Genomic DNA, 123,586 nt, shown 5'->3' with positions numbered 1-123,586 from the left:
AACAAGTGATGCTACTACACTGCTAAATGTATCATTGCAACAGGTTGAGAGAGGATTGGGATTTTTTTTTTTACACTGGCAAATAGTTACAATTCTAATATCATTTGATGTTGATTCAATTTCATCAAAAGAACGGGTGATGCCATCATTGCAAAGGTTCAAGGGCACGTCGATGGAAGACTAATGAGATTAAGATGTCATAACATCTAATTTGCTGATGGGGTTGTGACAGATGAATTGTGGATATGTTTGAATTGCTAAATTTCTACCTTTTGTGCGCGTGTGTGTTGTTGGAGAAGTCTGCTTTTACAAGATTGTTGTTCTTCGTTTCTTTTTCTCTATATCACAAATTTAATACAAACAACAAACATGGAGTCCAAATGTCATGCTCTCTCTCCCCCCCCCCCTCACTCTATCTCCCTTTCTTTCTCTCTAAATTTTTGTGAAAATGGATAAAAATCTTTAATTTGTTAGTGAGGTTAACCAAAAAATGTAATCATTAGCGTAGAGAGAAGTTAACAGTAATAGATATGGGAAAGTTGCACATAATGTATCAATTTATGAGGTATGTTGTCTGTGTGTGATTGCAAAATTCAGATTAGTGACTGAGACTATTTACATCAAAACATGGTGTCCATAGGGCATTAAATTGACATTGCATGCCAAGCAACATTAGTGTGATTTTGCTTGTACTGTGTTACAAGTATCACAGGAAAAAAAACATCCCAGCCCGCCCCTGACCATTAAACATATTATATACACTTTGGACAGGCTATCCTCGTATAGAGTGCTCGATGTCCGGATAGCAGAGCATGTAATAATGATAAGAATTGCCTGATGATCACATCGAAAGCAGTGCATGAAACTCGGAGTAGCAACAAAGCACCAATGACCCTTTAGTCATCTTCTTCTGTAAACATTATTATATATAATTTGATCTGCATATTGGCAGCAATAGTAGTAATAGTAATAGTAATAGTAATAGGAACAGTAATAATAATTGTAATAGTAATAGTGATAGTTATAACAGTAATAATAATAGTAATAGCAATAGCAATAGCAATAACAATAGCAATAACAATAACAATAACAATAACAATAGCAATTGATAGCAATAGTAATTGTAATAGTAATACTAATAGTAATAGTAATAGTGATAGTAATAGTAATAGTAATAGTAATAGTAATAGTAATAGTAATAGTAATAGTAATAGTAATAGTAATAGTAATAGTGATAGTAATAGTAATAGTAATAGTAATAGTAATAGTAATAGTAATGAAATAATAGATGAATGCATTAAAATGTCTATTGGTGTTTTTATTCAAAATCCAAATTTGGGTATGGGTGTCCATAACCATACTGTTAATATCACTGCCAAGAATTCTAATTCGATTTTTTTACTGGCTGACAACCAGCCCAAATGTAAACTATACATCACATTGTACATATCTATAAATTATGTATGTATGTATATATATATATATATATATATATATATATATATATATATATATTATACATATATATTTGTTTTTCCTTTCCTGCATCTGTGATTATTGTCAAACACACCATCATGCACATGTCTCTACGTGAGAATGCTATTTATGTACCCTCCTCCTTTTTGTGCCTAAGTTCAGTTTATTTATACAAACACTCCTCAATCTAATTATTATTATAATATTTATCAATTGCCATTATTATTTGCATAATTACCTATCTTCACATGTATATGGAAATATTTATTTGTATATGTGCATGCGGTGTATATATACATGTGTATACGCTTGTATTTGGTTATATATATATATATATATATGTATGCTTGTTTATGATTGTGTGTATGTATGTATATTATATCATGTATGATTAGGGGACATATACACTCTTGTTAATTTTGTTAATTTCTGCTATTTTTACCTCCATCATTATCATTGCTATTTTCACTATTATCTTAACATTACTTAATGATTATCATTTTTTGTATACAATATCTATATCTTGTTCTGTATCCATCATCATTATTTTGTCCGATTTCTTTGATCTTCAGTCTTGATAAAGGGCAGGGCCCGAAAGCTTAAGAATAAAAATCAAACTGTGAGGATTCAAGATATGTCTATCGTCTCATCCTTTCTCTCACCTATATATATATATATATATATATATATATATATATATATATACATACATAAACACACACATGGATATATATATATATATATATATGTATATATACATACATATATATATATATATATATATATATATATATATATATATATATATACATACATACATACATATTTATGTACATGTATCCAGAGACTAACAAGTTATGTAATAACAAATTATGCTATTTTTACCTGATAGCATGATTGTTGTAATGAGTTAAATCATAATCAAATTATTACAAGCAGTAAATCTCATATTTGACATGAATACTTATAATCAGAGAGAAAAAAAGATATATACATACACACATCATAGGCATTATCGGTTTCATATATTCACATGGTTTTAATTTTCCTCCAAAATCGTCTAAAAGAACAAGAACAGTAGATGGATTTTTACCATTGATCAACACTTTACAAGAAATTTACACTGACGACTTCTACAACATCATCTCATTAACATGGAATTTTTGTCACAGTTTGATGTACAACTTTGAACTCACTCTCTCCCCCTCTTTCTATGCCATCCTCTCACTCTTCCATTCTATCTCTCTCTTTCTTTCACACCGTTCAGTGATTCATCTTTTCCAATATGGAAGAAGTCACATTAGCTCCTGATCACTTTAATAGGAGAAGTGCCTACAGTGGAATAATATAATCAGGACAAAATAAATTTTCTCTATCAGTTAAGACTTATCTTTACTGATGCTAGTGTAATACGTTCACTCAAAAGGCATAAGGCCTGTTGCAATCTTCATCATGAAAAAACAGAAAACCAAATGCTATTAAAAAAGAAATATATAAAGATGTCAGATATCGATGTCTGCTAGTATAACAAAGTGACTCATACATAACAAATTTTAGCCACTCTTTAGTTAGGGCATTCTCATGCGAGTCTTAACCTGACAAAATTAGCCTTCTATGACATGAGCCTAATCTTCTCCATCCAGATATCAAGGTGAACAAATCAACATACATCTTATTCACTCTCTACAATTTTTCTGATACAAAATTTTCTGGACATCCAATATTCTGAGAATACAAGTGTTTTGAAAGCCATACGTTGAGTTAAATGCACCCAGTTTTGAGTGCATGCTGCTGGAATTTTCCAGTAGCATGAGGACAGTGCGTCTATCACTGAAATTTTGAGGGGCATGTATTTTCAAAGACACATCAAATTGATGTACCACCATGCATCACTCCCAATTGAAAACTATCAGAGTAGAATTCCCACAACAACTCGAGATGACATAATATACAGACAGCAAAATAAGATGCCTGACTAAACACAATAAGGGGGTAAGTCTGTGGATGGGGTGTGCATAAGAGTTTTAGGGATAAGTCAAGCTGTACTTTGAGATCTAATAGCACATTCTAACTGCTGCGAACACTTCACAGTGAAAGTATACATACTTGTGCAAACCGTTGTTTCAAACTGCTAGCTTGAGCAGAACAAAGTGGGCAATAGTCAAATAATTTTTGTCACTTGTGGTTCACTGTTTTGGTGTTCCTCTCAAGAATCGAACACAGAGATGAACTTGAGTCTTATGAAAAATAGACATTAAGTACATTATCAATGCACACACAAAGAAAGAAAAAAAAGGAAATCTAACAACAACTCTTTCTGTTGCTTAAGATAACAAACATAAATTTGTGGTAATACGTCGCAGCTCATGAAAACCGGAAGAAATTAATGATGCTCTTAATAAGTGAAGGGTATTACATTACTGTGTGCAGCAGAGACTGATCTGTCAATATAATCCATGTATGTACACACTCAACCAAGACACTGAAGCGTACTGGAATTATTGGATGAAAGAATTAGGCAGGAGAAAAGACGGGCAAATTATGTAAAGTAATGATATATCACGGACAAAGCAACCAGATGTTGGTACCAATGAAATCAAAGCTACAAAACATTTGCCTGGTGTATTTACTTTTGTACACACTTGTCATCACAGAGAACTTCAAAGGCCACCATTACATTTGAGCCAAAACATTTCTTTCTTGTCTTGAGTTGGTATGGAGATGACTGATACAGCATCAGCATCATGCGATTTATGTCCCAAGCACTGAAGTGAAATTACTTGTAACAGGTTCGCAGGATATGTTCCATGATTTCAAGATCCTGCATGTGTCCCCAAAACATTGCAACCTCACAGAAAACAAAACAATACCTTTGAATACAAATATGAACTTGATCATTACCGGCTGCTACTCTGTTGCCTATTTCACAGATACTGCAAGTAGATATGCCACAAGAGTTAACATTCAACACTGGCATCTGCATGGCTCTCAGTCCATAGGCTTACACTGAATTCACTGACTACCCTAATGCTCGGTGTTGGTCATATGTCACAGAACTCTGAAATCTGGTATGATCTTCTGAGTAAATACACTGTAAAATCATTCAATTGGTTCTGCCCTACTGCAAGTTTTCATACACAAATTCCATAATCCAAAATGTTACCCTGAAGCACTGAACTTGTATGAGTTCTTGTTTTCTCCTTCTCTCATACTGTAAAAGCGGAAATTTTTGCGGTGTTGAAATTTTCGTGCAACCAGAAACTAGTGCGAAAATAAAAGCACACAAATATTCTTGCATGCCATATGTGACCCGCTACAACAAAAGGATCCTAAAGTCGCTGACGGCTGAGCCGAGAAAATCGAGTTTGAAGTCACATCATCGAAATTCGTCAAAACAATCGGATTTCTGTTTTCGGCATAATTTGGTAATCTAATGTTTTGGCTATCATCTGCTGAAATTTCGAAGCTAAATGATCAAAGGTAAGGCAAGAAATCAGCGTTTTTCGTGGCCATGATTTTCTGACTTTCAACGTAACAGAAACGTGTCCGAAGATTTGGAGTTAGCGCCGCAGCTAGACTCCGCCCCTAACAACGAGGGAGTGATCTTATTGGCCACTGCGTGGCATCCTGATTACTGATTGGTTGTGCGTACACCGCTGGTGCTAAGCTTGAATGAACATTGCGGAGGTCGCTAGGAGCATACCTTCTATTGTCAAGCGGTGAAAACTATCTCGCCTCCCTTTGATCGTGATTGCGTCCGAAGCAAAACTTTGAAGGCGTGTTTCTCGAAACTTTGATTTCCACAACCACTTTACATGCGTTAATAAAATCATCGATATCTCCGCAACCGAGTGCTTTTATGAGTTGTGCTATATATGAAATTAAAGTAGATGAGTAAGGGAATAATATCATGCCGTTTTCAAAAAATTGTCCTCCCCGACTTGCGGATCCTTTTGTTGTAGCGGGTCACATGTTCCAGTAGTTGATGTCTTTATTCCGTGGAATTAAAAACATGTGAAACTCTTCTTACCCAGATGAACGCAAAAAATTAGTCACGCGAAAATATCCACTTCTTGTGGCAGTCAGCGCTTATAGTTTTAGTTTATGTCATCATGCATTTAGGAAAATGTTCCAAGAGAGAACAACAAACCGTGACTAAAATACATCTACCCTTGAAATCATTTTTATTTCTGTGTTCTAGCTCTTTTTCTTGAATAATGAGACCAGCAGAACTGAGACCAGCACTAACATTATCCTTGGCATCATCTACCCATTCAGTTGGTAGAGTGACAGAGACCAGTACCCACATCAGTACTGCTAGTATGGTGTTGTAACCCCTGGTGAACAGCTGATCATTGATGAGAACAGATGCAAAATGACAATAATGTGTGAAGAGCAATCTGCTCCGCACCACTGCCAGCTACAGATGACATTTTGCTCAAAGGGATTGACTTGTATGGTTTTGGTTGAAACCTAACTTAGGGTTTCTAACAGTTCTAGGTGAGATAATGAGAAACCTCTTTCGAAATATGAAAGAGCATGTAATTCAAAGAGGAATTCAACATTTATTTGATTTAAAAAATGGTTTTGATATGGCGGAGATATCCAAAACAGAGCGATCCTTCTAAAAGGTGGGACCCACCTTTTATTATGATTGTGTTGTTTTACTTTGTTTTTAGATGCCTCAGCCATTCTAAAACCAATTTTCATCAAATAAACTTTGAATTTCCCTAAGAATGGTATGCTCTGTACTATTTTGTAAGCGGTTTCTTGGTATCTCGCAAAAAGTTAAAAGCCCAATCTCATCTCCACCAATACTATACCATCCCTTTACCATCACAGAAGATGTACATAGCTTATAAGATTCCCCAAAATGCCCACTGATTGTATGACTTCATCAGCTCCTCCGCTCCCAGCCATGTCTCCCATTCTGACAGTTATATCACATACCATTTTCTGTGCAAAACACACAAGATAATTCTGATTCCTTTTGAGCTGATATGAAGCCCTCTCTGATGTTCTAGACAGATTGTGACCAATGTCATAAATGCCCTCCGCAAATAGCATGATATATCTGTGTTATTTTTTAAACAAAAAACAAACAACCAAACAAACAAACTCTGCTTAGAGGTAGAGGAAATAACATTTGAAAAACACCTGAATGTTTATGAAAAGTAACCCAATGAATGACAAGACAAAGTCTTATAGAAAACTCCTCAATTTCTACCTATTTTCAAAAAATGCCCAGAGAAATATACTCATTTTCCTAAACATTTCGGCAGCACCTGAAATGTCCCATGTGACTGACGTAGAAATTTCTCATGTGAATGTCACTACAGACTTGAACCGTGCGCTAACATTTGCTCAATCCAAAAATTAGCAGCAGATTCGTTTCTGCTGGACAATCTATTTCAACGATTTACCGATTGGAAATTCTACCTCTCTTTCAAAGAGTTAAGTGACATGTTAATGCCTTTAAAAAGCATCAATACTATCAAACTCATATTATTTAAAACTGTATGAGCAATGCAAATGGCCTGCACATTGATCACATTGTGTGGCGAAGAATGATACTCGAGAACATCTCTACATGCAAAAATGATGAAATTACTGAACTTATTGTTATAGCCAGATGTCACATCAGGCTATAAGAGGTCTGAAAACTGCTTGACCTTGAAGAAAGCCAGAATAATATATCTAGCCAAATAGTGTGAGTATACAATATACACACACTACAGATTATAATTGTTTCCTCTTTTTGTGGAAGGGATTTGCTGGAATTACAGATTGAAGTTAAATCATCTGAATGACAAAATGCCAAAAATTTCAGTTTTTCCTTTGTGTTTGTCTTGGTACAAAAGAAAAATAAACAAAAAGCATAAGAGATATGATTCAGAATCCTGCTGTGTACTTTGAACATAATCTATCTTTCTTGTAGAAATATCTGTGTATCAAAAGCTGTTGGGCAAACTGATAATTAATACAGCCACTGCCTGGCACAGGCCCTGCAACTCAAATTGAATATCAGTGATGCTAACTAATTTCTATGGAAGAAACTCACCACATAACTTTGTGATTACATAAACTAATGTGACAATGTGCTACACCATTAACCACCATGGCAGCTCTCTCCTGCAAACAGCCTTTGTACAGAATGTGATACGTCTCAAAAAACACCTTTGTACAAATCAAGCACAATCACTGATGAATGAGAGTTCAGTGACCCCATCTACAGCAACAAACCATCCTGGTATGCTACTACCCTGTCTACACAGACTGCTAAAATGTTACATCACAAAATGTACATCAAAGCTTGAAGCCTTTCCTTATCGTCTGTCCATTTGTCCTGCTAGTGACTGAATAAAAGATTCCGCCTTGATCAGAGTCACGCTGCATCACGTGCACATCTTGGTTTGCTAGACTTGTGCGTTGTAAGTCTCTGCACATCTCTTCTCAGCTGAGCAAAAGTGGAATGAGTGTAGTCTGTTCTCTCGGCTGGCTGCACAACTTCATTCCCCACCGATAGCTGAAGCCTTGAATATCGGTCTTCTCCAACCTCATGACTTTTCTCTGCTGCAAATGATAGAAGAAAGATTATGATCCAAGCGGTAATAAGACTTATGTCACAATGATCTAATGCAGGCTCTAACAGCTTTGATTGAATAGTTTGGAATAACGCTCATACGAACTCTTAACTGTCGGCTTTATCTTAAATATATATATCTTAAACGGAAATACACGAGAAAACTATTAAGAAATGCATACGAAAAGAAAATAAGATCAAATAATTTATTAACAATGTACATCCAAATCATAACTGAAAAAAAAAGATTGTTATCATATCAAAGCCATTCTGTTCTGTAAAATAACAAACTCATAATATTTGCTTTTTTGCACGAACTGTAAGGTAAAAGGAAAATACTGCATATTACAAAATAAATCAATTCATAGTAAATTACAAAATCTGATATCAAAAAAGCACAGGAAAGCGCATTTATTTCTCACATATATATCCATACATGTGCCATATGTCATCCAAGTAGCACCAACCGCTCTGAATCTCAACTAAACACTGCAGGCAACAAAATGCATCTGCCGCAAATAGAAGTACTTTGCTATGAGACACAGGTAAAGGATATTTAAAGGGGAATAAAAAAGAAAATATACATGTGGATTGTGTGAGTGCAGTAATATTGCAAGGGCACATTAGTGACGTTTGAGGGAGGTGAGACAATCCATTTGAAATTTATGAATTTTTAAAGTTTCAGTGCAGCCCTGCTGGATTAGAAGACAACTACAGTTTGTGATGTCACACATGTACAAGGATATACAGAAAATATAGGGAAAAATCCACAAAATATAATTTTTTATGAAAAGTACACATTCCCTCAACTTGTTACCGATATAAATATGTCGGGTGACGTTATTCTCCTTGCTTTCTGAATGAGGGAAGTCAAGTGCCCCAGCAATGGCCACACCAAAGTTCATGAGGTTTTAAATGAATCGTCTGATTTTCCTCACATTTGCCTGATGTGCTGTACTACTATTGTTGCATTCCCTCCATTCACATATATTTGGATTTCATTCCCCTTTAAGGAATACAGTGTCAGAAGACTGACTGGAGATGTTGGAAGTGAGGGGAAATTATTGAGCCTTACCTTCTGACAGTGTAGGGGTTAAGGGCAGCTGAGCTGGCACTGGCTGCTGCTGCAGCGGCTGCTTGCTGACTGGCGATGACTACAGGAGAGGCACAGAAAGAAAACTTTGAGTGAAAACTTCTTGCAACGCTGAAATTTGAACTCGTTACTCTTCTCATTCTAAATGGAAACTGAACTTTAAAGAAAACATTGTATTCTTGATAATATTTTGGATTTTCCCCCCTGAAATGATGATTTGTTTATTATTATCATCATACTGAAATTACTAAATAAATAATGACCCTAAAACGCAAATCATATTAATCTGACTAACAAGGTTTAAAACATGAAAGTACGGTAAACTTCAGTTCAGATCATTTGAAACTCAAGTTTCTGTAACTAAACTAAACTTATTATAGTGGTTAATTAGGCAGACCCCTCCCACATTTGACTTTTATATGCATGCAAAACTATACAAAAAGCACCTCAGGTACACTATGCAGCTACTAGTGGATATGTAAGATCAAGCATTGCAAGTGATTTTGCTTTGACACCATCACAATCATTTATTGTTTTGTCATGAAAACTAATTTTGTCACAAAATTATCTATGACAGAGAGTTTAGACAAGCAGTTCAAATTTGAGAGATTTCAATGTAAAGATGAAAATTGCACACTTTGAATGAAGTCTTTTTGAAACAATCACTATCGTCTCACCATAAGGATCATAAGTTTGCAGTACTGGATAGCCCATTCCAACATGGGTGTGTTGGTGTGTGTGCATGTGCTGGTGGACAGTGGGCCGACGCCCTTCCTCCCTGCCTGATGAAATGGTGGCTGAGGACGACGACGATGACGATGACGATGAAGATGACATTTCAGGCGTCTTTCTGGCTGCAGGTGAAGAGGAGCGGGAGCCGTGGCCTGGCGTCGTGTGCCCCTTCTCAGGAGTCCTGGGCCTTGAGGTCGACCCATGCTTCTGCTGCGGTGGTGGGGGGCTGAAATACTGGCTGGCATGGCGCTGGAGGACATCTAGAGCCCTTGGTGGGGGATCGTGGGCTTCGGGTGACTTGCCACCCTTGGAAGAAAGACTGTGGGGAGAGGAGCCCTGCTCGCGGTCCGAGTCAAATCGCCCCTTTTCACTGGGCGACTTCCACGACATGGTTGAACTCGTGGGTGGGTAGTGGAGGTCTGGATGAAGGAATGCAGGGTAGACTAAAGGTTGCAAGGTAGAATGTGAAGGCTCATAGGGGATTGACCCATATGGGTAAGGGGTCTGGAGATACGGATAGCTCTCTAGAAGCTTTCGTTGTTCAGGGGTTTTACCATCAGATTTCTGACCCTTAGGCAATGGTGATATACTGTCTCTCTTATCAGCATCTGAACTTATTCTTCCAGACTCTTTTGTAGGGGTTGCCAGTGTTCTGGACACTGGGGTAGGAGTTCTTTTTTCAACATGTTCAGATGCCTTTGACTCATTTTTTGACAAATCCCCATCTTTTTTCCGGCTCTCCTGCTCAGCATTTCTCCTGTGCTCCTCGGCGTGCCGTTGCTGCTCAAGAAGCTTCTGTTGATACAGCTGAAACTGCTTCATTTCTTCTCGCTGCCTCTCTGCCAACAACACACTGCTACTGTGCTTCTCACTTTCTTGGGTTGGGACAGCACTATGTAGGCCTCCATCCTTTTTTTGGAAGTCCAGGTGCCTGGATTTGGTAATTTGATCCTTGTCTCTGGATCTCTCCTTTCCATCTGCATGCCTGGGAATTTGAGGAGGTGTGATTGGCTCAGTTTGAAGACTGACTATAGGTCTGCGCTTCTCAGGACCCTCATTTCTACTCTCGCTGGACTTGTCCATGCCTTCTTGCTCCCTGTACTTTCCCATTCTCCTCCTTTGCTCATCCAGATGCCTTTCCTGCTGCTGCCTGTACTGTGGGTCACTGGCCATCAGGTGCATGTGGTATGCTGGATCAATGTTCACATAGCCATGGAGGTAGGGATAATGACCACCTGAGAACACATGAGGCATGGAAGAAGGTTGCGATTGGGTGGTGGATGACGGCGTCCTCTGCAAGCCGGGGTCTTTTGAACCATCACTCTTTTGTCCTTCATCTCGCTCATGGGGATTTTTTGATGAGATACCAGTGCCACCTGCATGTACCTCTGGAGTCCCTCTCCTCTCAGCACTGCTGTGGAATACTGGCATTCTTTCACTGCCAGATCCGCTCTCACCTTCTCTCCGAGCTGAATCACCCTGGGATTTTACGTGAACAGCACCGTCAAAGGAGAAAGCTTCATTTGATTTGGTCTGCTTGCCATGTTCATCGACACCATCCTCTGAGATATCAGAATATGCCGGGCTTATGTTACCTGTCCGGCCTCCATTTGGAGGAAACAAGAGTTGAGAATTCTTTGGTCCTTCCTTGTTGATTGAGGAGTGAACAGGCAAGTTCAAGGAAGCCCTTTCCTGGCCTACAGCATCAGACTTAGTAGCACTGGGTTTCATTCCTGCTGTCAGTGCCAGAGGTTGTTGCTGAGACTGTTGGAGGTGCACGGGTGGCTGTTGTAATGAATGTTGGGGGTGTTGTAGAGGCAGCACAGGTTGCTTTGGAGGTCTGCTGCTTGGTCCTGTTACACTGCTAGTGGGAATTAACTTTGGGATTTGTGGCATAGCTGCATTGCTCACAGGGGCAGTACTGGCTGGTTTGTTGGGTGAAGATAACATAGATTCTGCAACTTTTTCTGTTGGTGCATCAAGTTTATTGCTGTCCCTTTTCCAAGGCTCTGGCCCAACTGGTTTGCTCTTGTCACTGTTCTCAGGTTCAACAATACCAGAAGCTGTCAGAGCTTGCTTAAGAATGTTTGTCTCAGGCACAGCTGGAAGCAAAGGATTCTTTGGCCTCTGCTCACCAAGTTGTTCTTTACTCGACTTCGAGCTGTCAGAGGGAACACTTGGCAATCTATCCTTTTCCCGTTCCTTTTCCTTGTCACTCTTCACTTTTTTCTTTGGTTTCAACTTCTTATCTTTGTCCTTCAATGATGATGGGCTGCCACCAACATCACACACAGGAGAGCTGGTGGTGACAGGTTTAGGCTGTATAGGTTTCAAGGAAGGGTTTACAGAAGATACTTGAGGCTTTGAAGTGATGGTGTTGATACTGGGAACGGTCAATGCACAATTTCCTGGGACAGGGTTTTGAACCAAGGTGGTTGGTATGGCAACGAGTTGTGGAGGTGGAGCAGAGGATGATGGTGCAGGAGCTGGCGCAATGGGGCGTATTGTTTTCCCAGTCTTCATCAGCACCTTCTCATGCTTAGCTTTCTTATGTTTGTCCGACTTTGACCGGTCCTTATCCATCCTCTTCCCATCTGCACCAAGATCACAGCCAGCGCTACCACTGTTACTACTACTATGTTGTTTTGGTCCTTTGGCATGATCCGACACTTTGGCAAATTGTGTTGGGCTAATTGGTTCAGACTTTACATGTGTTGTTTCGGGGGTTGGTCGTATTACACTGACATTGACATGCTTTTCATTTGTAGCGCTCGAAGCAGTTTCCATTGTTCCTTGTTCATCAAGTTCACTGGTTGAGTTGAAGTCAAATATTGACATGTCCTTGTCTGAGCTGGATGACGAAGGCTTCTTCAAGGTTTTCACTGACTTATCACAACTGGCATCACCTTTTGGTGCCTTGGAGGGGCTGGCTTTACCCTCCTTAGGCTTGGGGATGCCCAGACACTTCATACCAGCTGTAAACTTGTCCACATGGGTCTTCAGAACCTTGGGGCTCTTGACCACTTCCCTCGTCTTGGGGCAATCAGCTTTCTTCTGACTTGGACTATCGGTGGCACTTTCCATACTCGTCTCTGCTCCAGCACTTGGCACAACATGGGAGGTGGTACTGTCTCCAACAGACTCAGCTGGCTTGTCAACATCCATACCCTCCTCCTCCTTTGAAGAATCCTTCTTCTCCTTGGAGTCTTTCTTTTTGTCTTTGGGCACAACCGTTGCAGAAGCACTATCATCAGATGCATTGGACTTGGTGTCATCCTCTGCCTCATCACTCCTCTCCCTCCAATTCCCGTCCTTGTCCAGGTTGTTGTGATGTGCATGCGAGAGATGGTAATGTAACCCATTTTTGTGTTTGTACTTCTTGTTACAGTTCGGCTGTGGGCATTCAATGAGTACTGGAGTGTTCCTTCCTTCGCTTGCCGATGAACTCGGCCTTGTCCCAGTTTTCTGGCGCTTGTTTGTTTGCACCATCTCCTCAACCTCGCTTTCCTTTGTCTTTCGCTTCCCAGCATTCTTACTTTCCAGCGAGCATGGGGGTGTACGTGTTCCATTTGATGCATTGCTGCCACGTCGGCCCTTTGTTGAGTTTCGCAGCTTGCTGTGAAAGGAAGATCTGGTCTCTGTGTAGTTGCTCAGGTCACTATTTGAGTTGCTGTTTCTGCCACGTTTTGGACGTCCGCCTCCCTTTCCTCTGCTCTCCATGTCACTGGTTGGAGAATCACAAAACCTGCACAGCATATAAAATATTAAAAACCACTCAATTACCAGTTCATTAATAAATCACCTCCTGCAACACATTATTGTCATTTGAGACCCCACATTACATCAGCATTTGATGCATTTGATGAAGGCACTAAAGCATGTACACCTATCCTTGAAACAGTTGAGGAACAGCATTAAAGCTATCCTTTATTTATGCTTTGTTTGAAACAGATGTGTTACTCTTGCCATATAACTTGTTCTTACAGTCAACTTTGAAGTGATGAAAGGAGATTTGTGCATCAGACCTTTCATCATCCTGCTTTCTGAATGCCATAGATTTAACACAGAAACAAGTCAATATGAATTTGGTACCTTTAAGTTGTAAAGATATGTGACCCGCTACAACAAAATGATCCTAAAGTCGGGCGAGGTCGATTATTTGAAAATTACATGATGTAATCCCCTAATCTTTCTGCTTTAAATTGATATATAACACATTTTATAAAAATAATCGGCTGCGGAGATATCGATGTTTAAAAGAGAGCATGTCGAGACGTCTGGAAAAGCACTGTTTCGAGAAAAGCGCCCTAAAAGTCTTCCTTTCGACGTAATCACGATCAAGAGACACGCAAGTCAGTCTTCACCTCTGGACAATAGAAGGTAAGCCCTAGCAACCCCCGACGAGTTCATTCAAGCACATCAGCGTCAGCGGTCTCCTCACCAACCAATCAGTGACCAGGATGTGAGAAGCGGCTGAGCATAGCGCACCCACCCCGCACGTGCACCAGTCTACTGGGCAGTGTGCGAGCTTCACGCTTCGGTTAGCAGCAAGCAGCAAACTGACCAATGAGATCACTCTGGTCGTTGGTAGGGGCGGAACCTATCTGTGGCGCTTAATCCAAATTTTCGAACCAGTTTCTGCTTCGTTGAAACGCCAAAAAACATTGCTCAGAAAAACGCTATTTTTTAATCTTTCCTTTGTTCATTTTGCTTCAAAATTTCGACAGATGATAGAAGACATGTTAGACTCCAATAATATATCAAAATAAGAAAATCGTAAGTTTTGACCAATTTTAATTCTCTGACTTCAAACTCGATTTTCATGGCTTCGACAGTGCGCGACTTTAGGACCTTTTTGTTGTAGCGGGTCACATATTATTATTTTTCTTTTCTTTTTTGTACTTGCATGTTTAAGCTACCACCATGGTTTATCGGGTAAATTCATTTCTGCATTGACTACTAAAAAAAATACAGCATTCTGACTATGGCACATCATTTATTCCTCCTTTACTTGGTAGAGGTGGGCACTTTATTTCACTTCATTTCATTTCACTCTGAGATATGTGTGATCATTACAGGGCAAAGCTGCTGGGAAACCACACAAAAACCATCATCATTTGTAAGACAGCTTTTCTCTGAAGTAAGAACATTAATAAAAAAATAGAATGAATTATTGTGACAGTAGCACTCATTTAAACCCCTCCTGAAATTGCTAACAAAGTGTAAGCTGTCAACAAAACTCTCTTCATCAGCTCTCAAATGCAGTATGTTGCCTTCATTGTGTCATTCTTTGCTAAAAAACAAACAAACACACAGAGCCTTGATCAAGACCACCTGCAATGTAACAAAGGATGTGAAATGTGCCTTTGACATCCACAAAGTACTGTGAATACTACTGTACCTTGGAGCCGCCCAGTCATGGCGTGTACAATCCATCAGTGTGCCCACATAGGTCTTGTTCCGCCAGGTCACATTTACAACAAGGACACCTGTCAAAAGCAGCGCAAAGAAATTAAAGGGAAAAAATGGATAGATTCATTAAAACATCAACCACCATTTATGGGATAATGTGATCACTCTGATCTTCCAACTGCCCCCTCCCCATCCCCCCAAACAAAAACAAAAAAATTGATTTGTGATGAAGTTCACTAAAATACTGGTGTTGCCACATTTCCTAGACTGTGAACGTGATAATAGATCACAGGTGTGGTGTAGTATTATTCCAGCTTTCAGTCCTCCAGAGGAAATTAATTACCTCCTTTCATCGTTTGCCTGAGCAACTGCTGTTTATCACTTAGCATTGGCATGGCACAAACTACCATTTGCTTATGTATATAACAAATGATATATATTTTTCTTTATGTCCACTTGGCATATGCAGCAGAGTACATCCATCCATGTATAAGGCTGCCAACTTTTGCAGACAAAATGAAGCAACAAACCAAGAACAAAAACACATTGCTGCACATGATGAAAAATGTTCCAAAGGCTAAACTGGCATTTCCAAACCATGGGAAAACAATATTCATTAAAAAAAATGAAATTTTACAAAACCATAATAAAGAAAAACAAACAAACAGAAATACACTTCAAAATTACTAATTAGCAGTTCTGCATATAAGCATCGTATTGCTCTGCATATCATATGTATAAAATATACCCTGAAATGTGACATTCACACCTAAACTCCCAAAGACTCATAAATGCCTAGATCAAATAACATATATCTATTTCCTATATGTCAAACATTTGGCATCTTATGCATTAGTAGTTTAGATTGATTTTGTGTTACAAGATCCAGCCCTTCAGTGATTTCTGTAATTATGGTTGCAGCATGTTTATTACCAAGCCATCACACATCTATACTGTAACAATTGGGCACATCGATACTCCTAATACCAGCTTCAATCTTGCCAAATATACTGACATAATGAGAATGAACAATGCACCAGACACATCAGTACACCAGGCCCTACCTTGGTCTGTTTCATGCCAAACGATGCCCTCAAGGTTGACTGACGTGCCAGGCTCACATGGTCCGATGCACTCAGGTTCCGTGGCAACCCCAATGTCCATGGTGTCCACGCCAACCGACTGACGGAGGGGCTGTTGAATGATTAGACCAAAGCAAAAGAAGAGTTTTTGTTACAACCATTACTGAACTTGCCCCATAGGAAAACAACAACAAAAACTTTCTCATGTTACAGAGGTATTTCAAAAATTGTGTCTTATTCATAAAGAGGTACTTCAAAAAATATCTCTAGTTAAAGAGTTATTTGAGCTTTAAAAAAAAAAACATTTTGGTTTCTTCTTTTATGTGGTGTAAGGAAATTGTCTCATACATGACTGCCTAGAAGGCATCATGGCTAAAAGTGATCACTTTAATATCTTTTGTCTTTTTGCTGGAAAAACCCTACATCAGTAAAAAAAAAAATTGAGTACCAATGTAGGGTCATCATTTTGTGAAGTAATCTCAACTATTCCTGCAGGATTTGAATTGCCTTAAGTTGACAGCCCTTATCTTTGCACATAAACATGACAGAAGTGATGAGGCTTGATGGCCATAATACCAAAAGCTCACAAACTTGCTCACAAATATTGGCAGTAGCGCCCTCATGTGGCAGCAAACAAGCCCAAAATACGCAGACAAAGAAATGGACCCACTGTCAAAGCCAATAGGCACAATGAATGGGAAGGGTGAGGAAAATAACAGAGTATGGTTATAGATGAAATCACACAAATCATCTGGGTATTGGTGGCATGTACCAATTGGTAATCAGAGAAAATGATCATGAAGCACTGATGAAGTGAATGACTTCATAAGATAACGGTTTTGAAAATGAAGACATGATTACATCCATATAATTATGCTCATAACCAAAATGATATAACTTCATTCTGCAGTGTGCCAAGGTTTGAAGAGTACTATGCAAAGCAGTGGAGTATTAAAGATGTGCTTAACTTAACCCGTTGAGGATGAGTCCAGCGCACATACTCGGGCAAGTGTCTACAAGAAATGTGTGTTGTAGCAAAATCGAAAATCAGCCCATCCTCAATGAGATAGAAAGGTGTTTGGGGGTAGGGGGGGAGGAGTAGAAAAACAGTCACTCACAATCAGTGTGATCTTGTGTTTTGATATCACATACAATCCCTCAAAGAAAAGAACAAAATTACTAATTTGGGCTCATCTTATTTGTATGTATTTGTAACACATTAGTAAAAAAAAATGACAAACAAAAACTCAAACATAACAATAACAACCTTATACAAAAACAGCACTGAATGTCATGCTTTGCAGAAAAAACAAACAAACAAACAAACAAACAAACAAACTTCTCTAGTCTCCGTACCTGAACATAGGCACATAATTATCATTCCACTTTCCAGGGACAATGTAACAACAAATGAGATGCATTATATAAAAACTCTTTATCTAGAACTTTTCACGTTTGAATTTGATCAACCTGTTAGCTCAGAACTGGGCAATAAAGGAAAAGAAAAAGAAAAGAGGACTGGTGATCAGATTTGTCCCCTCAATCTCCTCTCTCTCTCTCTCTCTTCCCTCTTTTACTCTCACACACACACACACACACACACACACACACATAAACACTCACATAAACAGAGTCTTTTTTTCTATCTGTATCTTTCTCCCTCTCCCCCCCCCCCCCCCCCCCCCCCCAGTGTCCCTGAGTTTCAGGCTGTTTATTTACTCAAGGGCTCCGCAAAGGTCAGGATGGAAGTCAACTCTGGAATGTCAAGCAGGGCGCTAATACATGGTTGCATCTACACGAGATGAAATGTGTGTCCCATCAACTGCTCGGCAACGTGTTTATCACAGGCAATGGGTGTGGGAAGAGGAAATGGATACAGCAGAATATATTCTGCTACAGACAAATGAATATGAAATGAGAATTTCAAGTCAGATAAGAGACGTGTTGACACACTTTCCCCAGCTGTTTGAAATCTAATGAGCTGTATAAAATGCCGATTGTACATGTCTAGGTCATTGTAAACAGGAAATAAGTGAGAAGTGTCAATAACCACAGTGAATTTGAGAAAAAAAAAATCAGTCTTTTATCTGTTAATCCAAAGAAACAGATATCTCCAGCTATTGTTTCCTCTCCTTAGAAATCTATGTTTCATAAAAGTTTAGTGTGTACAACCTCCATCCATCTCGTTGTTCCAGATAATGAAGACTGTGCTTGAACTCAGCATGCTCATCATTCTCTTTTGCAGGCTTTTATCAGTGGCATTCATGAGGCCACAAAAGTGACTATTCAGAATATGACTTTTCCCAAAAACTGGGCGTCTTTTTTTTTAATGATAATTAAAAAAGAATTTGAGCATAACACTATCTCTGAGCACAAATGAGCCTCCCTTTATACACTTGCTCTGCTGTAAATGACCATGATAGTATTAATACCATTTTAACCCTTTTACCCCGGTAACTGCCCTTCTATAACCCCCTTTAACAAGGCTTTCAGCTGCCTTTGTGTATAATTATTTGTTCCCATTTAATGCTGGATGCCCACTCAACTGACAAGAATTTTACACAGAGAATTCTGCTGGATCAAATAACACATTTTAAAATGCCAAAACAGCTCAGGGTCACAACATTCTGGGAAAAGAAAATATGTGTAATACATTAAGAGTTGTAAAATATGTATTTCAAATGCAAATTTCACACGTAAAACCTTACTGTTATTTGGTAGCCTTCCTTTGATATGATTGTGGAAAAAAAGGGGCCAGTAACATTTTCTTACTATGCATGCTTTCAGATGTGGGTTTTGAAAATGTTCACCACAGCCTTACTTGGACTTCTGAGTACAGCTTACACAGACAATATATCACAAGTATGAGTTAATCTCAAGCATTCAATATACTAATCCACACCATGTAAAATCGTATAACGCAAAACATGCCTGATTAGAAGATAAAAACATAGACTGAGAAAATTCTTCCTAGTGTGGAGTCTCCAGCGCATTTTTTTTCCCTCTCCACATAATCTCAAGGCTAGCCAATCTCCTGAAAATGGCTCTGAAGAAAATAGAAGGCCTACTGTCTTCAAACAGGAAAGGAAACATTACAGCCATGCAGCTGCAGGTTTTATTGCAGGCAGATTGTCCTTCGAATGTGTGTGTGAAATGGGTCCACTGCTGTCAGCCGACCCAGGCTTTACACACGTAATGAATGATAGATGAGTGGATAGCAAAGCGTTTTTAAGAGCAGCAAGTCACACTTTGTGTAAAATGCACCAATACACTGAGAGATGAGTCCATTTAATGGTTGTATCCTATAAATAAACAAACAATAGCAAGCAAATCAACAATTATTCCAGTCCCTAAAAAGCTGCTACAGCTTAATACCTTCACATGACCTAACAAAATTCTCCATGTCCTGCACCCTGCATATAAACCAATAATGAAGTAACATGTAGGCCTAGACATTGTAACTACTTTCTACAACAAAGTAAAAGAGAAAGAACCAACATAACTTGAACTCTTTTAACCATGCCTGAGGGATTCAGCAACAAAAATTCAACAACAGCAATTCAGACACATTTCGAGGAAAAATTTCAAAGTTGAATTTTCATAAGGGGGGGGGGGATAAATCCACTGACTGTCTGTTTGTGTGTGTATGTGTATATGCATTTGTGTGTGTGTTTCAGAGATAGGAAGAGAAAGAGAGAGACTACATTGTATGAACAACATGTGAAGAATACAGTAGGTGGGCAGGGTTTACACTTGAAATGGAGATAGCAGTTCAATGTCAAATTTTTCTCTAATGGCAGGCATCCCATCCAAAGCCGACAAGTGTTGTGGAAGGGCTTCACAAGCTCTGAAATATGTCTTTGATAATTCCCTCTCACACGCTCTCCCTCTCTCGCCCATCTCCTTCCCCAGTTCTCTCTCCTGCAGTGTACGTGTCTGTCCACCGGAATGCCTCTAACAGCTCACTCCTCGAATGGTGGTGTTGCAGTGTACGTGTCTGTCCACCGGAATGCCTCTAACAGCTCACTCCTCAATGGTGGTGTCTGTCTCCAGCAACTGCTGCTGTGTCTCCTCCTCACTCTTGGCTTGCCCCAAGAGATGAGAGATGCAGGAGCTGGCAGAGAATTCACCCAGTGAACTTCTGACACGCCAGGAATAGGTGGGGGAAAACTGGGAGTCAAATACCGAAATACCTTTTGCTCTCATTTTGCCTGGCATTATTTCCCTCTCGTGCTTGTGGTGCGATATGATTCATCATTTTGCTGTGATTTTCATGCACATATCCAGCCTGCTGTGGCCATCATTACATGTCTTTATTCTAGTCTAAAGTAGCAAAATTTCATCCTGTGATATAGAAGAGACAAAATTATAATGAATTGATGGAAAGCAACAAAAACTTTCATGTTTATACCTATGCATAAATGCTTGTTAGCAATTTTGCCCACTCTCAACAAGCTTTAATACTCTGACCCTGTCTATCTGTCCCCCCCCCTTCTACTTTTAAAGGAATAGGCCTTATTTACCATTTGCAGATAAAACAAAAACCTGTCATTAGTGTTTTCAAAATAGTCCTAAAATGTGAGTTAGGGATAGAAACAACCAATATGAAAATTTGAACCAGTATAATCGATGTTAAGTATTGTTAAATATATAAAATGTGAACAATACTGTATATGCCATATATTTTCGCTAGTCTAAATTTTCATGAATCGGGAATTCCCAACAATTTTGCGAGTGTTTAAATTCGCGATCGTGGAGTCCTGTACTGAACGGAAAAATGTGTACGTGTGTGTCACATTCATATCGGGATCAGAGTCAATATTTTCGCGTGTCTTTAATTTCGCGAATAGCACCCGGCTCGTGAAATTCGCAAAAATAAAAACCTCATGAAATATTTGGCGCATACAGTAATTATAATAAAAATGTTTCCAAACTAAACCATCTACAGTTATGGTCTAATGAGAGAAATAATGATATCTCCTTATATTTTAGGCTTTATTGCAAAAAATTCTATATGGTAGTATGTTTTGTGATACAACTGACTTGCACATATGCATTAAAAGTGATATCTTGAACACTTTTTAAATCCCTGCTCCCAAAGGTAAACAGGGCCTTTAAACTTTTCTTCAGCATCATCATCTACAGAAAAAAACACTCTATTGATGTTGGAGGGTGCCATATTGCCTGAAGCAGCTCACACTCTCTATTGGGAGAGTAAAATGAATGAGCTCAAATAGCCATTGGCCAAAATGCATAAGCAGGAGAGGAAAAAAAATCTCTGTGTACCCTCATCCCAGATTTACTGCTGTACAAGTTGCATCATGAGATAGAGAGAAAAAAAAAATCAAGATATGTGCTAGTTCGCACACATTTTGCAAGGCAAAATACTGTGAGAGCCAGCTGGTGAGGGGTTAAAAAAAGAATCAAGATTGACCAAGTCTAATGTCACTGTGTGGATTGTGAAAGTTAGTGATTTCTGTGTGTCCATACAGAGAATGAACAATTTTTTGCATGACATTGCAAAAAATTGATTTTTAAAAATCTGTAGGCCTATATTTTGGATGGTGTAAATGAGCATTTGAAACTGCCTTTTTTTTGTCCAGCTTTTTTAGGAGGCTTTGTTTTTATATAACAGAATGAATGATCACCTTTTGCTCTGTTATATTATGACATAAGCATCCAGGGCTAGTTTCAGGGAGGTTTCCTTGAGCCATTAGGGAAATATTTGTGTCTCAAACTCATCTCAAGAGGCAAGATCAGTTTGGAAAACTAGGAATGGTTTATATTTGCTCATCAGAACATAAGAAGAGATTACAGTTTTGAGGCAGCCTCTTGCAGGATCACCACGACTCGGTAGCTCTGTGAGCACCATAAAATTATCAGTAAGTTGCATCAACGCTTCATGTTTTTGATCTGTACTATTGTGTTATGGTAACAATAGAATGTTTTCAGTGAAGTCACTGGATCTTTTGGAAAAGAAATGCAATCAATCTGGGAAGGGCATCACTGTGATTCTAATAACTAGGAGAACATAACAAAATGCAAGACAAGAAAGAAGTAAGTACCTCTGCAAAATAACATGACATTATGTGCAGAGAGTCGAGTCTCGATGGCATAAGTCCAATTTACTATGACCTGGAATGTTCAATGATTTGTCTAATAGGCTTATCTATTTTTTTCAAAACACGGTGAGAAAGAGATCCACTCATGGAGAGAGAGAGAGAGGCAAATGAAACCCCTCGGGACTGTTGATTTGCTCTATGAGAGAAATCTAATGCAAAGCATGACAATCTTTGCTGCATATTACGACATAAATGCAGAGAAGTTTCTTTGCAGCTTAATCATATTTGACAGCATTCATCTTTTCATCTGATAGGAATTTAATCTGTTCCCACCTCTACTAGAGTGACTTACACTAATTTGCATGAAACAATAATAACATGAAAATACCTGATACACAATTATCATTCTCCGCATATATTGCCAACAAATAATACACATTCCCTAGAATTCATTCACTCAAACCAGCCCACAAGATTAGGGCCAAATTTCCCTGAACTTTCCAGAGAAGCTAGACGACAGGAAAGCACAGAAACAAGTTTTCAAATGCCACAAGGTTATTTAAAGCAGAGAAAATAATTAAAGACCACAGCACTGCTGCTTTGATTACATGATAAAATGCTTGCATGTATCACACATGTACACACATATACATAAATTCAAAAACACACATGAATATCCCGCAGGCTGAAGTCAAACAACAATGCAAGATCTCCTCGGATGAATTCTACAAGTTGAGAAAGCTCACAAACTGAGAGGCATACCGCCAATGATCACCGTAAGCTACACCTAAACACATTGCCCTTTCTTTCTTTTCCTTTTCAAACGCTCACTTTGCTGAGTTTGATTACACTGGGAACTGAATTGCACTGAACTCGCTTATCAACAAGCGGTTAGGCAACACAATGTGTTTCTCTTCTTCCCCCCCCCCCCCCCCCCCCGAGGCAAAGACACTCATTTCTTTCCACTCTTATTTGTGTTTCCAGACCCGACGCCTCCCCTGCTATGAATGATGTTATTCCCCATGTAAACAGCATATTTCCTCTTCTCAGTGCTGCTTGGAGTCACAAAAAGCCCTCATTTCCCTCAAATGATGACAAAGGAGCAAACTGTTTATGACAATGGCAGCAGGAGACAACAGAGAGATTGGGGATGAGAGAGATTGAGAGAAAGAGAGAGAGCGAGAGAAATATAAATACAAGGGGAGGAAAACGCAAGCTTGTCTGCCTGTGTGATTAGAGATTCTGTTTCAATTCCCACTCTCCCGTCCATCGCCTTCCCTCCTGTGAACAATGCTTCAGTAGAAGAAGACGTTTTTTCTCTTCTTTTTTTTTTTTTTTTGGGGGGGGGGAGTAGGTGGGAGTTATTAGTTGTATCATTTTTGCACAGATTGTTTGGTTGAATTGCCTTTCAGTCATGACTAGCTCCTCATTTGGGCCACTATTCATACGGGTTGATTGGTCACTGTCAATCACAACGGATGATGAAATAATCCCAAACAAACACAAAAAAATAATCAAAAAAAATCACACGATTTGTAAAAATTGAGATATTAGGAAAAGCCATTAAGGCAACACCTCCACATGTCAAATATAATCCCACATATGAATGACTCTTTCCACGAAGCACAGGATTGCAATGCAAAAAACAAATGAACAAACAAATAATTTAAAAAGAAACCCTCTGGTAAGTGCCAATAGTTTCAGGAAAGACCAAAGTGCCTTGAATAGATACAGGAGTCTGTACACACAGAAGATCTGTCACTGTACTTTTTTTTTGACTCCAGATCAATTCCTACAAAAATCATCACATGTAATACTTGAGCATTGAAGGATACATTACAAATTAACTACCTCCTTGCAGATATCATTAAAATTCAAAAGGAAAGATACACATGAATTCTTATTGCAGACAGCTCTTGATCACCCAAAGATTAACAAAGATCGAGGACACGTGATCACTTCAAGCACCAGGTGGAGTACCTCTCTGCAAAGATTAATAAATAAATCAAAAGTAACTGAGGTGCACTCACTTGGTTTGATAGGACTACAGCCATGCAGGTTCCTTCTCTTTACCATCTGCATCTTTCATTAATTCATTGAGCTATATTTACTAATGTACGTCATGAAATAGAAATGGCATAAACTCAGCTCTGAGAAAGAGCTTCCTTGTTTTAAAATAGAGTGGGGAATATAGTGGGGAATATAATGACAAATTTGTAAGAATATTCATGGAACCAGGCAAGAAAGAGGTTAACATTTCTGTCTCAGTGGAAGTCAATTATGGAAATGGGTTTTCAGCATCCTGTGGGTTTTTCAGCATTTAATGCAAGTTGAAGTTACTATCTCCTTTCCATAGCGCTCATAATATTGTTCTCTCTCTAGACATTTTGACAAAATCTCTACCAACTTTTATCAAAGATTATACTTCCCCAAGTCTTGAATAATGTGCATTTATTTGGTGTTTTTTTATATGTCTTGCACAAAATGATGCAGATGCTCCTGACTTTTGATTGCAGCTGTGAAATTTGTGCCACTTTAGTATGACGGCTCACAAAGCGTTCAGACAGAATATCTTATGCAATTTTACAGCCCTAAAGTCCCAATAGAATATCATGTTCAATTCTAACAGCAAAAATGGTATTGAAATTTGTTTAACATTGCTCACGCTATCGTCACTGACCTACTGCTCTCCTTTAAACAACTTTCAAACAATGTAATAGTAGTTGCTTTTTAGTCAGAAATGGTCCAACGAAATATATTTATATTTACCAAAAAAATGTTATTGTCACAAATGCAAACATTTGTAATAAGGCTTGATGAATAAGTACAAAAAAGCAAGAATAGGAACAGACAGATTAGATCAAAATATGAATGAGAATTGTTGATTCTGACAACAACAACAACAAAAATAGAAAGGTGAGATCTTTCTGCCATGGAACAGCTCTCCACCAAGGAACAATTGTCATTACAGCTGAACACTGATGGTGAATGCAGCTATAACTGCCATATCTGCATTATTGACATCTTCCTTGCAGACCCAAGTTTTCTTTTCTTTTTTCAACACACTACACTGTGTCTCTCCCTCACTGTATTTAAATACAAGACCAACTGAAGGCAAAAATATTGCTCTTTTATAGTCTTTGACTGGCAACGCTAGCTGCCTCTAGGGAGAACCTGTCTACATGCCAGAGATATTTGGGTCAGAGGGGCCAGTAATGGCAATTTTCTTCACTTTCACTGTCTGTGTGGACAAATTCAGGTAATGTGAAACCACGCTAACAACAGTCAAATATATTTCCTGAAAATTACTCATGATTACAAGCAATTTCAAAATGGGATTGTTGGTTTTATGGTATGCATAAATGATCAAGTGTAGTGTATGTATGCAGGCTGTATGTGTGGGTGGTGTGTAAGTACATATGTATCAATTTATCTTTCCATTTTCAAGACATATGGGCCTACAGAGTATGCATGGATATCTATACAAAATGTATGCCTACATGTGAATCACTATCCTAAACTCTTTGTTGTTGTTCTTTCATAGATCTGAATAGTATTAAAGGCAAGATGGACAATAGACAGGTTTACACGCACATCCACATCCGTGCATACATTTTCATCACAAGTGGATCCTGATATAAACACGAAGGCTTGCCTGTGTTTTGTCAACCAAAGCAACGACTCCTGCATGCAAACTAGCTTCTGGGCACTGAAATACACTGGGTATCTTTTACAGATGGATTGAGCAGCTTTCTAGGAGTTCCTCAGAGGGGGTGACCCCCATAGATTTGAATATAGTACGCAGTCAATGAGCCTACTGTTGGCAAATTCTGAAACAGCTTGAATTACAGTCCTTGACTCTCATATTTCCTCCCAATGACTTGCCCATAGATATGAATCCAATTTTTGAAAGGATAAAAATGATTAAAATGCTTCTAAGCTGTTACAGCCTAGCTTTCCGTGCATTCAGATGGAGATACAAAAAACACAAAAATTCAAAACCTGCGGCATTTTACGCACTCTGAAGACATAATTGCAGCAAAATTTGTGGTCTAGACCCCCAGCGAATTTCCTCAGGACCTTATTCCATGCACAGTATGTGAATGCACTTTCATCCCACAAAGATAAGAGACTGGAAAATGAAAAAGGAGGGGGAAATGTACTGGTTGGGTAATTGCATTCTAGCTTGAAAGCTGCATTAATCATGTCAGTATGAATTTGAATTGATGTTTGACTCCAAGTAGGGCATCAGTGGGGAGTACATATGGCTCAGTGACAAAGAAGCAAACACACATGCAGCCATCTCATCTGTGATTCAATGGAGGTTGTATCCTCAATGTACAGCTACTGGGTATTTGGAAATGAATGTGAATGAAATCACAACAACAGCTCAGAGAGAATTGAAGCAAGATGAAAGTTGGTATCGTTGCACAAATGACATTTCCCTTGATAATGACTGAAATTGTTTTTAAAAAAAAGACAGTAATTTCGCCTCTAAAATGGCTACCACGGTCTCAGAAGTGCTCTTCTGGCTCAATTATCATGCAGTGAATGTCACACACTTTGTCCATCAATTGGAATTTGGTGATTTGCTAAGTCAATGATGTTTCCCTCCCAGAGTAATGACCCTATTTCCAAGGGATACACTGCTCTGAGATGTCTTAGCAAGGAGGTACTAGGCCTAGTACCTCCTTGGTCTTAGGAAGAATGGGGAGTAATACCTTTACATCGAGGCCATTGACGCACCAAGCTGATTTTCCGAGTGGTATTAGTGCAGATGAAACATTTAAAAAAAAAAATCTTGGACCTGAATGACTCTACAGTAAAACCTGCACAGACTCTTCAGCTACTATAATCGGATTTTCTGATGATCGTAAGAGCACTAGGTCACATCACTGGTGGGGGTGGGGAGACTTATGGGCTTTAAGTGATTAATCAGGTACTTTCGAGTATGGCCAGTGGGTTCCCAGATATTCAATTACTGGGGCATCATGGTAGTGGGGTTTCATAAATGGCCAAACAGCAAACAAGTCAGCCAGATGTCCTCGTTGCCATTGGCATACTCCTGACTCTCAGCCATGAGGCAGGGTGATGTAAAACCAGGAATGTTTGTGTGCACTTAATTTTGCAAATTTTGCAAAGAACCAAGATTCGCAAAAGCAAAATGCACTCAAAAGTTCTTGTCTACACTATGTGCATTTAAATGCCAGTAAAAAGTGCAAATATTTCATGCCACCAAAAAGGCCATTTGCTCCAATTCAAAAAAATTATATGCTGCAAATATATCTTGCTTTACTGTACCTACCTGGTCCCGCTTTGGGGTGGGGTGGGGTGGGACAGGGGGACATGAAAATGCATTCATCAATCATACCAATACCCACACAGACTTTTGTTCCATGATCCATGCATGAGATCAATATTAAAAGTTCTATTCCTGATTTTAGTAACAGGAGCTAAACTTTTCAGTCAGTTAAAAATCTGGAAACACTTTGTATGCCATTACAAAATGGTCAAAGGTATCCATGAAACCCAACTTACTGCTAGCTATTATCCTTACATCTGTTCAGAAATAACATGAATAAGGAACAATTACAACAAAGCCACTGAATGTCAATCATATTTTTCTACCACAAATAGGAAGTCATCACGCCTTTGTGTCAAACTAGATTCATTTTTTTTTTTTTTACAATTTAGGAAAACAAATTCTCATACTCATCGCAAGAAAAGAGAGTGTCCAAACAGTGTGCAGGTCATTGTTTTTAACATTTCTAAAATTTATTTTTTTGCCATGTTTTGACAACAATGCTGCATCTGCAGTGTACACCACAGATGTTAAAGGAGAGAAAAAAGCACATGAAAACAGTAATTTTCACACTAAAATGAACTAAAAGACAAAAACCTGTGAAATTGCCTTCTGCTGTGTTAGTGTCACAAAAGATTGCTCCGAGTGCAGCTGCATATTTGATCAAGATTCTACGGACATTGGTAAAGTGGGGGGACAGAAACGCTGTGGAGAAGGACAATCAATAATTTCTGCCCATATTTTCATGGCCATGAAATATACATGGCACCAACTGACCGAGAAAATGAGGGAAGATGGCCGATCAAAAACAACCTGTGCTCTCATCATTTTTATCTGAGAGCTTGCTTTCTTTGACCAAGCCTTCGCAACCTCTGCCTGAGATTCCTGAGTGCTAAAAGTTGGATTTTATGGGTCAACTCTGGCCATTACCAATTTCTAGGCTAATGGACAAAACAGCTTCCCAGGGCATTATTAGCATATGAAATCAACTTCTTTTGGGCATAGCACGCTTTCTAAAATGATGGGTTGCCTGACTCTACCCTTACAAAATTCCAATAGTTGTTATAGATTCACAAGTAACACAACTGGATATCTCTGCATTTGGGGGATTTTGGAGGCTTCATGGCATTGAACTTGAAGAACGGTGCATTTTGGTAATACAAAGCTGATTTTTTCAGGATTCCAACATGGCAGCTACGGTAAAATATCAACGTGGTAAAAGTTTGGTTTATTTCAATGCTGTTGAGTATTCAACATGGAACTATTACTTTCCATCAAATAAGATGTCCTAACATCAGCCTATGTACTAATTCCCATCCCGCCACAAACACACACTCTCTCTGTATTATGCATGGACAAATGTATAGCAGAGAAGCTATATGATAATGTCTCGGCATTTAATGACAAGCACCCTGGGATAACTGAACAAATTCTGAGGGGAGACATAATTTATATGCGAGAGAGAAAAATGCCACGTGCAATCATCTCACCCTCCTCTTCTCTTCTCTTCTCTTCTCTTCACTTTCACTCTCCCTCTCTGCTCTCCATTTCACCGAAAATCTCTCCTTCGTGTGCTCTTAATGGAGAATACCAAGAACAGTTATGCAAACGTAAATGCCAAAAACGACTGAGCTGAGATGGACATCTATTTCTCCAGAACGTCAGACTTGGGGGAGCAGTAAGGAGATTGCCAAGGGTAGAGGAGGAGGGGGGGGGGGGGGGGGAGAGAGATGTGTGTTGTAGGAACAAGAACGTGAGAGAGTCAAGGGGTATATCACAGCCTCACAGTTCCCCGTCCATGATCAGAGTGTGACGCATCAATAAGGGACAATTTTTAGCGCACTGCTGCCAAGCCCCCTCCGTTCATGAATCATTAACCCCAAATCCTGATAGCATGAATTCCGCGTCTTTACTTAAAGCACTTAAAGGCCCCAACCTCCGTCTCACTGTTTCTTTCTCACTCTTTCTCTCTCTTAACCTCTCTGGGTTTTTTTCATCTTTAGCAGCCATGATGCTGCTTCCTTCAATCCCTGGCTAAAATGTCGCCTTTCCTTCTGATCAGCTTGATAGCTCATAGCAGCTGGGAAGGCTTCGACTTTGAGGTGATGGCTCAATGCAATTTGACAGGAATAAACGTACTGAACCAACAAATCTATACACCGAGACCCAAATTCCTTTATCAGCGCTCTCCTTTTAAATGTGACATGCTAATGCCCGTCAATCTTTCAGTCATTTTTTGTAACAGCATGGAAAGAGAATCTTATTCTACTTGGATTTCATTGTTATCATCAATATTGGGTAAGAGGGAGAAGATGCCCACATTCACTTCCACTTCAAACCACAATTAATGTAAAGCTTTCACTGATTCTTTGACTCTGTCCATTTTACTGCTGTCTCTTATGGGGAAAAAATCAAATCTGATGTATACAAAGCATGCTCTAACTGTTCTTTGTGAGGTTTTTTTTTTTTTTCTGAACAGCTGGGGCTGGTACTGCAGTAACAAAGGAAGCAGCACAGAAACTTTCTATTCTCCAATCTTGTCTAAATATCATATCTTAAGTATATCTAAATATCAAATGTCCTCTGTAGTTTCCTTGAGAAAATATGGACTTCGCTATGGAGCTGGAAGAATATATCTGCCTGTTATCATTCCCAGTTTCACTTTTATCAAAACTTCCCACTCACCCATATCTAGGGCACTACACTTGAGGTTTGCAAAATATACATTCTTGATATTACACAGCTGCATGCAAGTAATTTTTTATTATCTATTCCTTGTTTTACAAGAAAATCATGATGAAGTTTTTTGCCTGAATAGATTTTCTCTCTATTTTTTTGTTGTTGCAAAGCCATCACTGCAATTAGATGAGTCTCGACAAATGATAGTTGCATTATATGACACTACAACACTCGTGAGACTATCCCAGCTTTCACATATACCGAGAGTGCTTAATTTGAGACACTATTGCAACGACACATCACTAGAATCATGTTTCAAATCAAGCATTCTTGCCATGTGAATTCAAAATGGAATTGCGGAGGGTGATTTGAATCGTAATTCCAATCTTGTTTCAAATGACAGTCTAGAGGTGTTTTCCAATCACATTTCATCAGAATTATGCAGCGAAATGACCATGTAAAAGTAATTGACCTGTCTTGGGGACAGAGTTTATGATGACCTTGCAACCACTTTCGCAGAAAGACCGTGCTCCTAAAGTGCTCGCACTGCAGTCAAAACGTGCGCTACTTACAGCTCAAGAGTTTGGTGGGAACTCGCAAAAAAAACAAATCTCCCCTCCTCGCTCTGAAATAAAAAAAAATGGCAGAATCCACGAAGCCTTTCTTGGTTGTGTGAACAAACAATGATTCAAATTGTAATTGCAATCGTGTTTGTAATTCAGCATTCAAATTACGCACTCTCGGTACGTGTGAAAGCAAGGTACACGTATGACATCACCACCTCACCTAATTTGCAGTTGTGGCTTGGCTGCTTCCTTTGTTGGGCTTCGAGAAAACATGACATCCAAATATTCCACTAATTCTGCATTTTTTACAGTGATTTTGATGGAACCTTCACCATTCTGTTTGTCTATTTTTACCTTGTTACAAGCATGGTTAAGGTATTGCAAAATGGACTCTTAATTTTCCCTGAACACTTACAGTATCTCCCCTGCTTTCTTTCAAAATAAGTGAACACTAGGAGGTACTTCCCCTTTGAGTCTAAACTGATCAGTTGTCTCTGCCCCCCCCCCCCCCTTTGTTTGCAGTTGATAGCATAGGCCTGCAGTATATAACAGCAATTTCAAGAATGGGGTTAGCCTGAATTTCAATAGGCTACGACCACCACATATCACAGTGTTCTTTTAACTGCGGACTCTTGTAAAGACATTCACTGAATGCTCATGGTACTTAGGCTCCTGATCAGCCCTTCAGCCATTGTAGAATTCAATGTCCAACTGAATTCAAGATGGAAGACACACATCATCATGGATGTATAGACCTGGATTATTACTGTGTCAGCTAGTGAGTACATCGTGTGATGTATCAGGCGAGATCGATGGAATGCATCATCAGTCAAACTCATTTTGATGAAGGCAAAACTGACAGGCGAATGCTACCATGTTAAAAATGACATTCACACAGCATTACATGTGGTATATAAACACAGCACACTTCCATCATGACATTGGGTCTTGAATTGCTACCTACTGTATATGAATTTTCTACACATTAACCATGGCATTCACAAAAACAGACTTTTTTTACAACTTTTAATACAAGAGATTACAAGAGATTCAGTGCTATTAATCATATAAACCAATTAGGGCCTATACACATCAACAGTGACACAAGAGCATCCAAGGTGCTGACTTCAGAAATTTGACATACTGTAAAATGAGGAATGTTTACGTGCATTTTAATTTCGCGAGAGCCAAGTTTTGTGAAATTAAAATGCACACTAAAGATCTTGTCTACACTATATGCATTGAATGGTAGAGGTAACTCGCGAAAATTTCATGCTGCCAACAGGGCCTTCAGCTCTCATTCGTGAAAATTTTATGCCGCGAAAATATCGCATTTTACAGTAGCCATAATACCACTTTTCATTGCAGACTTGCAACAAAAACATTTATTATTCTCTAAATAACTTTCAAATAATCCACTACTGTGTTCTGCACAGGAAAGTGTTTTTCTGCATGCATTTCAGTGTTATTGGCTGGCTTCCCTGGACTGTATAACTAAGAAGGTACATCATGTAATCATTAATTTCTTAGTTTGCTCAGCTGGCCTAATTAATATGTCAGTATACCTAGTTTCTTTCAATGAAAGCACAATTCAAGAGACAAATTCTGCAGATACACAGCGATAACATAGGCCTACGTGTTTATGTGCATTTAAATTTCGAGAATTTAGCAAGAGTCAACATTCACAAAATTTAAATGCACACAGAAGATCTTGTCTACATTATATGCATTGAATGCCAGTGACAATTTGCGAAAATTTCATGTTGCGAAAAAGGCCATCGGCTCCAATATGTAAAAATTTCATGCTGCGAAAAAATTGTGCTTTATAGTATTGTTGACTACAACCTTTCACTACCGAAATAAAATCAAGGCAAGGCTTTTCTATTTCTTACCTCTTCTCTGTCTGCCATCTCCCCCAGTAAGATTCTATTAGCTTTCTAATATTTTGACCCATCTAACGTCATAAAGGCATATTTCCTGAAAAACAGATCCAAAAATAGGGAGGAAAGTATAGCAGAAACGACCCGAACCGGTTCAGCACTTTTTCAAGTATCCAACAGTCATGCAGGGGATAAAGCAAACTGTGTAGTCAAGCTGAATGACGTGAAGTTAAAGTGACGAGTGTGTAGCTTGAGTACAAAGCTCGGGTTCACTAGCAAATTTACAGGACTTCCTCGAAACATTTGCCAAACAAAGGACACGGAGGAAGGCGATGAAATCAGTCGAGTCAGTGTCAAATGTTCATCCCCCGATTTTTCAATTTTTTTCCTTTTCTCGCAAAAACAAGCGGACAGCCAACATTTCCTTCCTCATTTTCCCAGTTTCCTTGACTCTGACTGACCTGCCACATGCTAATGCGATCTCCCACGCCACACGAGGGGGGGCTTGCAGCTAAACCATTACAAATGGAATGCGAGGAAGACGTTTCCAATCTCACAGTGATCATTCCGTCAGTAAGGACAGGGGGATTTTGAATGAGAATTCGCCCACATGAGGAGTTGTAATTGATTCCTCAAAAGCAAGGCTTATATGTCATTTCCAGAGTTACACGGTGGGGGGCCGGCACTGCGCTGAATTTGACAATTTGCCAGGAGTACTTTTCCTAAACAAAGTGTCTTATATCCTATTAATGAAATATAAGCAATGAATATCAGAACTCTTTACTTTCATATGCTGAAAATCAGGACACTCTTTAATACATCTCACAGGAGACCTTTGTTATGTTTTTAATCTGCTACTAAATATAGAAAATAGCAGCAACAGAATGGGAGATATTTCATATAAATGCATAGTTCCATGACATTTGAAGCTTAACCTCGAGGTTTCGTAACCTCGAGGTTAAGATTCGTCGTGTGGACACGCGTCATAGTTAGGGGGCAAGAGCTAAACCTCGAGGTTTCCTAACCTCGAAGTTAGGGCCTGCCGTCTGAACGTAACTTTTAATTTCTAAAGCATTAAAACCTGAAAGTTACCTTGCAGCAAGCCCCATGTGATCTAAATGATGGTTGATGACGGTACTACACCAACTATATCCCTCAACCTATATATTACCAGAAGGATTGAGGGATGGGGGTTTTGTTGGGGAGAAATGGAAGAGGTAGTGGACAGTGACAGTTTCCAATCAATTAACCCCATGGCATCCACAGGATGCAGAGGTACATAATTTGTCTGCCGCATCAGCCCCGGGGCGCGGTGGCGGGGCCTCTGAAGAGTGTATTGGATGCAGGCAGGCAGGCAGGCAGGCAGGCAGAGAGAGAGAGTTTATACACGGAGCTTGTCTCACCACGGGATAAAATGATTGGGTCATTGTATACCAAGAAGCAGCACATTTTATATGTCAGCAAGAAAGTCTGAAATGCTATGCATAGTCTCATCTTCATTAAACTGCCTAAATCTCCCTCTTTATGGTTAAATGTTTATACTTGTCTTCCTTTAATTGGAATGGGCATGGACATCTTCCATCTCTTGGCTGACATGACTGATCAAACTCTGCTCACTCTGCCAATATAAATCCTGGCTAAATCTGCCCAAAAATGTCCAGTTTATTTTTAGTGCATGCAATCCAGATCCACACCCAGAAACCTCACTCGCATCAAATTGCGGTTTGCGTCGCTGTGGGGATTTGTTGACAAGTCCATCTTGATGAACAAAGTGTATAGAAGGCGAAACCGCGATCAAAAGCACTTGGCTTTCCGACAAAGGATCAAGAAAACATGCAAGTCAACTGAACGCTGAGGTAAATATGGGATTCTTTGACTGTTGGTGAAATCACAGAACATAGAATACAGCAGGTACTGTAATTGTAAAACACAATATTTTTGCGGCGTGAAATTTTTGCAAATTGGAGCCAACGGCCTTTTTCACGGCATGAAATTTTTGCGAGTTACCTCCAACATTTAATGGGTATAGTGTAGACAAGTACTTTCACATGCATTTTAATTTCGCGAATCTTGGCTCTAGCGAAATTCGCGAAATTGAAATGCATGCGAACATCCTCGTTTTACAGTAACTTGACATGCAAAGAGAAATCATGGTCATGTGACTGCCATGTCACTAACCTGACATTCTCTTCATGTCTTCATTAAAAATAGATGATAATTACACAGTTGCCACCAGTGAGTCGTGACGACCTTGTGGTAGGAAATACAGGAGATAACATTTGCTGCAGACAAAGCAAGCATGAAAACAACAATCACCCTCCATAAATCCAGTCTGCATACACGCGGTCAAAATGCGTCATTTGAATCATGATTTGAGTGATGCATCATTAGACTCATCAATTCACATTTAATATGCACTCTTGGTACATGTACGTGTAAAAACAGCCATCACTTGGTCTAAATCTTATTTGCATACACACAGACAATGAAGGCTTTTGTAAGTTGCATAATCAAGAGAGAGCAAATATTTTTTTTTCTGGTGGGTTTAAATAATTACTTTGACCTTTTACTCCATCGGCTATGACATACTACATACCATTTTAACAGCCTCTCATTATACAAATGATGTTAGCATTTGCCAAGCAAATGCCACGGTCATGTCAGGGTCCCTTTGTCCAATTGTTGGAAACCACAACAACCGCAGCCGAAGAACACAAAACATGTTATCACTTTGATAGTAGTGTACATGTCAACCAAAGCTGTGCATACTTCATGGGTCGGCTGATGATTTTGTTGGCATTTACCACATCCTCCTTACATGTATCCCGCCCCCCCCCCCAAAAAAAAAGAAAACAAAACCAAACAAACAAACACACACACACACACACACACACACACACACACACACACAAAACAAAAACAAAAACAGAAACTAAAAACAGTATCACAACAGCTATACTGAAATATCATATTCCTCAAAGCGGTAAAATGCATGGCCTTGTCAGCAGCTTGAGCATTCAGCCGTACGTGGTGGCTGTGACTACACATCCCAGTTGATTAATCAGTCTTCGTTAAACAGCCTCCCTTCCCTCTACCACCTCCCCCCCCCCCCCTTCCAACCACGGCTGTCTTGCCAGCGCTAAACTGGGAGAGAGAGCAAGAGACCGAGAGAGGGAGAAAGAGAAAACGAGCATGATTTGGCAAGCTTGCAAACTTGCAGTCCGGGCAGACAGTACCCCGATACTGCGTGTTAGGATCACGATCCCCAAAACACGCCGCCTAATTTGATACTTCCACTTACACTCCAGCACATTCTGACGGAAGAGTCAAAGGCCATGTCCAGACTTGCACAAAATACTACACATGTTAATGGATACTACCAAACTCTCAATCAACATTCATTTTCTTGGTTTACCCTTGAAATTACGCGTAACTTTAAAGGTAAACACATCGATCTAAGGTAGATGTAGAGACTTACTCCCTTGCCATAAAGCGGTAGTTTCAGTAGGCCCTATACTTTGGACGTCCCACTATCAGAACAACATGCAAAGTACTCAGGCTTTCTTTAATAGATGGCCTACATACAAAGAAACATGATTCATGAAGTCTGCAAGATACACAAGCTGCATGGTAACCACACCTATCAATTTCATCAGCTGTAATTACCACATCATACACCTCGTTCTCACTATTTTGATCTGAAATTAGATACTTCCACAAAGCTATGGAAAGTCAACACTACCAGGAAGCAAAGTCCGCTCTTTGATAAGGCAGTCTGAACGCAGCTATGTTTGACAACGTTTGGATTATCTCTTCTCAATTATCTTGGCACACAAGCATTCCCTAAATCCTCAAGGAAGTCGCCATGGATACATCTCACATTACATATGGGGTCCTTTTAATCCCTGGCAGATTTGCTTTTTTTGTTTTTGTTTGTTTGGTGTTGTTTTTTTTAAATCAATTTCCATACATTACTCTCTCCATTGTATATCTATGTAATGCTGAATATTTGGAAGGAGGATACATGCTTTGAAACTAGGATGTAACATACAATGCATTTTTTTTTTTCAAAACGAGCAAGTTCTGCAAATGCAATACAACAAAAGAATAAACATTTGAAGTTCTTGTTCAAACAAAGCTGATTACATACTTGTCTACAAAGAAATAAATGAAGTTAGCCTAAATATATATGTTTTGTGTTTCAAACTCTTTTGCATTTCAAACTCTTTTGCATCTAAAGACATTCACACTGGCAGCTGAATTGTGACACCATACACACACACACACACACACACACACACACACACACACACACACACACACACACACACACACACACACACACAAATATCATGACATATCATATTCATTTATTAGTATTTTAAGGGCACACTTGCCACAAGTTCTTAAAGATGTGCCCCCAGCTATCTTTACGTATGTATATTAATATTCGCTGGAAATAAATGTCATTGAACTGAACTTGAGCTGCTAGGCAACTAACTAATGATTGAAAGTGAATTGCTCACGACTCTCATGGCATGATTTGTACTCCAAATTTAGAGTGGCTATGTGCAGCTGGCTGGACAGGTTATTATTTCATCAGTTGCATGCAGTGACAGGTGTCAAACCAATTATTAAATGCTCAATATATTGACAGAACTGGTTTTGGTGCATTTTTGTGTGTGTGTGCAACATCACAATCTTCAATCAATGTTGTGCCATATCCCAATTATGAATACCAGTCTTCTGTGTTCTCAACAAGTGGCTAATGATTACTATACAAAAATGGAGCAACTTTTCAAAGAGGATTTTGATTTCAAATTATGTATCACCAGATAAGAATAAAATATGAACAAAGAATGTACAAAGTCTATCAAGTCCACTCTTACACATGAATTGACAACCGCAACAACACGAGGTGCAAGTCCCTCCTGCGACATGAAATGTTCACGAATTGGAACTGACAGCCTTTCTTGGTGGCATTAAATACTCGCAACTTGTCACTGGCATTCAATGCATGTAGTGTAGACGAGAACTTTCTTGTGCATTTTAATTTTGCGAATCCTGGCTCTCTCGCGAAATTAAAATGCGTGTGAACATTTCTGGTTTTAAACTATACAAAGGTGCATTCACATTTACGGTGAAATACTGAGTCATTTCGAGCAGTCTGTAAATATGAAACCAAAATACGCCATGAAATACATTGTGAAAGACCATGTTACATGAAGTGGTAATTCAAACTTTGTGCAAATACATTTGTGAGGTATGAATGTGAATCGTGTACCAGCGATTGTGCCGCTCTGTTTCTCTCACACAAACCGACAAACTTCCTGTCTTCTCCCCATAAGAGATACGCACAAGCACAGTGCTTACCTCAAAGAGGTGTACTTTCGAGCCAGAAATACTATGCTATTTTATGAATGAGAACAGTTCCAGGTAATTTAAATTACTGAAGTATTTCACTAATGAGAAAGGTGCCAAGAAGTTACTACGGTATTCAATAACACGCGATACAAACTACCAATGCACCCATAGAAGTAAGTCAGGGTGTCAGTGCACACAATTTCCGCTAGCTTGACCCTCTAATAAACTAAAGAATATGATGTAAATGAGGAGCGCAAATATCAAACTGATGAGGAAGAAGGACCGACAAGAAGCCAGCTTCATGAAACCTTACACCAATCACTACTTATCAATTTATAGTTTACAATGCCCCATCCCATTTGCAATTTGTTAAAGGACAATTTCATTCAACAAAGGAAACATGGTTTATGTAGTGTGAACCGGGGTGAGGGCTGTTATCCAAACAATGTGCATAACGGAGCAAAAATAATTTGCTCTTTGAAAATGTCTCTGAATTGTTCGCCATGAATGGGATGGGCTTTTCACACTTGGTTGACATTCATATTGGCTAATATGACTCAGAGACTACAGAAAAATGAAAGAGAGAAAGAGAAAGATCGGAGAGAAGGGGAGGGGGAGGCGATAGGGTGTAATTTTGGCCAGTTGTCATGGGGATAGGTGCATGGCGAAAAAGTGGCTTACTACTTGCATATCAGAGCGTGAACTCCCTCTGCCTTGCCCATGTAGTAAAGGCCATTGGATATCAAGGGTTCTCATCACAGAGTAGATCGAAATTGATTCCCCAGGGGACTCCGCCATACATATCATCATGGCACCGAAATAAAGGAGGAGGGGGAAGAAAAAAAACCCAGCAGCTGAGAGAAAAAGAGGAGAATGAGGCATGATGCAGGTGACAAGCAAGCAATATAGGTCATGCAAACATCTCAAAACCATCCCTGAACATATTCCACAACAACAGGATGGTGTATTTTCACTCAGAGAAAGGTAAAGATGACTTGATACGCTCCGTGAACTTCCAGCTAGAATTGTTCATCCATAACAAACACGGCAAGTCGCATCAGTTTGATCAATTCTCCTTTCACCCAATGAAAAAAAAAAAGAGAACACCTTTATGTCATTTCAAATTAATTCTGTTAACTTTTGCATAGTCCATTGTTGGCTTCTCATGGGCAACAAACAAATTTCTATTCATATCCTAAGTCAATGGCTTGAAATTATAATATTTCCCCAGAGATAACAGCAAGTTTGAAAGGAAAGACAATGCAAAAAGATGAAATGATCATCACCTCTCATCATTTTACCATTGTAATTTTCATTTCAACTGAGTAGTAATGCATAATAAAGATACACCTATATAATATCAATTAGAAATGAAGCACAAGCAATGCATTTTATGACACCCTCAAACCTGATTAAGGTGATATGGCCTGGGAAATACAAATGATGCAGCCATACACTGGCCAAGAAGAACTTGTGAATCACTCACTCTTGATGGAGGAGGCGCATTCAACCCATCTATCACCAATCATCTCAGGTATTCAGGAGCATTCATTTAGGAGTTGTCTCCTCGGTATCTCTCGGTCCTATATGTGAAGGGCCTATGTCATTCACTATACACAAGATATGGCAACAGTAATTATCTCCTCCACTTGCCCAAGTGGGTATCAGGACAAAGGACCCACACTTCCAACAGGCAAGTGCCTACGGTAATCGTTTCACTTGCCCAACAGAGAGTTTTAGCTGCCCTGGGCAAACAGGCAAGTGAGTTTACAATTTTGTGCATGGCGCCCTCAAGCTTAAGTTATACTTAGTTTCTCTTTCATTGTTGGCATAGCCTCTTTTGATGGCCTGTAACATGCACTGTCATCAATGTATTGGAGTGCATTTCTATGCAGGAAATGTGTGGCAATGCCGGGTTAAACACACTGTATGTTTGACATTGCGGTGACTTCACCTTGAAATCTGTTGTAACTTTGTCTATTGACTGAGCTGTGTACAATGATGTTCAAATGCACTGAGTGACGAAGCACTCGAGCATACAAAAGATTCACAAAATAGGCTATGACTATCAAGATATCTTTGGTTTAAATATCCATGCTCACAGATATTTTCGAAAATGGTTCATTCTAACAGTAACACTGCTGTGGAAGGGGAAAATTAAGTATGCATCATCCTCTCACAGTTTCATTTGATTAATAAGTCATTTTCAGGTGCTATTTAAAAAAAAATAATCCACATCTTTACAAAATTTGAGTCATTAGGAGCTCATAGAACTAATGAGTTCAGATCTACTTGAAATTGTTGGAAATGTTGGTGCACAATGCCTTTAAGCCGTGTGCGTGACAATGTCTGACACTTTATAAGCGTCATCATGATATGTCAGTTGAAGACAAGAGCACAAAGCGGGTAGTGGTGGGGGGGGGGTGGGGCAGGTATAGATGATCACACCCGCCATGGTAATCTATCAGCCCTTGTAAAGAGATTGTGAGAAGGAAGAGCCGTTACTCACATTTCCTCGCCCGTACCGCCGCTGCGACTAGGGGGAAAATTGATTTCACGTTCACACAGGCAATTCATATCAGCGTACTGTAACTTCTGCATAGTGACTTGGCTGAAGGGGTTCACTATTTTAACAATCAAATTCTCTGTCTTTTAATACTTGACCCAATTCAAAGTTGTTTGTTTCACTCTATTTTTCTCAGAAAAAGAGGTATAGGGCAGGGGGAAGTACTTAAGAAATGACCAATGAATTTGTAACATACATACACTTCATGTACATGTACATAAAACATATAAAAAATTTGGCTGCATTCACTGCCTGAAACATATTTCAAGAAAATATAAAACATGTACTCTAGCAATAATTGAGACTTCATTAGCATCATTTTTTTTTTTTTTTTGCTATAGGCCTATTGTCATTGACATAGGTAGCTACGCTTTCATTAAAAAAAAATGATAGGGTTATAATGTGGATTTTGGGTCACATGCCTATCTGAAACTCTTTTATCTACAGAGATTAGAGTTGGTTTACATATCAGTCAGAAAAACAGATGTATGTTTACATGGTGAGGACAGTGCCAGATAAAGCAGCCTGCCTTTTACTAATAGCACTTGCCTGAATAAATATACATGTGAACAGCATATATGATGTATATAAAAAAAAAAACTACAAAGATTTACAAAATTTACAAATCACTTGATGACATGGAGTGCTGCAGCATCAGTATGTTCTATCATGATACAATGAATCTCTGGGTCTTTTGTGTAGGCTATTGTTGTCTCTTGCTTCATAATTTCTATTGAATTAAAGGAAAAAAAACCCTGACTTTGCATTCAAAGGCATAATTTTTTTCAACATGGAGCAAGGATGCTTAAAATACACACAGAATCTGTGACAGACATCATTGTCACATAAAAATACAAGAATCATAAGATAAATAATGAGGATTAAATCACTGATTCTGTGTGCCTCCCCCCTCCCCCCCCCCAAAAAAAAAAAATAAAGTCACGTCGAGGCAGGAAGGTGGTATTTAGCACATGTGGTTCTTTATCTGGAAAATCCCACATTAATTGCTCCGAATGCCTCCAACATCCCGCATGATGAAGTATGGGGGAACATTGATCGATCATGTTTTCTCATTTCCTCGCCAGGCATGCTATTCTCAGTTTGACACAACGGCAGAATGTCGCATATCCTACTTGCTGGATCTGTGGCTAGAGTAAAAGGAAAGCTCGCCCAGTCAAACTATTATGTGGAAAAAAATGTAACAAAACCAAATGATGTTTAAAAAAGAATCCCAAGCAACCACAAGAACATCAACCAAAAGAAGAAAAAAAAAGAAGAACCGGAAGCTTTGGGGAGTAACCAAAAGGAAATGTTTCCAAAGATGTAGGCCAGGCAGTTTCCATCTCTTAAATACAGGAAACAAAACAAAAAATACACTCATAAAAAAAACCACACACACACACACACACAGAAATACACATACATACACACAAACAGAACACAAACATACAGGAGACACATACGCACACAAGAGACAAATACACAAACAGGACACACACACACACACACACACACATATATAAACCTTGAAGAAAGCACATACACTTGCAGTCCTAAAAGGTATGTTTAAATACCATGAAACATGGCCTACAACAGACAAGGTGACTTCTCTGTCTGTGGCAAAAAAACAAAACAAAAACAAAACAAAAACAAAACAAAAATAAAATAAACTTTAGCTGTACAAAGAGTAAGGAAAGAGAGGAAGAGATAGAGAGGAAGAGATAGATAGAGAGAGACAACGAGTGAGATAGACCTCAGGTGTCTCTTAATGCTCCGGCTAACAGATAGTTTCCATGTTTGATGAGGCATGCCAGAGGACATTGAGGCGTGTCGAGTCACCTCTGCCACACTAAGTCAGGCAGTCTTTGTTTGATATCTACTTACATTGTCAATATCTGGAGCATTGTTGAGGCCCATCAATTCACGGAAGGAGACCATTTCGCCTCTGAATGGCTCCCGACCCCCCCACTGCTGAGGCGGTGTGAAATCTGTGACCATTGTGTGTAAATGTTTCTCGTCCAGGTGGGTACTCTTTAGAAATGGCTCATTTCATCAGAATCAATTGTGCATATCAAATGTATCCCAGGCAAAAACAACCCACCACCACCCCCCCCCCCCAAAAAAAAAGGAAAAAAAGATTGGCTTATAATGATCCTAGGAGAACCTGGTGCTTCCCATACAAACTCTTAAGCGTGTCAGGCTCTTGAAAAAAAAAAGGGGGTGTGGTATTGATACATAACTATTGATTCTTCTTCTTTTTTAGCTGACAGCATGGTACACTTGCTACCCATTCAGACTGCTTTCTTGAGGTTATGACTCAAGAGATAGACACTATCAGTTTCAACAGGAGGGCCATTCTCATTACAAAAATATTGTGAAATGAAAACTTGCAATATTTTACACTGTGTGTCCTCATTACTCCAAAAACTCACCAACTTAGCTTTGACAAAAAACAAAAAAATTGCAAAGAAACCCAGTGTACTAAATCAACATACACTTACAGAAAAATGGATGCAGAAGTCACGCAAGTACATCTGTGAGTCCCATTACAGAACACTTTGTGCAGTTTTGCACCAAGTTAGAAACCTCACACACTCTGACTTGCCACTTTTTGTGCAAACTTTCCAGTGGAATTTGGAAATAGCGACCAGGCAACTTTCACCCTCAATTCTCAAGTTTTTTAACTTCACTATATTCAAGCCCAATAACAATGGCCCTAGGGTGATATTCAATTCAATGACTAACATACCATATAATAAGAGAGGCACATACCACTGACCATGAACAAACTATGTGTAGGTCATTCTAACCACAGAGTGATGCTATGGATCTCCACAATCGATGATTCTCCACAATCGATGATTCTCCATGATTTTCCTGTTTCCAAGAAGGAGAGTTTGCCAAGTCATTCATTTCTTACACCCCCCCCCCCCCCAACTCATGATCACAAAATTGAACAAAATAATCCTGATTTCTGCTCATATTCTTACTGGGAAGTATTATGATGATAGGGTCCTATGACACTCCAGAAATAGCTATCAGCCTTTGCCATGTGCTATTCATGTGCCATTCATATGTGCTGCTAGCTAGGCAGTATGCAGCATGCATCTAACGACAGCTTGGATGAAACAATGATAGCCTGGGTGGCTCGCTGCACATTTTGTATGCAAACAGCTGCTGTAAGGAATCCAAACAGTGAGTGGAAGTCACATGACAAATAATTATGATTTTTCTGCAGTAAGTGTACATGTATGTGTTCTCATTGCAAAATGCCATGGCAAACTTTAAAGGTACTGTTTACCATTGGGAGCAGTGATTTTAAAAATGTTTGAGATGTCACATCTGATGGATATGTGTAGGTCAGTTGTTGCACAACACATCCTACCATATAAAAATTTCCCAGTAAAGCCTGGAATATAGCGAGATATCACAATTATTCTCAATAAACCATAACTGTAGATGGTTTAGTCCAAAAACATTTTCATCAAAACTATTGTTCACATTTTGTATATTTAACAATACTTAACATTGATTAAAATGATTCAAATTTTTACATTGGTTGTTTCTTTCCCTAACTCACATTTTGGAACTATTTTGAAGCACTAAGGCTGGGTTTTGGTTTCATCTGCAAATGGTAAATAATGCCTTTAAGCAAAGTCAGAAAAAAATCATACACCTGTCTGTGAGTTGTTGCTGTTGTTTTTTGCCATATTATCAAGTAGCTTTAGGCACAGTTGCCTAGCGATTCTCACCAAAATGTCATGATTTTTTTACTCACACAATGCACCCGTCGGCTGTGTGAATGGTCCTCCTAATAGCACACCTCTGCACCTGTCCTTGCTGCCGAGTATTTACTTTAAAGCTCTGAGCTTCTCTTAATTTACATTAGCCAGCCACCTAAATATCTATGGTCACCTAAATCCTATTTACCAAACTGCTTTTATGCCAATCATCACCTATTGATTTTGAGAGCTCTGGAGGTAAATGCAGCTCTAGCATTCTTCCCTTTGTGATTCACAATTGATAAACAGTTCTGCCCCCTGGCTTACAAACATCCCAGTTCATCCCAAACCAAAGATAATAGACAGCACTGCTATTCCCGCTACATTTACAAACAAATATCTAACATAATTCAGTGAATGAATGAATTGAATAATAGTTTCTTTTAATCTGATTTCACATACAGTGATTGTAAGAAGCACAACAACATTTGATGAAATAAGTCCATCAGCTTCTTTAGAATGTATTTTTATCATCTAGATGACAGAGTAAGACAGACAGTACTTTCTTAACATCTGTAAATGGTTGGGGACTTGCTGAGTACCATAATGTAACAGTACCACAAACATTGTATCAACCCATTGAATAACATTGAAGGTGTTTATACAAGCCTTATGAAGTCTACATTGCTAGAAGAGTTTGAGTTTGGCTCTACCCCCCCCCCCCCCCCCCCCTATGTCTGACATGTCTGAAGGAACAATTCTGGCAAAACTTGTTAAACATGGACAATCTTCAACTTTTCTCATGGATTTTTAAGAACAATTTGCTTGTTTAAATCTGTAAATACTATAAATGATGTTTTTTTTCAAGCAATTATTATTATCTATTTTTTTTCTTTGCTGAGCAGCTCAAAAACACATTTGCAGGTTCTTGAATTCATGCTGTGCAATTGTCAACCCATTCAAAATGCGAAGAGAAGATTGTGAAAATATTTTTGTGGGTTTTAGAAATTCACGCTAGTCAAAAGCAGCACAAAATATACGAAAATTAATGTACCGTGAATATTTCTGCATTTACAGTGCTCTGTTTGTCAAACTCAAATTGAAAATGCAATCAGTTCAAAAGCCAGAATTCTTCTCAATAAGCTCTCCCACAATGTCCAAGAATATGACTAGAAAATACCACTTGGTATCTCAAGAATAACATGTCAAATATAGACCAAATTACATCCTTCATTCTTTGAATTTCTGAATAAGCTTTGAGTGAATGATCGTAACTGTAGCATTCATGGATTCTGGGAAAGTTTTTAGGCTGGAGAAGGGGAAGGAAAAATCATTCCTAAACAACTCTACACTATGCTGAAACATGTGATGGGCGATCATGACATGATTATGTGCTAATAAACAACAAATATTCTAACAGGAATAAAACTTTCTGGCCACCATGTTGATGATGATGCAAAATAACCACACTTGTCCCACATAACCACAAAAGTGCTGTTTTTCTTTGTAATGAAGATTATCTGACAGTAGTTATCCATCATTTCCCCCATATCTCTAGTTCATATCATCAGGAAAGACAACAAAAATGACAAAAATTGTCAAAGGATTTTGAAGGAAATTTCAAAATGATCCAATGTTGTTCGTCATCCCCCCCCCCCTTTAAAGAAAAACAAAATCTCTCTTTTTTGCTGCTTATCTGCCGGTATCTTTAACACTCAGGCTGGGGCAGCTAGACTGAAATTGCATACATTTTGAAATTAAAGATCCTGTATTAGTGGTTAGCCGGTAAAAATGAAACTGAATCTCTACTTTCAGAAATGCAACAATGTAACTCTGTCATCTGTCTGGTTACATACCTGTACCTTATCATCTTATGGAATTCTAGCCAAAGAAAGCATAGAATATGCCGTAAAGAACATGGTATTCAACAAGATGAGTATGCAAAATAAAACCAACAACATTTTCACTTTCACTTGTAGTTTGCTCAGTACTTCAAAATAGAATCACTTTCAGGAACTGTTGAGGAGAGCTATGTCTGAATGATCGGCCCCACTTTCCCATCATGAAACATTCAGAAGTGAATGCTCAGAGACTGCAAATTCTGGCTTCCTGCAACTCCCATAGTATCTTTCCTTCCTCAGCTACAATATCTCACAATCAATCCATAATGTCAGGCAAAAACATACATATCTCTATGCATTTTCTTGAATAGTTGTCCTTGTTCGTTTTTGGTCCTGAGTTGGTGAAGCCCTTTCACCTGGGATTTAGATGGGGAAGCGCTGGAAGATCTGGCACTCAAAAAAAAAAGAAGAAGAAGAAGAAGAAGAAAAAAAGGAGCGCTGTTGCCAGAACTCATGAATTAATTTCACTCACATCTCTAACTGCGCCATAATCTCTGCCGCGCAAAGGAGCGAGCATAATTGAGGGTGTCAACGAATATTCATTTACGGGAAGTGCACATTATTAGCTTGTTCCAACTGCACCTCGCACGGATTGCAAGGGGGCTAATGAAACTCAGGGCTGTGTAAAAAAAAAGAAAAAAAGAAAGGCATCCCTGAATGAAAAAAAAAGATTATACAATGATTAATAATTTCAGCAATTACCTGCAGGGAGGGGGGAGAGAGAGAGAGAGAAAAAAAAAACACACACACATGCCAACGTAATCACTCCCTCATGCTTTTTAATGGGGGACAGTGCTATCTGGGAGATGTTGACAGAAGAAGGAATCGAGACATTCATTATCTGACGGATGCTGTGACGGTGAGTTTCAGGGGTGGAAGCGGCACAGCATGTCGCTGGAAGCTATAATATGATAATTCCTCTCAACTTCAGGAGGACTACAGAAAGGGAACGAGAGAGAAAGAGGGAAAGACGGAGTGGGAGAGAGAGGGAAGAAAAAATGCCTCATTGGAATGCATATTAGTAGTACAGTCCGTGTCTAAATACTCATACATTGAATGCCGTATTTCAAAAGCTTTTATTCATCAGTCTCTCTATCATACACACACACACACACACACACACACACACACACACACACACACACACACACACACACACACACACACAGACATACACACACTTTCTCACTTTCATGCGCACAAACAGCTTTCAACTTGGCAAATATCTTATCAGAAGCTCAGATCTTGAGACACACTTTAGGCAAAACTAATCATATGAACTTCTACACCACTCCTTCACTGGGATTGGCATTGGCATTTTAACTACATCCTTTTCCTGGCAAAGCGATATCTCGGCATACCTAAACCTGCACCATCTTTTAATAGGGAGAGGATGCATGCAGTTGTACGACTTAATGTAAAATGTTTGACGTAGTTAATGAAATATAACATACAGCTATCACATAACCTCTACATGCATTAATCATTTATGACTTCCCTTTCACTTCACTGATTGTACTGGCAGTTGATATTCAATGTAAATTACATAATTGAGTCCAGGAGGGTCTATGTCGTCATCAATCCCTTCAGGAGTTCTTGGATTTGCGATAGGATCTGCTGATCATATATTTGGCTACAGAACTAGATGCCACCCAAAAATGTTTCAACTAGGAGAGGGTAGAATTTCAGCAGCTTTTCTCTACCACTACTGCAGTTTTGGCAAGAAAAATGTCCTGGGAACAATAATAACCACCCCAAAAAACAAACAAACAAACAAACAAACAACAAAAACAAACAAAAAACAAAAAAACCAAACAAACAAACAAACAAACAAACAAAAAACAAAAAACAAACAAAAAACAACAACAACAACAACAATCAAAAGTGGTTAATAACAGCAGATATTATTTGAGTATCATGGATCACAGGGAACAGATAAAATGTCAATAAAATGCAAGCAAATCACCAAAGATGTTTCATGTGGAAAACTGCTTTCTGCTACATGGATATCAAGTCAGTATCTATCAAATTTCATTACAAAATCTTAGTTTTAAAGGTCCTATAAACATGCTCTCCTGCCATGATTTCTTTTGTGTGATTTTGCAGCATAATATTTCTTAAGACTAACTTGCCAACTGTGGACTACAACTTTGCTGCAAGCTTTTGTGCCATCTGTCTTTCTTGGTGAGTAGATTGAATAAGTGTTATGGTCACTGAAAGATTAAAGGGTGTGTACAGTTCTGGTCGAGGTGAGGATTTAGCTATCAATGTTTTGCGAGATATTCAGAAACCACTCTATGAGATGTCAAAGAGCATGCAATTCAAAGGGGCATCAAAAAGTTTATTTGATGAAAATTGGTTTTGAAATGGCTGAGATATCCAAAAACAAGGTGAAACAAAGAGATTCTAATAAAGTTGTGGCATGTCGCCTTTTATTATTATCCCTTTTTTTGATATCTCAGCCATTTGAAAACCAATTTTCATCAAATAAACATAGAATCCTTCTTAAAATTACATGCTCTTTCATATTTCATAAGAGGTTTCTCATTATCTCACTTAAGAATGTTCAAAACATGAATCCCCACCTCAACCAGTACTGTACAGTCCCTTTAATATTTGATGTGAATGGGTCCTTCTCCAACAGGAGCACCAAACTTCCATCTCTTTATACACTGCCCTAAGCTGTTTGTAAGCTGTTTTGAGGAATGAACCCATAGGTAGTTCTTCTCTCTGACACCCAAAATGGGTGAGGGTTGTCTACCCCTCTGAATAAACGAAACCAATTACCGCTAAGAGGTCACCTCTGTAATTGACCCATTACATGGATTACCAGCAGTTTTCACTCTGTAGCAGGAACTCACATTAGCTCCTTGTATCATCCCCACTGGAGCAGGGAGGAACAATGCCTAATAGCACAATACATTATCTCATCATCTACCTGAAATATGAAATGAGGCATATACTATAATGAGAGTATATTGCTGCTGGAATACACCGTGGACACATTTATGATACATCGAAGATCTCCAAGGACAGTCACTAGACTGTGGCCAGTTATGAGGGCTTGTGGTGCAGTTCTGAGCTAGTCTATACTTTCAGACACTATTTTCCCAGTTAGTCCCCCCCCCCCCCACACTGAATAACAGTAATAGCATTTAACAGCATTTATAGAAAATCCATAAATGCAAACACCACAAAACAAAAGCGAACACTACCTGCCTTTCCAAAGTTGCAGAGATATTATAATGGACATGTAAAGACACTGTACCCATTCTTAACTTTAGCTTTGCTGCTCTGGATAAAAAAAATGAAGAAGTTGGCATTGCCATCAGCTCACACTCAAGATAATAGGAGCCCAGCATAGTGCAAAAATTATCTGGCAGTGCATTACAGATTGAGAAAACAGACTATTCGTGAGAAGAACATTTTTCTCAGAAGGTTTAAATTTCAAAAGAAGCATTGCAGGACAAACAGAAAGCTATATACCACTATTTCTTTTGTCAGAAAAAAAAAGCATGACTTCAAGATGAGGCGAGTGCTTAGCTTTAAGGCATAATCAAGGAAAAATTGTGAGAAGTTGTGCCAAAAAACGATGCATATTATCACATGTCTCGAAACGTAAATACCAAACTACTCTCTCCCTCTCTGATTCAGTCACTCTCTCCCTATCTCTCTCAGTCTCTTTCGCTTCTCTTTCTTGCTCATCTACTCTGAAATGAAGCAAAATCTTAACTGGAGGTATAGCTGATGGATTGATGAACTGGATTGAGAGAGGGCTTGGAGCAGCTGGGTATCTGTATTTCCTAAATTCCCCAAATCCTTCCATTCCATTCCCCCCTTTTTTTTCTAAACCAACTGATGATGGCACTTTGCAGCACAGATGAAAGACACCAAGACATGGGAGTATGGCTGGGCAGGATACAGAGATGTGAGGGAGTATGTAGTGTCAGGCTACATGTACCAATATTTAGCGCTAGGTCTTCACAAGCCACTGGGTATTTTGGAATGAATACAGAAAGAAAGAACTAAGCTAAAAACAAAGAATCAGGCTAATAATTGCACAGTTATTACAATCTGTATTGACAAGCAATTGCTGCAGCAGTACTAGCAGATATCATATCATATCACACAGGCTAGATAGAGGCCTGTAAATTTCTCTATCATCAAAAGCCCTGCAAATCCCTAAGGCTATAGACCTATTCAAGTAAACCAAATTTCAACAATATTACCTCTTCCCCACTATTAGCCATTCTATACCAAATGTCTCTTATTGCTTCGGAGGGCATAAATTTGACGTATGTTTTTGCACGCATCATATCTTGTTGTCAAATCCTATCTCAAAATGCAGGCTGAAGTTTATTGTTGGTCCTGACAAAAAACCTGCAGCAGCTGAGAGATTTTGAGCTCTGTGAGTAAAGTCAGTAGCACAGAATCCAAAGAATATACCCCTTCGCTTCCTGCTTGCCGAGGGCAAAAGGATATCTTGCCTGTTCAAAAGAAAAAGAATGAAAAAAAAATTGACTTTTCAGCATTACAAAAAAAAGTGTCCTTGAATTACAGAAGCAAAGGGTACAACAGGATAAGAATACAAGTGCCACAAACTTTTGGAGGGAAGTTAATTTGTTACGATGTCAAAGAATTTATTAGAATTCTAAACGTTCTCTTCTGTGAAATGTTGTGTGGTATTTTGAAATTTGTTATCACAGTGCCTTGATAATTAGATCAAAATTACACATTTCTCAATGGAAGAATTTGTGTTTAAGGAAATTATAACCAAAGAAATTGAAAGTTTCTCCCTTAACTAAAAACAAAAAACTGTCAACAAGGAAAGGTTATAGAATATATAGGCCCAATAATGTAGAAGTAATGTTGTGAGAAAATCTAATTCCTTAAACATACCATAAACAAAAATATAAGCTGATTTATGTCACGCCGCAACAACATCTACATTGTATGTTGGAAGCTGTTATAATGGGAAAAATATCTATAAGTGATTATTTGAGTTTGTTTGTGAATTCATACGTGACCTATCAACACGTCTGTAGTTATGCAAAAAGAAAAAGAAAAAAAAGAGAGATAGAAAAGAAAGAACGAAAGAAAAGAGAGAGAAAGAGAGAGAGAGAAAGATCGGGTTTGTATGTTGACAAAATATTCCATGCCCGCTTGTGTTCAACAAAGCTCGTAATTTCTTCCATTCCTGCATGAAATTCCAAATTCCACAAATTTTCAATGCCATGGCCAGGTCAAATGAAAAAAAAAAGAAGGCAAAGGACGACACCCATGCTTTTGACTAACTGAATTGTTCAAGTATCTGGTTTCATTTCCCTTTGTCTATATCTGTCTCTTTTTCTCTTTCTCATTCCCTCATCTCTACCCTCCCTAACTTTTTATCTTCTCATCCAATTTTAGATCGATCATATCATCCAATTTTCTCCAAGCTGTGGAGTACAATACTGACATATTGTTGTTTTAATCTGTGAAATTTGGCACATCAGTATTATAGCATTGAACAGTTGCCAAAGAACTACCATGACGACCATGCTAAACAACTGCACTGATGTGCTAATTGTCAATCAGGAACCTGGACACGGAACACTTTCTCAACTGTTGGATTTTTCTCTATCATTTTTGTAGAGGCTGCCAATCATCAATGATAGAGCAATTTAAAGAGGTCCTAACAAAAGGCTGGACCTACATTTTATTAGGGCCACTTTGTTTTGCTCTATTTCATTTATCTCGGCTATTTCAAACCAAGTTTTTATCAAATAAACTTTTAATTCCTCTTAGAATTGTATGCTCTTTAGTATGTCATTTCAGTGGTTTCTGATTACCTCACAAAGAGTTAAAACCTGAATTCCCTTTGCAACCAAAACTATACGACCCCTTTAAGACTCCAAATGACCCCATAGGCCATAGGTCACCAATACTGAAGGGAAATGTCAGAATACATGTCTGGCAAGCATCTAGGTCACCTGCACTAGCAGTGCATCAAAGTCTTTAACATTCACAACACCTTCACTCTACAAACTGAGCATGTAATGATGTTTGTGTGTGAAAGGAAGAAAAGAGAGAGAGGGGTGAGATAGAGAAAGTTGTACAGGGAAAGAAATAAATATACTGTCCAAGTGGAAAAGCTCTCACAGTAAATTGGCCTAGCATGAGGAGGAAGAAGGAAACTGGGAATGATTCCCTTTCACCCACTTAAAGCTGAGCATTTGAGTGGGATAAGTAGCGTCTCCAGAGGACTTGGTGGCAAGCAGCGATAAGCACAGGGGGGTGCATTGATGCCTCTGTGCACAGTATCATAACCCCTGCTTCCATTTCTCCACCATTAGGCTGAAAGATGTGGGCCACGAAATGGGAATTCTCAGAACACACACACACACACAGACACACAAACACACACACAAATGCATACAGACACACAGACACTCACACTTGACGAAGAAGAGAGTAAGAACTCCATCCACAAGACAGTGGCTGACATGCGAATGGGATTTCGATACAGTTTGGAGACCATTGCATGCGGGCTTTTCAATTTACAAAATGAACAACTATGTTGTCAACTGGCCTGTTGAGCACTATTGTTTGCAAAATGTGATGCCTCAGTAAAATATGCACCAACCATACCTTTGAAATTTGTATATTCATTCAACAAATTTTCAAACATCAACAAGACAAGTGAAAGATGCTGTGAATGGAATAAGTTACAGAGAGAAGGAGTCTAGATGTGGGAAATGTGGATAATTTTAAGAACACTCAGGCATTACATAGAAAATGAATAGAAAAATAAAGGAAAATTGATGACATGAACCATGAGATACAGTAAGGTGAGATGAGAGAGACAAGATGGTTGAAACAGAGACAGGAGAATACTGTTAGAAATGAGAAATGATGAAAATGTCTTCAGACTGGGTGTGGAGCTGGTTACATGGTTGACTTACCTTATCTGTCTTGGCCTTCTTGCCACCATGCTTCCTCCCACTGACTGGAGGTTCTACATTCCTCTTCCCAACCTCTCCTTTACCGTCTCCTTTCTCCATCTTGGCCTTCTTGGCAGCCAGCTCCTCCCCCTCCGCTTCTTCCTGTCCCTTGTTGCCTGGTTTCAGCTGCTTGCCCTCCCCAGCTGGGGTAATACTAGGCTTAGGAGGGGTGCAAGTAGGAGGGGTCGTCACTGCCACTGGCGGGATGGGGCTGATGTTCTGGGGTGCTGGTATCTGCCCTGGCTTCGTTTGCAGGACACTGGGTACAATTGGTTTTATCGATATGACATTTGGAATCTTCTCCTGCTTTATGCCAGGGTTGGCATCGCGCTTGTGACTGCCGATGCTGCAGCTCCCAGTTTGGGCACCAACCGGAGCGACAATCTTCACTGGCTTCCCACTTTTCTCTTCCAGGAGTCGACCTGACCTATCCGGAGAGGAGTAGGCACTAGATGGATCCTCTGGGGTGGACGATCCCGTGCTTGCGTTCGAGTCCTTGCGCACCGTGATGGGGGACACTCCCTCACACTTGGTCGCACTGCTGCTAACTTTCCGTTTGATCTTCATCTTGCCAACCTTCATGGGGCTGGCGTCAAGGTGCGTCGCGGCGCCATCGTGATGGCCGTCTTTCTCCAGGTCGGCGTCCAGATCGATGATGAGGTTGCCCAATCCTATCTCCCACTCGTCGCTGCTGTCGTAACTGGGTGCATTGGTGGCGTCCTCCCGAGTGTGAGCACTGTCCATCTTGTGACACTCGGGGTTGCCCTTAAACTGGGGGATTAAGCCCTCACTCTGCACTCTCGCTGCCTCTCGGAGTGCGACTCAAAGACCGCACCACAAAGTCGCGCCTCCTGCAAAGCTAGATCATCTGGACCGAAGCATGAAAGCAATCATGCAGCAGCAGCAGCGGCAGCAACATTTGTTGGCACAAAACTGCTCAGATCAGGTTCCCCCGTATCATTTGCACACATCCACTGCAGTACTGACACCGCTGACTGTCAGGGGTGATCCCAGATTTAAACATCCAGAGACCCGCTGGGGAGTACCTACAAACACAGAAGTGAACAAAGAGCAAAAATACCACATTACCTATCAACAGCCTTGCACCCACCCCGGTCAAAGGGGGGTGGAAGTATTTCGATCACACACATGTACGTGCTATTAGTTGACAGGTGAAATTTCCTGTTATGTGAGCGGTCCTGTATTTGTGTTCTCACAGGTAGACACCTAGTCTGAAGTACAGACAGTTCATTTCGCACGACGTCAACCCACAGACCAGCCAGCCGTGCTGAAGCATGTCACCTTAATAAAAAGAAACGCCCTGTCACCTTCTCCGGCTGTTTGTTAGATTGATCAAGGAATGTTTGTTTACCTCCTATTATTCACATGAACACTGCAGACTAGTAACCTCACAGCACTGTTTACAGTCCTACCTAATGCTACTCAAATAGAGTCCCTTTTTTTGTAGAGAGGTCAACCAGTCTCAACAAACCACTGTCCACAGTACTGACCTACTCCTACTGCAAATGTTGGATATGTCCAACAGTTCAAAGAGCCTACCAACCCCAGCCGACAAGCAGTTCCTGTACAGGCCTATCTCCATTGCAATGATTTCAATCTATTATGCGCACGTAAAGCACAGATAAGGAAATTCTCATTCCCTCCAATCTTCCTGATTTCCTTTTTATTATTCTGTGAGTTTGTCAATATCTTTCTACCTGTTTAAATCATCAAGAATAGCCAAAGAATATCAAGAAATCCTTAAAAGTAATTAATCATTATTACCACAATACAGGAGATCAAAGAATCAAGTTGACTTTGGTAACTCAATATAAATGTAAGTACTCATTCGACATTTGTCCTTGATAGCATAGTATAATGCAAACAGACAATTGTAACAGAATACATTGTAAGTATAAAGTATGATCTATCTATACCATGCTACATAAAGGCTAATGTATGTAATATTGCTGGCAGTATGGAGGCATAATTTAGAACTTCTCAAATTTCAAACTTTCTGTTGCATACGTTGAGGTTTTAATGACAACAAAAAACCACAAGTTGTTGAATAGACATTGCTTCATCTCTGTATCGAAAGCAAGAACGTTCAAAGATGAAAAAAGGACACACACACACACAAACAAACAAACAATCTGTCGACTGGAGTATAGCACTGCACTGACTCTAGTATCCACAAGATATCTCCCAAGTTAAATGACAAAGACAATAATAACAAAGTGTGTAGGACAGGAACATGGGTCTGCAAATACAGACTAGACCAGAATGTGTGTTTGCCCGTGACTAGTACACTCACCTCCTGTGACCTTCCGAGAGCCTCACAGTCATTGTTGGGCAATCCCAACCTGATATAAATCACACCACACATATTATTTCTCAGCACCCTGCACAAGAAGACAGCCATACAGCCAGCCAGCCCCCCTGGCCTCCCCCAATGCTTACTTCCCCTCTTTCTCCCTCTGCATAGTGACAGCTCTGTTTCCTTGATGCATTTTTCTTTTTTTTTGTAAACTAAAACAGCTTTTGTGAATTTTCATAAGAATAAACTGTTATCAGGATCATAATTCAAATCACAAAGGTATTTGAGAGAATGAACCATTTCCAGGGCTTGACAATAGCAGTGGTCCGGTACCCAGGGCCAAATAAACGTTGGTTTTGTGCCACCAAATCTACCTTTTGGTGACCCGATTTGGCAAATAAGATTCAAAATGGATTGTTACATATATCGGGCCACTACATAGGCCTATTTCTTTCTTTTAGTGGCCATCAGACAAAAAAGTCAGTGTGAAGCCCTGATTTCAGAATAGGGGGGAAAAGTCATGTTTGAGAAATATGTTCTATGCTGATCAAGTAATTCTCTTTATTTTTAGTCTGCAAAGTGGACATTTATCAAATTTCTTCCAGACAGGTTTCAAATAACTTTTTGCAAATTTTTGTATCTGATGGAGGCATTTTTTTTTCCTTCTCTGATTGACTTTTTTTCAATTCTAGGTAATTGTTCACAGCCTGCATTGTGTTTGGCCTTCAACACACAATGAAGGAGGTTAAATGTAGCTATACCAATAACATCTATTCATTTCCATCATGATGCATTTATAGGTGTATGAACTCTAGCATTTACCCATATTTGATTTAAATGAGAACATCTGTCTCCAGTTTGTGTGGCATTTGACACACACTGTATGGTTGGGCAGTTTAATTGTGCAGACCTAATTACTACTGGCCACAAATCAGCTATGATGCTTACACTGCATGCATGTATAGATAGCTAGCACCCTGATGTTCTTAGCACATCAAACATGGCTGGTGTGTGATTCTCAAACAGAAACTGAGGAGCATTAGCTGATGACAAACATATGAGGTTACCAAACAACATGAATGGAGTAACGCCCTGATTGTATTTCAAACAAGTTTGTCATTGGTGGTGATAAATATGTAATGATCATGAAATTCAAAGCTTGCAAATGTCACTGCACTAGACACGCAATAAAAAGGGTATGAAAGCAGTAGATCATTCATGTTTACTAAGAAAGTGTCAAAGGTCAAACAAACTGGAGGCATTTGTCATCATTCGTTAAATCAAATATGGGTATTGTGCGTATGTGTGGGTATGTATGTGTGTGTGTGTGTGGGGGGGGGGGGGAGGATAGGGGGAGAGAAGGTGTAGTTGACTCTTTAGAGTGCTGGTACTGGTACTCAGTATCCCTAGTATGGCCTTGTTATGCACTATTGCTTGGGGTCTCAGCTCAATATGTGCATGAAATACTCCTGTGTACACCAAATATTTCGCAAAGTTTTCATTTTCGCGAATTTCGCGAGTCGGGTGCTATTCGCGAAATTAAAGACACGCAAAAAATATTGACTCTGATCCCGATGTGAATGTGACGTATGAGTGAACACTCCACGATCGCGAATTTAACCACTAGAGAAATCATCAGGAATTCCCAATTCATGAAAATTTAGACTTGCAAAATATATGGCGTAGACCTACAGTACTGTAAGTGCTTGGGCTTATGAGTGACGTGACAATGTGTAGGCACTTTCCAGTTTGATTTAGCTCACTCCATGTATCTGTAAAAGACTACTCTTCAGACACACAAACACACACAAGCACACACATACACACAAAAACACACACACATAAATATACAATTGTAAGATACCAGTCAATATATTGCACATTCAACTGATGTTTCATTTACGACTGAATTGATGACCTGCCTCTGTGTTATCTGACTGACCTTGGTGCAATCAACACACTGGAAAAAAAATTCTGCAGTAATGTGGGCAATGAAGGCAGCTGTTGAAACATTTAGCTTACCATCAGGCATTCACACTGAAATATCCATTATTTGGGGATCTCTTTTATATGAATCAGTCTAATGCTTTTAATGGGCATAATTGTATTGGCATTAGGCCAGTTTAATTTTTGCAGTTACCCTTTTGATAATGCATTAATTCAATGACTCTGAAAGGTTTTTTTTCAAGCCTTTATTTCATCATGACCAGTTAAGTTCAGATACTAATATGCTTTATTTGTACAGCCAAAGAAGGTTACTGTTACTATTACTTGTCTACTTGAAAGAAGTATTTAGGCTATAAGATAATTTTACTTTGAAAGACCTGTACTGAAATCAATCTTAAATGATGCTTCTGCATCCAAGCAAAACATAAGATGATCGTGATCACTGCAATTCTCTACATTATTTTTGGTAATTCCAGTGAGCCAATGGAGGAATCATTACTGAAATGGAAAGACAAAGACTCACAATTTTAAACTGAGCTACTCATATATTAAGTTCAACCAAGTTTACAATTATAATATTGTTCTATTAGGCAAGTCCAGAAAAAAAAAAACTTTCATGAATTTTAAGGATGTCAGGGATATATTAGATAAGGCAGAATAAAAAAGAAACATTTAAATTCACTGTTTACATACATTTTGGCTCTCTGAGAAGGGACAGGCATTCATAAAAGGCATGTGACAATGGAAAGCAACCCCTCCCCCAACATTTAAAGCTGAGTTGCAAAGGGAATTCATGCTTATGCACGAGAAGACGCAAACCTAGGTTTCAAGTTTACAAATGAACTCATCTGTAATCCTGTCTCCAAAACATGATTCTGAGCACATTTAGAGTTACAGAGATTTTAGACACTATAGGCAGCATACCTTGCAGACCACTTACTGCAAATGTCAGTCCATATCAAGGACAATTATGTTTACAAACACCATGATCTATCAACTGAAGATGCACTCAAACATATACTATGGTGAGAGTGAATATCATGGTCAAGGTCAGCTCTACAGTTTCATTTGTATTTTTAGATGTCACACTGTTCAGATTGCAAAACTGAGCAAGACTAGATCAGTAGATATGAAGTAAAAATGCCTTCAGACCACAGGTGGCCATATGCAGTAGGAGATATCTGTGTGTAAGTGTAAATTTGATTCAACACTGCATTCTGACTTAGCATAAACTGAACATGAAACATGTCTGGAAACATGTTTACAAACAAGTCCTTTGAAAATCTAAAACTGCTCTTATTCCACAGGAATAAGATCATGAGAGATTGGGGGGGGGGGGGGGGGTACATGTTACACCCCTCTACCAGTGCACCTGTTTGCATGAAAGAGGGAGAGAAGAATATGACATGAGAATCACCTGTTAGAGTTATACATTTCCGGCAGCCAGTTTATCGCAGACTTATAATTTATAACTTATATGGTATCTAAAAAGGACTTGGCATGCTGGGAAACCATACCATGTCTTTCTTTGTAACAGTCACCAGATCTTTTGGCATCTCACATGAAACCAAGTCTGTCCTTGAGGTAAGATACATTTAAACCCATCCATATACATCACAATACAAAAAAAAAAAACTTGCTCAAATTCATTTAAAATCCTGCAAACATGATATAATAAGCATTTCTACAGTGGGATCTTTTGTGACTTTTGCAGGTCTGAACACAAATCAGTTTTGGACAGTCACTTCAGCATGCTAAGCAGTCAGTGGATATGTGTTCTGTGAGTGTCAATTCAAGAAGGGGAGCTGGCGGTTGGCATGAATGTCAAATTGTATTCTGGCAGGAGTGAAAGAAGAAGTCAGATGCATGCCGGAGTTGAGCAAGAGGTGAAACTAAAAAGGCAAGAGAAGAGGGCAAAATTGTGCCTGTACAGGATAGTGAGGCTAGGGCCTGACTAATACCAGAAGTGACTAAACTGAATGGCTGCCCCAGAGCCATCGCAGGGCGTCGAACACAGTGCATGCGTAATATGCCGCTTCCTCGCAAAGCACTTATACTATCACACATTCTGCAGCCTGAGGCTGCATTTCTCTCTCCTTTCCCCCTTAATCCACGAATATTAAAAGTCTAACGTACAATATTTGTAACAACATTCTCTATTTTGATAAAGGGCTGACTTCAATTTCATCTCCTTGTCTGTATTCTACCCGTTCTATTTCTCGACTGGGGCAAATAATATTAGTCACTGGATATACTGAAACCCTGATGACCTTGCATGCAGAAAAATACATAAAACAAAACTGATACCTGGGGCAAGTATGACTATCCCAAAAATATGCTTGGGGTTAAGTTACAGACTGACAATGTGTTCTCCTTGCCTGAGAAAAACTCTTTACCACGAAAAATATATATGCCACATTATGTCTTTTGTCACATGATCAGGAAAGGTCAGCAAGGGCCTGTATGCATGCAATTTGTACCCCTTTCATTGAATGAATTATGTCGATAATATTTGCAATATTTGGTCATAGCAGGACAAGAGTAATCTCCACTCTTCTGAAGGTCTGCAATTAACCATACAATAGCATTTTCATCTCAGCTGAAAAGGAAAGGCAATGCATGAATGAAAGAGTGATAATCTTGTCTCAACTGTTTCCAGGGATCCTCCCACCTAATCCTACGACCCAGGGAATTTCGCGACGTGACAAGACGTAGTCAAGTTTCCATCCACCTGCTTCCACTTCTGTCGAGAGGAGATTTGTTTCAGATATCATCAGTAAAATCGACACAGGGCCTTGAAGGTGAAAAAGGTTGGGCAATATGAGAGAATACCGAGACAGTCATGATGGCACAACTGCCGGCTCGTCAACAGAAATGACATTCTACACCATCAACAAAAAAAGACATCCTTATCACATGATTATTCAAGTCTCATTTTTGGCATTTGTTCAAATGTATTATTATTAATTTTTCTTAAAATCATCATGTAGGAATTGATTCCCTTTTGTAAACAAGAATAAGTAGTAGGTAAAAGGATACCCTTGATGTTTCCCGAAGAGTAACAAATAAAATTTTAATGGAGAAAATGAATATGCTGCATTTTGTACATAAAAACAAAGTTCTGTATACACAAAAGGATGGTAAAGGTAGAAGGTTCAGACAACTTCTCATGAAACCAATTTATTGATTCATTTACTATCAGAAAAGTAATTAAAACTTTGACAAAAAGAAAAGTATGAAATTCCCATACAATTTTCCATGAGCTCTAATTTTGCTATCAACAATTACAACATATCAATATTGTTTTATGCGTTAATGTTCCTTTCAATGATGAATTGATAATAAGATTAACGCCAAATATATAGCTCAATTACAGTTCCAAATGCTTGTTCCTTTTCTCTCATGACAGTGCTATAGACAATGTTAGTAGTGGTTTATACCAGGCATAAAACAAATTTAGAGCCCATTCACATGACTCTCACTCTCTGTAGTCAGCCATTATTCTAGCTGAACAAAGCCTGAGCTACGAGACGCACGATGAAGTAATTCCGTCCCTGGGATCACACACATCAAGCTGAGGTCACGTGATCAGAGTGTGACTTCTGTGACTCAGAAAGAATGAAAGAAAGAGAGGGGGAAGGGAGAGCTGGAAGGAGGGGTGGGGGGGAGGGAGAGGGAGGAGGGGAGGGAGGGGTGGGGGTGGGGAGTAGATCCCTTGTCCCCTGCAGGTTCCTGAATTCTGAGCACTTCACTCTGTGTAGTGACATACCAGTCACTGCTGTGGGCATTTTACCTCAGCCAAAACCACAACCACAGGGTCTTTTTAAAGGGAAACTGTTCCCAAAGAGTACAAAACATTGAATAAATGCATAAATGTGGAGAGATGGAATCAACAAATCAGCACAAGCTTAGAGCAAATATGACAATATGGCACTCACAAGTAAAATAACACAGCTATTACAATTCCACTGTGGCTAAGTAACTGGATAAGGTAGCAACCTGGATGCCTCTGAATGTCACTGGAGTCACATAGCTGAAAGTTATATTAAGGCCTACAGATAGGACATGAAATATCAATGATATCAAGTTTTCTTCATAGAAATCATTCATTCATGACACTGTATAAAATACAGTACCTCCAGAATTGGGAAATTTTTTCCTCCGCACAAATTCCACGAACACAAAGACTATTTGGTTAGTGGACAAAAGAAACCATTCCTTCACCGTTCTGTTTGATAAAGATTAATTACACTCAACTTACAGTAAGGTCCTCACAACACTATATCTATTCCTCTGAAGAAGGAAAAAAAAAGAAGAAGAAATGACATTGCAGTCTTTTCTACATGCACAAAAAACAAAACACATTCCTTTCATATCTTTTTTTTTTCTTTTGAGGACACAACATACCATATTGCCTTGCAATAACACAGATGTCTTTTCCCTCAGAAGAATTTGATAGAAGTGGAAAGAACAAGTGTTCATGCCATAGCTGTAGGCCTACATCTCTTTGACTGAGCTGCAATATTTGATGTGGTCATGAATGCATAACAGCCTGGGAAGCAAGCCTAGGCTATGCACATCATGCTTTGGGGGAAGCTATTAGCCAAGGCAGTTGTGGGAAAGCAGGCACGTTGTCACAGCTCTCTCCAGTTCTCTTGCAAATGTATGTCATCTGATAATCAACCGAAGCTCCTTGGTATCATGGACTTGGAGATTAAAAATGAAAGTCTTTTCCTTGCTCACAAATAAATCTTTCATTCCTCATCAAGTACATTTATTTGTGTGATCATAAAAACAGATAATCTCTGAAAACATAATACTGATCTGATGATACAGTTCCAAATAAATTGAGTGTGAGTTTGTCTCTGAATTCCCACTGCATAAAACATGAAGAAATCAATACAAACACCCTAACTATGCAAGAGTCGTATTCACTGGAGTATTGACATCTAGATTTGAGGTTATCACAAAGACACACAAAATCAATCATCCTTTAGTTTCACCAGCATTTAGAATCGTGTCAGACCTTTTTGTATACATAGCCAGGATAAGAAGGACACAGCTAACACACAAAGGCACTGCAAATCACGTACAACAAACACGTCGCTGTAACCAATATCCCATTGTCTGTGCACTCAGGGTTGAAGGGTATTATTGGTCGAGAAACATTAGATTCTTGGATTGCGGAATTCGCCAAAGTATGCCAGTGCCGACAAAGGCCGTCGTACCCGACTTGACTCGAGATAGAGGGGAAAGATGTTTTTGTAGTCTGTCATGATTCATGTAAAAACAGACGTGCAACACAAAAAGGCTCACCCTACAGTTTAATACAGACTACTCTATTGTTGTTGTTTTTCTTTTCTTCTTTTTCTTGTGCCCCAAACTAGCATAGCTGTGGGCCTCCTTAATCATCGCAGTTATCCTCCCTGTAATTATCATGGCTAATGTCTCTCCATTAGACACATTTCTTACTTATCTCCAGATGTTAAGATAATCAACAGTTTCACAGGTTAGTGTGATTCAAATCATGCCTGAAGCCTTCATGTGTACATGCGGATTGAGAGACTGCAGCAATATTAACCCGTTGAGGACGAGTCCCGAGTATACTCGTGCAGGTGTCTATAGGAAATGTGTGTTGTAGCAAAATCAGTCCATCCTCAGAACACATTGGTGAAAGTTTGAGGAAAATCAGATAATTCATTCAAAAGTAATGAATTTTTAAATTTTGTGCACAGTCCTTGCTGGATGAGAAGACTACTACAGTATGATGTCACATGCGTCCTCATCCAGTGGATCCAACACCAAAACTTTAAAAATTCATAACTATTGCATTGATTGTCTGATTTTCCTAAAAATTTCACTGTTGCGTTCTACTAAGGTTGCTGCTTTCATTCAATCCACAGCTCTCTTTGGGTTTTGGTTTCCTTTAAAGGAGAATTTGCCTATGTTTCTTTGTTCATTTTCCATCTGAGAAGATGGCTGGATAGCCCATATTCAGGTCTTGTGAGTAAACTGTATGCATAAGAGGGGAAAAGCGAGAGCGGGAGACCTCCAGGAGTTGGAGCTGCATTGGACATGCATTTAGAAAACTGCCTGTTGGAGCTCTCATGTTAGCCAGCTTGGTCATTCAACTCAGATAGTAATCTCGTGGAGTACTGTATTAGCTGGCTGCCTATGCTAATGGGAATATCTTTCTTTTAATAACATTTGTAAGATGGAATTATTGACTTCCTCAGCCACATCTGAATAATAATTTGCAACATGACATCTTTGACGTATCTACAGCATCATCAAAAATGTGTGCATAGTATGTGGCTGATTTCAAATCAACACACACACACACACACACAAAGGACAGCATGATAATGACTTTCCATTGCCCATACCATTACGGCCCCTGGATGAAATAAATGGAAGAAAGCTCATTGCAGAGAAATGTGCATGGCACGGAAGAGGGCGTGATTAGGATTATAATAATAACCAGAATGTGAGCTAGTTGCCATGGCGATAATTTGCATCACTATTACTGTATAAAATCTCAGGGGCAGAGCATGAGGAGAGATGAGAAGAGAGGCTGAGGGAGAAGGAGAGAGAAATGGAGATGGAGGAAACCGATGGCCGAAGCTCGGATAGCCTCAGACTGGGTAGTCATCATAATCAAGCTCCTGTGAGATGACGCAGGTTGAACAATGGGAAATGCCCTGCATAATTGACGGTAATTTCTTCTTGCGGTCACGTTCTCACTGCTGGCGACGACCTCTTTCTCCTAGCTGCACAAGGCAATATACGGCTTCTCTCATTTTTTCACTCATCATCTACTGTAAAACGAGGAATTTTCGTGTGCATTTTAATTTCGCGAATTTCGCGAGCGCCAAGATTCGCGAAATTAAAATGCATGGGAAAGTTCTTGTCTACACTATATGCATTGAATGCCAGTGGCAGTTGCGAAAATTTCATGCCGCAAAAAAGGCCATTGGCTCCAATTCGCGAAAAATTCATGCCGCGAATGTATCATGTTTTACAGTATTCAGTAACAGATTTGACCATCTTCTTTATGTGCCTTATCCTGTCACCAGAAATACTGATAGAATGGATTTACACATAATGAAAAGAAAGACACAAGATTGAAATATCACTCTCAGTTTTGCTATGTTCACCTTCTGGTAAAGTTTGGATGCTACATCCATGAGATTTGAAAGTGGGTTCAGGATATTTCCTTAGTAGATATGTAACACTCTATAATGTCCATGACCACTAAACCCTCCATATATGATTGATAGTTGTAATAAGAATGATTAGCCACCAAGTGTTCTTAGTTTTCACCATTTTTTGCCCATGTGTTATTAAAAGCATATTCAATCCAAGAGATTTGATTTGATTTGATTTTTATTTATTTCAATACGGTAAAGGGTATCAGCTTATAGGCTACTTTTCAGCGAGGCCGTGCATAAGAATTAACAAAACTGAATAATGGATAAACAATAAAACAGGTTCAAAAATAAAAACATAACTGATTGAATACAACATAAATGACAAACAAATAAGCAAAATCAAATATTAGAACAATATAGAAGAAACTAGCCAATGGGGAAATAATAGGCCCATTCTCATAGTCATGATTATTTGCATCAAGATTTCAATGAAAACAAGATTTTTTAATTGTGGACATAATAGGCACGACTATTAATAAGATTAATGAGACTTGTGATTTGCACACCACTAAAAGTATAACATTTCGAAAATAGTCAAAACTATTTGCGATGTGAAGTGTGTATGAAGTGTGTGTGAATCTATGAATTTTACTATTCCCTGCAATATCCTGCACTGGAAATTTTCTGTCTTAGAGATGGCTTCAGACATAACAGAGCACAATATCTCTCATACTGCATCAGAAGAGATTTTTAAAGTATTCTCTGGCAGTAATCCAAGTGCAATAATGGAGCTTTAAAGCAGACAAAAAACTAATAAAACTGACACACAATTGTGCAGTACACATGCATATAAACAAATTAATGTGGCAGGTTCAGATTTGTTGAAAAAAGCATGAATCACGTCTCTCGTAAACGTCAAAGTGCCATTACATAGCACACCATGTCTAGTGTCAGGGTGAGATTCTTACTTCAGAAACCACAATACCAGAGTTTGTGTACATTTCGACCACAGAAAGGGTGAAGCATGATAACGACCCCGCGGAGCAACTGCAATCAGTTCAACTCAAAGGTGGAAGCAATGATAAAAACTGAGCAATAAAAGGAAGATGAATGAAGCTAACAGTATACATGTTTCTCCCTGAACTGGTGGAAGTGCCGACTAACGTGACACAGAATGAAAACTGGACAGAATATATCCAAGCTCATTGTACTTCATATCATCTTTTTGGAGATAGTAAAAAGGTATCAAGATGTGTCAATAATGTAAGACACGGACAGGGTGGAGCATAGAAGAAAATGATTTCCCTCCCTAAAAATTGGGTAACTTTGTCAAATTTGGTAAGAGGCAACGTGGTCATCTCTCTTTTCACTAATCAGTTAAGAGCTCTGACAATTGAATATGTCCTCATCTTTTATCAGAATGACATTACACCACTTTAAGCATATATTTGTACGTATCATCTAAAAAATATGCCATCTCTTTCAAAGTTCCATCGTCAGGAACTTCAAACAATCTTTCTAGAGGGTGAAAGGGGAACAGATATCCAAATATCACACATACTAAGACTAAACGCGGAAAATTAATATGCAAATCGCAAAGACAGTTATTACAGCATGGAAGAGTGAAGGGGGTGTAGCGAATCCTTCAAAACATGACTGACAGAAAGCTGCAAATCTATATCTTGTTCCCTCTCCCGTTATCAGACAAAATAAAGTATAAATGACTGCATCAATGACCGACCCCCATGATTAGCCCTAGTAGTCCACCACCAAAATATCACACTTCCAAAGTCCAGGCACTGTCCATGTTAGCATTGGCATCCCGCATCTGATCTGTCGAACGAGAGGCAGCGATTGTCCTAATTATCAGCCGCATCTGCCCGTCTCACCGAATTGAAACCTGGCAGATCTGAGGATGTATGATCAATTTGGTTAGAGAGGGAGAGGACGGGACATGTTTGTAGCTCTTGGTGCTCTGTCACTGTCATGCAGAGAGAGAGGGAGAGATAGTGAGAGATAGTGAGAGATAGTGAGAGATAGTGAGAGATGAAGAGAAGAGAGAGAGGGAGAGATAGTGAGAGGTGAGAGATGTAGATGGAGATAGATAGATAGATAGATGGATGGCAAAGGGAGATATGGAGGCTGGAGCAAAAATGGAAACAAAGAAGATAGGGAGTGATAGATATATAGCTTGATTAGTTAGAGATATATGGGAGATAGTGAGAGAGAGAAAGAAGGATTAAGGGGGAAAGGGAGAGATGGAGGGGGAGAGAAGAAATTGGGGGGGGAGGAAAATAGAGAGAGAGAGGGAGCGACAGAGAAGATGGGGGGGGGGGGGGAGGGAGGGGGAGACAGAGACTTCAGGAGAGTGAGAAAGAGGAAACCAAGGATTGAAGAGTGCCAGCACATTCCACACTGGCCAAGTGACTCTACTGCCAGCCGTTGCAATTGATGGCCTGCTTTCTCTCTAATGAAACAAATGCCAAGCACACAGCTCCCGACTGGCTGGAAATCCAAACCACCCCTTGGCACTAGTCTACCCATACCAGACTCTCTTCACTGCTTTCAACACACTGCAAGATTGTATACCAAGGAGCTACAACATAGCTCCATGATTATATTCTTCATTACTTTTAATTCACAGAGTTCAGACAGTCTTTGTCATAAGGACAAACTTATGTGAAATGTGAAGGGTGTCATCCATTGAACTGAGACAACTAAAAAAAAAAAGGAAGTAAATATAGACAATGTCTGAAATTTATCATCTCAGACCGCAATTTTAAAATTGCCCCACCCTATTGCACAATGTTATTCTCAAGTCTCCCTAGTCAACTTACATCAACCACCCCCACTAATCCAGACGTTGGCGATGTATTTTCTGGCCTGAAATAATAATACGGCTACATTAGGAAAAATGGTTAGGATGTCATCATAACCCCATACATGCACTTTGTACTCTTGTCTGGAGGAAATGAGAATGGGTAGGCCCTACATCATACATGACTCAGGCATCATGAGTGTATGCAACCCGAGTTCACATGTAGGCCCTACACTTGGCACTACATCTCATAATTCCAAAAAAAAAAAAAAAATCAGCTCAACAAAGTTAAATGGGCTGGTCAACAAATCCACAGGATTGAACAAAAATATTTACAACTAAGTTTACAAAAGACAAAAGTTATCAATTGTGTGCAATAAAATGTGCCTTGATAGTCGTATGCCCCTTTCCAGGTACCATATGCAAACACATCGCAATCATGAAGTTTACACTTTGTTCATAAGCTATTAGTTTAGGCTTCCAAAATAAGTCAATGAACTCCCATCAACTGTGGGGATAGCTATCATAGCAGGTGCAATAATATGATGTTGTAAATATGCATCATGCACAGTCACAGGCCAGCACAGATAAGATATCTCTCTCCTGGCATTGTCCCATCCTATATTCATCTTATCAAAATGTATTCATGCAATCCCATGATCGATACTCTTTAAACTCTGAACAGAAATACCTCCCCCCCCCCTTTTAATAAAAAACCCTTATATAATATGCCTATAGGTCTATATGCAATTACTACGATCACTATGTCTTCTTGTGTGTGTGTGTGTGTGCTGTTTTTTTTTTTTTACCTAAAGGATATTAAGAAGTGTTTATTGATTACTCTTACGACTGACATCCAGTGAACATTGTCTTCAAGCAATGTACATATTACTGTTAAGCATTTTCTAGGCAGTGGGAATGCCTCTACAAATGGACTGGTTTGTCACAGACATTCTCTTCATATCTGCTTGCTGGTGCACTAAAGATCTGAGAGACAGGTCCTTTTCAAACATCTGAAATTCAAGAACATGTCCCTACAGACTGATGCAGATCAGTGCCAGCGAACACAGGGTCTCTTGTCTTACCATTCTTTTTTTTTGGGGGGGGGGGGGGGCGGGTGTTCAGCAGTCATACCCCTTTCACGCTCGTCACATCGCCTAGGAGATTCAACGAAAGATTCAAACCTAGAATGCCTGCGAGAATCTTTTTTTTTTCATACTAGTGAATAAGCTCCTGGTTGAATAATTCTTGTTGGCTCTTCTGCAGTGCAAGTACACATTATGTTATGGCGCATGCACAAAATGGCCCACAAGACATTGTTAGAATGCGGACTTTTGCTTTTCACCCTGAAGTTTATCCATAATGCCTTTTATGCTACAGCATCACCGGGGAGTTTGCAGGGACACCCATGAGTTTACCACGCATGGTTCAAAAGGGTAAGATTTCCAAAAAGTCACCTGGCATTTTACATGTGAGTTTACCCATGATGCCTTTCATGCTACAACATCAGCCATGAGTTCCTACAAGATCTCAGGTTGAAATTTGCTAAGCATGAAAGGGGTGTCATGAAGAATACTTGGTATGCGGGAACACTCAACAAAGTGCCTTGGGGTCCACAGAGATGAGCTGTTCCCCCCCACTGGCGTAGCCAGGGGGGGGCGATGGGGGCGGTCGCCCCCCCTAAGATTTGGACCGGGGATTTGGGAGGCGGAAAAAAAAATGCGTGTATACTGTATGCATGCACATGAAGCGGGTCTCCTTTGCAACCTTTCATCAAATAAGATATTTTTTTTTTTGAATATTTCACTCAAAGTGTGCACCAGATCGTTGAATTTCAATTCAAAATATGCAAAATCTCTCGTGCTTGGGACCCCCTCCCAAACCCTCCCCCTCTGTGCCTCTTTCCCTAGCTAAGTACACTTTTTAGATTTACAAAAAATTATGAATAATTCTGAGTGCACAAGACTTATCACTTATATTCCGAAAACTCAAGGTTCCTTCATGTATAAGGGGAATTTCCCCTTTTAATCGACCCTTTCCTCCCTCAGCCCCCCCCCCCCATTTTTTTTTTTTTTTTGGGTGATTTCCCAAATGTTGATTCCATCAAATATGCGTATACGAGATATCTCAATTTCAACCTTAAAAAGGCAAAAGCTCCATCGGAAGGGAAGGGTGGAGATAACACTCGCCAACGCCTTCTCCCTGCTCGCCCCCCCCCCCCCCGCCATGCATAGAAGTAGACTGTGGCTATACCCAGATCGCTTTATTTCAATTCTAAAAACGCAAAAGCTCCGCGAGCGGGAGGGGGAATCCCCCTACCCCTAAGCTCTACCTCACTAGACTTTATACATACACACAGATGGTGCACATTCGGAATAAGAGCTAAATTCCGTGATTTTAACACTTCGATGAAAAAGTATTGCACCAAAACTTTGCACCAGATCGCTGAATTTCAGGTCTGAAAACGCAAAATCACCTTCGTGTGGCAGGGGATATGCCCCTATCTACACCCTCGTGTGCATGCTTTTTCTGCTTGATTGCTGAACAGACAGCGTTCATGATATTCAGTGTAAGAATTAATACAAGAAGACTAGTGTATTTAAATTATACTATTTTATAGGCAAATTGTTCAATAATAATCTACACTAAAATATACTGCAACCTTAAACAAGTGGGACTGTTTCAACTCGTTAAAACACGCAAAAACATGCATCAAATTGCACCATTTGCAACGTCAAAATGCAAAAAGTTCTCACCGTGGAAGAGGGGACACCCCCCTCCCACACCCTCCCCTCCCCTCTCGCTCGCTCCACTCGCTCGGGTTCAGTCGCGTTCATGATATTCAGTGAAAAGAATTAATACAAGAAGTGCATTTAGATTACACCATTTTAAAGGCAAATTGTTTCATAATAATCTACACTAAAATATACTGCTACCTTAAACCAGTGGGACTGTTTCACGTCGATAAAACGCGCAAAAACATGCATCAAATTGCACCATTTGCAACAACAAAATGCAAAAAGTTCTTACCGTGGGAGGGGGGGCATCCCCCCTCCCACACCCTCCCCTACCCCACCGCTCGCTCCGCTCGCTCGGGTTCAGTCGCGTTCATGATATTCAGTGAAAAGAATTAATACAAGAAGTGTATCTAAATTATACCATTTTATAGGCAAATTGTTCAATAATAATCTACATCAAAATAAACTGCTACCATAAACATGTGGGACTGTTTCACGTCGATAAAACGCGCAAAAACATGCATCGAATTGCACCATTTACAACATCAAAATGCAAAAAGTTCTTACCGTGGGAGGGGGGACACCCCCCTCCCACACCCTCCCCTTCCCCATCGCTCGCTCCGCTCGCCCGGGTTCAGTCGCGTTCATGATATTCAGTGAAAAGAATTAATACAAGAAGTGTGTTTAAATTACACCATCTTATAGGCAAATTGTTTCATAATAATCTACACTAAAATATACTGCTACCTTAAACCAGTGGGACTGTTTCACGTCGATAAAACGCGCAAAAACATTCATCAAATTGCACCATCGCAACATCAAAATGCAAAAAGTTCTTACCGTGGGAGGGGGGACACCCCCCTCCCACACCCTCCCCTCCCCCCTCGCTCGCTCCGCTCGCTAGGGTTCAGTCGCGTTCATGATATTCAGTGAAAAGAATTAATACAAGAAGTGTTTCTAAATTATACCATTTTATAGGCAAATTGTTCAATAATAATCTACATCAAAATAAACTGCTACCATAAACAAGTGGGACTGTTTCACGTCGATAAAACGCGCAAAAACATGCATCAAATTGCACCATTTACAACATCAAAATGCAAAAAGTTCTTACCGTGGGAGGGGGGACACCCCCCTCCCACACGCTCCCCTACCCCCTCGCTCGCTCCGCTCGCTCGGGTTCAGTCGCGTTCATGATATTCAGTGAAAAGAATTAATACAAGAAGTGTATCTAAATTATACCATTTTATAGGCAAATTGTTCAATAATAATCTACATCAAAATAAACTGCTACCATAAACAAGTGGGACTGTTTCACGTCGATAAAACGCGCAAAAACATGCATCAAATTGCACCATTTACAACATCAAAATGCAAAAAGTTCTTACCGTGGGAGGGGGGACACCCCCCTCCCACACCCTCCCCCCCTCGCTCGCTCCGCTCGCTCGGGCTCGGTCGCTTCGCTCCCTCGCAGACTAACCGCCCCCCCTAAGATGAAATCCTGGCTACGCCGTTGTTCCCCCCCCCCTCCCCCGACCCCCCACCACCATGAAAAGTTTTAATTGGCCTCATCATCTGTAACTTGCATGGAGGCTAGCACTTGAAACCTGTTCCAGCCACGACGATGAAAACAACCGCAATGCATTGCAGCTCACAGCAAGACTGCTGGCTACATCCGTAAACAGCACAATCTCCTTCCCCTCTTGAAAGTAATGCCATCCATCCACACAGAGGAAAGGGAAAACTGGTCAGATACAAAGATGGCTTTCACACTTCCAAACAAATACATCAGTAAATGTGCGGAAGAGAAACATTTCATGGTAATTTAGGGTTTCTTTGTTTGTTTTTTTCTCAGTTTGAAATTCAGACTTGAAATTATAATAATATCCCAGACACATTTCTCACATCCTATTTGGCAATGGGATCTAGAGGTGTTTTCCCATCAATACTGGGTGCAGTGTTCACAATCTGAATGGTTTTCACATAAAAAATAAGTGTATTGGTGGAGGTGTATGATCTATTTCCTTCTACCATGGTATGTAGGCCTACATACATGTATGTGCATCTTAACCCATTGAGGACGGACTGATTTTGTCACAACTCGCATTTCCCATAGATCCCTGCCCGAGTATATGTATACTCGGGACTCGTCCTTAAAGGGGATGGCTAGTAACTGATCAGTGGCAATCAGTGGGAATGCTGGAGGATGATTGTTCCAATCCTTGGGGGATTCATTTAAGAGTACACTATATATCTATTCTTGTGTGAAAATTATTTGCTTCAGAATGGTCTCATATTCAAGTAATGTGCAGTTTAATGTTTCCAGGTAAGCGTCCCTGGTCAGTGACGGGGCATTAATCTGCACATTACTTGAATATGAGACCGTTCTGAAGCAAATAATTTTCACACAACAGTAGAAATATAATGTACTCTTAAATAAATCCCACAAGGATTGGAACAATCATCCCTCAGCATTCGTACTGATTCCCACTGATCGGTTACTAGCCATCCCCTTTAAACGGGTTTTATATACTCTAGCATGTAAAGTGTTGTGTTTTAGATGCAGAGGCCGCGGACCTTTTGACACATTGGTTGTGATGAATGTTGTTTGCAATTAGCTGTCAGCACGAGACTCATTAGAGTATCTGATTACTCTTCAGACTCTAAACTGATTCAGGGACATGTTCCTGAAACGTGACTACAAACAAGTTCACTGATAGGTATGAAACCACTTCAGTCCTTTGAGAGGTCCTTCAACAGCCTGAAGAAACTCTGCATTCTGGCCACTCTGTTTATACTCCCCTTCCCCACCCCCACCACATTTCCAACCATCAGAGACACTTCTTGTCTACATATCTAGATGGTCATTTCTTGTGTAGATTTGCCTCATGGACGATCAAGTTTCTCGTAATTCTCGATTTTGCTTTCTTCTCCTCCCTGTACTCAATATAAGAATGAAATAAGAGCAACAATTAAATACTGCTACTATGCCTACCACTAAACAAAAAGTGGCCTAGAAACCTAGACTATCATTCCACAGAAGCGATTGAGGTCACTTCCACATTGCCCTGAAAATTCACATGGCAGTGGGTAGCCAACCTATGCGTGTAAACAAGAAGGGAGGGAATTTAAAGGAGGACACTCTCCCACGGAACAATTTTAATATTTTATTTTTTTTTCACAAACAAAGTGAACAACAGCAATGTGTCAGTAAAAAATCATAAACTTGCACATAATGAATTCTTTCATTTTGTTTAGTCTGTTTGATGCAGACTGAAGATTCAAGTGTAGATGGGTATAAGAGTACTTTTACATACAGGTAGCCACTTGTATTGATACTGATAGTAGGCCTAGATATAGTGAACAACTGCAATACGTCAGTGAAAATCACAACATAAACAATGCATATGAATTCTTTTATGACCATTCAATTTCAGTTAGTCGAACAACATGACATGAAATGAGCATGGTATATGCAGTACGTATATGCAAAAATATATATATATTTTGATTTTCTAATTTTCCTTTCATTAAGCATGACAATTTCAAGTTATGGTTATTCTTTTACTTTTTCAAGAAAGACCTATCTTGCTCATTCTGATTAAACTAACTCTCTTGTTGATATACATCCTCCCCTGATTATATGAACACATGCATGAAATTCATCCACCACACTGGACTAAAAAATACATGATACCAATCATTACATTCACACAATGTTAACAAAACTCATAATATATACATATTATATATATATATATATATATATATATATATAATTTTTTTTTTTTTTTTTTATATATATATATATATATATATAATTTTTTTTTTTTTTTTTTTTTTTTTGCCACCATTGGATCAAGTGAAGCTAGAGGTACTGGAAAAAAACCCTGATTTTGTCACAACCAACATGTTTGGGCAACTGAACTCTCTGGCATTTTGGAGCATATTCTAACATGCAACTTGCGACAAGAAGAAGAAAAAAAAACTCCCTCTGTTTTCATCATCATTTTCCCATACAAAATGAGAAAAAATTTATTGCGAGTGTATCTTCTGAAAGCGTACTACATCCAGACAGTGACTGGTGATTATACACTGTAAGCATTTTTTCCCCCCAAGCTTGAGTGTTTATTTCTTTCATGACAGTAGTTCAAATAAAGGATGATATTACTCAAATCCTAAAATAGACAGCTGGCATTTCTGGAGAAGATCATGAAGATAATGTTCATTCATTCTCTGGCCTCTTTCTTTGATTAAAAAAAAAAAGTCATGGCAAAGTAAAAAGGAAGTACTTATAGTAACAGCGAGCAGGTTGGCATTGCATCATCATACAGCAAGCACTACAAACATCTTCTTTTACAGTACATCTTTTTTTTTTTTTTTGTCTGTGTGTGTTTGCATGCATGTGTGTGTGTGTGTGCGGGGGGGGGGGGGTAGCTATCATGAGCTGCAATGTACTCACGCAATCATAAAAAACCACAATGAATACTTCATTCTCTTCTCAATCTTCTTTTTGTCTGCCTCAGGCCTCACTACACACTTGAAGCTGATAATCATCACGTCAGTAGTAGTTCATGTTTTCAAAATCTTTTACCTCTGCATTTTCCCCATTATACCTCTTTCTTTCTCTCTCTATCTCTCTACTATATATCTTTCTTGCTCTCTCTCTCTCTCTCTATCTATCTATCTATCTATCTATCTCTCTCTCTCTCTCTCTCTCTCTCTCTCTCTATCTATCTCTGCCTTGATCGGTTTATCTGTCTCCATTTGCACTCTCAGACAATCACCTTAAAAACTCTGCTCTACGCCCAGTAGGTATGATTAATTCATGAAGGTTACAGAGAATGAAAACATGTTGACATTTCCAGTGCTGCCGAACAGTCACTTGAGCGACTAAAACATGGCTCAGTCAGACAAAAGGCTGATTTGATAGCACATCAGGATCACCCACTCAAAGATAATGTATTCATCAATTCACAGCTTTTCATACATAAAAGTAAACACCTACGTTATGATTTACTGCAAATAGTAGGATAAAGGATAAAACCTCAAATCTGGACGGTGAGCAGGTGATAAACAGACAAGGATTGTAATTCCCAGTCACATTTACATATGATACGAATGATAATTATGATCAAATTCTTTTGTCCCCATACCAGGGATTTATATTAACTAAATGTCTGACGACCAATGACATACAAAAATCTTGTTTGACCAAGTAATTATACCTCAGGATCTCTCGGCCAAAGATCTGGTGAATTTATCTCCCACAACGATGTCCTCCATTGGCATGTAGTTGGAACATGTAGGCCTGCAATGACACAGAATGCATAGAAATGTGCATGAAGACTAGGGAAATAATTCATTCATTCATTCATTTCTTTATCGGTCGATGTCAGACATAGAAATTTGGCTTCCACTGGCATTACATTGCAACAAAATGATCATAACAATACAAACACATTTTACATCACAATTACATAATTACGTCTATGATAAGCACAATGAATACAAACAACACCAACACTAATATGACAAGTTTTATGCAATAGCCTGGACAGCAATACTGTGGAATGATTGAAAGAAAGTAATTCAATACAGAATCGTCTGTTGATCACATTATTTCAAATTCACTTGTCTTCCAGATCGTTCATTTTGATTTAACAAATTCAGAAAAATCAACAAAATAGTGCCAATGCCCATGTCTACAACAAATATAAGAACAAGAAGACTTTCTGTAAGTTTACCATGTATTTGATAAAAAGGGGTACTGTAAAAGTGGAAATGTTCACAGTGTTGAAATTTCACACATTTCGCGCAATGAGAAACTAGCACGAAAATAAAAGCATGCAAATATTTTTGCTTGCCATGTGTTTCAGTAGTTGATGTCTTGATTACGCGCAACTAAAAACACGCGAAACTCTTCTAACCAGGCCAAGCTCGAAAAACTAGTTGCATGAAAATATCCACTTTTACAGTACCATCAGTCAACAGTCATTAATTCATACAAAGCAAATTAACAAACCAAGAATTTTAGCATTGAAGGAGAAAGGGGATACCAGGGAAAGAGTTAACAGTTCTTATTTTCGATGATAAGATATTGATCATTGTAGTTTGCACCAGACATGTAAATATCCTAAACATAGGATGGGCTACATGTAAACCATACACTGCTCTGCCCATTCTATCTACATGCTTGTTACTGCAGCATGCATGGCTATTCTATAAATACCACTTGCACTGCAGCGCGTACTTCTCCTACCCCCGTAACACAATTATCGAAGGCATCACATCATTTCTCAGACAAATTTGTCCCCTATTCATTAAAACTTAAAAATTAAATTTCAGCCGGGTGCCTCTTGATTCGTGGGTGCGAGTGGCTGTATGTATGCACATCGTACCTCGTCCCTCCCAGTGGCAGCAATTTATGGCCACTAATGACACACATTGGCACATAAACAAATCATGGCACACATTAAAGAGACTATCAATGTTTGCCCGTTTCCCATCACTGACCACCAGTCAGTGTTCGCCAGTAGAGTCCCTTCTCATTATAGGCTTACTACTTCCTGATAAATTATGAAGTATTAATAATCAATGTCACTTGATAAAACGAAAACATGCGCACTCACATGTGCGCGTGCACACACACACAAAATGAGCAAAGCAGCTATGCAGCTTTATACAGCAATGTGAAGGCAATTGCTGCATACGTGCATAACACACCCCATTGCGTAAAAAAAAATATATGTATATGTGTGATTTTCAAAGGGGCATGTATGTGTGGAAAAAGCTGTCATCTGTAAACAGCCTACTTGTATATCATCATTTCTTTGGAGGCAGAGTACATGTACCCTGGGTTAACCGAAAAGGCAAGAAATCCTATGACAAAGGAGAAAAACACTCACTACATATATACTGTAAAACGAGGAATTTTCGCGAGCATTTTAATTTCGCGAATTTCGCGAGTGCCGAAATTTGCGAAATCAAAATGCATGCGAAAGTTTTTGTCTACACTACATGCATTGAACGCCAGTGGCAATTCGCGAAAATTTCATGCCACGAAAAAGGCTGTCATGCGAAAATTTCATGCCGCGAATATATCATGTTTTACAGTAACTATATTTGTTGATTTTATTACATAATTGGTTTCCATGGGAATCATATCCAAATGAACACAGAGACAAACATATTGACACCAAAATATGCCAGGTGAAAGAAGTAGGCCCTACATTGTAGCGCCCGATTGTCCTACATAATTTCATCTATGCCAGTATGGTGTTATCAAGGTTGAAATGGAAGGTACATGTAAACAGACACTGGTAAGCAATTGCATAATCAATAGTCTCAAATAACAACCTTGAGTAAAGATATTAATACCAGCCAATCAGTTTTAAAAGTATCTTTGTGAAATTGGACAAAAATAAAAATATCATTCTTAAGAAATGTCCATCTATGTGTGTTTACAAGTATTACAGAAGTACACAGAAGTCTCAATAACAAAAAAAAGTCTCAAAATATATACTTTTTATCCTGAAAATAGAATAAAAACATAAGTCTCCCCAGACTCATTGGCTACAAGCATTCATGCAACAGCATTTATAGCACTTGTGGTCTGTAGCGTGGTTGCAGGTTTAGTCTGTAATTATCAATGCACTCACATGTTCTGGACACAGCACATGCAAATATTCTTTCCCACTGACGTAAGTGAGTCATGTATCACTTTTCACTATGTCCTAAAAAAAAAAATGAACACTTTGCTAATTCTATGTATATATTCTTCCCTTGGACGTTTGGTGACAATGATACACTAGTTTATAGGTTTACTCATAATGCATCAAATCAAGGCACCGCTGCCATTGCAATGAACATTTATCCAATGGTCAGCCCCTTTGCTCTGTGAAAAAATGGGTAAGACACAGCACATAAATAATATTGTTTGTTAGTTGCTGTTTTATTGTACTTAGCATTATAAAAAGAACTCTCTTGATATCATGACAAAAGCTGTCTAGAGAGAGAAATCAAGGCAGCAGTTGAGTAAAAATGAGTAAAAATTTGTGCATGATCAGTATTACAATTTTAAGTTGAACACTATCATTACAATATGTCTGTACATCAACTAAAGTGGCTTTATGAAATGCATTACCAGATAGCCGTTTTCAGCACAATACCCTTGAAATACTCAAGCATTTTATCGCTTGCACCGACAAAAAAAATAATCGTCATGCCTTCAAATTGATCAGATCATGTTCTATTTAAGTGTATGACAATTTTGCAGTTCACTGTTTCAGAATATGGGAAATGACACATCTCTGGGAAATCTGGGGAGAAAAATGTTAAGATGAACCTGTTTTAAATTTCCTTTTCCTTCGAGTATTCTGACAATCCATACATCAAATGAATTCAATGATGATTATTACTGCATGTGATCTGTCAAAGTCACCATGAGGAAATGACTTACCATTTGAGACTTAATAACCTAATATCATGTTGGATAATTTCCATCATATAATTAGTCATAACTTCCTAAATGCTTGTCTTGCTGCACCACAATTACATCATATTTTATATCAATATTTCCTTTGTTTCACATGTATTCAGGATATATGACTTTCTCTCTTAAGTTTTTATGTGCCCAAGCACTTAGGTGTTAACTTGCCATACTTCTTCATTAGTATTCAGATACTGTATACGCTATATATTTCACCAGCCTAAATTTTCGCGAATCGGGAATTCCTGACGATTTCGCAAGTGGTTAAATTCGCGATCATGGAGTCCTGTACTAAATGGTGAAATGTACACGCATATGTCACATTCACATTGGGATCAGAGTCAGTATTTTCGTGTGTCTTTAATTTCACAAATAGCACCTGACTCACGAAATTCGTGAAAATAAAAACCATACGAAATATTCGACGTATACAGTAACTCTTCCAAACTTGACCTAAATGTAGATAGCCAGCCCACTCATATGTAACAATGCCCTTCAGACCAGTGGGAAGCCATGTGACACGACAGGAATTAAGGGGATTATAGGGAGTCTCTATTCACTGGCAATTAGTCTCCAGACTTCTCTCCCTACCTGTGAAAACACTCAGGCGGACATGCCAATTGGCAAACAAAACGCTTATAGTAAAGGTTAAAGGCACTATTTACCATTTGCAGATGAAAAAAAAATAACAACAGCTTTAGTGCTTCAAAATAGTTCTAAAATGTGAGTTAGGGATATAAACAAACAATATTAAAAATGTTAATCAGCACAATCAATGTTAAGTATTGCTAAATATACAAAATGTGAACAACAGTTTTATTAAAATCATTTCGGGGGGGGGGGGGGGGGGGGGGGGGGGGACCAAAACAAATAACGTCTTCATCATGGCTGCCCAAATATATTACTACATATCAGACAAGATAGTCCTTTTTTTCTATCAAATGCAAACTCTAATAAATCAGTTCATATTCTTTGTATATTTATAACACAGTATGTAGAACTTTCACTGATGACCCCCAAAATTAAGTTAAACAATACTGCTGATTTTTTCTTGAACCCAACATATATCTAGATTTCATATGCAAATGAAGTGATTGGTGTTTATCTCTTTGTAATAACACAATTTCTAACTAATAATCACATATCACACCTGCAATCACCAGTCATTTAGGAAAGACAGATAGAACTTAATCCCCCCCCCCAAAAAAAAACAAACTGCATAAATCCTTTTCCATCTTCCTGCCAGATACTTTCAGATTCATCGGATCCTGCCATATCTTACAGAAATTGAAGCATACACGTACATATTTTCTGCATGGATTTATCAACACTCATAGATAAGTGAATAGCCATTCAGCAGAGCCATAATCATAAATTTTAACTCGTTGCAAAATTCAACCAACCATTTTCTGGGTGACTATAAAAACACCTCTTTGATCAGCATCTTTTTTTGCTTTATTTTCTTTGTGCCTTGCTTTGTGATTCAGTAAGCCTTAATTTCCTGTGCAACTGCAGGGAAATCAGAGAATCCACATGCACGTTTTCCCAACCTACCTCGTCCGCATCATCTGAAGCAAAGATTGACTCTCCATGACGATTTGATGTATTCACATCATTAATGCCAGCCAATCATTCCTGTCTTAACAAAGCAGTGTGTTCCGGTTCACTCCACTGGAAAATCAATTTAGTGCCCGACTATTAAATTATAAATATAACTCCAGCATGAGGGGGCAACACACACACACACAAACCCACATACATCCACATCACACTAAGACGAGGCAACTTATACTGCATGCACACACACACACACACACACACACACAAACACACACTCTCTCTTTAACTCATAATGGCACTGCTCACCAACATCATGACTATGCGGGGCGCACACACACACACACACACACACACACACACACACACACTTTACACACTGCTTACTACCAGGTAATCCAAGCCTGTGTGAGCTGTCCCCCATCCAATGCACCCATGCAGGAGCACACTGCCCATCCATACACAATGCACATGAAATCCTATCCGCGCATAAAGATCTCCTAGGGAGGATGCCAGCCTACCGGTTCAAAGAGGTGCGGGCTACTGCAGGCAGGCGTGAGCGTGTGTCGCAGAGATTGAGAACAAAGAATTGATACAGACGGGCTGCTTTCGGGGTTGGCCAGCCAGCCGCGACTGCCAGTGGATCTCCCCTCGCTGATTATCGCACGCATCGTTGTGTGCACCCTGAATATCTTTTTGCACGATGGATGCGAGTCTGTAATGACTCTTCCTCGTCCGTCGGCGGTAATTAATTGTCGACAAGTCGAGCTCTCCGCAAGCTGCTCCAGATAAGCGCACATAGATGAGCTGATTTGATAAATACATTCCCAGCTGGAGATGTACCCCGAAAATATGCTAATGCGTCTAACTTCAATTTTGCTTACTGCAGACTGTAGAGAGTACTTTCCCAGAAATTCATTTCTATGTACAGGTACATTTTTGCCAACCCAGGCTTCCATGAATTCTCTGCAGTCTTTCCAAGATCCCCCAATGTGATAAGTTTCAAATGGAGACATAATTCAATTTCATGAACAAAGACATCCTTGTAAAGAAACTACAGTGTCTGACTTCTGGATACTTTGTTTATCTTTTTTTTTTTCAAAACTAAATTGTGTTGCATTTTTTTCAAATATATCCAAAGAAGGTCATGCCACTCAAAGTTGAGAAAATAATAACAATTAATAATTCATAATCACAATAATCACAAAGGCTTTCTACAGTGAATCATAACAGGAGTTACTTAATTTCATTGTGATAAAAATATAACTAACTTATTTGCCACCGTTCACATATCCTGCTGAAGACAATCTAACGCAAGAGTTTCATAGAATAGACAATCAAGCTGGAAATTAATGGTATAAAAAAGTGTAAAAATTGTTGTAGAATTTATGTTTTTGCTTGATAGTAAAGCAACAAAAATATCTCCCCCCAAAAGTCATTTTTGTATCATCACAACAACTCAACATCGATTTGCCACAAAGATGAATTCTAGCTTCTTCTCTTTTTAAATTTCATTTCAACTAAAAAAGAATATCGTGAAAATATGTGCGCAGGTGAATGGCAGACTTGTGTGGTGTTTTCTTAAAACATGAAAAACTTGAATTTCATAGTCATAGTTCGAATCCAACAAAATCCCATATCACTTCAACTTCTCCTAATCTGTTTTGCACGAGTATGCTCTACTGACTCAGGTCAACTTAGACTTGATATGCAATTTCACTCTAACTTCAAAATGTGACCCATACTTCCGCGACCACATTAGCGCTGCGGTATTGGCACAATGTGTGAGGCCGTGGAAGGAAAGTCACGTCAGCTCACGCCAAGACTACAGGATGCACCAATCTGTGACACACAACCGAGTCTGCCAGTCAAACTTGAAAGGATAGCTGCCCTGGTTCTTGTTAGTTTCAGTATCTGTGATCATAATATAGCACAACAAACATTTACGAGCCATGCTATGAACATTTTTCTGTCTTGCAAAGGTTCTCTTAGAATGAATGTTGCATCACAAATTCCTTGTTTTCGCTAAGTCATACTGTGTTTTTGTACATTATTTTCATACATATGCTATCATTGTAGTAAAAATCAGTTTTCCTGCAGATTTCAGCTTACAGCCTAAAACTTGACTTTATCATCATATCATTTTGACAATGACAAAAATATCAAGCTCTTTTCTGCAAGAAAAAAACCCCCAAAAAACATTTGGGTAACCTGCTGGTGTAGGCCACAACATGATTGTGTTTTTCATGATCGTTCACAAGCACTGTTAACTCATGTGAAGCCTACACTGGATTTCCTTATCAATATACTTGATCAATCTCTTGGATTCAGATTTGATACCACAAATACCACCTTTGTTTCATTTTTTGTGATTTGGTGAGGTACGGGTATTCATCATGAATTGGTGAGGGTGCAGGGGATGTGTTGAAGTGTCTGAAGGTATAAATGTGATGTCACAATTGTCAGTCGACTTTAAAGGTCCACGATAATGAATAAACCCCATGAATGTCAGGGGGTAGACCACCAATAAAGAGAGACCAAGAGGGAGTACATGATAAGAGAACAGAATACAACAGAAGGTGAGAGAGAAAGAGATTATGAAAGAGAGAGAGAGGGATGGGGCAAAGAAGAGGAGGAAGACTAGAGAGGAAAAATGAAGAGAAGAAGGAAGGGGAAAAGGGAGTGTGAGTGATCAGGCTGTTCACATCAGTCAGGAAATTTGCTTCCAACCCTCGATAATGAACCGCATGCTGATGATGATTCTTGAGGCATTTTCTCACTCACAACAAGAAAAAAACAACAACAAAAACAAAGTTGATGAGTAAAAAGACAGAAGCTGACTGCACATACAACATGTTGGTTTGGGTAAGGGTAGGCTATGCATACCACGTGAGAACATAGGCCTGCAGTTTGATTAAATTGATAGAGTTTTTACCGATCCTGTTGTTATGTAAAAGTCTAAAGTATTCGGCAGCTTCATTTCCATATAGACTGTTTCCTAATTAAATCCTATAAGTGACTTTTCACTACAGGTTGTCTCTTATAACCAGAAAGCCGGTCCAAGATTTGCCTGACATAGCAATATCTCACCCATCCAAACCGTATTAGAAGTAGAGAAAGCCTACTGAGTGCCCAGGTGAATAAAATAGATCATTACTAGGTCCTTGAAGGAATTAAATGTCCATAAATTTATATACCATAGTAAACTGGTAAATCAACTACCAATCATTGTACATAATAGTCAAGTCACATATCAGGATTTTTGACAAGGTATATAAAAATAATAATGCACCAATATAACTGGATAAGTGTTCATAACAAAAACACATTGTGGCTTTAAGGGTAATTTCCCTTGTTCTCATGGGACTAATCAGGAAGTCATAATTGTACTTTCGCAGCACAATGTTTGATCTTGGCACAGTTCCACAAATTGCCTTTCTGTTGTTTTGCACTTTATGCAGTAATAATTGAATTTATGTATGTGATGTTTCTCATCAATGGTCAACATCCATTTTACATCCCCAGTTTTACTCACTCACTGATTCATCTTCCTACCTGTGGTTGCAATCCAGAACTGATGTCCTGACTTTGTAAACAATCCATCAATATCATTTCCTTCAAAACAATAACTGACTTATGGTTCCTCTGTGCTGATTCATTGATTAAAAAAAAGCCCTGATGTCAAGCACCACTGCATTAAAAGGAAATGAAATTATGCACTATCCATGGCATTAGAATTTGCCCTTAAACATGAATTGATGAAACCACAACAGCAGTAGTGGCAGCAACAATAATAACCACAAGAATAACATATACAATCAGGCAGACTAGATTTTACTCACACGCTAATTCCCTTTACGTGAATCACAGTCAGAGTTCTCACACAGATCACTGTCTGCCAGTAACTATCCCACTTACTGCCACTCATTACACCAAACTGCAAAAACCTCTGGCACTGAAAATTAAAAATACAGAGCTACAGAAAAAAAAAATGGGATAGAAAATTGGCAAGCTGTATTATTTGATGCGAGGAAGAGACCATGCTAACATGCTAGGAGGTCTCTGAATTCCCAACAGACACTGTGTCAATTTTGAACCGCCTGTGAGAAAGACACAATTATGGTAGCAATTTCATAGCTCTATGCCCTGGGGTCATGATATATTCATATTGGCAAGCATCGTGGTTGAGTTGGTTGCCATTATACATGGAGAAAAGGAGAGAGACAAAGAGAAAGAAGGGCAAAGACAGAAAGGAAGAAAAAGAAGGAGAGACAGACAGACAGACAGACAGACAGACAGACAGACAGACAGAAGAGAGACGGCCAAATACAGAAAACGGAAGATAAAGAATCAGAATAAGTGATAGAGAGAATGAGAACGAAAACCAATGTTTTCATCCACTTCACACATATCCATTTGACAGTCTATTCAGTTTGACTGTTTGCCAGCTGATAATCACAAATGTTCAAGGACAATGATTTCATTGTCGAATGAAGATCACCAATGTTCAAGGAGAGCAAAAACATGAACTACTGATGAGCGCAGTATTAAACAGCAATGACATTAGCTACTGTATTCATAGTCTCTACGTACATAACTGCTAGACTGAAAAGAATTTCACGGAAATGAGCACTTCCCTGATCTTCTAATTTCTCCCTCCACACATACTGATCTCCCTACTGTTCCCTGAAATAATTTTGGATAAAAACATTGTCATAACTATCATCAAAAGAATACGAATAATGATTGAACAATCGCTTATGAAAAAACTGAAAAGATAAATAAAAACACAATGATGGCAATCTTAGGGGATCCACTCCCCACCCCCCCCCCCCAAAAAAAAGTTGTAATGCTGCTTACACTGCTCCAGATGAAGATGACATTCCATGAGGCTCGATAGGATTCCATTATGATCTCACACTGTGCGGTCATTGACTTCCCTCGAAATGGGGCGACCACCCATAACAATCACATCAATCATTTGAGAATTAAATCTACCCCAATGAAAATCAGCAAAATTCAAGCGACAGTAAAACTTGCCACGTCTGACCTTTTCCAATCACACTGCAACAAACACTTGCTTTTGTTACCACACTCAGAGAGAAACTTGGCGAGTTTATGTCACCGCAAATGCAGGCGCGATGTTATGCCAACAATGGCCTGGCTACTAGCCAGCTAGCTACAGTTTACATGATTTCATGCGCCTGCATGCACGGAGTACTAGTAATCGGAAAGAAGTTACATGACAAATTATTTCAGTGATGTTTAGGATTACTGCTCTGCATGCAGTTGCTGTTTAGCACTTTAAATCTCACAAGCATTCGTCATCTCATTTTTTTATGCTTGCACGAATGCTAGCTCATTTGCACACATTCTGTTCTCTGTGATCATTTGGCGTTTTATTTCATTATCATTATCAATTCATTAATTAGGTGATCCGAGTATCCTCTCGGATCACCTTCTGTATCTGTACTGATTCTTTGTTCTTCATCTTTTTATTCTTCTTTATTTCTGGGCAAAATTTGTGCAGCGGTTAGCTCAGAAAGTGCATTGCCTTTCAATGTCAAACTTATACCATATATGTATCATGTCCCAAAGACGACAGATCAAGTAAAATCATAGTGATCAGTCGACCATGACGTCACTATGACGTCATTATATGAAAACACATTTTCATTCATATCTCATTAATGGAATGGAATTATTCAATGAAATTTACGTCACATATATTTCAAGTTATGCACATTTTACTCATATTCTCAAAATTCATATTTTTCTTAAAAAACGTGCGCGTTGAAATATTTGTATGCTCAAATCGAGCTCAAATTTTTTTTGCACACGTTTCAGACCATTTGGAGCATTTTTTGAAAAATTGAAAAAATTGGACGGACGCGTACGCGCGCGCACATATTCGCACACACAGCTCATATGCAATAGAAATTTCCCGTTTTTTTACACTTATCGGATGCCTAAAATGTCAAGAAATATTTCTACCAAGTTTCAAGTCAATCCGACTCAATATGACGTCATACGGGCCCGTCAAAGTTGAAATTCTGCGCGCGCGTCAATGGCGATATACAGTGCAACGATGCCAAAAAAACGCCAATTTTAAATCCGATTTTACTCGTCAGGATGGACGGTAACCCCCCATTTTCTTTACATATTCTGAAAGCTGATGAGTTGGACATGTTATTTCATGGGTTGGCAATGCTGGCAAAATGATTAAAAGATATCAAATTTCTTAATAAAGTAAAAAAAGTAAATTTTCAAAATGACGTCATCAAATTTCAAGTTCACTCGAGCGTATCTCACTAATCCTTTGCCAATTTCCACCCAGATTTCAGTATGTTGTAGCTTATGAAATGATCTTTCATTAATATAATTACAACATTTTGATTGGATGACGGCATCACCTCGTAAAAATGGATTGAAAGTAATATTGTCAAATTTCACCAGTTTACGTGTTATCTCAATGGGAGAGCAGTTTTTCTGGCAGTGAAAATTGACATGACTCTCTTTTTCGAGCACTAACTCACTTATGCTTCGGTGAATTTCTCCCAGATTTTAGTATGTTGTAGCTGAGACTTTGGGCTATCGTAAGTGTGCCCTCCATTTTTTCATACGACGTCGGCATCACGTCGAAAAACTTGGTTGAAAATGGCACGAGGCTTCGATGCAGCGTCATTTTGCTTAATACACAGGGCCTATGGAGAATGAAATAGGTCATTGCGTAGCGCATCCGACTCGTAATCCTAAGGTCCCTGGTTCGAGGCTCACCCCTGCCAATATTTTTTTTAAATTTTTTTAAACACTTTTTTTCTTCTTTTTCTTTAGTTATTCTTAATCTCCCTCTCCTTACTTTATCTTTTTCTGATTTTTTTATGCTTCTCCTTCAAATTTCTATAAAATAACATAATTTTTTCTTTATTTTTCTTTCTTTCTACTACTTTCTGTGCAATAGATGAACAACAACAATGGCTATCAATCCCATATTTTGCACATGTTTAGTACATGTCACGTACATTATCTCATAAAATAACAACTACTTGATCGGACACCATCTTGGGTATGTAAATTAGGGTCAAAGGTCATAAATGTTTCATCCTGTATCTTGGTGAATACATGTCCTATCTTTCCCATATTTTGCACACGCAAAGACCATGTTACAAGAATCATTTCATAAAATAATCACTTTTTGCTTAGACGCCATCTTGGGTGTGCAAAGTGAGGTCAAAGGTCAAATATACTTCATTCTGTATTTCCGTTAGTGCATACGGAATTCGGTACCAAAGATGGCAGGTCTCACTCCCTTTTCTAAATGAGAATCCAAACATCACACGGCGAATGTCCCGTCAACACAGATGAAACCTGTATGGTCATGAATATTTCGATCAGGACTCAAATCATTGATTTTCGAAGAGATCGGATCACCTAATTTGTCAGTGTTGACAAATTCCGGTTCTAGTTTTTTTTAGTGTGTGTGTTCCTGAAAAAAAATCTTGGTATCATTTAGTGGTTTTAATACTAAAGTCTGTAATTCTAGAAATTTACACATTAAATGTCTTTTACACAGTCACTGAGATGGACATCATGTGGCTTTGCACTTGGAATGACACCCAGGAATATGCTGCAAAGAATACTGCTTGGCCTTTCTCATGTAGGGGCCTATATATAAAATTCTTGTTTCTTATAGCATAAGGAAAACCAGACAGGTCCCCCCACAAGAAATACACTTTAGGTGTGAGGGCTGAAATAAGTGAAAAAGTGTGCAACTCTTTCGGCCAGATGCTTCCATTTATATCTGGAAAACTATGATCCAGGAGTTCAGAGCCTGCTGTCAAGTGATTAACCTAATCCCTGACTTACAATCTCATTAAAAGATTAAACTTTTACATCATGTAAAGTTACACACCACCTCTGAGCATCAGAAGACCACCACTCTTTACTTGTTACAGACACTTGTTTTAACAATGTACTGTCACAGGTAAGTGCACATACACACACACACACTTACAAACAGAAGAAAGGAGGTATGCATCCCCCAGGCCTATAGGCCTAACTGAATGATTGAGGTTGGACTATTGAACCAAGGATAATGTTGCACACTTGTGTTTTATTATTTTATTCTTTCCTCCTTTGTCCTTGCAAAGGGTGGTTACATGTATTCAGACTTTTGACCCACTCCATCACACTACACGACTTCTGAACTCTCTGCGGTGTTAACATTGTAGACCTATGTGTTACATGTATAGTCAGTATTGACATATTGTCACTGGGGTGACAAGACCTTAACTGCATCTCAAAATTTGGTGAAAATTACTTTTTTGGATTAATGGTCAGATAATCAGTTAAGTGATGTCTTGTCCAAATCTTAGCTGTCTCACCCCAAAATTGAAGCCACCACAGCATGTGAAACGAAAGGCTATCCCATTCCATGCAGTACTTTCTCGCTGCCATGTTTGTTTGGTTTTTTTTGCTCTCCTGAACATTTGACCTTTTGTATCTATACCAGGTCTTGTCACTGATCATGCACAGGTGACAAGGAAAAGGAAGGGGTAGTTTAGCCTTCTTCAAGCCTTCCAAAAGATAAATGAAATTCTATCTAGTTGGATCATCATGAGCACACACAGAATTTGAATTTGAAACCACATCACCTCAGGTGCTACTGACAAGGAAGAGAATATTCCTCACATCTCTTTTCACTACAACAACACATGGAAAATAATAAACACCAATCTCTTTCATACTACAAGTAAAACAATTACATTACTTTTTTGACAGCACAATTCATTATGCTAACAATTAGGCCTACAGTATATGGTTATGTAATGGCTAAGGAGTCACTTTAACAGTCTAATCATTCAAGTCATATTTGAATGAATAGAATTGTATGATTTTTCCAATCCTGAGTAAGTCAAAGTACTCTAAAAAATTTCTTGATTTCTTTATGTCAAACTAATGAGATATTTCTATGAATAAGCAAAGAGACAATGTTGTCCTTTCTGCAATCTTTTTTGTAATCCCCATACATTGTATCTTAATGTTGTTTTCAGCATACTTACATTATTGTTATTTTGTTTGTTTGTTTGTTTTGTTATGTTTTCATATGCACTGTGGTGTTTCTATTTTTGGCTTTATCTTCAGTTTTGTTGTTTGTTTACAGATTGTTTACAGTTTTTAACCCATATGCCGAAAAACTCTAATTGACCTTTAATCCATTACATGTCCTTGCCAGGAGAGATTACGCCTTCCTGAGAGGTTTAATGAGTAACCACTGCTGTCATTAGTACTAACACACAAGTCTGGTGTGAAGCTTGCTTGTTTACTTTCTTCCCATTCATTGATAGGCACTTCACATATCTCATTGGACTCTGGATAAACAAAGAGTTCAAGATCCAACACTGACTATTTTTTAAAGGTTACTGGTAGACTGATTTGCAAGACCCCTTACAGCCATAGATGAAATATGCAGGGAAAAAAAAAACACCACCTCAATCAAAAATTTAACCAACAAAAAAACCTACCTCTATCAAAAACATAGATAATTGTCGGAACTGACATTGTAGTCGCTGTTAATTTAACACAAACCCAAAATTCCATGATTTAAAATTCATAAAACAAAAAGACTTACTAAACATTAGAAGCATTTTACACTGTATGTCTTTTTTAATCCAGTGATGACGTACAATGGAGGTGCACCAGCAAATAAAATTAGTCAAACTGCATTACTTTTGGGATAGAAAAAATATTGTTATGTATTGTGACAATGTTCAAACAGGCAGTGCATGCCTTCCACAGTATATGATACAAGCTATCTTTCATGAGCAGTGCATGTGGCTGCCAAGCAAGGCCTATATGCACTGACAGCACAATGATGCTGACACCATACGATAATTGTATTACTACTCCCTTTAACTATGATTGCAGGGGAGGGCACGTACACAATCCATCTTTTGTCGCTGCCTGCATCGGAGGCAATGAAACACCCTGTGCTTGACCTCATCATCACACGGAGTTGATCAATGGCCATCGTTCAAAGCTATTAGAGAGCCAAGAATGTGTGTGTGTGTGTGTGTGTGCGCTAGGACAAGGATAGAGAGAAGGGGAGAATGGGGAAGGAGAGAACGACAGACATGCATGACTGGAGAGATGATTTGAAAGCTAATGTCACTTAGCGAAACAAATAGTGGGGGCCCAAAGGGTCATTGCTTAACTTGTTTTGGTTGAATGAATAGCCAGGCAGACTATTTTACAAAGAATTGACTCCCAACTATTCTGCTGCTAACATGTCAAGCCTTGTTTCCCATTGTCAGCTCCTCCCCCTATCAACAGGATATTTGATCACATACTGAATCTTGAAACTCTGCAGAGTACTGTCTGAATAATGTGGTAACTGTATGAAACTTCCATGCCAATCCCGAATACTGTACTGTACAATGACTTTACTTGCACTAATGATAATGCCCTCACGGAGACAGCGTCCATAGACACACCCCCAAAACAAACAAACAAACAAACAAGAAAACAAAATTTTATTAATTAAAAAGCATTATCATGAGCAGCAGCCCCATTGAGATTTCAGTAAAACTGAAGGGATTAAGATTAATCTATGACCACATATCTGTCACAGATATCATGGTGAATTCCATGACTATTAAAAACAACCATCTTCCTTTCTGAATACTGTAAAAGTGGACATTTTTGCAGTGTGCAAATTTTCGCGCATTTTGCGTGACCAGAAATCAACACGAAAATAAAAGCACACAAATATTTTTGGTAGCTCAGATATTCCACGAATAAATGCCTTGATTATGATAAATTCAAAACTCGCAAAATTCATCTTACCCACCCAAGCATGAAAACTTGCTCGCACAAAAATAGCCGCTTTTACAGTAGTCATCTTTCATAGGAATCTTTCACAAAGCATGTACCTCTTAAAGGACAAGTTCACCTTCATAGACATGTGGGTTGAGTGAATGCAGCAATATTACATTGTAGTAGAACACATCACTGAGAGTTTGAGCAAAATCGGACAATCCGTTCAAAAGTTATGAATTTTTACAGTTTATGCTCAGTCATGGCTGGATGAAAAGACTACTATAGCTTGTGATGTCACATGAGTACAACGATATAAAGAAAGAATAAAGAAAATTCAACATATTTCCACTTTTCTCGCATAACAAAAGAACACTTGACTTCTCTCTTTCAGAAGGCAGGGGGAATAATATTACCCTTAACATACGTCAGTAGCAAGTCGAAGAAATATGCACCTTATTCAAAAAGTAAAGTTTTGTGAAATTCTCTTTTTATTTTCCTTATATAGTTGTACGCATGTGACATCATACACTGTAGTAGTCTTCTCTTCCAGCAGTGACTGCGCAGATACTTAAAATATTCGTAACTTTTGAACGGATTGTCCAATTTTCCTCAAACTTTCACCGATGTGTTCTACTAATATTGCTGCATTCTCTCAATCCTTATGTATATGAAGGTGGATTTGTCCTTTAACTTAAAGCAACAAAGATAAAAAATAGAAAGAAAGTATTTAGAAAAAAAAGAATCATTATTTTTTGGTATAATCCCAAATGTTTTCCCTACCTGTACTCCGGTGCTAGGACCTAGGCACTTAACACGGCACCATATATAGTTGTTGATGTTTTTAGTGTACTGTATGGTTACATGTACTCAGCTTTCATATAATGTGAGATATCAACTGATGGAGCAAAATCAAAGTGCGAAATGAGTGAAAAATATTTTAATTAATCCCAGACAGATAAATCTGAGAATTTTGCAGATTGGCTACTAGTCAGTACATGTACAACCAAAATAAGTATTCTATAAGGACATGAAAAGGGCTATCTTGCTTTGGTGACTTTGATGTCATTTGCATTACTTTACTTTTAACCAACTACAGAAAATAAGGAAAAACATTATTAAGATTACATAATTTGAAAGAAAAAGCAGCATAATTGTCATGGATTGTCATGTCTATGGAAATGTCCTTGGGATTCGAGAAAAGTGTTTAAACTGAAACTTTGCTAATGGGAAGAATTCCTCAACCATGAAATCACAATTCAAACAACTTGTTAACACGATGTAGTTTAACCCTAAACCATCTAATGACAATACATATTCAAAAAGAGTGAATTACGTTTACAACGTGGGCAGAATAGTATGAGTGAGACTTCATATATAGAATGCATAATGCCTTTAGTAGTTGCATTCCGCCTCCAAACTAGCTAATGTGAATAAGAGATCTCTTCCTTTTTCCAGTCTCGAGTCAGGTAATTACACCAGCCCTTAGACTCACGTTGAGCGGCTCAGACACAATGACCTACAGAGTAGGCAAGTTACAAAAAAAAGGAGGGGATGAAGAAGACACAATAGTGTCACTTTAGTTGAGCTCCTATTGATTCATCTCTTGTGACTAAATAAGAAAATAGCTGAGAGGATTTTGGAAGGGGTTGAATCCACTAGGGACAGGAAGAAAAGAGAAAACATTACAATAGGTTGTAACCGCAATAATTGAGGCAGCAAGCAACGGTAGAAAAAAAAAAGGTATACTGTAATGAGGCATGCAGGTGTTGTTGCACTGTTGTGCTACATGTTTGCTAGCGTGTATGTGTGTGTGTGTGTGCATGAGTTTGTGTGATCGTTCAGGAAGAGCAATCACGAATAACTTCCCCCAAAGTTGGATTGGTGCTGGTAAACAATGCTGATGTGTGTGGTTTTTAAAGATTGGGAGGAATTTCGGAAATGTGGTCACAAGCGTTCATTCAGAGTTCTATGTCCAAGAATTAACCTGAATGAACCTATACTGAAATCAGCTGATTCTGAAATATCTCACCATAGAATCAGGAAAGTAATCTTTCACCACTTTCATTTTTTTATAAAGAAGTATCAATCAAGATCAAAATAAAAATCAAAATGACCCTGACTTGTTCAGTCTGTTACACTATAGGGCCTATATTTCCACTGTACATTTGTAACAGCTTATGACATGAAAGGCTGTAGGTTCCTACATCAATGCCACGACATGCAAATGGTTTCAGCAGCATTTTGATTCTGCCTGATGAGAAACAGGCAAATAAACTTGGCTACTTTCCCTTCTAAAAGTGGATAGTATACACACACCACCCAAAAGGGCTTGACCTTATGACCCCAGATTCTTTACAACCAGGATGTTTGTCCACAGCCACTGGAGGTTTTGCTATTACCAATTGAAAACTCACTATCCACAATGGCTCAGTGAAACTCCTTGGTGAAACTAAAAAGCCTACCACAAATTTCTTTCATGAACCAAGCTTTGACTCCTAAATTGCAATCCTATAGCCTTTAGCACCTAACTTTCATCCAAAGTTTCATCAAAATCAGATTACAGGAAATAAAGTTGCACATGTTTTCACAAATGAGTGTTGTTGCGGTCACCATGGCATATCCTTTCTTGACATGAAATAAAACTAATGAATATCTTTACCCTCCTTATCAAATGAATATTGTGTGGTAAAATTCTAGCAGTGAAGACCTCAAGAAGGTTGTTGAGAAAACATAGGAAACTGCATGGCATATCCCATAACTTCCTTACACTATATCCACTTGAGATGAAACTTCTGTCTATCATATACTGTTTACTCTCTAATCACTACTGTCGACATGGAAACGGAGTGGGAAAAATGCACTTGGGCATCTCATTAGGAAAAGGATTTCTGTCTCCTGCACTTCACACCCAACCAAGTGACCACTTGCTTGCTTGCATCAGGGCAGTTTGATGGATCAATTAAAAGAGGAGTCATATTTCATCTTGGCAAGTTTTTAACACGATAATAGCTTGCATGGCAGCTGAAGAGAGATGATTTTTGTGCTTTGGTATAAACCACCAGGCACATTCATGTCACTGCTGATTTATTCATTTTGTTTTAATGTCTTAGCCAAAGACCCCAAACTTGGTGGATAGAATATAAAATGTATGTGAAGCATTGGGCACACTTCATGCAATCACTTATTCCCATACAAGTAAACAGCATGTGAGTTATGCTGCAAGATTAAAACATGAATCTATTCTCTATTCCATTACTAGTTCTGTTGTCTCATTCCCTGATGTGAATGTGAATGATGCTCTCTCTGCTTGGAATGAATGATCCCATTGACTGATTCTCACCTCATTAAAAAAAGAAAGAAAACCCTATCTAAGTACAGGGCTCAACAATAATTTTTTTCCCCCTGTGATGGCCCATTCGGGCCACTAAAATCATTGAATTTGAAAATAATGTTCATGGCAAGAAAAAGAAATGTAGCGGCACTAAACAAAAGGAAACAAAGCAATCTATTTTGGATCTTAGTCGCCCGATCAGGCCACTTAAAAGAAACGCTTATTGAATGTTTGGAGGCCCTGCGCCATCGCCAATGTCAAACCCTGCTATTTATACCACTGGCCCATATAAGTGTTGGGGCAAGTGCCAATTTATTTGTCTTGTCCGGCAGAGAGTTCTACTTGGTCTGGAAACTAGAATGTGGATTTGTCTTTACAGGCAGAATGAAGCGTACAAGATGTATAAACATATCATGTCTTGTTAAATCACCTGACAGCCACTCCAAACTGCTTTATTGTTTTGCCAAGTGGCCTCGTGAGAGAGGCATCTAGGACATAATAACACCACTTGAAACTGAAACTGGCACATTAGCCGAAACGGAATCTCATTAACCTCATCACAGAAACAAAACATAAACTGAAGCAAAAAGCAAAACATTTTCTTGGACGAGGAACAAATTTAAAGAGGAGGGTAAATAATTTGCGTATAGGCCTATGCTTTGGTTGGATGCAAGAGGTACTGCAAGATGTGAGCAAAGAGCACTTTCTTTTTCACACACTTCTGTGCACTCTGGTGGAATAAATTAGGATTGACATAATGATATCCAAACTTAAGTGGATACACTTGACAGAATTTGAATGCATAAGGAGTGACTCTCTACATGTATTCCTCCATAGAGAGTTGCAGACTAGATGGAGAGAATGTAAATTCCTTCCATTAAATGTCATGCTTATCTTTTGCAACCATTCCATAACCTCTCATTGATTTTCCTCTAGATTTTATTTGATGCATCCATGTGACATCTGAAGTTTAGACTCATAACTGAACAACAGGATCAGTGGAATGAAAGTTCTGCACACATCCTCTCAATATTATGGAAATGCTTCGAATATCGTCTGGTTGCCTTCAACTTTCAGCCCAAGCTTGGAGCCTCATAAAGCTTAAGGATGATTTCACACGACAAAACAATTATGAAGTTTGGTGACCTGAGACTGCTTCCACTTTTACTGGCATTTCAAGTCAGACATGATCTCATTCCTTTGGGGAGTGTCATTATGATTGGCACAATTGACTTCGATCAACCTTTGCAAAAGTGCATCATGTAGCTGTCTGTGTATGTGTGTTTCACCGAAGTGCGAATGTGTCTCCTCATTTTTAGAGACAACAACAGTGAACAGTCAATACATATCACATGAGCTCACGTTTTGTTTGGAAATCTGATATTCTCCAGCGGTTTAGTTTTGATGGAGATAAAATATCGGAATATCACACCAACTCTCAGGAAACGAGAACATATTGGTCAGATGTGATAAACACAGATTTATACTTTCAATGATATTTCCTTCTAAATTTTGGCCAGCTGTTTGCATAAAAGTATTGATTTCAAGAGAAACAAAAACAATTTTATGAATATTAATATGCCTGGGTATTGACAGATATATACAAGTGTATATAATTTGGTACTATATTATAGTACAAAATTGACAGGATGAACTAGTTCAGAAGTAATGACTTGCAAATGAGACATCAATTTCTGTGATTGCGTATATTCATGCTATACTTAGTAACACTGAAATTTATCAGAAAATGTTGGAACTGTTGGGTAAGGAGACTACTAGAGGTTATGACGTATGAGTGGTCTACAGTATAAAGAAAATTTAAAGGGAATTCAATAAGAATTAATTTTTCATGAAAATTACACATTCCATCAACTTGATATTGAAATATGTTAGAGATAGCACTTATTCCCCCTGCTTTCTGAAAGCAGTTATTAGTCAAGTGCTCTTTCATTTTGCTAGAAAAGTGAATTTTTGTGGAATTCCTTTATATTTTTCTATATTGTTGTCCACTAATACGTAATATTAAACCTCTAGTAGTCTCCTCATCCAGCGGTTCCAACACCAAAACTTTAAAAATTCATAACTTTTGCATCGATTGTCCGATTTTCCTCAAACTTTCACGGATGTGTTCTACTGATGTTAATGCTTTTACTCAATCCACATTTCTCTTTGGGTTTGTGTTTCCTTTAAAGGTTTCCTTTTCTTTCTCATCTCCCTTTATACATGTATATATAATCCTTCAATCTATTTCCCTCCTTCAGCTTTTAAGACACCTAATTCTCCCACTTTTTTTTTCTCTCTGCCTATCTTTCGTCCTCTCTGTCTTTTCTGCTCACGTATATCTCACACCCACTCCTACAAATATTTGATCTGAACTTTCCAGCAACCTCTGTGATCAGGGAAACAATATTGACTTTTCTCATTCTAGTTGACACTGCATGCTCCTTAGCTCTTTATACATAAATCACTTGCAAGTCCATGTGAGGGGTTTGTTGAGTTTTTATCACAGGGAGACAAAAAAAAAAACATGTATATGCAGACAGACAAAGAGCAAGGGAGAGAATGAAGAAGCAAAAACCAGGATAACAAGCAGTAAATACTGAGGCTGGATCAAACATTCATATCCATCCATCCACTAATGATGGTTATAGGACTTAGGAGAAGTGACCCAGTTACAACTGTTAACAAAAGTGCTGTTAAAACAGTTAAAATAGTCCTCTCATACGTGCGTAAATTAGTATTCCTCATTCATATACTCATACAGGCATTGTATTCCCACATGTGGCACTTTACATGCATTTGCATACCATTCTATCATTCACTGTCTATTTCTCTCTAAATGTTAAGCATGCCATGACTCATATTTAGAGCCTCAGTTGCTTCATAATTCCTTCAAATCATTTCCAATGAACAACTCTGAAAAACACATATAAATTCGGATATACGAGATGAATAGTCAAGGGAATCCAAACACAAAGAAAGTTGATCGCTACCCAGGCTATAGTATTACAAAATCATTCATCATCAAGTTTTATCGTCATACATACTGTACATTTAAGAGGAAACTAATTTGTTTTTATGAAGGGAAAAACTCCATTGGATGAATACAGTGTTATGCCACCAGCAAGAATGAAAAAAAAAAGAGAAAAGAAATGACACACGAATAAAGTACACTATCAACAGAGAGCCAAGTAGGTCAATCTACCATTTGCAGATGAAACAAAAACCCAGCATTAGTGCTTTAAAATAGTTCTAGAATGTGAGTTCAGGATAGAAACAACCACTGTAAAAATGTGAATCGGTAAAATCTATGTTAAGTATTGTAAAATATACAAAATGTGAGCAATAGTTACAATAAAAATGTTTCCAGACTAAACCATCTACAGTTATGGTTTATTGAGAAAAATACACATATCTCCTTATATTTTAGGCTTTATTGGGAAAATTTTATATGGTAGGATGTGTTGTGTTTCAACAGACCTACAAATATGCATTAAATGCCATATCTTGAAAAAATTTTAAATCACTGTTCCCAATGGTAAACAAGACCTTTAAAATTTGGAAGGTTGCAAGGCTGAAGGATAGAGAATTTCCATTTACATGCAGTGTACAGAGAGAACAGGAGGACAGCAGCAAGAGAAATGGAGAGGGAGGGGTAGGGAGGGGTGGGGGAGGGATGAGAGGGAGATGATGATGGCATCCATAGATCACAACCATTTTGTGTCAAAAGGGCACGACCCCGCCATCCTTGGTAAAGATGGAATGTGTCAGGAGGGCTCACGCCTCCATCCCTGGAAAGAACTAATGAGGCGAAAACCATGACACACACAAGGACTCTTCATGACTCTTGACTGATCAAATTTAATGGCCTAGAAAAAAAAAAACATATAGCTTTTTTTTTTCCATTTCAATTACAAGGAAAATATCATAAACACAAGCGTCATTCACACAGATAACAAAGAGGTGTCATAATTTGTCGACCAAAGTGCACATGCCCTATTAAAAATCAACTAAAATGGTGACCCTTGCCCTTGTGTTTGTGTGGTGCTATGATGTGTTTTTTTGAATGATGGGATAAAGAATCTTGGAATTATTTTCTCCAGCATTCACACACTTGCAGCCATGCAAATCATCATGCTATTTGTCAAATTATTGAATGATTCCAAAATAATCACAAGATTTCTTGGGATTTAGATCGCAATGTGAATTTAAGATTTGTATTCTGCTAATTCGCGTCAGTGTGAATTCCACTACAAAACCACAAGAGATGGCACATCATGTGGCCGAATGACTGAATGAAACATAGCAAAGGCATGTATGACAGTATCTCCAGAGTGGAAAGTGACACATCAAATCTGAAACTTGCCAGCATGCCACACAAAGGCACACTGTCATGTGATCAAGTGATAAGACAGAACAATACCAAGATCTCTGCTGACCCAATAATTTGCACAATTAAAGGCGGCCATACTTATTCACATTGAATTTTACATTTTTACATCTCAATAATCATAGACAGCAGACAAGTAAGATAGACAGACATTTACAAGATTGACAGATAAATTGTGACCCGCTGCAACAAAAGGATCCGAAAGTCGGGGAGGACAATTTTCTGAAAATGGCATGACATTATTCCCTTACTCTTCCACTTTAATGTCATATATAACATGACTCATAAAAGCACTCGGTTGCGGGGATATCAATGATTTTATTAGCGCATGTCGAGTGGTTTAAGAAATTGGCGTTTTGAGAAAACCGCCTTCAAAGTTTTCCTTCTGACGTTATCATGATCAAGGGGAAGCAAAACAGTTCTCACCGCTTGACAATAGACGGTACGCTCCTAGCATCCTCCGCGATGTTCATTCATGCTTAGCGCCAGCGGTCTATGCACGACCAATCAGTAACCAGGATGCCACGCACTGACCAATGAGATCTGAGTGTTATTTTCTTGCATTTCCTTTGATCATTCAGCTTCGAAATTTCGGTAGATGATAGAAGATACATTAGACTACAAAATTACCTCAAAAACAGAAATCCAAACATTTTGACAGATTTTGATGATCTGACTTCAAACTCGATTTTCATGGCTCACCCTTCAGCGACTCAAGGATCCTTTCGTAGTAGCGGGTCACAATTGATTGATAGATGGATGGAAGGTTGGGAAAGGCAGGAAATTGAAGTGGGATTCAGAGAAACGGGTTTGATAATCAACCTTGGTCACTGATGCACCATGCATGCATGGGATTAAAGAATTGACCCCCTTTTCTGGCTGGGGGGGGGGGGGGGGGGGGGTGGATGGGATAATGGATGAATGACTAAGGGGATCAACAGCAGGTGATGTAGAACAAACAACAAAGGGACTAATCCAAACCGTAACCACATAACAAAAGAGAAGCCAGAAAAGACACATTAACAGGGATCAGCTGTGATAAACTTGGTGAATTACTTTGTCGATCAGGAAGATGCGCCCATCACTATACCTACAAACACCAGCACAAGATTGGTGTAAAATGGAATGGCAAAACAGCGATGGAGAGCAAAGGAATGAGATTCAGAAAGTGCGAAAGACGGAAAGAAAGAGTTCATTCAATGAGGACATTTGGAGAAATTTATGCACTAGAAAGCAAGCACCCCTATACACACAGGCCTACATAATCCTCATGGGGGTGGGAGGAATAGGTTTCTATTCCCATTTTGCAATTACAAAAAGAGGGCAAGTATAGTCCGTCAATGGCTGCTCGTCAGACAACACCTTTGAAGAAGGAGATCATTGCAATTCAGACATGTTCTAAAAAGGGATTGGCAGTGAAACGGGATGAACTTCAAGTGGGTGGAAATATATACATTACTTGAGTGCCTACTACATAGTAATACCACTAAGCACACCTGAATTTTCTTGCAACTCATGTATATATACCAGCAGCTAAATTTATGACAGAGCAATCTATGATACAAAGCTGAGGAATATGTAGGATTACACATCTTAAAATAATGGTATACACAAGTACCACACGCGAAGGATTGAATTTCCTATGCCATATTTCTACCCATTCGGTCCAACTCGTGGGTGGATTCTTCATGCTGTCATTCATGACAGTAGCAGAGGTTTTTCAATGAATTTATATGAACGCTCTCCTTAGAATGAATAAAATACTATACAAATACATACAGCAGATCGCCAAATATGCTAATAAATTGGGACAAAGAATCAGCGAGACCTATTTTGAAAATCAGAACATTACCTAATTCAGCTGTTTTTGCAATATGTGACTACCAGTGTTTTGTCTCTTGCATATCATTGTATCTTTTTCTTCAAAATTCACCAAATACAATTGTAACTATTCTTCTAGATTTCAATAAACATTTGAACATTTCTCCATCCACATGAATGGGTTCATCATGGCTTACTAATCACGTCTTCTGCACATACATGAAATCAAACACATTTCTTGAAACAAGAATGAAACTAGCAAAATTACTGTACAAGACTGGAACGGAAAATTTAAAATACAAGTAAAGTTGTGGCAAATATATATATATATACATTTCAGCAGTATTGTTGTTATGAAATATCATTATGATTCCAATTTAAATTTCAATGTCAATTTCAAAGTGATATCCAAAATTTTTTGGTAATTCCTGCTTGTCTGATTTGGCTCAAATCTAATATGTCAGAATCAAGTCATTATTATTTCACTACTTCTACAGTACACAGAGCAATTTTAACTTGATCAGATTCTATTGATAATGTTTTCAATTCATCCACAGTATGATCACATATAGGCTGGTACGACTCAGAATGAGAGAGCGCCAGAAAAGAACATTTTCGTAGACAGAACTCTTCTTCCATTTCACTTTGCAGATAAAGCACCGATGAAGCGATGGAAATCCATGCTGCCAGGCATGACAACTGATAGATAGGCCTATACCACTGCCAGATGAACGAGCGAGTTTTCTGTCAGCCAAGGACCAGCCAATTCGGATACATGCACCAGTGAGTGCACACTTACTCAGAAGGCTTTCTCCCCCCCCCCCCTTATCCCCCACCCCGCCCCCATGGCTCCATAGAGGCCACACATGAACTGTACACACTCACACACACATACAGACACATATAACACTCATGCACAATGCACTCATGTACCCGATAACAGAGAGAAGAACAAGAAATAAGGGCAGGAGAAATGCTCATGAATGACTCACAAGACTGGAGGAGAATCAACTGGCAGGAAAACTTGAGAAAGGGAAGAAGAAGGAAAGGAGGATGAGGACGGGGAGAGATAAATTGGAATGGAGACAAAGAAAAAATGATAAAACTTGGGTGTGCAGAGAGAGCTGTATGGCTGTACAACATAAAAGGGACACTTATACAGAGTTGTCAGGTTGTGGGCCACACACAAAATCAATATGTCTGAATAAAGGGCATGATAATTGGTATTGAGCTGGTTGAACAAGTTCTTAACAGCGCTGAAATGAGTGAGGGCGAGTTTGGGGGGGGGGGCTGTTAAAGGGACTTTCTTGGGAGGAAGAGAAAGAGAAAAACAAAGCACAAACAAAAACAACTAAACATACACACGGTCTCACCTCTTCTTTTTTTTTTTCCACTCCAGCTCGGACGAGTGGACCGAGGAGGATGTTTTTCTCACAGGAAGACTGGATCACTGGAGGAACTATCCCGGATAAGAAGAAAGTTTAGTCCGATATAAAGTCAGGTACCAGCGATACCTCACACACAACAAAATAGCTCCTGGTTTATAAATCCTTTATGTAGGGCACCTTCTCATCGCACACATGGCCGATGAGAATATAGTCCAGCAAAAAAAAAATATTGTCCAAAGAGCGGCCAGCAGAACACTGCCACTGAATATGGCTAAGTATCCATAATGGAGAGAGGAGACAAAAAAATTGGTGCCACCGCCTGATGCAGCATGATGAGAAACTACTGCGAGTACGGCGAGAAAAAAGGGGGGAGAACTGAGAAGAGTGGAGCCTAGCTTTCCACCACCACACAGTGTGTCAAGAGCAAAGCCTGCTGTCTTTCTTCCACGCTATCTCTCTCCTCTCTCTAATTCTCTCTCTCTCTCTTGGTGCTTGTCTCCCCACTGCTTTCCCCCCCCCCTTCCCTACACACACACACACACACACACACACACATGCATACTTCACTACTGGAGGGAGAGCCGCTTACAATGCATGTTTGTGGGGGACATGCAATGCACATGCTCACTGAGCGATCACAGATCAAACACGCATTATTTCTTGCCCCCCAAGTTCACTCAAGCTTGCCAGCCTAGCAGGGCCTGACTGATAGTCTTGCTCTTTAGACACTTTTCTTCACTGTACAAGACGAAACAAATCTTGACTATACAGTTTCATGAAAAAAATGCACCCTTTGAATCGTCTAGTCCATGACAAATAATAAATGCAGAAGAGAACAACAGTGTTTGATATTTATGGAGTATTGTTTTAATTTTTTGAGCAGCACAGGCTCCCAAAAGATTGTGGATGACACACTAAATCTGTATAGACATCATCATGCACACACACATACCAAGGAGCTTCAAACACGTACACACAGCGCTTAGACTAGGAAGAGGTAAAAATCGAAGCCTTATGCCTTTATAGCTGGCTAAAGGCAGGCCGTATAGTAGTGAAGGGCTGAGTGCTACCCTCTTTGTGATGTGGAAGTCTGCACATGTGGAATGGTGTGGGCAGAGGTGGGGTGTGTTTGCTCACTTTGTGTGTATGCAGTGCGAGTGTGTGTGCTCACGTTAGTGTGTGTACCGAGTATAGAATTACCCTCCTTTGGAGGGGTCGCAGATTCAGACCCTGTATGGATCGAATAATGTGGACATTTGTTTAAATGGTTCCAAAATGCAACACTACCCATTAAATTTACAGCTCATTTGGCAAATTTATATGGTACAGACAAAATATCAAGTCACAAGAAAAGAGGAAGTCTCATACAGCCTACAGACTGCTTATACAGAGCTCAATGGATGGTACATGTGTCTGTATTTGTAGACTAACATCTGTCCACACTGTCCCAGAACCTATGGGGCTAGTCTGTGTATTGTGGCATAGTTGAGAAGATGTAGGTTCTTTGTGTTTCCATCGGACAATTTAAAATGCCACTTATCAAATCACATCTTGTTTGTTAAAGGGCTGCAGGGGTGGCGCGGCCAGTTTTTAGAAATGAATGCACAAGCAGTACACACATTGGCGACACCATGGTTCATACTATTGTACTGTACCATCCTCATAGGGCCTGCTGTATATCACTCTAGCATGTTAAGATTTTAATCTTAAGAAAACAAGATTTCACATTAAAATGGCAACTCCAAAGTCAATAAAGGAAATGGCAGCAGATGTCATAATTCATAATGATTGCTGAAGTTATGTCAATTTTTTTTTCTTGGTTTTGTCTAATAGAAAAACATGAAATTTACATATTTATCCTATATCCTCAAACAAAGTGGACTGGTGTCATAAAACATTTAAAACACACACACACACACACACACACACACACACACACACACACACACACAAACAAAACAAAAACAAAAAACACTTCCGCTATGGCGGCATGACAGAAATAGAAACTTCCTAGGTCATTGAAAGGTTAAATATTGCATCAGCAGCCCAAAATTATTCTGGTGTAAATATCATAGTGTAACTTAATGTGCAAATTGGCCCAGAGGATGTGATTATAGATACAATTCAATTTGGTCCGAATAAATGGAGACGGGAGAGAAAGGACGTATGTCAAGAGATTTATCAAAATTAATAAAACAGTACAGAAGAGAGTCATGTCATAAATTATGCACATAACTCAAAGGCTCCTGAAATGCTGTTTGTTAAAAGAAAATATCCATTCTGTTGTACCCACTTTTCACACTACAATCACTTTACTTTACATTTCCTTCATGTACATCAATTACCATATCTTTATTACGGCCCTTTGTTAGAAGCTGAATGCCATGATCATCAGCACTTGAGGTTATCTTTGCTAAACACTTAATAATGACAAGAACTCCCTTTATCTTGAAATTTGAACTGTGCCCCCAGCACAGAACCTGTAATGCAAACTAGATTGTATGTACACCTGTATCTTTTCTTTTCCCAATCTTACTTTGATCCTTGCAGGGACCTTATCCTTCTGGAAGAAAAAAGTGTTTCTGTGGTTATATTTTAGGATAAATTCTAGAGTGAATTCAAACACACATGCAGGCCTACACTTCTCCCATGATGCACCCAACCTGGGCCTCACTGATAGGTCACTAGATCAATGGCACATTTCAAATGCTGTTTTTTTACATACTATGCCCATTTATTGCCTACATTATCATAACACATTTACTCTGTTGATATCATTAGAAATATCTTTACAAATGTTTTCTCATGTGATATTTTTTTCTTTATCTGATAAGAAAGTCTGACTATCAGTTGTCAGACCAGGTAATAATGTTCACATAATGAGATTATGCAATCTTCAACACAAAGCATTGGCCCTACCCAAGAACACCAAGAAAAATAATACCCGGTATGCAATTTACAAAACAGATTGGATGCATCATGGGGTAACATGTACATGCACAATCTGAATCTATTTAAAACACACACACAAACACACACACACACACACACACACACACACACACACACACACACACATACTGTTTTTTCAGAAGGGAGGAAACCTTTTCCTTCTCCCCCCCCCCCTTTTTTTTTTGCACCAATTATCCTGAGGGAGTTGATTCAACGTTTTAAAATCTGCTAAGCATGGACAAACAGCACACTCAAGCTACCATTTACTGCCAGTACAATACACACAGACCTCCTGCCATAATCACACACTGTCTCTCTTTTGACCCCCTAGACCACCCCCCCCCCCCCTCTCTCTCTCTCTCTCTCTCTCTCAGAGTACTGGAAGGAAGTCAGTCTCTGCATTCAGACCCATTACAATAGTTTCTATTCAAGGCTCTGTTCACACATCTGGTATCCCCTTAAAAGGAGTGGATAGATGTAAACAGAGCCTTGAATAGAAACTATTGTAATGGGTCTGAATGCAGAGACTTACTTCCTTCATCTTAGGGGGTTTGTCTTAGACAGCATAAAACAAGATCTTTTACTTATTGTTACTGAAGCCCCACATACCTACATTACAATGACTGACAATGGATTTGCAGGTATAAAGTGTGCCAAAAAGGCTGTGAAAATTGAGATGAAGAAGAAAAAAAAGAAGTTACACACACAAAAAAGATGTTAAAGAAGAAGAAAAACAGGAAGAACACAGAGAGAAAAAAAGAGAGAAAGATGAGAAAGAGGAAAAAAGAAGAACAAAAGAAGATGACAAAAGATACAATAGGACATGAAGATCATAAAGACAAGAAAAAGAAGAAAAAGTGTGAGACAATATTGACATAGATAGTTGTACATCAGACCTACTTTTCAAAAAGCACTTAGCTACTAACAAGCAAAACTACAGTTGCCATGACAACAACTTGGCAACAACCTGTCAACTGTAAGCTCCTGGTGAGTTACTATGACAACTGCCCTTAATGTTATTGTAACATATAGGTGGAACATGTCTGCCAAAAACAGGGATCTGGTACTGTGCGCACAGGATTGTTCTCGTCTAGGGGAAACAAAACCGACAGTGATTGGACAGACTCTTAAAAAAAAAGAAAAAGAAGTGACACACTTAAAAATCAAGCTTCATACTTTGATGCGCGTCATCAGCTTTGATCCAACAAATCTCTCCGTCTATCACACTTACAATTGATAATAGTTTACTGCCTCATAAAGAAGTGGTACTAATATCCATGCTTGTCGATGATAGTTGTATTGAAACGTATTAAGCACAATGATGGGATATGAATAGCACAACAAATCCGTCCCCGTGGGAAAGAAATTCAGCATCATGATTCACCGGACATAGTGACATGACGATCAAATGTCAACGTCTGATGTCGCCGCAAAAGTGATCAGGGGGATTTTGTATTCTCTAAATATTTCCTGCGCTTTAACAATACATGCATCAGTTTTTTATTGTCAATTGTGCAATGGTATCATGCACTAGTGATTGATTAGTCTCCAAAGCCAGGCACCGTACTGATGTAAAAAAAAAAAGGAGCAGATATCTATCTATCTATCTATCTATCTATCTATCTATCTATCTATCTATCTATAAATATTATATATGTATATGGATGTAGGCCCTATGGCAAGGTGCCCTGCAGTTGCCCACAGTACCTGCACACTCTATTCAGCTAACGTTCTCCATATATTCACCTCTCTGTTATGTTGCGACGACTGACTAAACAGTTATTGTTACTCCTTACATTGTACGACAGTTCTCTTTTACCATTACGGGGCCAATAACATGTGTGTATGCACTCTGGCTTTATTGGATGGCATTTCAGTCAGACAAAGGGAGTCTATTAGCTGGAAGGTGGAGAGGGGAGAAAAACATGGAAATACTACTACTGTGTAAAGCCACAAAGAGGGAGGGCAACAAACAGATCTTGTGACAAAATTTGTGGCAAACCAATCCCCCACCACCACCACCCCAGGATGGGAGAGGGGGTTTCTTTCCTCTGCTGTAAAAGTGGAAATTTTCATGGTGTTGAAACTTTCGTGCATTTCGTGCAACCAGAAAATGGCGCGAAAATAAAAGCACGCGAATATTTTTGCTTGCCATATATTCCAGTAGTTGATGTCTTGATTCCGCGTAATTAAAAACATGCGAAGCTCATCTTGCCCGCACGAACGCGAAAAATTAGTCACACGAAAATATCCACTTTTACAGTACTTTCCAGCAGGTAATCTGCTTGACCAATGAGGGCAGAGAGTACTGTCAAAGCTGCTATTTTCATGAGGGTTTAATATTTCATGAATTTCGTGAATCACTGTTGGGTTTTGACGAAGTTGCGAATTTAACAGCACGCGATAACATTACTACTATATATGTGCTACAATATTAGTGCACTTACGATAGCCTCGGCGTCAAATTGCAAAAAACAGCATCTTGTGAAAAATATCTGTGACCTCCTCATTCACACACAAAAAAATATCTGTGTGCTATTACTACTTTTACAGTATCACATTGTCAAACGAGTCGGGTGCTATTCACAAAATCAAAAACATGCAAAAATGTTAACTCTCATCCCGACATGATTGTGACATGCACTTATACTATATTTCTCCATTCAGTTCTTTACTCCACAATCATGAATTCAATCACTCACAAAATTGTCGGGAAGTCCTGCTTTGCAAAAAAATTAGACTCGCTAAATACTGTTTAACGAGGAATGTTCACATGCATTTTAATTTCGTAAATTTTGCGAGAGCCAAGATTCGCGAAATTAGAATGCACAAGAAAACAAAAGTTCTTATCTACACTACATGCATTGAATGTTAGAGGCAACTTGTGAAAATTTCATGCCGCGAAAAAGACCGTCGGCTCCAATTCGCGAAAATGTCATGCCACGAAAATATTGTGTTTTATAGTATATGGCGCATACAGTATACCAGCATAGGCTTGTCACACTACTGTGTGACTGCAACCAATCTGGGGTAGTTTATCGACTCACTTCTGGCGCAGAATTAAGGTTTCAAAACAACTTTCAGTCAGTTTTGGGCAGTTGATAAATGCAAAGCTGTTTTGATTATGGGGTTAGAAATGCATTCCTGAAATGCCAAAAAGGTGCAATCGAACCAACATGTTTCTGTAGTTGATAAAGGCAAAGTCGATTTGAAATGCCTTTCAAGCTTGGACCTACCCGTGCCAACCACTGCTGAGTACACATCTTCACTCTTCAAGTCACACTGCGCAATGGAGTTGCACAATGACAAGGCCTCCCAACTGACTCACGACAGAGTTGATAAAGACAACAACTCGAGAAACGCAATCCGAAAAGTAATTGCAAATGCGTTTTGATAGTGGGTACTGAAACACGTTTCAAACATGGGACAGTTGATAAATGCAGCCCAGGAGAGATAGGTAGAGAGAGAGAGAGAGAGAGAGAGAGAGAGGGAGCAGAAACTTTTTCTTTCTGTATACCACTCTCAGACATGAGAGGAAGAAGGAGAAGAGAAGATGTCAGGTTTAGTGACACATAAACACCCCACAAATGATCGATTTATAAAATGGTAGCATCTTTTCCTACCACTGCAATTAGTCTACATGAAAAAGTTGATGCACAAAAGAAAAATAATTCTATGATGTTGTATTAATATGGTTTCCAGTACCATATGACATGTATTACTGTGGAGGTATCACACATGAAATTTCTCAATATTATGTGTGATAATACCTCTCATCAATCACATTTAGATAAATTTCATCTGCGAGTGCAATCCATCTTCATTTCTCAACATCACCGATTAAAAGCACACCAAATTACAATTCATACGCTCTCGAAACACAGTATTTTCACATTTACTGGCTATGGGCAATATGTGACCGTGCATCACAAAACCAACAAAAAATCACACCCCTTGATTTTACGTGGGGACTCAAAAAAAGATGAAACGGCTCAACCAAGTCAATTTTGAGTTTTTCATATTTTCTGAGAGAGCTGTCCTTGTCCTACATTATTCTTACTTTTGGGATCATAAAATAAAAGGAAAAGTGCGTTTTAGATGTTTTTCTACAACCCTTTTTGTAGAGTATGTGATCAGGCGTATCTTAGACATCCCTTTTAATTTCTTGAAAATCTTTTGCACACTCTTCACTCTCAACTCTAAAAATTGTAAAAGGATAATGCTACTGCTTTGAAAGTTGGCATTAATCATGGACAGAATGTGTTGATAGAGCATGCTCAATTTCAGCTTAATCTGATAATCCCTTCATTGTTGTTGCTTCTCTGGTTTACATCCTATTTTTTTGTGTCCCATCCATCGCACAGCTCTATTGTAGCAAAGCTTAGTGAAGATTAAAGTGCTTGAATAGACCCTGTACTTCAGACCCTCTTTTCTCAGTTCACGCTTTTCCAGAGTGTGTGCTTTCTTTTCAATATTTAGATAAGTTAAAAGACTCCATTCGAATTGAGTTATACACCATTTTAAAGCTTAGAGTCCACTATTTCAGAATCTGTCCTTAACTAAAAATCCATGTCTGGCGACTTTTAGTTGGTTTTGTGATGCAGGGTCACATACAATAGAGGAGTGGCTCTCTTGAGTGTAAAAAAACATGAAGCCTCACCAAACAGATATGATATGAATTGATGAATGGTTAAACTATAACTTTCTTTTTTTTATTTATGAGGGTATCGTCTCATCGACTCCTACCTGTATAAAACACAATCTCTCACAATTAAACCCATTAACCCATTGGAGACGAGTCCCGAGTATACTCAGGCAGGGGTCTATTACATATGGGAAATGCTTGTTGTAGCAAAATCAGTCCGTCCTCAACGGGTTAAAAGCAATGCCCTTTTGCTTTCCTCTGCATTCACAAGCTTGAACGCTGTGTTGAGAGCGAAGTTTCATATAACAACAACAAAACATTATAATTTATGAAATTATCATTTCCCTAACAAAAAAAAAATGTATATGCTGGTAATAAAATTCATAAGTGTTTCCTTGATTGGCAGCACATGTCTGCACACATGAACTTACAGTCTGTACATTACATCCCCAATGATTGTGAATGGCATAGTCAGCCGCCATGCATGACCAGTAACGTGTGACTTTCATGCATTTCAGACGAGTTGAAATGATATACCTGATGTACCTGCACAAGTGCTTTCGACTGTTTGATTGTTGATGGCAGCCCCTCCCCCCTCCCCTCAAGAAAAAAAATAATAATGTAACCAGAGAACCAAGCAAATAACTTCAAAGGTCAATCACTCTATACAGAAGATGCAGCAACACAAACAGCTTTCATTGTCCAAGCTATGTAATCATGCTCCACACTTGATTCTTCCGTACACTGCAAACACCGAGCTGGTGTTAAATTTCAGTGCTCATTTATGGTGTTAGACTAACACCTCCGGGTGTCATTTCAAAATATAAAATTGTTTTTTGAATAGTTTCTTACTTATTATACTTTTCTTCTTGTTAAACCTCCACAAGATGATCAAGACTTTCCCGATAAAGTACTTGATTTTTTTAAAAAAGGTGTGAACACATTTACACCACAGTAACACAAGTTGGTGTGGTCTCCTATTGAAGCTGGATGTGTGTTATACCATTGACATTAACACCAGCAATATCAAATCAACACCATGTGGTGTCATTATTGAATTAACACCAGTGCAGTATCAAAAATATCACCAGCTAAAGTGCCAGGTGAACACTTTTCAACACCATCACAGCATACTTTCTACACCTGTGGGTGTGGTCCTCTATTGACACTTGTTCGGTGTTAGATTTGACACCCATGGTGTTTAATAAATCTAACACCGATGTTTTTGCAGTGTACATCATTGATTTTTCACCTGATCTCTCTCCTCTTTTAAAATTGAAGACAATGAAGTTTCTTCATGGCTTAAATCATTACACATCGAAAACATTCTGTTCATTCCAACAGATGGTACGATAGCATACATGTAGGTTCACTCAAGCACACAGTTAGTTATTAATTTTTGTATCACTGTATCACATGTATCGTTTTTTGTTACTGTTATTTTGGTTTTGCATTGTCCTAATGTTACTGTGTTTTCTAGTCTTTTTGTACGAATAGTACCAGTGTGCATAGAAACACCAGTATAAAATGCCATATAAATGCAATTATTATCATCATTTCAATCAGGAGCACATTAGCGATACAGCAGCATCGAAACCTCTGTTTTGTCATTTGTCATATCATCATGTTCACACTCTTACTGATTCCTTTATACTGTTATCTCTCTCTGCTTCACCTGTTCACATATGGGTCAACTCTCTGATAGTTCTAAAATATAGGCCCTACAGTCATCAAGTAGTTTGGTCCTAGTGTCCGTTTATTTTTTCTCCTCTTTGTTTTGGGACTGTCATACCCCTTTTATACTGCACACAACTTTAGCTTGCTTTTGAAGTGAGATAACTTTAGCTTGGGCTTTTTAAATGTTATTTCATGCTGCCATTCTTGACGTTAGTTTGGGCCTGAAGCAGACCTGATCTATCTCCTGAGAGCAGGCTAAATTTAGCTTGGGCTAAATATTTTTTGACCTTTTATACTGGGAGTTACCTCTCTTCAGTTCTGGACCTGGAGCGAGTGATAACTTCGAGTGTAAAAGGGGTATAAAGGTGTATTACATGCTAATATGAAACCTGAAGTACTACTTTGTGCTGGAGACCTTCTACTCATAAAACAAGTAACTGCTAAGATGTAGAGGTGCAAAGTGATCAATACCTGTTCACTGATGGACTTGGTGCAGGGGGGTTTCAGACTATAAGAAATGGTATTGTTTGTAGTCATGTTAATGGAACACATTTCTAATGCTGTTTTACAGTACTATAGCTGTTCAGACACTGGAAATGAATCTCCCTGCTGACTACATATAGCATCTCACACAAGTTGTCAATCAATGCTTGTGTGAAAGGGTACCAGTGTATATGCACGCACCATAGCGGCAGTGAATACAATCAATTATCAAACCGTAAGCTCCACCTCCTCAGTCATGCTCTAGAGGTCAAACCATGCATTCAGACTACAAACATTATGCACCCACACCAAGCAAGAGTTGCTTGGAAATCACCTTCAGAGTACACTCGGCCAAAAATGCTTTGCTAAATGTGTATGAAAGGCACACAGACTATCAACTCATTTGGTGTGAAACACATTTCTAAGCATATTTACAAACCACCCATCCTGTCTGAAACCCCTCAGACTCAGAGTTTATTATAAAAGAGTCTGGTTTACACATCATTATCTGTGTTTACACATGCATGCCACTTTGTCCCTCTGCATGCTCGATTGGCTCATTGGTACATAATAAATGTCTCTTGGCTAGAGGCAGCAGACCTCAATACCAAGGTGTGTGTGAACCATGTCCATAAAGCACACATGAAACAATATTCAAAATCATGGTTATGGGGGATTTTTATGGTTGGCTTTTGTGCACTGTTGTAACAACATGGGACTGCTGCTGGCAGAAACTATATAGTTTATCCTTTTCCAAGGTTTGTCACAAATAGTAGAAACTTCACAAATAGCCATACATATTGTAGTTACAGATACAGATGTGAAGAGATGACACCTTTTGAAAAGGCTTTCTAATGGCGTGCATTCATACATATAAAAAAATGGTTTTAAAAAAATCAAGTTATTATACATGATACAATAATGGATAATTCTTGTGGGTAGACACAAAAAAAAAAATTATGAAATTTTGTGATACCAATTGTGGCATGAAATGCAGACTATAAAAGCAAAGGGTAAGCCACATCATGCTCCAGTGATTACTTAGGCATGCATACTCCAAACAAACATTAAAAATGCTTTACTAGCAGGGGAGCGATGTTTTTTGTTTTTAATGGCCATGTTTGAATGGTGGTGAATAAAATGGATTTTTTTTTTTTCAGGGCAATACAGTTATCAATGACTCTTGAATGTGAATGAGCCGAACATGGACCACTCACTTCCTTTCTCAAATTGAGAAATGACTACAAACTATGCCACCAGATTACGACAATAGAAAGAAATTGACAAGTCATCCAAATCTGGGTGTACTTTATCAACTCGCTTCTGATGCAGAATTAAGGTTTCCAAATGACTTCTTCTTCTTCCAGTCTGGTACAGTCCGCCTCTGGCGTATTATCTAAGTATTATCTAAAGAGATTCAGGCAGTTGATCAACACAAAGCTGTTTTGATTATGGGGTTGCAAATGCTTTTTTGAAATGCAGAAAAAAGTGTGATCTCAAATGCGTTTGAGCCAGAAATGCATTTCTGTAGAGATGATCAACGTAAAGTTGACCTAGGCATGCCAACTACATGCTCTCTGCTTCTCAGGTCAAACAGCGCAATGAAGCTGAGCGGTGACAAGACCTTCCTCTCAACTCAACTTAGAAATGATAAACGCGACAACTCAAGAAATGCGAACCGAAGGGCCCTTGCAAATGCATTTTGATAGTGGGTGCTGAGACATGTTTCAAACATGGGAAAGTTGATAAACGTAGTGTCTGACTCACCAGTGCTACTAGTTTGGACTTTGGACTAAGCACATACTTCATACATGTATGTGGATGCCAAGATTTATACATTAAACACTTATCTTACAGACGTCCAGATATGTCATGATGTCATAACATGGCACTGCTGTGCTAAACTGTTTTAGCAGATTTCACTTCACCACCTACAAGGTGCATTCACACATACACTTGAAATCAATGTTTTGGGGGGTTTTTTTCATCAATTTTTGCAACGCTTTGTAAAAACCAATACTTTGTATGTGTGGACACACACACACACAAATGGCTAGCTCTTGCAATCTGCATCACAATGCAAAAATCAGTCCAACTTCTTTTTTGTTTGTTTGTTTGTTTGTTTGTGTTTTTTTTTACAAACTATCACAATAATGTGACGATGTGATTGTATCATGAATCTCCAACTGCTTTATCTATGAAACTATAATAAAATCATTATTTTTGTTCTAAAATCTGTGAAATCATCCCTTTTTCACGGTCATTATTGATAATTTATTATTAACAGTTTGATGTGCATATTGTGTCTATCATTCTTGTCTGAAAAGGAAATTTTAAGAAGATACAATGTGAGAGTATAATGAATTATGGTAGACCTGTTTGAGGGCATTACAGTTTCACCTCACCTAATTTGCATAACTGTGACAGATATCACTATACATCGATACATGTACCCAGCTTCCTTGAAAACACATGAAACTTATTCTGTCCTTATATAATGTCTTCATTTGAGTCCTATAGGTGTCATTCGTGTAGACAAAATAGCAGGATGTCAATTAGAATGCAAATACCAAGATTTTTTATTCTTATTCAAATGGACAGAAATTACCACAAACTGCTGATTACAAAATTTGTCACCAAACTGTGCATGCCTGAATCATGGAGTTAACTAGCTCCATGAATGAACTCTCCCAAGACGAAGACCCTAGCCCTTGTTTTCATGCACTGTTGTGATGGGTATTTTGAATGACGGGATATAAAATCTTGAGATTATTTGCTCCAGCATTCAGACACTTGGCTGCAGTGTAAATCCTCACACCATTTCTCAAATAATTGCAATAATTTTGAAATAATCGCAAGTTCTGTTAATTTGATATACACTCTGCCTATCAAAGTCAAACTTCAACAGGAAGAGGTTTTTCAGATTAACCCTTTGTGTGCTTAGAGTGATGTTTGATACAGAAAACCCCGAAGCATTCTACACACTGTTTAAAGTCCCTGGCACAGAAAGGGTTAAAGGGAAATAAAGTCTACACCAGGGAGGTTATTGTCTCCAATGGACTGTGAGGCCCTTGATAACACCTATTGTGCCTGGGCATTATCAATGTTTGCCCAGATTACACACACTCAAGTCAGGCCAAGCATTTCAGAAGCCATGGCATCTGGTGTCAGCCGGGGATCATTGTCTAGTCTGTATTTCCAGGCACACTTTGGAATAAGTAATGGTTAGTTAGATCAACAAAAACAGAAAGAAGAAGAAGGAGAAAAAAAAAAAGAGAAAATGTTTGTGTGATTGATAAAGGGGTGGTGCATTGCAGCTGGTTTTGCAGCTTACCAAAGTGCTATGACATCATTTCAAGCGTACTGTGATGAGTTATGAATGAGAAGAATCGTTTTTAATTAAATCATGCAGGATGAATTATAGCAGGTCGCATTCTAGATAGTGAATTACTAATTCAACAGTGAATATGGAATAATCATCACACTTTTAACTATCAAATGCCATTAACTATTATCAATTACTATCAACTGAAATTGAGCTCAGTTTAAGTTCAAATTCACTGCACTGTAATGAAAATAATTATGTTTCTACTCGGCTGTGAGCAGATGTTCAATTCTTCTCTTTTCCTGAACCTTTCAAGTTGTGTTCATTCTCACCGGGAAATATCGCAACTTTTAAAAATGGTGATTTGTATCACCATAAAAGTACGTATGAGCAATAAGTATGGCAGCCTGCTGTATGCAATTATGGCTATGAGGTAACAACAGCCTAGCTTGGCTTGCTTCATGTTTTGCGTGTCTCTGTCTTAGGAGGAATCCATGCATAGAGTGAGAGTCAAGTGTGACATATATATCAATTTACTGATATTTTGGGTGGCTACCAGCGCAGTTGCCTGGCAACTTTTATCCAAATTGACATGATTTTTATCTTTTTTTTTGTTGATGTCACAATATCACACTGTTATTGTGAACACCCCATCTGATGAATATTCCGAAATCAGACAATCACATTTTCCTGAATATTCTTCACTGATCCACTGCATTTTTTTTTTTTTTTTTTTTTTGGGGGGGGGGGGGTTGATTTTAAAGTCTTCTGTCATAAAATCACTTCATCACTGGAATGCTCTCCTCCCTTTAAAGGTCCTGTTTACCTTTGGGAGCAGTGATTTTAAAAATGTTTAAAGGGTGTGTACAGTTCTGGTCGAGATGAAGATTTAGCTTTCAACGTTTTGTGAGATATTCAGAAACCACTCTATGAGATGTCAAAGAGCATGCAGTTCTAAGGGGTATCAAAAGTTTATTCAATGAAAATCGGTTTTGAAATGGCTGAGATATCCAAAAACAAGGTGAAACAAAGAGATACTAATAAAGTTGGGGCATGTCGCCTTTTATTTTTAGCACTTTTTTGTATATCTCAGCCATTTGATAACCAATTTTCATCAAATAAACGTTGAATCCTTCTTAAAATTACATGCTCTTTCATATTTCATAAGAGGTTTTTCATTATCTCACTTAGGAATGTTCAAAACATGAATCCCTACCTCAACCAGTACTGTACAGTCCCTTTAAGATATCACATTTGATGCATATGCGTAGGTTTGTTGTACCACAAAACATTCTACCATGTAAAATTTTCGCAATAAAGCCTAAAATAAAAGGAGATATCAGTATTTTTCTCAACAAACTGTAACTGTAGACGGTTTAGTCTGGAAACATTTTTATTATAACTATTGTTCACATTTTGTATATTTAACAATACTTAAAGGGGATGGCTAGTAACCGATCAGTGGGAATCAGTGGGAATGCTGAGGGATGATTGTTCCAATCCATGTGGGATTCATTTAAGAGTACATTATATATCTACTGTTGTGTGAAAATTATTTGCTTCAGAACGGTCTCATATTCAAGTAATGTGCAGATTAATGCCCCGTCACTGACCAGGGACGCTTACCTGGAAACATTAAACTGCACATTACTTAAATATGAGACCATTCTGAAGCAAATAATTTTCACACAAGAATAGATATATAATGTACTCTTAAATGAATCCCATAAGGATTGGAACAATCATCCCTCAGCATTCCCACTGATTCCCACTGATCAGTTACTAGCCATCCCCTTTAACATCGATTTCACTGATTCAAATTTTTACAGTGATTGTTTCTATCCCTAACTCACATTTTAGAACTATTTGAAAGCACTAATGCTGGTTTTTGTTTCATCTGCAAATGGTTAATCATGCCTTTAGATTAGAGAACTCACCAATAGTGCCTCTTTGAGTATCAATAAAGATAGCAGCTGGGCTGGATATGATTGCTGGCAACACGGCCAATCAATTGCCCTGGTAAACTAATCTACCTTGGATTTAAGGATTGGAGAACAAAGAGCACGTCCCTCACTTAAAGGGCACTGTAAGACTAAGGAAGACTTTTGTTTATCTATCTCTGCTTTAAAAACATGCATGCTCATGAAATATCAATTGCATGGTTATGATTTCTGTAAGGAGAAAGCTAAAAGGTAATGGCATTTTAGGAGTCTATCGGGTATACAAATTCTGTTTGCAACTTTCGACCGTCAGTGCATTTTAGTGCTACGTGTACTACTGATATAAAGCAAATACACAAAGTCCAAACCGATAATGATAACCCTTTAACTGTCATTCACTTTTCTTCTTTCTCTCACTTACACTGTACCTTTAGACATGAAACTTGTAAACATCTTCCTTGAGTACCCCCTCCCCCCACATCACCTTTCCTCTCCAATCTTTTCCCCCTTATACAAAGAGAAGTGTGTAAATGCATAATGAATTGATTTTTGGTTTTGGTATACCAGCGAGGTATGTTGTGATACCTCCTTGGTTATACACTCATCACATTGAATCCTGTCTCTTGTTAGGTGATCCGAGTATCCTCTCGGATCACCTTCTGTATCTGTACGGATTCTTTGTTGGTGGTTCTTCTTCTTCTTCTTCTTCTTTCTTTATTTCTGGACAAAAGTTGTGTATCGATTAGCTCAGAAAGTGTTCTTCCTATCAATTTCAAACTTATACCATATATGTATCATGTCCCAAAGACGACGGGTCTAATAAAATAATAGTGATTAGTCGACCGTGACGTCACTATGACGTCATTATATGAAAACACATTCTCAATCATATCTCATCAATGGAATAGATTTTTTCAATGAAATTTACATCACATATATTTCAAGTTATGCGCATTCTACTCATATTCTCGAAATTCATATTTTCTCTTAAAACGTGCGCGTACGCGCGCGTTGAAATATTTGTATGCTCAAATACATTTCAAATTTTTTTTGCACACGTTTCAGACCACTTGGAAAATTTTTTGAAAAATTGAAACGCACGCATAGCTCATATGCAATAGAAATTTCCCATTTTTTTACACTTATCTTATCTTATTTTAAATCCGATTTTACTCGTCAGGATGGACGGTGACCCCCCCCCCATTTTCTTTACATATTTTGAAAGCTGATGAGTTGTACATGTCATTTCATGGGGTGGCAATACTGAAACAAGAGACCCGCGGGTCTAGCGCTCACCTGAGTATCGCAAGTTCACCTTTCACGCAGTCACTAATCTAAATTATTCACAGCTCTACCAAAATTTGACCAGGCATTCTCAAGTAGAAGATGAAAATGTACAATAAGGGCCCAAATTTTTTTAAGATTCCTTAATTTGGGGGGATTGGGGCCCCCTGGGGCCCTCTGGGTGGGGCATGGTGCCCATTTTGATAAATTGAGATCCTGACCCCCTAAGGATGCTACCTGCCAAGTTTGACGAAAATCCATCATGAGGTTTTCAGGAAGAAGATGACAATGTACAATTCAAGCCCCCATTTGGACCTTCCCAACCACCCACCCCCCCCCCCCACCCCTGCCCCCAAGAGGGGCACCCCTGGATCTCCTATGAACAAACTCGAAACTACAGTCATTAATGTACTCACTCATAGTATTATCTTAGCTCTATAACTTCTGATTCTAGAGAAAATTTTTAAAGATTCCTTCATTTGGGTGGTTTGGGCCCCCCTGGGGGCCCCCTGGGTGGGGCATGGTGCCCATTTTAACAAATTGAGATCCTAACCCCTTAGGGATGCTATCTGCCAAGTTTGGTGAAAATGGTTTATGGGGTTCTAAAGAAGAAGATAAAAATTTACAATTTAGGCCCCATTAGGACCCCTCCTCACCCCCCTCCCCTGGGTCCCAAGGGGGGCACCCCTGATTCTGCCATGAACAAACTTGAAACTACAGTCACCAATGTACTAACTCATAGTATTAACTTAGCTCCATCACTTCTGGTTCTAGAGAAGAAGATTTTTAAAGATTCCTTGATTTGGGGGGATTTGGGCCCCCCTGGGGTCCCCTGGGGGCCCCCTGGGTGGGGCATGGTGCCCATTTTAACAAATTGAGTTCCTAACCTCCTAGGGATGCTACCTGCCAAGTTTGGTGAAAATGGGTCATGGGGTTCTCAAGAAGAAGATGAAAATGTACAATTTAGGCCCCATTAGAACCCCTCCCCACCCCCTCCCCTGGGTCCCAAGGGGGGCATCCCTGATTCTGCCAGGAACAAACTTGAAACTACAGTCATCAATGTACTAACTCATAGTATTAACTTAGCTCTATCACTTCTGGTTCTAGAGAAGAAGATTTTTACAGATTCCTTAATTTTGGGGGGTTTGGGCCCCCCTGGGGGCCCCCTGGGTGGGTCATGGTGCCCATTTTAACAAATTGAGTTCCTAACCCCCTAGGGATGCTACCTGCCAAGTTTGAGGAAAATTGGTCTTGGGGTTTTCAAGAAGAAGATGAAAATGTAAAAAGTTTACGCACGACGGACGACGGACGACGCACGACGCACGACGCACGACGGACGACGGACGACGCACGACGCACGACGCACGACGGACGACGGACGAAGGGCGATCGCAATAGCTCACTTGAGCCTTTGGCTCAGGTGAGCTAAAAATGGTTAAAAGATATCAAATTTTTTAATAAAGTAAAAAAAGTAAATTTTCAAAATGACGTCATCAAATTTCAAGTTCACTCGAGTGTATCTCACTTATCCTTTGCCAGTTTTCACCTAAATTTCAGTATGTTGTAGCTTATTAAATATTCTTTCATTAATGTAATAAGAACATTTTGATTGGATGAAGGCATCACCTCATAAAAATTGATTGAAAGTAATCTTGTCAAATTTGACCAGTTTACGTGTTATCTCTATGGGAGTGCAGTTTTTCTGGAAATGAAAATTGACATGACTATCTTTTTCGAGCACTAGTTTATGCTTCGGTGAATTTCTCCCAGATTTTAATATGTTGTAGCTGAGACTTTGGGCTACCGTAACTGTGCCCTTCATTTTTTCATATGGTGTCGGGATCACGTCCAAAAACTTGGTTGAAATTAAAGCTTATCTTTGATGTATTTTCACATTCCTTTCTTTTTGCAACTTTCTTTGCAATAACTCAAGAAAAACACAGCCTATCAGCCCAATATTTTGCACATGTATAGTTCATGTCATGTACATTATTTCATAAAATAACAACTACTCGATCGGACACCATCTTGGGTATGTAAATGAGGGTCAAAGGTCATAAATGTTTCATCCTGTATCTTGGTGAATACATGTCCTATCTTTCCCATATTTTGCACACGTAAAGACCATGTTACAAGGATCATTTCACGAAATAACCACTTTTTGCTCAGATGCCATCTTGTCTGTGCAGATCGGGGTCAAATGTCATATGTACTTCTTTCTTTATCTTCGTTATGACGTGTTATCTCTATGGGAGGGAATTTTTCTAGATGTGAAAATTGACATGATTGTCTTTATCGAGCACTAGCTCACTTACCCTTTGGTGAATTTCTACCAGATTTTTATATGTTGTAGCTGAGACTTTGCGCTATCGCTAGTGTCCCCTTTGTTTTTCATATGGTGTCGGCATTACGTCAAAAAACGTGGTTGAAATTAAAGCTTAGCTTCGATGTATTAAGATATTTCTTTCTTTCTGCAACTTTCTTTGCAATAACTAAAAAAGAACATACCCTATCGCCCCCATATTTTGCACATGTTTAGTTCATGTCACGTACATTATTTCATAAAATAATAACTACTTGATCGGACACCATCTTGGGTATGTAAATTACGGTCAAAGGTCATAAATGTTTCATCCTGTATCTTGGTGAATACATGTCCTATCTCTCCCATATTTTGCACACGCTAAGACCATGTTACAAGGATCATTTCACAACATAACCACATTTTGCTCAGATGACATCTTGTCTGTGCAAAGTGGGGGTCAAAGGTCATATGTACTTCTTTTTGTATCTTCGTTATGACGAGTTATCTCTATGGGAGCGAATTTTTCTAGATGTGAAAATTGACATGATTGTCTTTATCGACAACTAGCTCACTTATCCTTCAGTGAATTTCTTCCAGATTTTAGTATGTTGTAGCCAATTTAATACTCTTTAAGTTTTGTTCTATCAAAGTTTTAATCGGATGATGTCTTCACCTCGTGAAAATGGATATAATGTAACCTTGTCAAATTTAACCAGTTTACGTGTTATCTCTATGGGAGGGAATTTTTCTGGAAATGAAAATTGACATGACGGTGTTTATCGAGCACTAGCTCACTTACTCTTCGGTGAATTTCTCCCAGATTTTAATATGTTGTAGCTGAGACTTTGGGCTATCGTAACCTACCCTTCGTTTTTTCATGCAATGCCGAGATCACGTCAAAAAACTTGGTTGAAATCAAACTTATCTTCGATGTATTGAGATATTTCTTTCTTTCTGCAACTTTCTTTAAAATAACTCAAGAAAAACAGCCCCTATCATCCCCATATTTTGCACATGTTTAGTTCATGTCACGTACATTATTTCATAAAATAACAACTACTTGATCAGACACCATCTTGGGTATGTAAATTAGGGTCAAAGGTCATAAATGTTTCAACCTGTATCTTGGTGAATACATGTCCTATCTTTCCCATATTTTGCACAAGCAAAGACCATGTTACAAGAATCATTTCACAAAATAACTACTTTTTGCTCAGATGCCATCTTGGCTGTGCAAAGTTGGGTCAATGGTCAAATATACTTCATTCTATATCTTCGTTATAGTGTATACCGAATTTGGTACCAAAGATGGCAGACCTGACTCTCTTTTCTAAATGAGAATCCAAATATCACACGGCCAATGTCTCTAAACACAGATGAAACCTGTATGGTCATGCCTATTGCGATCAGGACTCGAATCATTGATGTAAAAAAAAATCGGATCACCTAATTTGTCAGTCTTGACAAATTCCAAGTCTAGTTTCTTCTTCCCCTTATTCAGTGTAGGTTGTCTTCCACAAATCCATTTAATGTGGTTTCAATTTCACTTGTTCACATGATCAGGTCATGCTAGGTAATTAGTCTACCTTTACAATGACAATTGTCACTTTCAAAACAAACCCTGAAACCAACAAAAAAACTGCACTGGGGTCTCCAAATTTAACCTTGTTATTATGATTTAAAAACTCTAGTCCTCTCTGTTTGTGCACAAGCTTGATTTCCACATAGCTACTGCCGTAGTATATAGAAATATCATACAGGCTGATTCCCCCCCCCCCCATTTTTTATTTAGACCTATTGCTGAATTAGGGTCATGGCCCACATAAACAGACAGTTTTGCTTATGAAAATCATTCTTACCAAATCTTGTTTCATTTTTCCCCAAACTATTGACTACACCAACCCTCAAATCCATTTATAATCATGAATTACGAACACTCCAAAAACCCACCATGATCGCAATATGCCTACAATTTAGATTTAGGCATATGGAACTTGCATTACCATATCTTTGAAATGGTGAAAAAAAAAGATTGGTCTGTGTAATTCAGTTTGGGAGATGTTGATCCCTGATGTTTATCTCCACAATGCACAAGAAGTATATAACGTCTCGAATCACATGATATTCATGAGGAGGATTTAAGTTTGTAATCTTGTTAGTTTGAAATCAAGATTTGGTTGATTCTAGATTATGGTCCATTTGTAATCTGAACTGGTTGATCCCTGAAACACAACTGAACTGTCCACTTCAGTCTCTTTCTGTTGGCCATTCATTATTGAGGCAAGATATACCATTAAATCACTTGCAGAAAACAGAAGCAGTTCACGATCAGAGTAGCAGAAATGTGTGCATGGGATTATCATTTTGAACTGTCTTTATTTTGTGGGCAAAGCCCAATGATTCATGCATAAACAGAAAGTATGCGCGTCCTGCAATATGAATGCGCTTTCACGGGACTGCATCGGAGTTGCTCAGGGATGGTGAGAGCAATGTGAATACGTTTGTTATGGAACTGTTGCGGGGTTACACAGAGGCATTGGCTATGTGCAATACCGGCACAATTTTTTTAGGCAATGTGAATGAAGTATTGGAGGAAGGGGACTGTTGACCTGATTTATCTCTGCAAGTTGGGAGGAGGAAGAGGGGGAGGGGGAAGAAGAATGAGAGGTTGGGGTGGGGTGGGGTGGGAATGCAATATACATGTGATGATGTGTGGAAATATTCAACCAAGACATAACTAAGCTGTGCTTCACATGACAACCGAATTAAAGAAGTGTGACAATGGTAAACAATTGACCTAGGTAA

At 38.8% G+C, this 123,586-nt stretch overlaps 1 protein-coding gene and 1 long non-coding RNA gene across 3 annotated transcripts; both read right to left on the bottom strand.

Moving 5' to 3' along the window:
- Positions 1-2,494: 2,494 nt before the first annotated feature.
- Positions 2,495-54,244, bottom strand: LOC139740421 (uncharacterized). The gene is made up of 6 exons (XM_071651013.1): positions 53,365-54,244; positions 16,361-16,490; positions 15,286-15,373; positions 9,830-13,629; positions 9,135-9,213; positions 2,495-8,049 (listed from the first exon to the last, which is right to left on the bottom strand). Exons 1-6 carry the CDS (start codon positions 54,145-54,147, stop codon positions 8,034-8,036), a joined length of 4,896 nt encoding a protein of 1,631 aa, XP_071507114.1. The 5' UTR covers positions 54,148-54,244; the 3' UTR covers positions 2,495-8,033.
- A 39-nt stretch (positions 54,245-54,283) lies between these two features.
- Positions 54,284-102,227, bottom strand: LOC139740439 (uncharacterized). Of its 2 annotated transcripts, none has more exons than XR_011711561.1 (3): positions 102,156-102,227; positions 75,603-75,685; positions 54,284-54,449 (listed from the first exon to the last, which is right to left on the bottom strand). It is a non-coding gene; the product is annotated as an uncharacterized lncRNA (long non-coding RNA). The 2 variants fall into 2 exon arrangements; XR_011711560.1 differs by lacking the exon at positions 102,156-102,227 and adding an exon at positions 99,388-99,505.
- Positions 102,228-123,586: the final 21,359 nt, after the last annotated feature.

The sequence above is a fragment of the Diadema antillarum genome, unplaced genomic scaffold, assembly GCF_040938485.1.
Source record: "Diadema antillarum isolate AM-2024a unplaced genomic scaffold, OU_Dant_1.0 seq00000854_RagTag, whole genome shotgun sequence".
NCBI lineage: Eukaryota > Metazoa > Echinodermata > Echinoidea > Diadematoida > Diadematidae > Diadema > Diadema antillarum.
The sequence above is the reverse complement of the archived record's forward strand: the minus strand, read 5'-3'. Positions and strand labels throughout refer to the sequence as shown.

What these genes read in the sequence shown, in the direction of transcription:
- LOC139740421 (XM_071651013.1), bottom strand. Translation starts at nt 54,147, where the DNA reads ATGGACAGTGCTCACACTCGGGAGGACGCCACCAATGCACCCAGTTAC. An exon ending in CATGACTGGGCGGCTCCAAG is followed by an intron (nt 13,630 to 15,285) that starts GTACAGTAGTAT and finishes TATGCTGTGCAG; the next exon opens with GTTTTGTGATTCTCCAACCA. An exon ending in GCAAACTTATGATCCTTATG is followed by an intron (nt 9,214 to 9,829) that starts GTGAGACGATAG and finishes CCTCTCCTGTAG; the next exon opens with TCATCGCCAGTCAGCAAGCA.